Source organism: Equus asinus, chromosome 26, assembly GCF_041296235.1.
Source record: "Equus asinus isolate D_3611 breed Donkey chromosome 26, EquAss-T2T_v2, whole genome shotgun sequence".
In the NCBI taxonomy this organism is placed as follows: domain Eukaryota; kingdom Metazoa; phylum Chordata; class Mammalia; order Perissodactyla; family Equidae; genus Equus; species Equus asinus.
In genome coordinates this window covers 37,965,123-38,108,716 of record NC_091815.1, presented here as the reverse complement: position 1 = coordinate 38,108,716, position 143,594 = coordinate 37,965,123, and the positions used below count along the sequence as shown (strand labels likewise).

The window sequence follows — 143,594 nt, the reverse complement described above, 5'->3', positions numbered from 1 at the left end:
AATCCTCTCGCTGAGCAAATGCATCCCCCATAGTCTTCACTCTCCTGCCTATAAGAGGGGTAAGAGCATGTTTAGCTATTGGCGCCTGTCATCTGGTGGAAACCGCTACAGAGAACTTTTAATAAATCTGTGGCAGCGTGTTGTGCTTTGGTTTGGCGATGGCAGGATATCTCTAGAAACTTTCTGTGATCAGTGCAAAACTTCACACTTCCCTCTCCTTTCCTATGGATTCTGGGCAGCAGGATGCACTTTACTGCCCCAGTAATTTCATGTCTATAGAAAATTTCTGGGGTCAGTATGGAGAAGGGAATTATAGCTCCCATTTAGAGGAATAGAGTCTCCTTTAAGTAAAAATGTGCTAAGAGATTTCCCGGCTTAGGGAGCAGGTAGAATCAGGGACTATATCTGTTTTGAGGTCTCGGTGGGAGTCTGACATGTAACCAGATTTAGAAATGCCTTCATACTCCCCAAACCTCTGCACCTGCCCCAGATCCACCGGGGTTTCTAAAGCTGTCACCCTACTCAGCCTGCAAGGAGTGAAAATTGGGTCTGCTCTGACTGTTCAGCTCCCAGGCAGAAGAGCTATGTGTGTGGGGGGGGGGGGGGGGGGATTTTCCTGTCGCTGTTCCAGGAGGTAAGATGTCCCTTATTTAGTCCTGAACTGTGCCTCCACAGAAATCACTCAAAGGAGAAAAGTCTTTATTTTTCCATGAAGGACTGCAGTTCTTAAAGGCCACGTGGGACCCATAACCACAGCTGGTCCAGATTCACAGATATTTTCTTGTCTCCATGATGTACCAAAATGTTGTTCTCCTTCCTGCTCAACTGACTTACTTTAGGACAACTTAAACTTATTTTTATGATTCCTCCATGATTTCTAGGGCCATTTCCGTCTTTCTCTTCTTTGAATCTGTTGATCAATCCCCATTATAAATTTGCTAATTTTTTCAATTTGTCTTTATAAAACATTTTATTGTAATGAAATTTTACACAAATTAATGTGCATAAACATGAAATTCGTGTTCTTTTCTCCCCATCCTCCATCAAACAGGGTTACGCTGTTGTTGATTATTGTGTATCCTTCCAGAAATGTTTTTGACTTTTTTAGCATCAGTTTCCCTTAACTAATTTGTACTTTACCAAGATTCTCATATTTCCCAAATTTTAACACCAGTTAAATCACTTGTAATTTAGTAACTGTTAATTATTAAAGTAAACAAGTAAAATATTATTATAAACATAAAGACACTTGTTTTTATTGATAATTTTTATTGATACATGACTCACATAATATACAGTTCATTTTTAGTATATAGACAATTATTGTTTTGAGGAGTCCTAATTTGATTCTTTAGAAAACATCTAAATTTTAGGTGATTATAAAATTTCCTGTCAAATTAAATGTGACTAGAACAACCATATCTTTTATTTCATAGCACTGTGTAAATGTAGAAGTCTGCCCTCCTCCTACTTTAAATAATACCAAACTGAAAAACTATAATTAATTCACTTTATTTTTGTCTGGAAATGGTGATGCAAAATTCCAATAAGACTATTCATTACACAAAGTGAAGCTATGAACCTAAATTAAAAATTTGACAAAGAAATGTATTTATATCTCTTTTGGAATTTATTTTGTATTTGCACAATAACTTCTGAGAAAAGCATATTTTATATTTAGGCATTCTTTTGTCATGAGAAATGCTCATCTATATAATTTTCCTGCTTAGAAAACACATGCTTTTTAATTTAACTGTTTAGAATGGGCATTTAAATCTTAAGGACAGTATCCCTTTTTCTATTTTGCTATATAAAATATTTTCTAATATTCTGAGTTACATCTTTATATCTTTCCTGTCCTCCTTCCCTCTTTTGTTCTATTGGGACCCTCAGGGGGTTGGATGATGCCGCTCACACTGGTGAGGGTGGATCTCTTCGCTCAGTCTTCTGAATCAAAGCTAATCTCCTCCAGAAACCCCCTCACAGACACACCCAGAAGTAGTCTTTTACCATCTCTCTGGGTGTCCCTTAATCCAGTCAGGTTGACACATCAAAATAACCATTACAGTTAGAATGGTGCATTTTCACTTAAAATCTGGCTTGCCTAACTCTGATCCCGAGGCAGACAGGCGGGTACACAGGCTCCTTAGCAAGGAGGGGGTGGAGAGGCGGCATTCATAGAGAGTGGATTCCTGAATATTCCACTCCCTCCAGAACACAGGACGGCTGAGCAGGTCCAGCGTCTGCTCCAGTGAAAAGGCGTCCCGTGAGTCCAGGCAGTGAGGCCGCAGTGGGGACAGACACGATTTAGGGGAAATTAAAACCGAAACCTTTTCCATCTCGGGGGATGGTGGGAATAGGAGGAGGGCTCAGAGAGAGAGCAGAAAGGCAGATGTCAGGAATAGTCTTTGCTTCTTGACCCTCAGGCCAGAGAATGGAGGGGCCAGGACTCAGGGTCTTAGGAAGCAGGGACGTTCCTGTGTGGAAGGACTTCCCACAAGCACCATCCAGAGGACGAGCCACGTTTAGCACGCCTTGTGTTGCAGAGAAGCCAGTGGGGCTGGGGATGGGGTGAGGGTGGGGTGTCTACCTTGCACTTGGACTCTCCCCAAGTCCCCTGAGGTGCATCCAGGGAGCGAACACCAGGGGGCCACAGTGGGGCCCATCGTGGTGGGAGGAGAGATCCCGCTTGGACCAGATTGGGCAGGAGCAGATGCTCAGACATGTCTACTGAGTCCCTGGGACAAAGTGGACGTTGACATGGCCAGAAGGGTCCCCAGGCCCCGAGGGAGCAGAGAGAGGATGGAGCCCATGACCAATGGGGACAGACATCAGCAGGGTCTTCAGCAATCTGGTGAACACACCCCAGAGATCCCAGTCAACTCAGACCCAGGGCCAACAGGAGGACACAGAGCCGTCCATCCCCCCAACAGTCACATCAGCCACCTGCTCCCTCCACCTGGACCATCCTGGGAAGGAGCATGGAGATGGGGACCCTGAAAGAAGGAATTAAAGCTGAAAGAGCATTTACAATGACAGGGAGGGGCTGTGTATGTGTGTGTGCATGTGCATTCCATGTTATTTAGAGCAACAGCTCCCGAGTGAGATCACATCAATGATGGACAAATAGAAGTGTTTTATTTCTTCTGCAGAACTGAGTTGCATTGTGATCTTCTACACACGTGCATGCACACATGCACACATATACATGCACACGCATGCACGCCCAAATACATGCACACACAAACCCCCACACAAAAATAATACATACCTATGATGGTACTTTCACTTGTACGTGGTACCATTTTACTCGTCTAGGTTTTAATTTAAGGAATGGCATGTAACCTGTGTGACTTTTAATGATGCTTTGACAAACAAAGCAGCATCACATCAATGGAAAATCATTGATTCAAAAAAAATAGTATGTTGTTTCATAATATAAGATAAAATGATCAAAATGAATGATTTATCAGAATTGTATAAGAGGCTAAATAACATAAAATAGTATAAAATCACTATTTTAGATGTGTGTGTTTTTTTTAATAGCATCAGTTGTGCCCGAACACTTACAGAATCTCTTAGCAAAACCTGGAGTCTCATGACGAATAGATGACTGGATTGAAATCAGATTATTCAAAATTTGAATAACTCAGAAAAAGACCCCCAATTTTGAACAATAAATATTATAAAGTGTTCAAACATGGCTCATTCAATAAGAAAATATGTTGCTATTAACTCCTTCTGAGCTCACAAAGAAAGACACCAAAATGGAAGGTTCAGGAAGCAAAGTTAAAATGGGAACTGAGAGTTGATTTGGGTCACTCTCCGAATCTGCATCTACCGCTGGAAAACAGAGTGAAGAAGGCAAATGATACATAGCCACCGCCCCCCCACCCCCCCGCCAAAAGCTAGACGAATGCTGGCTATTGCTATTGTTTCTCCCAGGTTTTCAAGCATATTTATCTTTTTTTCCTTTGGCAACATAAGAAGACATTTAGAGGCCCTGCTTTAAATTATGTTTTCACTTAAAAATCCATCAAAAACTTCCTTCCTCACATTATACTTCCACTCGTAGGTCTGTGGCACGTTCCAGTGAGCACGAGTCCTCTCTGGAAGGCTTGGTTTGTCTAGTAAGGTTCCCTCCTGTCCCCCCTCACCACCACGTTTCCTTCATAGGGCAACATCGTACAAACATGTGGGGCTATTTGGGAGGCAGTAAATGGCGCTACCTGTTCCCTGTGTTTGAGTGTCTTTGCACACGGGTGAGTTTCCACAGAGAGTGTGTGTGTCGCCAGCCTTTTCTTCCTCTTTCGTTGGGAAGCAAGGGTGCTTGTCTTCACACAGAAAGAGAAGTGATTTCTGAGCAGAGTGTCTCTGACCACAAACCCCAGATTCCCTGCAGCACGTGGGGGTGCCCTGTCTTGTGGCCACATCACCCTCAAATCTAGATTCAGGGCCACTTCCTGGGTTCTGTCCCAGGGCAGAGCCTGCGGGTCTGGACCTTCCATTTCTTAGAGGCGCTGGGTCAGCTGGGCTGGGGGAGCTTGGAGGTCTTGGCAGATGTGGGGGTTCAGGCCAGGAATAATAAAGTTCAATGAGCCATGATGCCAGGAGTGATGGCAGACACCGAGAGCCTGAGTCTCTTCTCCTTGAACAAAGTAACCACAGGGGCTGGGCTTGAGTGCAAGTTCTGGGGAGAGCTGCAGGTCTGCACCCGTGCAGAGGGAGGGCCCAACCTGGTCCAGGAGGGCACCACTGCCAGTGCTAAAGACCCCTCCTCTTCCTCTATCAGACCTCACCTGCTGACCCCAGGACCGTGAGGAAGTCCCTTCCCCAGAACTCCAGCTCTGCCTGTGAGCCCACCTCGTGCCACGGCCTCAGCCAGCCACTCCCTTGGGCTATGACCCTAAGAAGGTGCAGGTCTTTCCCTCCAAATCCTGATTCCCTTGTCTGTCCCCTCCTCAAAGGCCTCCCCTGGGAGGTTGTGATGGTAAGACTCAATGTAGTCAGAGATGCGGCTACAAGACTACCCTTCCCTGGTCACAGTGCCCATGTTCTGGCCATAAATGGACACTGGGAAGCCCATCAGGGTCTAGACAAGAATCCAGCCACCATCTCAACCCATCTGGTTCTTTGCAAACTCAACAGTCCAAGAAACTCTGCTCACCAATATTTGGACAGACATAATTGTTTCTTTACTGTATTTACATCTGCAGACTTAGGGGCTTTCAGTTTAAAATTGGGATATTCGAGACCAAGAAACTCACCCTGTCCCGCCTCCTCCTCCAGACCCACAGCCTCCTTCAGTGCCCTAATGAGAGAGCCTAACCAGCGCCAGCTGGGGGGCAGGGGTGAGTGTGCAGAGAGCAGCCCACAGTCCCGGGACACAGAGGGGCACAGAGGCAAGAGCATCGGACCTGCCCAGGGTGCCACCTGCCCTCGAGAGTATGAGGAAGCCCTGACTGAGTGTTCTTCCAGTGTGCCACATACCTCCTGGATGTAATACCATGAAGTTGCCAGGAGAATTTTATGGTTCCCCCTTGCATTTGAGATACCTAAGTATCCAAATTGCATGAGGAAATGTGTGGTTTAAGAGCAGTCAGCCTGTCAGCACCCCAAGCCAAGCCAGAAAGTTTCCCCAAGTGTATATTACACTCATCTGTCTATTTATCTATGTATCTATCTATGTATCTATAAGCCTATTTATGTATCTATCTATGTATCTATTTATCTATCTAGTTATCTTTCTATGTATCTATGTGTCTATGTAGCTATCTATATATCTATATGTAACTGTCCCTGATGAGTTAATACTATGTGGGTCTCCTCTGGACATGGGTTCAGCCTGGTTATGAGATCTCTCACCAGAAATGCCTTCTGGGAACCAAGGCCTCTCTGGACCCACACAGAGGAAGCTAGACTCGTGCCTGGGAACCAACCACCTCCCTTCCTCTGAGACCACAGACACGAGCCCATAATGTGACCTCTGAGAGCCAGTCCTGCACACTTCCAGCCCTCACAGCCCCAGGACAAGGACAGAGCAGACGGTGAGAGGCTGGCCATGTCACCCAGTCTCCCCATCCTCCTGGGCCAAGGTGAGTCTGGAAAGCTGTGGGAGGACTCCAGGGAGGGAGAGGGCTGGAGACTCTGGGTGGGGGTCCAGGCCCTGCCTCAGTCCAGCCTGTAATCCAGGATCTCCTGGGCCCCTGGGGAGGAGAGTCACCCCTGCAGGTCCTGCCCACTCTGCATCATCTGGGCCTAAGGTGACCACCGAGGGACCAGGGCCTCTTACATGTCACAGACATTGGGATGGGGACAAGTCAGACAAGAGAAAGGCCAGAGGGAGTGTCTGGCTGGGAGGTCACCTAGGAACTTGTCTGGGACTGGCTATAGGGCGAGGGAGCTCTTGTACTGGGAGTTGATGTTGCTTAAGGATGGTTTGGAGATTACTGGTGGCTAAGTCTTTCTCTGCATCATATTGTCCTTAATCACCCCTGGTTTAAGGAAACAAGGCAGTGGACATTTTTCTCACTGGGGCTTTTCTTCCAGTGCTCTGCCCAGGCCAGGTAATCCTCATGCAGGAGGGTGAGTCATTTCTACAAGATTCCTAATCCCCCTGCACCCCAAGGGCAGCTCTGGATGGGAGTCTCCTTGGTTCTGGGAGGGAAGTTACACCAGATGATTATCCCTCCTCAGTCTTGTTCAGAACACATAACACATCATCATCCTTGATTGCCCCCAACTCTCCCCCATATTGACTCCATCGGAGAATCCTGTGGATTTCACCCCTGCATGTTCTCACGTCTCCCACATCTCCTGCTGGGCACCGTCTCCCAAGTCTGAGGCTCCATCATCTCTCACCTCAACACCAGCTACTGGGGCCTCCAGGGGACGCTGCCCACATCTCTTCATGCCAGCTCTGCCTGTCCATTCTCTCCCTGCAGGTGGATTTAGAAAACACAAACCTGATGATGTTACCTCCAAGCTTCAGCCCTTCAATAGTTGAATTCAGGTCATGTCAGATCCCTTATCAAGCATTTCCTCTGATCCCGTCTGTCTCTAGACACATCCCACCCTGCTCTCGCTCTCTTATCATCAGGCACATGTTTTCTTTCAGTTTCTCAAACAGCCACAGTCACCTTCCACTCAGGACCTTCTCACAGGCTGAGTTCTGCCCCTCCAACAGCCCGGCCTCCCCTTCTCTGCTCAGCTGAGGTATTTCCTACTCGTCTCCCAGATCTCAGCTCAGACATCTGTTCCCAAGAGAAGTCCCCTGACTCTCCAGTGAGGTAGGGCTTCCTTGTTATGTGCTCTCCTTATACTGGAGGGCACTTATCATGGGTCTGTCTGCCATCAAGCCTTGCTCATCACTCCAACTGCTCTGTACAATAAAGTGCATATTGGCAGTTTATTTCTCTCTCACAGAAATGTGGTCTCTGCGGAGTTTGGCCAGAGGTCATGTGGCAGCCCCATCATGTCTCCAGGGATGCAGGCTCTCTCCATCTGCTCCACAATTTTAGTTCACCAGCACTAAGGTCACCACTTGATGCAAGACAGCTGCTAGAGCTCCAGCCATTGCATATGTTTGCAGACTGGATTTCAAAGAAAGGTCACAAAGAGAAAAGGGCACCTCAGGCTTGAAATTGCCACCCTTTAAGCTGCCTTCCTGAGAATCTCACAGAAAAGTTTCCTTCCATCTCATTGGCACAGACTTGGTTACACAGCTGTACAGCACAGATCTTGGGGTTACAAAGTGTTGTCTATTGTTTCATGAGGCCCTGTGCCCAGCTAAACAGTGATGCTCTGATTTATGAGGATGTAGAGTGCAGGTGTTCCAGAGGCAACACCTTTCCCTCACAGGGAGGGAAAGTCTATTTCCTCATAATGGACCCTGAGATCCTGCTCTCATCTCTCACCCCTCCAGGGGCCCTCCCCAGACATGCCATCTCTGCTGAGCCAGGCTGTGTGATTTCCTGAGGGTGACCTGTGGCCATCGTGTGCCTGGACCTGTTGGTGCTGTCATTCCCCCTGGAGAAGGAGGGTAGCTCTGACTATAGGGGTGAGAATATCATGTCTCAACTTGGTCCACATGAGACAGAGGCCAGATTCCCCATCACCAGAGTGAGTGACGACACTGCTAGGCATTATTGCTGCTACTACCATGAAAGGCCCACCTGGTCTCAGCGCAGTGAGTTCCTGGAGCTGGTCATGACAGGTGAGGATGTCTCTGCTCTGCCTTCAGGTTTGCTCCCAGGTCCCTAGACCCTGTCCTCAGCTGTGTCCTCTGTCCACGGGCTCCCTTGCCCTCCTGCTAACCCCAAGCCCTCTGGCTCTCTCTCTACCCTCTGCACACATGTCCCTCTGCCCTCACACCTGGTTCAGGTCCCTGGAGCCCTGGCCCCATCTGGACACCACAATGGCCTGGACGCTCAGCCTCAGCACTGGGGTGGGTATCCCCTGCTGGGCTGGGTGGGGAGTGGACTTGCAGAGATTGGATGTTGGACAAACTCCTTTCAAGGAAATGTGTCTTTCCTCTCAGGATGGTGTTAAATCACCTTTTCCACTGGATCAAAATCTACGGGGGCCCCAGGCACAGTGTCCCCTGTGGTGTGGTCCACTTTCCACTGGGCAAGTCACATGGTCCAGGGGGGCCTGGGCTGGATGGTGCTTTGGGGAACCTTTGGGATGAGGCTGTCCCTGCCTCTGTGTGTGGTCAGTCTCTGTGACATCTTGGACTCAGGGTCCAGAGAAGAATTTTGCCATCCTCAGGGAGGGAAGATGGGAGGAAAGGAGAGGGGCATTCCCAATTTAAAGATGACTGCCTTCTCTCCCTTTTCTCTTTATTCTGTTGTGACTCAGACATCCCCTGGTTCAGATGCACAGTGTCCAGGGGTGGACCCCAACATCCAGGCCTAGGGGTACCCACCTGGTTTATCCTGACCCTTTGACGCCCCCATTGACCTGAGGGAAATGTAGGGTGCACAGAGGCCCTGCTAGGTGGGGTCAGACTCCAGAACTCTGACCCTATAGCCGGGTGAAGTGGGTCCCATCCATCCTGTTTATCCATGGACCAGGGACCAGCCGCTTTGTGCTGATGTAGAGAGGGGTGTCCAGCCCCTCAGGTGAGTGGAAGCAGAGACAGTGCTGTCCCTGTGCCCCCTTGTCTTCCTGTCCTCCTTCTGGGGATTGTGGAGGGCATCATCTATACTTGATAGGTGAAGAGAAAGAGGCCAGGTGGGTGGACACTGCTGGGTGGCCAGGTGAGGGTCCAGGCTGAGCGGACAGACCGAGCAGCTCAGCTTCAGCCCTTCTCCTGCCCTGTCCACAGGAGCCCTGGAGAACTCAGCCCCCAACACTCAGTCCCCTCCGCAGCTGGGGACTTACAGACCTCACCTGGGGCGTCCACTACTAGGGGCTCTGCTGGGGAGTGGGCTGTGGGCGGTCCCTCAGCCCTGCCCTGATTGCAGCTGGGCCTGGGTTTTAGCAGGGTGAGGATGACATTCTCTGATCACTGCCCCCTACATCCTCCCAGCTCAGTGCATCACGTCTGTCCTGGGACAGACAGAATGTGTGGACCCTTCGAGGAAGGGGTCTTCATGGGTGAGACCCAGAGAGAGTGACAGTGAGAGAGAGAGAAGACAGCATCGAGGGGAAGTGCGTGTGTGTATGTGTGTCTCAAGTCCATAACTATACATTGATATAGATATGTAGGTATGGTTTTAAAATATTATAGACTCTAAAGTCCACAATGATATAAATATATTTTGAATGAATCCTTAAAGGGATGCAGATCATGTATCATTCATCCTTTAAGGGGATGTTGCCTCGGCGTGGGGAAGTGGTCCTGACAGCAACTGGCCTGAGTCCCCACCCTCTCTGTCTTCCTGTCAGTGTGACAGGGGTTTAGTGGCCCCACTGTCTGGACCTCAGTTTGTCCATCTGTGTGAGTGGAGTCCTATCTCATCCTCTCCCTGTGCTATTTGCGTAGAAACTTCCAGGAGGAGGACAGCCCAGCATGAGGCCTCTCTGGACCCTCCCCCATCCTCCCCATCTCTGCCCCCACATACATAATGGTCCTGGTCCTCTCTTGGCTTTATCAGTGTCTGTGAGGCTCATGGCTCTGACCACAAAGGGAGGTACTTCCCCATGTGCCTGCCCACTGAGATCTTAGCAGGACCTCCAGATCCTGGAGTTCATACAATCACCACCCTCATGAGAGGTCGGCTCCCAGGGACCCACTGGAACTGGGGATCCCAGCACAGACCCCGCCCCAGCTCATAAGCTCCCAGAGTCTGTTTCACTCAATCATCCGGGCCCCAGGGAACCTCAGATATTATGAAGGAGGAGGGTGGCCAAGGGAAGAGTGAGCAGAATCATCCTTCCTCTTGGGGGCCATGCTGACTTCATCCCATTCCCACATCCTCTCCCGAGATGCTCAGATGCTGGTGTCTGAAGCTGTGAGTGGAGAGAATGGGAGAGCACAGGTGAACCAGGGGACAAAGGCGCTGGGGTGAGGCGGGAAGAGCAGAAGCAGCTCCACTCTCCTGTCTGGAGCTCAGGGACCCTGCAAGTCCCAGTCCCTCACCCAGAGCCAGGACAGCCAGCTCAGGGCTGGGAGCACATGAGGGCAGTATTCAAGCTAGGGGCCCCAGCCTCTGGCGCCTGCACTGAGGGGGCAGGGGTCCTGCTTTTTGCACTGGGCAGGGTGGATGCTCACTGGACAATGAAATCTCCTTGCACCTTCCTACAGCAGAAGGCCTGTCGCCTTCGGGGCATGAGAACCAGGAGTGGGGAGATGCCCCTGCATCCCTGAGCGGGGTTGATCAAAGGCAGGTCTGAATTTATAAGTTGTACCCAGCTCTCGGGTCCTCTTGTTGACTGTTTGTGGGACCTGGGGGGTGTGGACCCAGGGATCCTGGGGTGGAGGAGGGGCGGAAGGGACCAGGGGAGGCGGGGCCTGGATAATCCCAATGAAGGGAGAGTCTCGGGAGGGCTCAGGATGCCAAGTCAGCCTGAGAAGAGGGAGAGGCTGCCCCAGACATTCACAGCCTTTTCTGACTCCTAGGAACCCCCGTTGAAATCAGCCCCCTGACCACAGAAGTGGGCTCCCAGACAGGTAGGTCATCTGGGAATGTGCCCAGGGGAAGTGCTGGGTAGGGACAGGTCCTGGTGTCAAGTAGGGAAGGAGCTCCTGTCCCAGTGGTCCTGGGCTGGGCTGGGTCTTGTCCACTTGTCAGTGATCGCCCCATCCTTCTGCTTCCAGTGCCCACCTCCCAGAATTACACGGTGGTAAACTTTGTCCGCATGGGCCTGGCAGGTGTGGTCCTGCTGATCCTGGTGGTGATTCTGGCAAAAGCTTGGCACAGTCAGCGCAGGTCCCAACATGGACCACAGGGATGGAGACAAGAGGGTGACCACCAGAGAGATTAGACCCCAGGGCCCCAGGGATGGACATCCCCAAGGCTCTGAGGCTGACACTGGAGCCCAAGGAGACCCAGCGCCCACTGTGGGCTGGGAGTTCCATGGTGTGCCCCAGGCAGGCTGCCCCAGGGGACTCAGTCCCTGTGGTCAGAGGTGCATGGGGTGCAGCGTTGGTGTATCCCGGCTCCTCCTAGGTTTACCAGTCTCCCAGTCTCCAGTCTTGGAGGGTTTGCCTCTGCATCCAACACTCATGATCACAGCCTCTGCCTCACTCCTTCCTGGGTCTCCCTTCCCTCCAAGACAGGATCCCGGTTCCCTCCAGCCTCTGCCTCCCTCTTCCTTTTCCTCCTTTTCCTGCCCATTTCAGAGGCTCCATGAAGCTCATTTGCTCAGTGTTTTCTCCTTGCCCTTTGGTGATGTCAGCATCTGGGGCTTCCCTTCCACATCTGAGCAGAATTCTCCATGTTGGAATTTCCCATGCCCTCCTCCTCCTGGAGCCCCACATTCCCAGCTGCCCCCTGGGAACCAGGAAATTGTCCCATAAGGCCCTAGCTCTCACTGACATCTGTCACCTGCCTTACCCAGGGAGGCCCCACACTGCACCTGCCCTGGGCCTCCACACGTCCCATTTCTCCTCTTCCTGGAGTGGGCTCTGCCCTTCTTGATCATCGTCTCCTTGTGTCCCCACTGTCTTGGATCAAAAGTCCAGGGAAGGAATGAGAGTCAAAACCACAGTGAGATGTCACCACATACTTGTTATGGTGGCTGTGATTAAAAATTAAAAAAAAGGAAAGTAATCAGAGTTGCAAAGATGTGGAGAAATCAAGCCGTTGTGCACTGTTGGTGGAGATGCAAGATGGTGCAACCACTGTGGAAAATGGTGTGACACTTGCTCAAAAATTAAATAGAGTTACCATGTGGTCCAGCAATTCCACTTCTGGGTATGAAGGCAAAGAAACGAAAGCAGGGCCTTAAGCAGATATTCATATATTCGTGTCCACAGCGGCATTATTCACAATAGCCAACATAATCACAAGTCTCCTTAAATATGGAAGAAAGAAGCGGAATAATCAGTGTCAGAGTGATGCAACGTGAGAAGGACTTAGCTGGCCAGTGCTGGGTTTGAAGATGAGGAAGGGGCCACACGTCAAGCATGCAGGCGCCTCTAGAAGCTGGAAAAGTCATGGGAACAGATTCTCCCCTCAAGTCTCCAGGGAGGAACGCAGCCCTGCAGACCCCTTGCCTTTAGCCCCATGAGACCCATTTCAGACTTCTGACACCCAGAGCTATAAGATGATGAACCTGTGTTGGCGTAAGCCTCCCCATTTGTATTAATTTGTTACAGCAGAGGAAGGAATTTCATACACTTGGCGTCCGACACTCTTGGTCTCAGGAGGCCCCCAAGCTTCTGGAAACTGACTCAGGTGCAGACCATTCCTCACAAACTCTGACCTCACCCCCTGACATTTCATCCGAAACCTCTGACCAGGAGCATCCTGAAGCCCAGCCTGGCACACATTCGGTCCCAGAGTCTGGAGGACGGGCTTCGTCTTTGAGGCAGTGCTGAGGGGAGTGGGTTGTACCCAGTGCTTGGAGCCCGGTGTGGCCGGGATGCAGGATAAAGGACGAGTTTCCCCACTCTCACTGAACCTTCCCTGTGAGGCAGGGCTGAGCAGGATGACTCTCCCATGTACCCTTCCCTTTTCTCAGCACAGACAAGTGACAGGTGAGGGGAGGGTCACTTTGCTTTGACTCAAGGCTTCTCTCAGGACCTGTGCCCAACCCTCCCTCTCTGCTCATCTGACTCTGTGTCAGTCTCTCTCAGTGAGTGACAGGGGATCTTTCAGCACGAGGGCTGCCTGCAAGGACCCCCTGCATCCCACTCAGAGTAGGGAGCATCCTCACTGTAATTTTTGGCATCCAGCTTCCCAAACATGGCCATCGAAGGCTCTTCCAGCTTCCTGCTGTGCTTTTTGAGAAGAATCCACTGATGATTTGAGCTCTGTCTTGCTGTCTGGATTAAAATGGGTTCCCAGGCTCTTCTTGTGTTCCTCCTGCGCTGGACCAGGAATCCAACTTCTCTCCAGGAGTTCTTGGGTTCCTTTTGGCGGGGAAAAATATTAGAAAACAAGATCTGGTGGTTATGTGAACTTAAGGCTACTGGGATTTTGTTCTGTATGGACCGCTTAATATTCAGGGAGGATGCAAAGTGTGAATTCACATAGACATTTCCAACCCTAGTTAACACCACAGAGTTTATTAGCTTTTTGTGTTATTCTTGTATCACTTATATTTCAAACCCCAATTCCTAATAAATTAACATGGTGACTTTTTTCTCTTTACCCTGTGACTCTGTTGTGAATTGGATATAAGCTTATCTTTGTTTTTATTCCTTTATATTCATGTTAGGGTGTGTTTTTCCCATCTTTTGTAATTTAATTATGTGTTTTGGAATAAGTAGAATAGTTACAGGTTTCAGAAGTTAAAACTACATAAAATGGTACCTTCAGAGATGATGCACTTCATCATATTCCCTTCTCCCTGTGCCTTCACATATTGGAAGTAACTGTTTTTGTTAGTTTCTGGTTTTCAGAATAAAAAAATGTGAAAAATAAATAAACATATACATGATCTTATTTAGCTACTTTCTTAGAAACAAGTAACACATTCTATATATTGTTCTGCATCTTGCTTTCCATCTTTCCAGTTTTCTGTTGCTCCTGTAACAAATTACCACAAACAGTGTTGAAAACAACACATTCATGATCCTACAGTCTGTAACTTAGAAGTCTGACACGGGTCCCATTGGGCTAAATCCCAGGTGTCTGCAGGGCTGGGTTGTTTTCCGGAGGCTCCGGGGGTGAATCCATCCCCTTGCCTTTCCCAGTGTCTACAATTCACCCACATTCCTCAGCTCAGGGCCCTTTCTCCATCTTCAAAGCCAACAAAGGGGGCAAAGTTCTCAGGCTGCTTCTCACTGACCCCGTTTCCATCATAACTCCTCTTCTCTGCCCCTCCCCTCCTGCCTCCCCCTTTCATTTTCAAGGAGCCTGGTGATTACATTAGGGCTCACCTGGAGGATCCAAGGTCATCTCTCCATCTCAAGGTCCTTAATTCAGCCACATCTGGCAAGTCTCTTTTGCCAAGTTAGTAAATTATTCACAGACTCTGGAGGTTAGGATGTGGGATCTTTGTGGGGCTGTCATCCAGCTCACCACACCACACATTGTGGAAGTCACGGCACAGCAGCTCACATACATCCTCTGCACTGTGTTTATGCCTGTTTGGTCCCCCAGATGCTTCAAAATAGTTTCCTTGCTTTGCTTTTTACAAATGAAGTTTTGATGACGCATATTGTACAAATGTCGCTCCATTTGTCATCATATGTCTCCAAGACAGATTCCTAGAGAGAAGATTGCTGTGCCAGAGTTTTACGGACAACACAATCTAGTGGATTTTATGAAACAGGTGTCGTGCCATTTTTCAGTCCTGTCAGCCACATGGAGGAAGAGTGACTGCTTCCCTACGTCCTTCCGGGAGTATTCGTGGGCAAGTGTTGGAAATGTCGCAACCTGATAGAAAAGAAACGATTTCTCAGTGCACCTTTCACCTGAAGTTCTCTTGTTATGAATGAGCTGAGCATCTGTTTACATGAGTGAACATCATCTGCACGTACTTGATACGAATTTTCAGTTGATATATTTTTATTTGCTTCAGATTTTGCTTTTGGTAACAGTTTTATTGAGGCATAACTCATATACTATACAATTCACCCTCTTTAATGTGTACAATTCAATTGTTTTTTTCTTTTTAATATATTCGCAGAATTGTGTAGCTATCGCCACAGTCAATTGTAGGACATTTTCAATACTCTAAAGGAAACCCCATAGCCATTGGCAGTCTTTTTACTACTTTCCCCTTTACCCCAGTCTTAGGTAACTACTAATCTTTCTGTCTGTATGGATTTGCATATTCTTTTTTTTCTTTTTTTTGAGGAAGATCAGCTCTGAGCTAACATCCGCTGCCAATCCTCCTCTTTTTGCTGAGGAAGACTGGCCCTGAGCTAACATCCGTGCCCATCTTCCTCTACTTTATGCGTGGGATGCCTGCCACAGCATGGCTTGATGAGCGATGCCATGTCCACACCCAGGATCCGAACTGGCCGACCCCAGGCTGGGAAAGCGGAAGGTGCGAACTTAACTGCTGCGCCACCCCGCTGGCCCCGGATTTGCATATTCTTGACATTTCATGTAAATGGAACCACACAGCAAGTGGTCTTTTGTTACTGGCTCCTATCGCTTAGTATCAAGTTTTCAGGGTTCTTCTATGCTATAACATGTACTTCGTTCTCTTTTGTTGCCAAATATCATTCCGCAGTATGGATACACCACATTTTATTTATCTGTTCATATTTTTTTTGTCCATCATTTTAATAGGTAATAGGTTTTTGCCCATTATTTTTCTTTTCTAACTTACTATATTGGATAAATTAACCCTTTCATGTAAGTAAACTTTTTTGTAATATATGTTTACGTATAACACATTATACTCGAGTGTCTACTCTTTATTTAATTTATTTTCTATTATTACTTTTTTATTTTTTTAAATATTGACACCTGAGCTAACAACCATTGCCACTATTCTTTTTTTTTTCTGCTTTTTTTTCCCTCCCCAAATCCCACAAGTACATAGTTGAGTATTTTTAGTTGTGGGTTCTTCTAGTTGTGGCATGTGGGACGACATCTCAGCACGGCCTGATGAGCAGTGCCATGTCCACGCCCAGGATTTGAACCAGTGAAACCCTAGTCTGCCGAAGCGGAGGTACAAACTTAACCACTTGGCCATGGGGCCGGCCTCTGGTCTTATTTTTATCAGCAAGAAAATGATGGCTTGTTTGTTGGACTCAAGTTTTCTCCCCAATCAGAAGAAAGGAGCTCAATTTTGGACACGGCTCCACATCTGAGGATGAGCTATTCCATCCCCCACCATGAACAGACTTCAGACTCACAGGCAGCCACAGTGCCCTTTCTCTGCTCTGGAAGATATTCCTACTGCGCGTACGCATCGTCTCAGTGCAGACGACCCTTAGCTGGTCCCAGAACAGCATCGGCCACCCGGCTTTAGCCGTTGATCACCACTGCGCACTTCTCATCCACTTCTGGCACTTTCATTTCTCTCTCTTTCTCTGACCATGGCCACGTCCTTTGCAAGCATCTTATCCAGAACTTCTCTGTGTTTGGAGCTAAGGGGGAAGCTCTGAACATGGGCTCGATTGTCCATCTCGACTGGACGTCTGACACCACAGTCAGTTCTTTTTAAAAAATGTATTGTGCTGAGTGCACTTCACATGAGATCCGCCCTCCTAACAAAGTCTTACGTGTGCAGTACAGTCTTGTTAGCTGTAGGCACAGTGTTGTACAGCGGTTCCCTAGAACTTACTCATCTTGCGTAACTGAAACTTTATGCCCATTGCACAATAGTTCTCCACTTGCCTCTCCTCTCAGCCTCTGCCTACCACCATTCTACTCTCTGCATCTGTGACTTTGACTATTTTAGATACTTCTAAAAGTGGAATCCTGCAGTATTCGTCCTTCTGTGTTGGGCTTATTTCACTTTATCCATCCCTCTGTTGTTGGGCATTTAGGTTGTTTGGTGAATGAAGTTACAGTGAAGGAACACAGGAGTGCTAATTTCCCTCTGGGATCCTGATTCAGTCCTTTGGGATCACTATCCAGGAACAGGATGCTGGATTACATGGTAGTTCTATTTCGAATACTTGGAGGGAGCTCCATGCTGTTTGCCACAGGAGCTGAACAATTTTGCATTCCCACCAACAGTGTACAAGGGTTCCAGTTTTTCCACATCCTCGTCAACACTTCTTCTCTCTCTTTTTTTTTTTTTTTTTTTGTTAAGTAATAGCCATCCTAATAGATGTGAGTGGTATCTTATTGTGGTTTTGATTTGCATGTTCCTGATGATTAGGGACATTGAACACATGGTCAGTTTTTAAGGTGACCCCTATACAGATGGGTACTAGGTTTTTATGTTTTGTAACATACAGCTCATATTTCCCTCCTGTTACACATTTTCATATTTCCTTGTATTTCTCTATTTCGAATAGGTAACTAATGATGAAATTAGTCACCGAAAGTCTGTCTTTTGGTAATCTGACCTCTGCCAGGAGTGTGACTATATCACTCTGATTCACAGATGGCCATTCAGGACCGGGAACAGCAGACGTTTGAAGGAAGGAAAGAAATCCCCATATATGGAAGTCCTGAGAAGGGGCGTGATGTTCCCTCAGGCACACCCAGCTCGTAGGTGGACAATGAGGACAACTCAGGATTGCAAACTGGGTCCCCACCCTCTCTCTCCAGGAAGGCGGTCACGCCTGGTCGGCACAAGCTTGGGGTCCAGGTGACACCTTGGATTGGGTCTCAGTTGTCCACAGGGAAGCAGGCGCCCTCTGGAGCCACGAGCAGAAACTGTTCCCCTTCCTGCAAGCCAGCTGGTGGGAAAGCCTCGAACTGCCCACATCCTGTGGGTCTGTCTGTTCTGCCAGGTTCTGTGTCTTTGTCCATCTGCCCAGCCTTGTCCAATGGGAGGCAGCATCATGACCATCACCTCTACAGCCCTTCTCTGTCTCGGTGAGTTTTGGGGAAGAGAGGGATAAACACCCGTGTGGGAGGGGGGTGCCCTCTCACTACCAAGCTGTCATCTCTTGGAAGACCCCATGAACTTGGGAGGCTCAGGGCAGGTGGGGATGTGCTCAGGACTCAGTGGCCTCTCACCGAGATCTCTTTCAGGGCTGTGTCTGGGCCACAGGACTCAAATGCATGCAGGTGAGTCCATCCCCAGGTGTCCCAGGATCTGCCTCCACCTTGGGGACAATGTGAGCCCCTGCACCCGGGCATCTGGAGGGTTGAGAAGAGGAATTCTAAACTGATCAATGGGGCACATGTGTGAGGGACCCAAGGGCTGAGAGTTAGGGGAAACTGAGGCACAGAGAATACATGGACTGTGACCTCTGTCTCTCCTCTAGAGACTCTGCTCAAACCCATCATCTGGGCAGAACCCAGCTCTGTCGTCACTCACGGGAGGCCCGTGAGCATCTGGTGTCAGGGATCTCGGAAAGCCAGGCAGTACTACCTGTACCAAGAGGGGGTCAGGGAGCCCTCGAGAAGTGAGTTTCCACTGGGACCCGGCGACAAGGTCAAGTTCTCCATCTTGCACATGACCGACCACCTTGCTGGGAGCTACCACTGCTCGTATCGCAGCAGAAAAAGCTGGTCGGTTCCCAGCGAGACTCTGGACTTGGTGGTCACAGGTGAGCCGTGCCTTGGGAAGGACCTCCCTTCTACAGCCCAGCCTTGTTGACTATCTGGGGCTGCTGGTCCCCTTGCCCCGCTTTTTTATTATAGTAAGAACATTTAACGTGAGATTGACCCTCTTGATAAATTTTTAAGTGCACAATATAGTATGGTTAGCTACCGGCACAACGTTGTATAGCAGATCTCTAGAACGTAATCGTCTTGCAAAACTGAAACTCTGTACCCCTTGAACTTCTCATGTCGCCCTCCTCCCAGCCCCTGGCAACCACCATTTGCTTCTACGAATCTATTTTAGCTTCATCATTTAAGTGAGACCATGCCTCTCTTGGCATGATGTCCTCAAGTGCCCTCTCCCCTGTACCACCTCTGCCTCGTTCTCTCCCAGGAATGTTCAACAGACCCACCCTCTCAGCCCTGCCGAGCCCTGTGGTGACCTCAGGAGACAGTGTGACCCTCCAGTGTGGCTCACAGCAGGGATTTGACAGGTTCATTCTGTGTGACGAAAGAGGAGAACACAACCCTGGACGCCTGAACTCACAGCGCCAAGCTGACGGGTGGTCCCAGGTCCTCTCCACTGTGGGTCCTGTGAGCCCAGGTCACAGGTGGGCGTACAGGTGCTACGGTTATTTCTCGACTTCTCCCTATGTGTGGTCTTCCTCCAGCGACATCCTGGAGCTCCTGATCTCAGGTGAGAAATTCACAGCATTGCCCCTGAACACCCTGGGTCTCCAGACAGATAGAGAGGAGCCTTGTCTCAGGTGGATCATCAGGTAGGATGAAGTTGGGATGAGAGAAGTCAGGACTCTGGGAGCCAGAGACACAGAAGAGTCAGAAGTCCGGAGGCCCAGGGGAGAGGGACATGTGTCGGGGAGCCTGACCCTCTTGGAAATCATGAACACCTTTTCTCCCAGGTGTGTCTAGGAAACCGTTCCTCTCGGGTCTGCCAGGTCCTGTGGTGGGCCCTGGAGAGACATTGACCCTCCAGTGTTGCTCTGATGTCGGCTATGACAGATTCGCTCTCTTCAAGGAGTGGGGACATGACCTCCCCCAGGCCCGTGGCCAGTGGCCCCAGGCTGGGCTCCCTCAGGCCGACTTCCCCCTGGGCCACATAAGCAGCTCCCACGGGGGCTGGTACAGATGCTATGGGAGACACAACCTCTCCTCGGAGTGGTCAGCCCCCAGTGACCCCCTGGACATCCTGGTGGCAGGCGAGGAGCCTCACCCCAACCCACACTTCTGTTTTTCCTGGGTCTCAGAGTGGCATCTTGGGGTCTTCTTGGGAATGGAGGGTGCGGAGCACAATCAATGAGACACAAGGATGGCATGGGATGAGGAATCTGAAGATCTTAGGGCAAATGGGAACAGTAGGAGAATGAAAGCCCTTGAGTTGGGGGCTTGAGAGGAATCACAGTTCAGGTCAAAGGACCGGGGGACAAAGATGGAGTTTTCCCCTAACACCATGGACTTCTCTCTCCTAGACTTGTTTCCTCACGAAGAAGCTCCCACTCTGTCAGCCCACCCAGGCCCCACCGTGGCCCCAGGAGGGAACGTGACACTGCGGTGTCAGACCAGGAGGTTGTTTGACACGTTCTATCTGTCCAAGAAAGGGAAAACCTGTCCCCCACTGTACCTCAGGTCTCAGTACCAAGATGGGAAGTTTCAGGCAAGCTTTCTCATGAACCCTGTGACCCTGGACCACGGGGGGACTCATAGGTGCTACGGGTCACTCAACAGCGCTCCCTTCCTGTTGTCACATCCCAGTGACCCCTTGGAGCTCGTAGTCACAGGTGAGGAGCTGTCCATGGCCTTCTTCCTTCTCCATCTCATCCCATCTGTCATGCTGTCTGGATAATCCCACAGCCTATGACTTTCTCCTGTGCACCATGTCTTTCCCACCTCTGCCGTCCTCCAAGTCCAGGCCCCAACACCTCCTGCTGGGCTCCTATTCCCACATGTGGAGTGCACCATTGCCGAAAAATCCGAAGTGGTCTTTATTCTTCCTCTTCTTTAATGGCGATGCATTGATGTGGTACAAACCTGAAACTGTCCACAAATATTGTACAGAAAGAGTACATCACCTTTCAGTCTCTGTTACCATTTGCCCATCCCACAGCCCCCTCCGTTAAAGTCAACCACTGACCATATTCTTCTATCTTTTCCCCAAATATTCAGGAAAATCCTATAAACATATCTTCCGTCAACGCCTTATAAACACAGTTCTGAACTCTTCTATTTTAAAAAAATGGACTATTGCATTCTAAAGAATCATCTGCTATCAGCATATACAAATTCATTTTAGACTTTTTAATGGCTGTATAGTATTCCCTTGATTGAAAGTATCAGCATGTATTTATCCAATGTCCTGTAATTTGGCATATTGTTTATTTCCAGACTTTTGCTATTTCAAACCATCCTGCGATGAATATACTTGTACCAACCTAATGCGCAGGGATATGTGGAAAGAATTACTCCTTATGTCTTGGTTAAACTTTTACAATAGGATAGTCTAGGCAAAGGACACAGACATTTATTATGTGATGAATATTGGCAATCTCTCTTCACATGCCTTGCTCCTTTTCACTGTTCAGGTTTTGATTTAAGATCCTCCTCCAAATAAAATCGTAGCTGGTGATCCTATTCAAATAGGTCCTATCCTTTTATCACTTACTATAATTTTTCAAGGTGTTTTAACCAATCCTAACGGTACTATACATTTTTCCACTTATAGATCTAACTTATCTGTTATACTTTTTGCTGCTTAATAATTGGTATCCCCTACCAGATAATATATTCTTTGAAAGTAGAGGTTGGATAATTATCCTTTATCATCTTTACCAACACACATGTGTGCCTGTGCGTGCACACATGAACATGAATGTTTATGTGTATATACGTATATACACATGCATTCTCTCTCTAAATACATACATATGTTTTCCATCTATATGTCTATATATTTAGATATAAATATAACTAATAAGTAAAATATATATAATATACATAGTATAAACACATTATGTAATGTATACACATATTTTACATGAATATATATCATATATAATACATGTATATAGCATCCAATTGCGCATAAATCTATATCTACATATTGTATGTGTATCTAGATAGTCCATAAATATTTGGAAAATGAATGAATGAATGAATGAATGAATGAACGAATGAAGTAGCAAAAGAAAACCAGTTGAAGGTTCTTAATGCAGACACAGGAGTGGGAGTGAACTGGCTGAGGCTGGGCAAAGACTGGCAGCCCCAGGCCTCCACTCCTTTGTGTTCCCGACCCTCAGGAGCCCCTGGGCCCGAACCTCTCATCCATGGATCCAGGATTCTCAGCTGAGGATTAACTCAGGACTCTCCTTTCCAGGAGACTAAACTTAGCTTGGGCTATTGCTCCAGACTGAGAAGACAGCAAGAAAGAAAGAAACTTCAAGAGTTTCCAAACTTGTTCCCTCTCAGCTTGTGGCAGGGGGTGTGCACAAACACTTTTAGGGTTATCAAGACCCCAAAACTAATTCTAAATCTGAAGAAATCAGATACAATAGGGTTGTCACCTCACCTACACGTGCAGAAGGGGTCATTGTGAGAGCACAGGAAAATGCTGACTCGAGTAGGGAGATTTAATGATGCAGATCTCGGGAGAATGCTGCTGAGAGGCTTTCAGCTCCTCACCCTCTCTGCTTTCCTGATTCTCAGGGCCTCCTATTCCTGTCACCCCCTCAGTGCAGACCCAAGACCCCACGAGTGGTAAGTAACCTAACCTGTTCAGCTTGGGGAGCAGGGTGCAGACAGGGTACATAATTGGTTCAAGAAGAGTGGGCTCTAAACCTTCACTCTGGCGGCTGTGTGGAGTGTGACCTGCCCCGTCTTCCTTGACTTCTTTCTCCCATTGTCCCCAGGCCCCCAACTCCCAGATTACACAGTGGAGAATCTCATCCGCTTGGGTCTGTCTGGATTGATCCTGGTGGTGTTGGGGCTGTTGCTATTTGAGGCGTGACACCGTCAGAGAAGGTCCCCAGGCAAAAGCAAGAGGTAAACTGAGGATGGAGCTGTGCACACTCTTCGGGGTTTGTAGAACCTTAGGACAAAATGATGCAAGGTTGTGATGACAAAGAAGGTTCTGGAGAGCTGAAGGTACGAGACAGTGAACCCTGTGTGAGGACCTAAAGGCAACGAAGCAGTATTGTTGGCAACTGGCAATGATGGAGGCTGGGAATGCTCCTCTGAGAAGTCTGCTCCACCATGAGTCTTGCCCCTCACCATGCTGTCTCCTCAGTGTCTGGCTTCTCTTATTCCCCGACCTTGAAGACACAACACCACGCCTACATGAAGAGTTTGTGTCCATAACTCCACTGTGTCTCATGCTCTGTTCTGACATTGTGTATCACAGATGTCTTCTTTATAGCATCCATGTTCCCTTATATGAGTTGCTGAGTCTCTGTGCCTCCAGCTCTGAGTGCAGAGACTCAGCTAATGTGGTTGAGTAACTGATTGAATGGGCTACAATTTATGTCCAGCTGGGAAGGTGCAAGCCCAGAATGACACCCCAACACCCCGTCTGGATTCTGCAGGCTCCTCTCTCTTCACCAGATGTTTCCCTGGGGGCTGCTCCCACAGCATCCACACCTGGAATCAGCAATCTCTTGTGCGACCTCCTGCAAGTAACAGCCCATCTGTGAGCCTCTGTTGCCTTCCTGTGTCACTGGTAGTGATGGTGGCTCCTTCAGGGCTGTGGCACCGATTAAGTGAGATTGTGAATTCCAAGGTGGTAGATGCAAGTTTGTTGTTTGTTTGTTTTAATCTCAAATCAATTGTTGGAGAGGGGACAGAGCGAGTAGAATCTCACAGACTGCTGGGATGTATACAACTTGCTTCAGCCAATTTGGGGAATAGTCTAGAATTTTCTGATGAAGAGATGCACACCTATGACCAAGCAGTCTCACACCTAAGGAGGCTCCCTAGGGAAATCTGTGCTCACATGCCCAAGAATATAGGCTCTGGACATGGGAGAGGAGCATTCTTCCCATTAGCCAAAAACAGTAAACAACAAAATTCCATCAGTTGAAGAATGAATAATGTTTTTGTTTTACTTTTATACAATGGCATGTTAAACAGCAATTAAAAATGAATAAATTAGTACTACAAACAAAAATACAGATCAGTCCTGCAAACATAATGGTGAGCGAAAGAAGGAAGCCAAAAAGAATGTGTGCAATATTATCGCACTGCTAAAAACAGGCAACACAAATGATTTAGAGAGGCAAAAACTATGAAAAAGGGGTGAAGTGATTAACTTAAAATCACAACGATGTTACCTACACACATAATGAAGGAAACTCAAGACGATTCTGGAATGCTGGCCATGTTCTTTTTGACTTGCCTTTGGTTATACCTATGTTTGATCTTGATTATTATTAGTAGTTAATTTTGCTTAATGCTCTTTCTGTACATTTTAGTCTTCTCAATAAAAAATGTAATAAATTATAGAGAAGTCTCAGCATAACTTCAGGGTGTAAAGTAGGGTATTATCACAATAGAAATTATTGCTGGAAACCACATGGAAATAGCAGAATGTCTGAAACCTCAAGCCAAGTTCAGGTCTAGAGAGGCATCCAGTGTCCTGGACCCTTAACACCACATAGGATGGACTTGCATAGGGTGGACTTCTGACCTTTAACCCTCATAAGAAGGGTCAGCGTTACACGGTGATCATGTACTTCACCTCTGATGCTCTATTTTATTTTAAAACTTCTTTGTTAAAATTATCCATTTGCTCTATTTAACAAATAAAATACAAAATTTTTAAATATTTTTAATAATAAATAAAATACAATATAATTTTTAATAAATAAAATACAAAATTTTTAAATTGGTAAATAAGCCTGAGCTATAAAGAAAAAATAGGCACAATAACCAACTTCAATATGTAGCTAAAACTCAAATTATAAAAACTAGAATAATTAGTTTAGAAAGTTGTATACACAACTCTGAAGGAAATATTATTCATAAGATAGAAGAAACTACAAAAATGATGCACAGAAAAATAAAATAATTGAAAATGTGAAATAGTTTGTAATAGGGTAACAACTGAAAATATTTCAGAATATTTATTTTTGTTATCGAGGCATAATTGACTGTTAAAAATTGTATAGTGTCAAGTGCCACATAATGATGTTTTGATCAGCAGCGAGCCACATATAGGATGGTAGTCCCGTAAGATTAGTGCCATAGAACCTAGGTGTGTAGTAGGCTCTACCATCTAGGTTTGTGTAAGTGCACTCTACGATGTTCACACAACAAAATCACCTAACCATGCATTTCTCAGAACATATTTCTGTCATTAAGCAACACATGACTGTCTACTTAAGGTGTACAATTTGATGATTTGATATACATATACACTGAAAACAATAACCACAATTAAGCTAATTAACATGTCCATCACCTCTGATAGTTACCACTATTTCTTCTCTCTCTTTCTTGTTTTTGTGGTGAGAATATTAAGATCTACCCTTTTACGTGATGCTCTGTTTTTTTTTAATTAAGATTATGATAGTTAACAACCTTGTGAAATTACAGTTGTACATCATTATTAGTCATGTTGTAGGTGTACCACTTCACCCCTAGTGCTCTCCCCCTACTCCCCCTTTCCCCTGGTAACCACCGATCAGTTCTCTTTGTCTATATGTTAGCTACCACCTATGAGTGGAGTCATACAGAGTTTGTCTTTCTCTGTCTGGCTTATTTCACTCAACATAATACCGTCAAGGTCTATCCATGTTGTTGTGAATGGGACAACTTTGTCCTTTTTTATGGCTGAGTAGTATTCCATTAGTATATATATACCATATCTTCTCTATGTGATGCTCTGTTTTAAATCCAAGCTCCATTACTTACTCTGAGTGGGACTATGAAAAAGATACTTAAATCATGAGTGCCTCACATTCAACACCTGTAACACTGGGATGGTAGGAGTGCCAGCCTTATTCGCTGAAAAGTTCCAAAAAGATGAAGTATCAAAATTACTAAGAAGAGGAGTCGGCATCCTTTCTCTGTAACAGGCCACATGGTAAACATTTTAGGCTTTGTGGGCCGTATGGTCTCTGTTGCAACTATGCATCTCTGCCATCTTAGTGTAAAAGCAACCATAGCAAGTATGTAACTGAATGCGTGTCACTCCATTCTGATAATATTTTATTTATAATAGTGGGTAAGGGACTAGATTTGGCCCATTGGTCATAGTCTGCTGATCCTTGACTTAAGGAGTAGATCCTGGCATATATGATTTTTGTTCAAAATATATTAGCTGTCACCATTACCACCATCATAATCAGCATTTTCATTATCACCACCACCACCAACAACAACAACATCAAAATTATCACCAGCATCATCATCACCACCACCATCAACATTAATGTTATCACCATCTTCGTCATTACCACCATCGTCATCATCAATATTGTCACCATCGTTGTCATCATCACCAGCACCAATATTATCATCATGCCTTAACTATGACATGACATAATGAACCTTTGTTCAAATAAAAAAGATATAAATCTCCAACATTTCCCTCTCTCCAGGCTGGGAGTAAATTCAAACCCAGACATATCCTGAAGGAGAAGTAAAACTCTCTCTCTTCCCGTCTAAGTTCAGCAACTCTTTCTAAACGAGAGATAAAACAGACAATATCCTTAGGTGTTGTGAAATATTGAAAAGACCATAATAAAACATTGCTGGAATAAATACTTCAAGGCCTATTTGTAGTATTTTGTGGGGTTAAGATGAGAGACACTGCAGGGGTACTGAATGTTTTCTACTGCTTTCAAGCTTTTCTCAATCAAGCAGAACCTGCAGTGCTAGGTCAGAGGCAGCATGAAGTACCCCAGGAGCCCTGGAGAGAACTCAAAGCCTGGGGGGTTATTCAGAGAAGGCTTCCTGGAGGAAGCGATGCCTAAGCAAGGGCTTGGAAAATCAGTAGGAGTTTTCCAGTAGACGGAGAAGACAAGCTTCATAAGAAGCAGTGTATGCAAAGAATCAGATTGCTGCAATAACGAAAAGGGTAAGAGAAGTGCAAATATTTTAATGTGGTCGCAGTGAGTGAGATACAAGAGAAAATAATGAGAGCTGTGAGTTGGCAAGGAGAGACTTGGAGGTGCACTGAGAGGCTCAGACGATCCTGTATACAGGGAATGAGCCAGGTTCAAGTGGAGAACTCGCAAATTTGAAGATCAATAGCACCATTCATTGCTTCAAATTCAGATCTGAACATAAGGGATACTTTGATGTTTCCAATGTGGTGGATACTTCTCAGATAACAGCTGATGACTGACCACACTACTGAAGCTCCAGAATCCTGTCCAGTGTCAGGAGCCATGGAGAGGTGGTCAAGCAAAGAGCTGGAGAGACTGGAGGGGGTGTCTGGAGCAAAGCCAAATATAGCTGCTCCCACCTCCTTTGAAGCCATGCTGGGAAGTGGGAAATCTGCACACTAAATCCTTAAAATGTGAACAAAATCTCTGATTCCAAGGGAACTCTACACCTGATATGAGGATCTCAGAGCAGTGCTTAGGAATTCTTGAGGTTTTCCAATGGATTCTACAAGTGGATCACGTAATGAGAGAGGATGCGGAGAAGGAGAGAGAGGTCTTGATGACCCTACTCCTGCTGAGAGGAGGAGCAAGAGAAGCACATACATAATGGAGATGCATCATCTACGTGTGTATCTGGAAGGGGTGAGGGAGAGGGAGACAGAGACAGAGACAGAGATTAACCAAGTGAGAAGTGAGCTCCTCACATCCAACATCCTGTCCCCCTCCATATCATCTGCATAATAGGTCCTGAGTCTCCCTCTCCTCTTCTTTCTCCATAGGATCCATGTCTTGGGGGAATTCTGGATCCCGCCTGGCAGAGGGGAACAACAGCAATGTTGCTTCTCTGTCACGTGCTTAAGGGTGGAGGAATTTGACCCTTTGGATACATGGACCTGATATCTGGCCTGCCAAATACTGCTCCAGACATCTGGTGGTTTGGCACCCATTTCTCCTGGGTGACTGAATGCAGAGGGGTTGTGGTGGTAATAAATCTAATGAAACAGCCACAACCTTTAATATGCACAGAATAAAATCTAAATCAAAGGAGCCAATCTGTCCTCTAAAAACCTGGAGATACTTAGTGCTTTGGAAACACTGCGTGTGTGGAGTGTGAAAATGACACAGGGAGAGAATAGATCAATTGATGAAAAGTATTTTCATGGAAAACTGAACCCCCTTGCTCTTCTACACCCGAAATACAATCTAAAAACTTGGAGTGCCTTCCTTTGAAAACATGGAAAGCTCAAAAACAAACTCTTCCCCCTATTGTGTTTTAGTTAGTCCTATTGTAACATCTGCTTGATCATTTGGTTAACCCAACCAGTAACTGGGGATGCAATGAGCGCCTCATAAATAAGGAAATATGGATTTAAAGCAGAGGATTTCATTGTCCAGGGGCCAATAGCCTTCAACCGAAGGAGTTAGTTTGAAATGAAGTCTGGGTAACAGCAAATACAAGATTAAATGTACCCTCACGCTTGTAAATTGGGAGTAAGATCATCAATCTGGACTTTGGGGTTTAGCTCATTGTCCATTGGGTCCAGTGCAGTTAAGCAATGCTTGGGGATCAGGCATAAGATTTATTCTGTTCTGAGATAAATCTCTTCTCAGTCCCTCTGAATTGATAGTCTGAAGCAAGGAAATGAGGATGTTATGCACAGAGCAGAGAAAGCCAGATTTTAGCACATGCTCAGAATGACCCAACCAATGGGAAAGTTGATCTATCATAGAAAATATTCCACTTGCTGGCATTTTGGGATCCCCCATGTATCAACAGGCTCCCCAATTGATCAATCTTAACTAAACCTAATCAGAACATGAACCTTGCCCTGGAGATGCAACTTGGAGTTAGACTTGGGAACATCTTTCCCAATGTCACAGGCCATGTAATTGAAAATGAAACATGGGCTCATATAAGTTCCTGAATACCCGTGCCCCCAAGTTACAATGGAGGTTAACCATGTATTCCAATTAAGCAGTGTTTTGAGTGTCTCACAAAGGCTTGATTCTAGAATGAAACCCATTCAGGAATCAATTAGACTTAAACACTCCTGTGAAATTTTATTTCTTCTAATGTGTTAGGATCCACTCTTTGAAGACCTTTGCCCATGTTAGTCATAAGGCCTACCTCTTCCTCCCTACGACATCACTTAATTTAGATAATGCCCATTCGTTCTTGTCATTTATCTGCAATTTAAATAATTTAGCTTCCCCTCACCACCTTCAATTACAAATCCATAGAATAGGTCATGTCTTTATCTTACACTTTCCTATTGTTTTACACCTTTCCTCCGTGGGACTAACGCTAGTTCCCATTTTAGACTTATTCGTGTAATCATTTTATTTATTCAGTTTTTCTTATGACACTAGACCTTTCTGAGGGCAGAGAATATATCTGCCTTGCTCAACGTTATCTCTTTGTTTCTTGGGATGGCCATGAGTTGACAGCCTTACGTATTTCTTTATTTTTTTTTTAAGATTTTATTTTTCCTTTTTCTCCCCAAAGGCCCCTGGTACATAGTTGTGTATTATTTTTTAGTTGTGGGTCCTTCCAGTTGTGGCATATGGGATGCCACCTCAGCATGGCCTGATGAGTGACACCACGTCCGCACCCAGGATGTGAACCGGCGAAACCCTGGTCCGCCAAAGCAGAGTGCACGAACTTAACCACTTGGCCACGGGGCCGGCCCTCAGCTTACATATTTCTTAAATGAAGAGGGATAAGATTTGTGAATGGTGAATGGATGAATAAACAAGTAAAGTCCAAGAAGAAGTCCTGAATTAGTTAACGTGAGGAATCTTGTGCAGTTAGAGAATGGATCATGTTATTGGAAAAAAAAAAAAAACCTCATGGTGTTTTCCAGTCCTTGAATTAGTGTGAGTTAGTCTGAAAGCAAGACCTAAGACAAGGACACGAGTGTGGGTAGTTTATTTGGGAAGCAAGGATGAGGGAGAGGGATAGGGGGAGAGTGAAGGAAAACATTCCTGAAATAGGGATGCATGACTGAGTCTCACTGCAGGAGGTGATGTGGGCAAGACTCTACTAGGATCTCTCATAGTTTACAGAATACCTTCCGGAATTTTCCTTCCAGAGGGTGAGACGCTTGGAAATATATTCATGGGCTCCCACCCCCAGTTGCTTGGAATTTTCCCCAGGGATTGTTAGAGTCTTCACAGTTTTGGGCTGAAATTTCTTCAGATAAGGTCCTCACACCCAAATGTGGAGAGACACATGGGTATCCTTGAGGATGGATATCGTCCACATGATTCGAGACCTACAGAGCTGTCAGCCAAATACAAGATAAAATCAGCAGTCACCCAGGGGGAGGTGCTAAAAATATGTGCTTGGAAACCTAAATTCAATGGATTTAATGCGTATCTACTAACTTGACTCCTAGCCCTTCTGCAACACTCTGCTTCTTGGCCTTCTGGACTATAAGATGAAAGTTATTTACCTTCGCTTCAATCCTGCTTCCTCTTTCCCCTGCCACCCTTTGTTTCAGTTCTGAACTTAGAAGATCCTCTCACCCTTTTAAGAAGAACAGAGCTGAGCAACAGTTAGTCACTGCCTAGAACAGATCACAATTCCAGATAATTCCAGGCTACACCCATTGAATTGACGTGTGTAGAGTTGGACAATTGCAGCACTAACGCCAGAAGCTCTCTAAGGATGGAAACCACATGCTGGGCATCTGAAGGTGCGGACTGAGTGATGTGGAAAAGTAAATGGGCACTGGTTTCCTGCCTGTGCCTTTCTGCATACACTCAGGGATAGTAGAGAGCTCAGATAAGGGTGACCTGGAGTGGAAATGGCTAGCTATGACATAGAAAGAAACATGTAAGAATTTTCTGGAAGGCCAAGGGAAAGTAAGGGTCATAATCAAAGGCCCCCCCGTCCTAGAACATCATCCCTTTCCATCAGCTCTTAAAGAAACTTCTGGAAATCCTGGACTTGAGCAAGAGTTTATTCTTACTGTTTTGTACTTTTAGATTTTTATTTTATGGTATTAGCTGCTCCCCAAACTAGGCATATCATTACAATTACTGCATTTTCACACATTTTTCATTGCTCTTTATGAGCTAGAAAATGAGGCCAGTTGCCAAGAAAAAAAAAATCGGAAATATATTAGGACTTAGAATAAACTATAGCCAATTCTTTTGTTTTTACTGAGTTTTTGGCAACACAAGAACTTGTCCTCACATGGGCTGTTGTTGTTCTACTCTGGTAGGGATATTGAGTGGAAAGCAGAGTTGAAAAGGCAAGATGAGGAAGTTCTTTGAAGATCTTGAATACCAGGGAGAATTTGGGAATTGGGCAAGCATGGGATGTGGGTGAGGAGGGATGTCTCAGGCAGCGAGGGCGGAGGATCAGGAAGGGAAGCAGATAGAAAGGCCCTGGAGACTCAATGGTAAAAGTCGCTCAACAGTAAAACAAGTCAAATAAGCAGTTGTTATAAAATTACTTATACAAGCCAAGAGCTTCCATATATACAAATAAATCCCAACCTTGCCTTAAATATCAACAACAAAAAAGAAAAATTCTAAGGAATAAATGTAATAAGAAACGTACATAATGTAACACATACAAATACATTCCTTTCAAACATTCCTGAATGGCACACAAATTAGGCTTGAACAAAGGGAGAGACACCCATTGACTCTGCATCATGAAGTGTCAGTTATCCATACGTTAGTTTATAAATGTACTTCAGTCCCCAAAATATCCCAAGAAGCTTTTCTTCTTGAATTAAACAAGTTGATACTAAAGTCCATATGGAAAAACTAAAATATAAGAATAGCTAAGAAAACACCAAAAAAAATTAGAGCTATAAAGAGAGGAGGGAATTAGTTCAACCAGAAATTAAAACATGCTATAAAGCCTCTGTAATTAAAATAACTTGATGAGGACACGATAATAGAAAAATGCAATGTAATATAAAACTCAGACGTAGATTCAAGTACATATGGAAATTTAGTATGTGATAGAGATGATACATCAAAGCACTGGGGCACAGATGGATTTGGGGGAGAAAAGGACGAAATTAGAACCATACCTCACCCAGTACACAGATTAAATCCAAATGGTTCAGAGATATAAATGTAAAATGAGACGACGAATGACCAGCAGAAGTGTGTGAAGTAAACACGACTCTTAAAATGTAACTCAGTTATGTGTCAGCTATGTCTTAACAAAGCTGGGAAAAATAAAAATAAGTGTGTTAATTACAAAAATAAAATGTAATTCAAAATCCAAATGCAGTCGCAAGAAAATATGGGAAATTGGACACATAAAAATGAACATATCTTTTCATGGCACAAGAAATAAAAAAAGATCAAAACACAAATGGAAAACCAGGAGAAAATATGTCAAAGATCTGTCTATGCATGCATGTCGTATATGTGGATGTTATGTAGAGATGGATGTCAATTATTGAAGAAAAAGTAAGATAGACAAATGGCAAACAATGTGAACAAGAAATTACTAACAAAGATAAAAACGGCACTTTAACATATGAAAAGCTGTTCAGATTTAGCTACATAAAGAAATGCAAATTTAAACTAAATTGCAATGGAATGTTATCTATTAGGCACAAATCAGATGTCCTTTTACAAACCTGTGAGCAAACTGAAAAGCTCTTATGTTGTTGGTGGGAATGCGAAACTGGACAATCCATACTTAGGGGAAATTGTTATTATCTACCAAAACACCATATGAAAATCATGCTTTTGCCCCAGGAAATGCCTTCAAGGAGTTTTCCATGAAGGAACACCTCCAAATATATGAAAAGATATATCCTAGGTTTAATAATTGAAGCGTGATTTGTACTTGAGAAATATTGAGAAAGAAACCCTAAATGCCCAAGCCACTGGGTTAAATGGACTCAGGTTCACAGTCAAAATGGAGTAAGTTCCCACTGTAAAAGAAAATAGGAGATTATCTTTATAGGGAGTGAGTTTCAGGATGTAATATCAAGTGAAAAGAACAAACTAGTAAAGAGCAGAAAAAATAGTGCTGGAAGAACGTTGGGTATCAACGTGAAATCGCGGGGACAGGAGAAAGTCGAGATGTGTCTGCTAATTATGGCAGAAACAAACACGAAAAGGATTGGCCAGATTCCACAGGCACTTAAAAGCCTTGGGATATTAGAAATAATGTTATTTATATATAAATGAATACATTTGGGAGAAGAGAAGGAGTTTGCTTCAGCATAACGGTCAGTGGCTGCAAAAATTACTAAGTGGAAGTTTCATGAGGAAGGTGCTATGTACTGACTCACAGAGTATCTCCCCACAAATCAAAGGGCGAATAACTTTACAATGTAGAAACCTAGGGGGTGCCAAAATGACCAAGTTATGAAAGCAAAATCACCAATGTGGAAAACAAAGGACATTATCGCATCAGTGGTGTTCCACCTCAAAATGTGGAACCTGAATCTAAGCATGAGGTGCCATTGGGCAAATCAATATATATACTTTGTATATATCTTGGCTTCTTTCTCTCCCGAGTCTCCCCTTTCTCCAACAGATGCTCATGAACCCTAACTGTGAACAATGGCTGGAAGAAAAGGCACTCAAGGTCCTCATTCAGGCACTGGTTTTAAACTTCATTAATCCAAACAGGATTCCATTCTCTAAGATTTGGGGATGAAGACAAACCACTCCGGTGTGGAGAAGGGTAGTAACCTGGAAAGAAACCATTAATCTTCTGATCGTCCAGCTCTAAATCCAGTGCTCACTTGATGGCATCTTTGGACAATGTCTGAAATGCAGAACTGGGAATTTATGATGGGCAGAAATTGTTTTCTATGAAAGGAGAAGTCATACGTCTTGTTTGGGACCACAACAGAGACTGACACATGGGGAAATAGCTGTTCTACTTCTTGCGAAAACACCAGTGTTGAAACACAGACTCGGGGTGATGGATGCCCACAGCATCCTCTTCATTAGCATGGCCTTCAAGACTCTATCCTCTTGCCTCTCTCCACTGACAGGGCAACAAGGAAAATCACCATGATTGCAAAACTCACCACCCTGCTCTGCCTGACTCTGCGGGGAAGGAGAGTGAGTCAAGGTTTTATGATTATCATTTTGTGCTTTTAGAATGAGTCTGGAATTTCACTGTAAAATTCTCTAGAATTTGTCTCCTCAGTGTTGTGTTATTAATTTATGATTTATTAATAAATACTTTAATTTGAGCATTGATGACAAATTAATTAAAAATTATTTGCTACTAATATTCTAATTAGTCTTCTCAGTGTGCTATCAATTAATTATTTATTAATCAATATTCTTAAATTAAGCATTGATTGGTTAACCAATTATTAATCACTTATCATTAATAATGCATTTATTTGTAACTCAGTGTTCATTTATTGTCTTTTATGAGCTGGAGCACAGTGTGAGAAGTGTTGATGACTCAGCAATGGTAAAATGTGGCTTGTAATTCCATGGGGAGTTTTATTTGCTTAACTTCTTGCGTCTGTCTACAAAATCATTATAACAAATTCTGAATTACACTCCCTACCCTATCAAGGACAAATTTTTATGTAGGTGGGGAAAGACACTGAATGTGTAGTTTGCATAAAATTCGTTCAAAATGCAAAATTAGTCACTTCCTTGAAGGTCCTGGATCCCAGGAGGGAAGGTTATGCTGGGATCTGTGGATGGAGGGATGAGTGGGGGGTGGGAATCCAGGAGAGGGTAAAGGCTGGGATGGGAGTGGACATTCACCCAGAGAGGCAGATGCAAATCTGCTATCTGCTCTGAAATGGGGCGTCACAGAGTAAGAACTTCTTCCTAAGAGAATTGGGGGTGAGATGTTCTCTCCAACACAGCCTGTTTCTCCAGATGGAAGAAAAAAATCTATGAGCTGTGCACATTCACATTTTGGAAAGTAGTTGTAAGTTGAGGGTGGAGGGAGTAACCATTCCCTGTGTGTAAGCTTTCAAGTTTCTGATCATTTTGTCTCTCATCAGTTAAAAATTATGCCATCACCTTCTTTATTGGTAAAATAGCAGCCTGTTGTCTCCTGCAGATTTCTTCTACTAAAACATTCATTGTTCACCTTACCATTTTGTTAAATATTCGTTTACTTCCAGAGACCCCCAAACCACTGACGTCTGCCAGTCAGAGTGAAGGCTAACAGAGGTGGTGTGATTGATGGAGATCTCCTTTGGGTTCCTGAAACCACCCTGTAGTTATTTCTCTAGTTCTGGAATTCTCAAATGGTACAGACAGCCTCAACAACTGGCACTAGTTCTCTGATTTGTGGAGTAAGAGGTACGATGGAAGGAAAGGCCAGGTGGAAGCACAGGAAACGCCTCTTCCAACCAAAATACTGAAACCAAAGTAATCCTGCATGCCCAGGGGGATTGCAAAGATTTCTACGACCATCAAGAGCTTGAACAATACAGAGGCAATGATTCCTTCCACATCTGCACGTGACTCACCTAGTTGGCTTGTGCAGAAGACAGATGGAACTTGGAGTATGGTAGCGGATACTTGCATATCAGCTTCTGCTCCAGTTGAAGACCCATCGAGAAAACCCACACATGGCCTGGCACCTGATGTGCAGCTGTTGATCTGGTTAAAGTTTGTTTTCTCTGGGTCTATCTCTAAAGGCTGTAAGGTCTGTCTGCTTTGGGCTGTCAGGGCCAGCAACACATCTCCACTGCCCTCCTTCAGTTCCGAGTTAACTCTCCAGTCCTCTGTGATCTAGGCTGCAGGGGCCACATTCTAGGTGCTTTGTAAGACTGACGTGTTCCAGAGTGTGAGAAATAAATTTTCCCAAATTGCCTTGGTGAAAATTCTGAGTCCAGTTGCCTGAGGCATGTTGAAATATCCCATCCAAGGTGAAGACTCATTGCTCCATCTGACCCTCCTACTACTGAGAAAAAAGTTCAATCTCTAGTGGGGCTTCTTAGGAATTTGGAGACAACATACACCTCCTTGGGCATGCTCCCTCCACCCACTATGAGTGCCTGGTGAGGTTGCTGGTTTTGAGTGAGGCACAGAAAAAGAGAAATCTTTCCAATGGGTCCTGGCTGCAGAGAGCCTGTGCTGCGTGACTCTAAAGATCCAATGGTGTTTGAAGCTTTGTGGCAGATGAGGTCATTATACAGAGCCTTTGGCAGAAAACTCTAGGTGAATTGCAACACAGGCATTTAAGATTTTGGAGCCACACTATGCCATTTTTGCAGAGAACTATTCTCTTTTGATAAACAGTTTCCAGTTTGTTACCGGGCTCTAGCTGAGATGCAATGCTTGGCCATGAGTAGGCATGTTACTATGTGACATGAGCTTCCCATCATGGACTGGGAGCTGATTATCCACCAAGTTTTAAACAGGGATGTCCAGCAGCACTCCATCATCAAACAGAAGTGGTTCATATGAGATATGGGTAAAGAACTTCCTGAAGGCAGAATAATGATGCCCATTATTCTAAAGATGTCCACGTCCTAACCCTCAGAACCAGAGAATGTCTCCTCACACGACAAAAGGGACTTGGCAGGTGTGATAAAGTTAAGGACACTGAGATGGGGAGATGGAATTGGATTATCCAGATGGGCCCAATGTCATCACAAAGTCCTTCTGAGTGACAGAGGGAGGCAGAGGAGCCAGAGCCAAAGAAGGAGATGTGACTCCAGAGCAGCAGATGGAACGATGCAATTGCTGGCTTTGAAGATGGAAGGGATGACGAGGCAAGGGGTATGGGAGTTTGTAGAAGCTTGAAAAGCAAAGGCAATAGATTCACCCCCAGAGCCTCCAGAAGGAGCACAGACTGATGACAACTCGATTTTAACTCAGGGGTGTCCATTTTGGACTTCTGATATCCAGAACTGTAAGATAATAAATCTGTGTGGCTTTAACCCGTTAGCTTGGAGTGACTTGTTATGGCAGCAACAGGAAACTGGTACACTGGATATCTGTTATTTTGTTGATGTTGGTCTCTTGACTTGTTTTGTTGTTTTCCTAATCTGAGCTCTGCAAGCCCAGAGTTTGAATCTGTCTAATTCAGTGGTGTATTTCCAGGTAGACATCTTGCAAATACTCAAAATACGTGTTTATGCTTGCCTCAAGAAAGGAGTTCAGGACAAGCAGAGAACAGCTTATGGATCAAGTGAGGCCTCAGATGTGGTCAGAAATGTCTCCAGAAGCCTGTTGCCTGCCCCAGCCCCAGCCCTGGAGAGACGAGAGCCCGGCTCCTGGGGAGGGCAGTTCCCCTTCCTGTGGGGCTGCTGACGTGATGACCCCATGACAGGGAAGATCAGTCTCCCAGTGGCCACATCCTGTGCACTGACTGTCCTGCTGGGTACTGTGGTTTCCTCCATCTGCACAGCTGGGGCCCCAGGGAGGAGATGCCATGACCCTCACGGCTCTGCTCTGCCTCGGTGAGATTTGAGGAGGGGAAGGGGAGGCCCTAGGCTGGGAGGGACCCCATTCCACAAACAGGCCCGGGTCTGTCAGGAGACCCCAGGATTCAGAAGGCTCACGGGGAGGAGGGTTCTGCTCAGGCTTCAGGTGCAAATCTCTCACAGGGAACTCTCTTCCAGGGCTGAGTGTGGGCCAGTGGACCCAAGTGCAGGCAGGTGAGTCTGTCCCCAAGTGTCCCAGATCCCACCTCCTCATTGGGAACAAAGAGTACACCCCCAGGGCAGCTGGAGTCAGAGAATAGCAGTTCTGGGCTGAGGGATGAGGCATCTGGGAGGGTCCTGGGGCTGAGAACTTGGGAACTGGGGGTGGGGAATGTCTTGTGACTCAGTCTCTGATTTCCTCCCAGGGACCCTCCCCAAACCCACCATCTGGGCTGAGCCAGACTCTGTGATCCTCACGGGGAGGCCCATCACCATCTGGTGTCAGGGGACCCTGGAGGCCCAGGAGTACCGTTTGGATAAAGAGGGAAGCGCATCACCCTGGGACAGACAGAGCCCGCTGGAGACCAGGGACAAGGCCAAGTTCTCCATCTCATCCATGACATGGGAATATGCAGGGCGATATCATTGTTACTATCTCAGCCCCTCTGGCTTGTCAGAGCACAGTGACCCCCTGGAGCTGGTGATGACAGGTGAGAGGACACTCAGGGGTCTGAGTCTCAGGTTCTGCCCTCAGGAAGAGGGTCTGCTCTCAGGGGTGTGTCCCCTCCCACAGCCCAGCCCTGGGGGATATGAGGGAGGTGTGAATCCCATGTAACATGCTGCCTCCTCCTCTCCTAGGAGCCTACAACAAACCCTCCCTCTCAGCCCTGCCAAGCCCTGTGGTGACCTCAGGAGGGAACGTGACCCTCCAGTGTGACTCATGGTGGGGATCTGACAGATTCATTCTGACTAAGGAAGGAGAACACCAGCCCTCCTGGATCCTGGACTCGCAGCCAGAACTTGATGGGCAATCCCAGGCCCTGTTCACTGTGGGCCCCATGACCCCCAACCACAGGTGGATATTCAGATGCTATGGCTGTAACAGGAACTACCCCCAGGTGTGGTCAAACCCCAGTGATCCCGTGGAGCTCATGGTCCCAGGTGAGGGTCCATGACTCTGTCCTTTCTGAGTCAGCCTGCTCAGGGCTCAGGTCCCCAGAGAGCTCCGGGCTGGGATGGGAGTGAGGGCTCCCCAAGGAAGGGTCACCGAGAAGGGGATTGGCCTTTTGGAGTGTAAGAGGATAAGAGGACCCTCTCATGCCTGCCCTTTCCCAAATCCCCATCACTAGGATTTTCGAGGTGGATGGACGGAGAGCCTTGGGGACCACAGGGCAGATGAAGGATAATTGTGTGAGCAGAGGCGGGGTCTCTGGGGGAACCTCCAGCCCCTCATCTCCTCTTGTTCTTTCTCCCAGGACCCTCTGGGGACCCCACCTCCCCACCCACAGAACACAACTTAATGGCTGGTGAGTCACAGGGGCCTCTGCCCAGAGAGCTCACAGTTTCTCCAGGCCTGTCTCTCGAGATGCAGCTGACCTGACTCCTAATTCCTCTCTCAGCACAGCTTGTCTCCAGGGGGCTGGGAGTCGGGCAGAGATGGGGGGTCCACAGGGCTCCAGGGCTGTGAGGCTGGTGGATGGTGGGTGAGGTGTTCATGGCAGAGGGAGGCGTTGGGGCCCAGCCTGGGGGAGGGTGAGCTGGGCTGAGGTGGGGAGAAGCAGCCCCCTCACCTCCATCCTGATCCCCAGGAGACTCTGAGGACCAACTGCTCCACACAGAGTCAGGCGCCACGAGTGGTAAGTGAGGGTCTCTGTGAGGAGTGGTGGGTGGGCCCATGGAGGGTGGGGGCTGAGTTAAGACATCAGGAGACTCTGACTTGGACATGCCTTCCCCTGTCTGGGCCTCAGTTTCTCCAAGTGTAAAGGAGAGCATCGTAGCCCAGAGATTAGATTTCCTGTCGGTTCTGACTATGGCTCTGACTTCCTGGGAGAGGAGGCCTCACAAGGAAGCCCCCCAGGATGTGATTTTATGGGGTCTTGTCCCCTCTGCAGCAGTGATGGTGACATTGTATGGGGGAGGCAGGGGAAGGACAAGGGTCAGTGTGCTCATACCCTCTCCATTCAGCTCAGGGCACTCAGCTCTAGTGGAAAGATCAAGAAGGCAGTTAGCCCCCGGGTTCAGTTCTCAGCTGGGGTCCCGGGCAGCTCATTTCTCTTCTTTGAGTCTCAGTTCTTTGTATGAAGCTCCCTAGTCCTGTTCTACTCACAGGCCTGCTATGACATTAGGCGAAATAAGGGGCCTGGGCTTTCCAGAGGTCAGGAACAGCAGAGTCCCCATCCCACTGGAGCTTTCCAGGGAGCATCAGGGCCTTTCAGAGAGGCTGACGGATCCTGGGAGAGATGCAGAATTCACTTCATGCAGCCTACCTTCCCCAGCTCCCTGCTGTGTGGGGAGGGGAGGGTAATGAAAAAGGACCCTCAGTTCCAGATGAGACACTGGGACAGGCCCCGCCTGCACAGAAGGGGCCATGAAGCTGGTGTCTGCCTGGGGGCAGATGATGAGAGCACAGGGAACTCTCAGCCCTGTGTTCCAGCCCCAGCTCTGCCACTTCAAGCTGGGTGACCTGGGGCGTGTGATCTTCCTCTCTGTGCCTCAGTTTCCTCATCTGTGAAATGGGTGGGTGGGGATGGCAGTCTCCTGTTGCATGATTGTTGGGAGTTAGAGGAGGTGAATGCACAGACCCCAGCACGTGTGTGACACACAGTAGGTGCCCAATTAAACGGCATCATTGGCTCATTCATGACATCACTCGTGCCCAAGGTCTCACCTGGTACCTGAAGGTTCTGATCGGCGTTTTGGTGGCCTTCGTCCTGCTGCTCTCCCTCCTCCTCCTCCTCTTCCTCCTCATCCGACACCGGCATCAGGGCAAACGAAAGATGTCAGGTGAGTAGAGAACAGGGTGACCTGGGTCACAGGAGGAGGTAGGCTTAGGGCACCAGCCGGAGGGAAACCAAGTAAATGGGAAGGTCAGCCTAAAAAGACTTTTCCAGAATCGCAAATCAGAATATGCAAAAGAAAACACTTAATACAGCACAAGTGTATATAGTTAAGGTGTCCTTTCAGCTTTTCAGCCTCACGAAATATTGAAACCTACACACAAGCATGTGTACTGGTTTCCTTCTTTCCTCTGGAATCGCATGTGGTGGGCGGGTGGTCGTAACCTTCCAGGGCTGAGACTCTGTCCGTCTTGACCCAGCCCAGAGATGGGCTGATCTCCAAATTCCTGCAGGGGCTGCAGACCCACAGCCCAAGGACAGAGGCCTGCAGATCAGGTAATTTCTGCCCCAAAGACCCCAGACTCCCACCCCGCCCTCGGCCCCATCTCTGTCCCTAACACTCCTGTCTTCTCCTCCTCCTCCAGCTCCAGCCCAGCTGCAGACGCCCAGGAAGAGACCCTCTGTGAGAGGAAGGGGAGGGGCTGCCCTTGGGGTTGAGGGGGCACACAGATTTCAGTGGGCCATGGGGGGACTGGATGGGGGGGTCCGCGGATTTTGGGTGAGAAGGACTGAAATCCCCCTGAGTGACCTCGGGCTCATCTCCTCACTCCTGGATCTCAGTGGTCCATCTGGGAGCAGAGGGGGCTGCAGCCCTGAGAGACCTCAGGGAATCCTGATGAGAGATGCACCCTCTGTTCTGCCCCAGCAGATGCTGCCGTGAAGGACACACAGCCTGAGGAGGGGGTGCAGCTGCACCATCAGGTGAGATCCCTGCCCTGTCCAGGCTGCCAGGGACCATCTTATTGCCAAACTTAAACCTATGGACACTTTGCTGTCCTCATGTCACTCAGCTCTCAGCAGCGTCCCACACTGACCTCTCCTTCTGAGGTACCCTGGGTTGTCCTGCTGTGACTTCACTCCTCCTGGTTTCTGTGGCCTCATGGCCCCTCCTATGTGGTCCCCTTTCCTGGTTCCTTGTCCTCTGTCTGACCTTCTGGTTGTTGGAGGGCACCCCCGGGTCTCAAGAGGATGCATGAATAACTGAATCACCTGCAAGTCCCTAGGTTCCACTTCATTCATTTACCCAACAATGTGCACAGGGAGCTCACTGTTTACCCAGCTCCACTCAGATGCTGCAGGTACAGCAGTGAGCAAAGCTGTCTCCACACTCCTTGAGCTCAGCTATGGGTGAAAGAGACAACATGTAAATACTCGGATAGCTTCCTAGAGTGGAAAGTGCTGTTAAGGAAAATAAAGAAAGGACAGAGGTAGAGTGCACGGAGGGGGCAGAAGAAACAGCATATGCAAATTTCCTGAGGCCACAGCTTGCTTTTTCAGGAAGACAGGCTGTGTGGCTGGAGGCAAATGAGTGAGAGATAGCATGTTACCATAAGAATCAGAACCATAGAAAGCATCCAGATGTCCAAGGCTTAGGAAGTCCCTGAAGATTCCTTCAGGAAAGTGGCCTCATGGTGGTAACAGTGTGTACAACTGACTAGAGGAGGTCAGCAGTGGGATCAAAGAGACACTGTTTCTGTTCCTCTGTCTCTCACCAGCAGGGCACTCATGATGAAGACAACAAGAGAGTAAAGTATGCCCAGGTGAGCTGCTCAAGGTCAAGACTCAGGCAGAGAGTGGCCACCTCTCTTTCCCCCCGTCAGAGGAATTGCTGGATACTAAGGACAGACAAGTAGTAGTGGGTAGGGAGATGAACAGTCAGGTGGCTCCCATCCTTTCCAGGCCTCAAGACTGCCCCCATCCCAACCATGTACGTATCCCCCCAACTCTCCCCCTGCTCTAGGCTGCTATATCTGAAGCCCCCCAGGACGTGACCTACGCCCAGCTGAACCACTTGACCCTCAGACGGGAGATGACATCCCCTTCCTCCCAGTCAGAGGAGCCCCCAGCAGAGCCCAGTGTGTATGCTGCTCTGGCCATCCACTAGCCCAGGAAGGACCCGGATGCCACCCTCCATGGAGGGAGACTGCAGGGACCCCAGAAGACATAGGAGCTGCCTCCAGAGGACACTCAGCTAATGACCCCCAGCCAGCCTGGACTCCTAACATGGACCACCAGGAGCTTCTGGGACTTTTGGGGAGTCACCTGATTCTGCAATCAAAGATAACTGATATCCCCACATTTTGGAAATAAAGCAACAGACTTCTCAGTAATGCATGAGTGAAATGAGAAATCCAAAACAGAAGTGAGAGAACGTTTTAAATAGGATGATAATGTAAATATTATACAATCAAACCTATGAAATGGGAAAATTAAGAACCATGAATGAATATCTTGGAAAAGAAAAGCCTTAAAAAAATCAATGACCTAAGATATTACACCAAGAATTAAGATAAAGAAGAGCAAATTAATCTAAATGAAGGTAGAAGGAGGAAATAATAAGACCAGCTCGTAATGAGGACAAAGAAAAAATAGAGAAAAATCAATAAAGCCAAAAAATTTCATCCTAGGCAAAGTTAGTCAAACTTACTAAATGTAGTCACAATGACCGATATAGAAAGAGAGAAGGCACGTATTTCCAATATAAGGAATGAAACTGCAGACAGCACTACAAATCCTATAGACTTTAAAAATAGAGTAACCAGAAGGGGCTGGCCCCGTGGCCGAGTGGTTAAGTTCGCGCGCTCCACTGCAGGCGGCCCAGTGTTTCGTTGGTTCGAATCCTGGGTGCTCATCAAACCACGCTGAGGCAGCATCCTACATGCCACAACTAGAAGGACCCACAATGAAGAATATACAACTATGTACCGGGGGGCTTTGGGAAGACAAAGGAAAAAAATAAAATCTTTAATAAATATATATATAGAAACAGAATGTTAAAAACAATTTGATGCCAGTACATTAGAAAAGGGAGATAAAATGGACATCCTCACATGTACCATTTACTAAATGGACATGAGAATAAAGGGAAAATATGTATCACCTTATGTATACATTAAATACATTGACTGTAATTAAAAATTACCCCACAACTGAATTATGTGGAATCTAAAAAGATCAGAGAGAAATAGAGAGTAGAATGGTGGTTATCAGGGGTTGGTGTTGGGGTAATGGGGAGATGTTGATCAAAGGGCAGAAACCTCCAGTTATAAGTCCTGGGGATCTAGTGTACAGCATGGTGATCATAGCCAGCCAGACTGTATCATATTGTTGAGTGTTGCTAGGACAGTCGATCTTAAATGTTCTCGCTAGAAAAAGGAAATGGCAGTCATGTCAGGGGATAGAGAGGTTAGCTAATGCTGGGGTGGCAATCATTTTGCAATAAGTTTATCAGTTCAGAAGGTTTCATTGGTGATAACTTCAAAGAACTTATACACTTAGGAAACACACATATACACACACACCAAACTGACACAAAATTTTTCTAAGACTAGAAAAAGAAGAAATAGAGCCCAAATCAAGCTAGGAAAATATTGACACCAAACTCTGACAAGGAAATTACAAAATGGGAAGATCTCTCTCATGAACTTATTTGTAAATCACTAAACAAAATATTCACGAGGAAGCGTCAGTGATATATAAAAAAGTCATTACATTACATTGCAAAAGACCACATTGAGGTTAGGTTGTTGCTTTTGTTTGGAAGGAAAGAGTAGCTTAAAATGTAAAGAAATCAATGAATTTAATCCAACATATTAGCAGAATAAGTACAAAAATGATCATTTGACAGATACAGGCAAAGATTTTGATAAAATACACCGACAATTCATAATCAAAATAAAACATCAGAAATAAAATAAAAAGGAATTTCCTGTGAGTTATAAAGGCAGGTTTAAAAATCAACACTAGACATCATTCCCAAAGGTGAGACATTTAAATTGCGGGGAAAAAAACATAGGAAGAGAACATTAAAAACCACTTGTTGCTAGTATTTACTCATAACATTGTGAATGTTCCCTGTGACCATGATATCGACTCTGATATCAGTTTCCCCACACTAAACCCAGCATATATGGGGTTAAAACCAAAACACTCATTCCCTGTTTACTCTCTGGCTTCCTGGCTCCAGAATCCACTATCCACCATGGAGACAGACACTGTCAAGGACAAGCACCTGGACCATTTCCTCCCCACAAAGAGATACGAGCTGGTGGGAAAGCTGCTGACCAGCAAGGTCACAGGCTTCCTCCTCTCTGCAAGTGTCTCAAGGCCAAAGACAGGCTGGCGGGAAAGCTCCGATCAGCAAGGCCATATGCTCCCCCTCCCCTACCTGAAACCCCAAATAGAAACCCTTCCTTTTAGCTTTTTGGGGAGTTTGGGATTTGAGCATTAGCTGCCCTCTCTCCTTGCTCAGCGCTGTGCAAAACCAAAATTCCTACTTTCTTCCAACACACCCGGTGTCAGAGATTGGCTTGCTGTGCAACGAGTGAGCGAACTCACTTCAGGTTCGGTAACAACCACTTCCATTCATCATGGTACTGGAGGTACCAGCCAATTAAACAAAACAAAATGATAGGAGCTGAAATGGGTAAGAATAATATTATATTACTCTGAGATTACACAGTTGCGTGCATAGAAAATCCAAAATAATATAAAGATGTATTACTCAAATTATAAAGGAATTTTCCAATGTCCTGGATACATGGTCAACATATAGAAATCAACACATTTCAGACTTCCAGTTCTGGATCGAGGTGACGTAGTTGCATGTCTTCCTGTTCCTTGCCTTCTTATCAGTGAGCCAGATTTTATATTTCTGACCTCCAGAACTGTAAGGTAATAAATCTGTGTTGTTTTAAGCCACTAAATTTGTGGTCATTTGTGACAGCAGCTATTGGAAACTAATATAGCCACTTAAATTTTCTTTTGCTTAGTGTTTGTACGGTACATTTAACATCTTTCCACTTTGTTAATATGGTAAAAAATACATAGGAAATTTAACATTTTAACTATTATTACAGTGTACAGTTCAGTGGCACTAAATATATTTATCACGTTGGGCAGTCATCACCACTATCCACTTCCAGAGCATTTCCATTATCCCAAACAGAGGCTCTGTACCTATTAAACAATAACTCCCCATGTCCCCTTAACACCAGCCCCTGGTGATCTCTCTCCACTTACTGTTTCTAGAGATTTGGCTGTTCTAGGAGGCTCGTATAAGTGGAATCACACAATATGTGACATTTCCCGTCTGGCTTATTTCACTGAGCATAGTGTTTCCATAGGTCACCCACATAGCTTACTCTTTTACTTTAAACTTATTTGCATCATTATATTAGAAGTGAATGCTTTCTGGACGCATATAGAAAGGCCTTATTTGTGGTTGTTTTTTCCTAAGCCAGTCTTATAATCTCTGTCTTTTAATTGCTATGTATACACCATTTATATGTATATGTATGTAATATATATGTAATATATATGTAATATAATTAATAATAGATTGTTATTTAGGTTTACTATTTCACTTTGTTTTTTTTCTGTTTGTCCCCTCTATTGATTTTTCTCGTTCTTCTGTTTTCCTTTTCATCCCATTATTTGGCATAAAAAATATCTTTAATATTACATATTAATTTCTTTATTGGTGTTTTAACTATACCTCTTTGAATTCTGTCTATGTGGCTGTGCTAGATATTACCATATGCATACCTAATTTTACTGTCAAGTTAGAGTTAGGATTTTACTCCACGAGAAATGTAGAAACCTTGCAAATATATAGGTGTTTTTATTCTCACCCCTTTACATTGCAATTGTGATACGAATTATATCTACATACTCTTCCAGGGCGGTGTCGGAGCCCATGGGACCAGGAATGGGCAGATGGATCCTCCCCCAGAACTCCTGCTTCAGCTTAGTGAATCCCTCTTGGCAGCTGTGGGGAGCACTGAGGATGTGGGCTGATGGCGACAAGTCTGGGAGGGGTCTTGAGTGACAGCTGGCGAAGTGGAGGGAAGAAGGACTCCCTGCCACTTCAGGTCTTATTCCTTGCCAGGAGTCCCCCTCAACCCACCTCTGGGCTGACCCAGGCCCCGTGGTCACCAAGTGGAGTCTTGTGACAATCTGGTGTCAGGAATCTCTGCAGGCTGATGTCTACAATCTGTATAGAGAGAGGGTCTCTAAACCCTTCAATAGAGAGGCCCCACAGGACTCCAGCAAGAAGACCAGTTTCTCCATCGAATCTATGAGCTCACACACTGCAGGACTGTATCAGTGTGCATACAATACCAGCAGAAATGGCTGGTCAGAGCGCAGTGACCCCCTGCCCCTGGTGGTGACAGGTAAGGGGGAGGAGCCGGGTCCCCTCCCAATGTGGGCTCCTCCTCACAGGCAGAAGGGAGCAAAGTGTGGCCTCAGGGGATCTCAATCCTCACAGTCCTCACCTGGCATATGTGGGATGACTGTCCCCTTTTAACACAGCCCCCTCCTCCCTCAGGAGTGTATGGCATATCTCATTTTGCTTGTTTCTTTCAATAACCCTATCTAGACCACAAAGTGAATGAGTAAGTGGAGGTTATGTTGACTGTGGTATTCCCTTCTCCTAGAAAGATTCTCTTGTGTGTTGTAAATATCCCTTCATGTGTTTTTAAAAATAATCGACTGATAGAGAGGCGAAAGGAATGTGACATGGCAATATATAATCCTGAGCCAGAGACAGAAAGGAGCATGCTGAGGTGGAGGAAATGAAAGCTAAACGGTCTTTCACTTCTTCATGTTCCTGATTCTCAGAAGAAAATGATGCCCTCAGATGTTCATCTCTACATCCTAATCAGTCAGAAGATGAGACACCAGAGAGGCTCACCTCAAGGAATTGAGATTGGCATTATCTAGTTTTAGAGACTCACTGGAGAGCAGAGGAGAGATTACCTAAGTCTCCTCACCAACACTCTATTTTTGGCCCTGAGGGGCAGCTGATACCCTCAGACTATCACCAAACAAGTCAGACTCTAAGAAGGATGAGTAAGGAGAAATAATCAGTATGGAGTTGGGTAAAGAGGGTCAAATCCTATCAACAGAAGGAAGGTGCCCAAGATGGACACGCAGGGATCCTGGGGTGATTTCAGTCTGCCCTGATGACTATGATCTCTTTGTCCCCCCACTCTAGAATCAGGTAACCAAGATTACACAGTGGAGAATCTCATCCAGATGGGCATGTCTGCCTTGATCATGACAGTTATGAAGGTGTTGCTGTTTCAATCTTGGCACAGTGAAAGAAGGTCCCAAAGTGCAGCCAGGAGATAAACACAAGAGAGAACAAACTTACCATTTAGTGACGTAGAACCTTGGAAATAAATGTGATGATATCAAGAGGTTTTGGAAGAAAATCAGAGCTGTAAGTTAGGGGAACTGTGTGCTGAGAATATTGAGAATGCAAACATATTTCAGTGCAGGAAAATGTCTGGATTGTTCCTGTAGAAGCTTTACTACAACTAAACTTTGGTAATTTCCCTCCATACCACAATTCATTGTCCTTGACTGGACCCCTTATTTTTTTTACCCCTATGATGTGCGGCTACCTCCACGTGGCAGGTTTGGGTCCACAGGTATACTCACCTGCATGCTCAGGTCCACTTTCATGCAATGCATTTTTCTCTCTTTTTATTTAACACATCACCTGATGCTTGCATCTTTTCAGCTCATGTTTTAGTATTTTACTAATTTCATGAAGTATTAGATGTTTTTATAATATCTTCTTATTCTTGATTGCTAATTAAATTTCAGCATATTCAGGGAACATAATGCTTATGCTAGAAATACGAAAAGAATCAGAGATACTAATAAAAGCTTAACATTTTAGGTATAATATGGGCCTTAAATATGTACATTCTGGAGTGACATCAGCATCATGGTAGAGTGATTTGTTCCTTTTGTCTCTCCCCTCTTAGTTACAACAGTCAGGACATCCACTGACCAACAAGAACTCCCTGCACAGCATAAGAGAGTGCCTGAGAGAGCCATAAATCTATACCTCTGAAAGTGGGTGGACTGGACCTCCATGTAGCAGTGGAACCAGGGAAGCAGCTGCTTCCCCCTGCCCTGGCAGCAGTAACCCAAAACTCAGATTGTCCCAGCAGTGGTGATAGTACTGTGATGTGAGGTTTAAAAAAACATACCAGTGCACACCAAAGACCAGAGGCTACAGGAGCAGTAGTAATACTCATGGCATAGCCCCTCCCCCTTCCCTAAGCATGGCATGTGGCAACTGTGATCTGAGAGTTCAGGAGCCACAAAAGAAGCCATGACATAGTCCCCAATGCTGGCACCACTGACACCATCCCTACTGGCAGCAGGAGCTGCATGCAAGACCCCAGCCTCCTGGCAGCAGAAAGGACACCTGTGAACCCAGTGCCATTGGCAGCAGTGACTCCAGCATGCTTAGGTAACACAGAAGCAGGAGTGTAGGTGGTGCACATAGCAACACCTGAGCCCATGGAGAACCCATGTAGAGCCAGTAGAGGAACACAAGACCCAGGCAACCCTGGAAGCAAAAGAGGTGTTCAAAGCCTGGTGACCCCAGTGGTGACACATGTGACTGCAATGACATTGTATATAGCAAGGCACTAGCAACTTTGGAGTCAGTGGTAGCACAAGGAGGGCACTGAGGCTTACCTCAGAAAATAGACTTCAAACCAAAAAAGATATCAATAGATAAAAATGGACCTTATATAATAATAAATGTAACATTCCACCAAGAAGACAAAACACTTAGTAACATATATTCACTTAACATAAGAGCACCAAAGCATATAAAGCAACTATTAACAGACCCAAAGGGAGAAACTAACAGCAAGACAATAATAGTAAGGGACTTTAGCAAACCAATTAGGTCAATGGATAGATCATCCAGACAGAAAGTCAATAAGAAAAGATTGGCCTTAAATGAAACACTAGACCAGGTGGACTTAATAGATATACACAGAACATACCTTCCAAAAGCAACAGAACACACATTCTTCTCAAGAGCACGTGGAACATTCTCAAAGGTAGATCATATGTTGGGAAACAAAATAAACATCAATAAATTTAAGAAGATTGAAATCATATTAAGCATCTTTTCAACAATGGTATGAAACTAGAAATGAACTGTCAGAAGAAAGTTGGGAAAGTCGCAAATATGTGGAGACTAGACAATACTGAACAACTATTGGATCAATGAAAAAAATCAAAAGAGAAATTTAAAAATACCTGGAGAAAGATCAAAATGAAAACACAGCATAACAACTCTTATGGGATGCAGCAAAAGCAGTACCATGAAGGAAGTTTATAGCAATACAGGCCTACCTCAAAAAAAAAAAACTCAAATGAACAATCTAACGCTATATATAAAAGAACTAGGAAAAAAAGAACAAACAAAACCCAAATTCAGTAGAAGAAAGGAAATAATAAAAATCGGATCGGAAATAAATGAAATAGAGACTAAAAAGACAACAGAACGGATCAATGAAACTAAGAGCTGCTTCTTTGAGAAGATAAACAAAATTGACAAAAATTTTGCCAGACTCACTAAGAAAAACAGGGAGAGAAGACTCAGGTAAGTAAAGTGAGAACTGAAAGAGGAGAAATTGCAACAGAAAACACTGAAATACAAAGGATTATGAGAGAATACTCTGAAATGCTATATGCCAACATACACACTAACCTAGATGAAACGGATACATTCTTACAATCATACAACCTCCCAAAACTGAATTAAGGAGAAAGAGAATCTGAACAGACCAATCACAAGTAAAGACATTGAAACCACCCAAAAAACAGAAGTCCAGGAGAAGATGGCTTGTCTGGAGAATTCTACCAAACATTCAAAGAAGATTTAATACCTATCCTTCTCAAACACTTCCAAAAAATTGAAAAAGAGAGCATGCTTCCTAACTCATTCTACAAAGCTAACATTACCCTGATACCAAAACCAGACAAAGACAACACACAAAAAGAAAATGGCAGGCCAATATCATTGGTAAACATAGATGCAATAATCCTCAACAAAATATTATCAAATTGAATACAGAAATACATTACAAGGATCATACACCAGAATCAAGTGGGTTTATTTCAGAAACATGGGGATGGTTGAACATCTGCAAATCAATCAACGTGATACACCACATTATCAAAATGAAGAATAAAAGTCACATGACCATCTCAATAGGTACAGAGAAAGCATTTGACAAGATGCAGCATCCATTTATGATAAAACTTTCAACAAAATGGGTATGGGAGAAAGTACCTCCACAAAAGCAATGCCATAAAGACAAACCCACTGCCATTATACTCAGTGGTGAAAAACTGAAAGCTATTCCTCTGACAACAGAAACAAGTCAAGGGTGTCCACTCTCACCACTCTTATTCAAGATAGTACTGGAAGTTTTAGCAAGAGCAATTAGGCAACAAAAGAAATAAAAGGGATTTTAATTTAAAAGAAGAAGCAAAGCTGTACCTATTTGCAGGTGACATGATTCTATACAGGGAAAACCATAAAGAATTTATCAAAAGCTATTGAAAATAATTAAGGAATACAGTAAAGTTGCAGAGAACAAAATCAACATAAAAATCAGTCACATCCCTAGACACTAACGACAAACTAGCAAGAGGAGAAATGAAGAATAAAATCTCATTGAGTTTTACAACCAAAAACACAACTAGGAATAAATTTAATCAAGGAGATGAAAGACTTACACACTGAAAACTATGAGACGTTATTGAAAGAAATTGAAGGAAACTTAAAGAAATGGTGAGAGAGTCCACGTAGATGGATTGGAAGAATAAACAGTCAAAATGTCCATATTACCTAAAGCAATCTACAGATTCGATGCAATCCCAATCAGAATATCAATGACCTTCCTCACGGAAATAGAACAAACAATCCTAAAGTTTATATGGAATGAAAAAGACCGCAAATAGCCAAAGAAATGCTGAGAAAAAAGAACAAAGTTGGGGGTATCACATTCCCTGAATTCAAAATATACTACAAAGCTACAGGAATCAAAAAAGCATGGTACTGGCACATAAACAGACACAGAGATCAACGGAATCAAATCGAGAGCCCCAAAATAAACCCACACATCTATGGAAAACTAATTTTAGACAAACATGCCTAGAAAATAACAATGGAAAAAGGAAAGTCTCTTCAATAAATGGTGTTAGGAAACCTGGACAGCCACATGCAAAAGAATGAAAGTAGACTGTTATCTTACCCCATACCCAAAAATTAACTCTAAGTGGATTAAAGACTTGAATGTAAGACTTGAAATCATAAAAATCCTAGAAGAAAACATACACAGTACCCTTTGACATTCGTCTTAGCAGTATGGTTTTGAATACCACGTCTCCTCAGGGAAGGGAAACAAAAGAAAAAGTAAACAAATGGGACAACATCAAACTAAAAAGCTTCCTCACAGCAAAGGAAATCATGAACAAAAAGAAAAACAACACATCAATGTGGATAAAAATTTGCAAATCATATATCCAACAAGGCGTTCATTTCCAAAATACATAAAGAACTCATACAACTCAACAACAAAAGAACAAACAACCCGATCAAAAAAATGGGCAGAGGAGGGCCAGCCCCATGACGTAGTGGTTAAGATTGGCATGATCTGTTTCTGTGGCCTGGGTTAGGTGGACCAACACCACTCCTCGGTGATCATGCTGGGGTGGCAACCCACATACAAAATAGAGGAAGATTGGCACAGATGCTAGCTCAGGGTGAATCTTCCTCAGCAAAACAAGAAACAAAAAACAAAAAAACAGGATAAGAACAGATGTTTTTCCGTAGAAGATATACAGATGGCCAACAGGCACATGAACAGATGTTCACCATCACTAATTATTAGGGAAACACAAATCAAAACTACAATGAGATATCACCTACCCCCATCAGAATGGCTATAAAGAACAAGACAACAAATGGAGAAGATATGGAGAAAAGGGATCCCTCAAGCACTGCTGGTGGGAATGCCAACTTGTGCAGGCACTATGGAAAACAGTATGGAGATTTCTCAAAATGTTAAAAATATAAATACCATATGATCCAGCTATTCCACCTCTGCATATTTATACTAAGAACATCAAAACACTAATTCAAAAAGACATATACGCCTGTATATTCATTGCAACATTATTCACAATAGCCAAGACTTGGAGGCCACCCGAGTGTCCATCAAAGGACGAATGGATAAGGAAGGTGTGGTATACATATATAGTAATTGTATATATACAAAGTAACTATATACACACACACACACACACACACACACACACACGCACAATGGAATACTGCTCAGCCAAAAAAAAGATGAAATCATTGCATATGGGACAACATGGATGGACCTTAAGGTTGTTACGCTAAGCGAAATAAGTCAGATGGTATGATTTCACTCATATGTGGAAGATACAGCAAACAAACACATAGATAGGGACAACAGATTGGTAGGTACTACAGGGAAAGGGAATCTGGAAGGGCAAAAGGGCGAAAGGGGCGCATATGTATGGTGATGGCTAAAAACTAGCCTTCTGGTGGTTCCTGCCATGTTTAGAGCACCACCGACCCCACAATCACTCTGAGGATTGGGGTTCATGACAACCTGCTCAAACCTGGAAACTGAGGCCCAGGGATCCTGTGTTACTGCTCAAGGTCACATGGGTAGTATATGAAGGAGGGTTGTTTAAATGATAATCAGATTTGCCTCTCAAATTAGAGCACTAACCCACTTGTTGACCCCTAAAGCAAAGACACGACCCTAGCATGAGGAGGAGAGCTCTTCCTGAGGAAACAGGGGCGGTGAGGTGGCAGGAATGACTCAGAGGTTTGTTACCAGAGAGGTGGGGGTGGACGCTGTTGCAAGAAAAAAGAGAAGTCTGTAAACGTGGTTGTGATGGAAAGAAAGCCCACACTCCGGAACCAGGAGAGGGGCAATGTTTCCTTCCCTTATTTCACTGCATTTCTAGCCTGTGCTCATTGTCACAATGACCTTGACCTGAACTGTGCAGCTACATGCTGAGTGTGTGTCTCTGCTGATCTGAGCTCTGCAGGCAGCAGGAACCTGCATCTTCCTTGAAGCATCTCCAGGGCCTGGATGACCACTGTCCATGGTGAGGATCCCACAGGGATGTTCTGATGGATGGGCTGAGAATGAAGGAGACCCCATGGGGGAGGCTTTGCAGGGCAAGCACATGCCCTGGGTCACCTCACCTGGAAGGAGGTTCTCTGTGTCTATTTGCTGCTCCAAACTGTAAATGGGTACCAGGCTCCTTGAAGGGGTGCTGTTCCCCTGTCTGTGGGGCTGCTGACATGATAACCCCATGATGAAGAGGAACAGCCTCCAAATGGCCACATCCTGTGCATCTGTCTGTCCTGCCGGGCACTGTGGTCTCCTCCATCTGTACAGCTGGGGCAACAGGGAGGAGATGCCATGACTCCCACTCTCACGGTCCTGATCTGCCTCCATGAGATTTGAGGAGGGGGAGGGGAAGCCCTAGTCTGGGAGGGACCCCACCCCACCTCCAGGTCCTGTTCTTTCTGGAGACCCCAGGACTCAGGAGACTCACGAGGAGGAGGATTCTGCTCAGGATCCAGGGATCTCTCACAGGGAATTCTCTTCCAGGCCTGAGCGTGGGCCCAAGGAGCCCCATGCAGGCAGGTGAGTCTGTCTCCAGGTGTCCCAGGTCCCACCTCCTCACTGGGAACAAGAAGCCACTCCTGGGCAAACAGGATGGAGAACAGCAGTTCTGGGCTGAGGGATGGGGGACGTCTGGGAGGGTTCTGGGCCTGAGAGGTAGGGAACTGGGGTGAGGAATGTCTTGTGACCCAGACTCTGATTTCCTTCCAGGGACCCTCCCCAAACCCACCATCTGGGCTGAGCCAGGCTCTGTGATCCCCTCTGGAGAAGGCCCATCACCATCTGGTGTCAGGGGACTCTGGAAGCCCAAATGTACTATCTGGATGAAGAGGGAAGCACAGAGCCCTGGAGAAGACTGAACCCACGGGAGCCTGGGGAAAAGGCCAAGGTCTCCATCCCACACATGACACATTTATATGCAGCGCAATATCTCTGTTGCTATCTCAGCCCCGCCAGCTGGTCAGAGCACAGTGACGCCCTGGAGCTGGTGGTGACAGATGAGAGAACACTCAGGGATCCCAGCCTCAGGCTCTGTCCTCAGGAGGGGGGTCTGCTCTCAGGTGTGTGTCCCCTCTCACAGCCCAGCCCTGAAGGATATGAGGGGAGTGTGATCCCCATTTAACACACTGCTTCCTCCTCTCCTAGGATTCTATAGCAAACCCTCTTTCTCAGCCCTGCCAAGCCCTGTGGTGACAACAGGAGGGAACGTGACCCTCCAGTGTGGCTCACAACTGGGATTTGACAGGTTCGTTCTGACTAAGGAAGGAGAACACCAGCCCTCCTGGACCCTGGACTCACAGCGACCCCCTCAATGGGCAGTTCCAGGCCATGCTCCGGGTGGGCCCCGTGACCCTCAGCCACAGGTGGATGTTCACATGCTATGGCTATGACAGTAAAAAACCCAGGTGTGTTGCACTTCAGTGACCCCCTGGAGCTCTTGGTCCCAGGTGAGGAAGTCCCATCCTGGTCCCATCCATGATTTGAGGGGCCAGAAAGGGGTCTGTAGTCTCAGGGAGCCCCAGGTGAGTGCGTGGTGTGAGAGGATAATGGGGCTCCTGGGCCAGAGACACAAAGAGTGAGAGACAGTGAGACCTGGGTTCCAGAATGGAGAAGGGGTTTATGGGAGGAATGAGCCCCTGCATCCACAGGTGGTCTTTCTCTCAGGAGAGTCTGGGAAGCTCTCCCTTCTGACCTAGAAGGGACCTGTGGTGGCCTCTGGGCAGAGGCTGACCCTCCAGTGCCCCTCTGATGTCGGCTATGACAGATTTGCTCTGCCCAAGGAGGGTGGACATGACCTCCCCCAGGACCTTGGACGGGAGCCCTAGGCTGGGCTCTGTCAGGCAGACTTCCGCCTGGGCCATGTGAGACCCTACCATGGGGGCCAGTATAGGTGCTATGGTGCATACAACCTGTCCTCGAAATGGTCATCCCCCAGCGACCCCCTGGACACTCTGGTGGAAGACGAAGAGACAGCAGGTCAGTCAGGGACCCAGACCCTGCACAGGCCTTGCTGTGGTGATTCCTGGATGAGGGAGGGAGAGAGATAAAGAGAGACAGGGGAGAGAAAGGGAGAGAGAGACATTCAAAGGGAACAAGACAGACAGAGATGAGGGTCCTCAGAGAGAGGCCTGGGGACTTTCACTTAAGAACATGGTGAGAGGGCAGCCCCTCATACACCCTTCCTCTCTCTTAGACAGCTCCCTGACACACCCTCTCTCTTAGTGCAGCTGTGCCCCCTGGTGGCCTCAGGAGAGAACGTGACCCTGCTGTGTCAGTCATGGACCCCGAGGAACATTTTCCTTCTGTCCAAGGAGGGGACAGCGGATCCCCCACTGCGCCTTAGATCAAAGTACCAAGCTCAGTAGAACCGGGTCCAATTACCCATGAGTCCTGTGACCTCAGCCCACAGGGAGACCTACAAATGTTACAGCTAATACAACACTATCCTCTACCTGTTATCACACTCCACTGACACCCTGGATCTCACGGTCTCAAATGAGGGGCCCTGACTCTGTCCTTTTTGAGTCAGTCAGCTCAGGGCCCTGTCCTCAAAAAATCTGACACTGTAACAGATGAGGGGCGCACGGGGAGGGTCACAGAGGAGGGTGCAGGTCATGAGAGGGTGGAAAGAGGTGGAGGCCTCCCATCCCTGGGGCACCCCATCCCTGAAGTCTCCGCAGAGATACAGAGTAGGAATGACAGAGTGAGATGTGAGTGAACCCAGGAGGAAGGTGACCAGACTGAGCCTAGAAGACAGGCCCCATCATCACCTCCTGATGTGTCCATATCTGAATCTGAGCCTCTGGTGTCCCAGGTCCCACTGGACACTCTCCTATAGACAGAAGCATCCCCACCTGTGGGTACCACTCTGCACGGCCCTCCTGTGCTCACCTGGAGGCCTCCAGCCACTCAGTGCACACCTGAGACTAAGGAGGGACCATGCACGGCTCACTGGAGTCACTTAGGGGATTACTGCAAACACGTCTGTGTGCCGCTCAGGTCCACTCTGCATTTTCTGCTCACACTTCTCTGTTATTGCTCTTTGAGAACTATTTAAGCAATATTTTAATGTATAAACTTACAGCTTTAATTTGTATAATACAGATTTCTGCTTCAAAAATAATTCTCCTATTATTATTGGGATTAGATTAAATTCATACATTCCAAAAAGTTGGAAAACAACTTTTTGTAATATCAAGTCTTCTTATCACACAAAATTTCAATTGAGGTTTATTACTGAACTTCAGAAGCATTTTCAATTTTATTCACAAGAATTGTGTCAGTTCATAGCCTATTTTAAGAATTTCTCAGCCTGTTTACTAAATATAAGTAAAGTGTTTGATTCCTTTATATTTTCTAAATAATAGTTACACACAATAAAGCCATTGGTTCGAGCATATTAATTTTATATCCTATTCACTTACTACAGATTCTCTCCCTTTCAATTGTTTTTCAATTGATCTTGTCTGATATACTGATAAAAATTTTAATTTCCACAAGTAAAAGGAAATTTCACTTCTTTATTCCAAACTGCATACCTATTTTTCTTTCACCAAATACCATATAGCAATGATGACACAGTAAAATGTTCTTGATCTTCACCTCAGGAAAACAGCTTAATTTATATCCGACAACATTTTAAGGAAACCCATTAAAAATCTATATTTTGTATCTCTGGTGCTATGGGCCTATCCCTTTCAAATCGTTTTCCTGTTTCTTTAGGGTTTTGTTAGGAAGGCTTTCTTTTCCTGACAGTTGTACACCTGCACAGTTATCTTTTCTCTTTAACTTATAACCATCTGAGACACATTGCAACTCTTCTTGGTTTCAAACATTTGAATATTAACCCAACTGAATAACGTTTATCATTCATTCACATTTTCTCAATTTTATGTTAATATTTACTGAGAATTTTTGCATGGATCTTTATAGTTAGGATTAGTCTATGATGTGTGTCTTTTCTTTCTTTCTTTTTTCTACTATGTTGGTTTTCAAATCAAAACTGGGAAAAAATTAACATGATTTCCTTTTTTTGTGCTCGCTCAACAGTATAATTCCACTGGTTTACTCTGTTCCTTGAATTTTAAAAGCAGAACTGTGGATCTCCTTGGTTCTGGATCTTTCACAAAGAGGGAGTGGAGGTTGCCTTTTAAAATAAAAATCACATGATTAGCTGCCCCAACTTGATACTTTATCAGACTTTCTAGAGTTTGTCCAAAAAAGACAGATGATGATGGAACCTCCCTCTTTTGGGCACTCGTCCCTGACCTGTCTCCAATTTACCATCCCCCAAGTGTCAGCTCTCCCTTCTCCTCTGCCCACTCTCTACATCCCAAAGACAAGACTTTATTCCTTATTGAAGAGCAGACTGAAACCTTACCTCTCTCTGTCTCTGTTTCTGTCTCCCTCTCTCTCTCTCTATATATATATACATTATTATGTATATATGTAGTTATATATATATCTGCTATCACATGAACATATACAGTTTATATATTTATATATACAGTTTTATATTTGTATATACACATCTATGAATATATACCAATATTCATTTCTATCTACAAATGTTCATCCATGTGCCTATAGTTTTCATCAGATGTGTTTTCACACATTTGTTGTTGGTCTTTCCACTTTGATTCACACTCCAAACAAGAAATAACAGTGTTTTTATAACCCAATGATTAAACATCACATTTATAAAATACACATTTGCATGTTTGCATCTACGTGTCTATCTGTCTACCACTGTAGGTATTACTAACTATATGAAGACTGAATTTATGAAAGAATAAATGGATGAAAAAGTCCTGGTGATGATAAAATGCAGATCCCAGAGGAGTGGGAACTAAGTGAGGTGGAAGAGAGGGACCCAGGCCCAGAATCTCACTCCTTTGTTTTCCTGACATTCAGAAGCCCCCTGAGACCAACCCTCATCCATGGACCCTGGGTCCTCAGCTGTTGAATAAGAGGAAACCCTCAGCTGTATGGAATAAGCTTTTGGGGTCTTGCGTCCCAGACTAAACAGAGAATACACAAGGGCTCAACTATTTCTGTAGTGAAAGACCATTTTTCTCTCCAATCCTGAGCTCTAGGGACACATCCAAACTTTGATCCACTGTGACTCAGAAGCAGGTTCTGAATTCAGAGAAAACAAGGAGCCTGAAAGAATCCAGTGAGGAAACCAGAGAGAAACCTGCTACAGCAGAGAAAGGGTTAATGAAGGAACTATTTATAAATTAGGTCATGAGAAGTGGGGGGATATAAAACACAGAGCTCAAAGGAAAGGCTGGACTCAGGTCTCTTCAATTCCTCACCCAACTGTTCCTTTTTTTTTTTTTTTTCCTTAGGAGCTGCTGATGCCATCAACCCATCACGAAACAAGCCAGGTCCCAAGAGTGGTGACTAGGAGAAATTCTCAGTTATGGGGCTGGTGCAGAAGGTAATGTCTTGTCAAGGGGAGGCGCAGTGTCCTGAGGGGATATCCAGGGATCCTGGTGTGATTTTGACCTGCCCTGACCTCTGTGAACACTTAGACTGCAATTCTTAGAGTCACACCCCCAAGACTATACGGTGGAGAATCTCATCTGGATAGGCATGGCTATCTTGATCCTGGTGCTCCTTGGGGTCCTGCTTATTCAAGCTCCACACACCCAGAGAACGACCCAGGATGCAGCCAGGAGGTAAACACAAGAGGGAACACTGCACCATTCAGAGTGGTGGAGAATTAGAACAAGTCTGATGATCCCAGGAGGTTGAAAGTAAATCTGGACCATAAGTTTGGGGATCTCTCTGCTGAAAATGTTGAGGGATGTAAACCTGGTTTAGATTCAGGAAAATGTCTCGAGTGCTCCCTGTACAGGATGCTCCCTCCATTAAATTTGTATTTTCTCTCCCTACCATCGTTGGCTTTCGTTGACTGGCTCTCCCTTTTTCTCACCCCTATCACATGAGGGTACATCCTTCGTGGCTGGTTTGGGTCCACATGTAAAACCTCATGTTCTTAAACACTGTTCTGTAATACAATTTTCTTTACTTGCAACAAACACATTACCAGATGCACGTTGTTGAGTCTCCATATCTTCAGTCCACAGGACTTCACCTGGTTTCAGTAACTGAATAAAGGGGCAAAAATCAGATTGTATTCTGGACAAGATAAATCTGAAACTATGCCTACCATCCTCTCTGGATCCCACGATCCTTTCTCTCTTCACCATACGCCAACTATGTCATTTTTCCAGAAATGTCATCACTTGGAATCAACACATTGGTGTTTGAGGTGACAACTTAATGGTGTGCTGCCACTGAAAAAACTCTTTTAAAAAATCCAGCTATCCCACTGCTGGGTATTTATTCAAAGAACTTGAAAACACCAATGCATAAAGATACATGCACCCCTATGTTGATTGCAGCATTATTCACAATAACCAAGACTTGGAAGCAACGTAGGTGCCCATCAAGGGACGAGTGGATAAAGAAGATGTGGTATCTATACACAGTGGAATACTACTCAGCCATAAGAAATGATGAAATCCGGCCATTTGTGACAACATAGATGAACCTTGAGGGTATTATGCTAAGTGAAATAAGCCAGAGGGAGAAAGTCAAAGACCATATGATCTCACTCATAAGTAGACAATAAAAACAATGACAAACAAACACATAGCAATGGAGATTGGATTGGTGGTTACCATAGAGGAAGGGGGGAGGGGGAGGGCAAAAGGAGTGATTAGGTTCACATGTGAGGGGATGGACTATAATTAGTTTTTGGGTGGTGAAGATGATGTAATCTACACAGAATTCAAAATACATTATGATGTACATCTGAAAGCTATATAATGTTATAATCCAATGTTACGCAATAAAATAGAAAACCATCACTGATTTGTGGAATTTGCCAGTTTCTGTGGTGTAAATCCTCTCTTCAAGACCAAGAACAAAGTGCAAATGTGACTTCACTGAATGCAGAGTTGAGAAGAGATGGGCAGAATCATCCTCACAAATGTTTAAGGGCCATCTGTGACACACCTCCTTATTAGTGCTGCGTAGGTCTGTATTTCATTCTATTTTAGAGACAATGATAATTTCTACTGCTGTGTTATGCCACAGTTTCAGTGGAATTATGACACCATAATCCTAGCACATCCACGTGAGAGGCAAATTGAAAAAACCCAATGTGGGAGATAATAGGGCTTACTTATAATTCCAATACATTAGCAATGGGAGTAAAGGTTACTTCAACCAATTTGGGGAATATATGAGAATTATCTACTTAAAAGGAAAATACACAGAGCTATGACCATGAAGCATATACCCTAGAGGGAAATGTGTGTGTCAGCGTAAGTTACACTCACAAGAACATTGATAGGAGAGGCTCTTATTTAGAAAACATCTGTAAAACACAAAAAATCCATACGTTAAAAAAAGAACGATTGGTCGTATATATCTACCATGGAATATCACATGGCACTGCAAATGCACAGATTAAATCTACAAAGAGCGATGTATGTCGACCTTCAAACATGGTGATAAGCAAATGAAAGATTGTCATAGGAGGCATACAGGGCCATTTCATTATATAAAGTTCAGAAAGAGACATCGTTTGTCATTAGGTGGGCATACCTAAGGTAAATCCAATAAATAAAAGAAGGGAAAGACTCTGATGTGATCTATTCAGTGGTTAAATATATGTAATTTTGAAAAGTTTATTCAAATAGAAAACACAGGGACTGCTGGGAATCTGGGGAATGTTCTTCTTGACCTTCACCGGGTGACACAAGTCTGGTTGTCATACTGGTAAACAGTTCATTTCTATTTTGTAACCTATCTCTATTTTCTATACAATTTAGCAGGCTGGGATTGAAGTAGAGGGGGAGATCCACAGTCTGAACCAGGCATTGAACTTCCAACAAAGTGGCTGCTGATGTGTTGTAGCAAATATGTCACACCTTGACCATGTGTTGTCTCAAAACATGATCACCCCATGCCTGATTAGCCTCACAAAGTCCAGTCAAACAATGGGTCCCTGCCTGGGGGAGACACTGGGCCTCAGAGGAGGAAACACCTTGCCCAGTATTGGTTGATGTGCAACTGAAAAATTTTAATTGCCATTAGAATTTCTGATCCCATTTTGTTCAAAGAATCTGAATCATCATGGACTCCTCCAATATGAACAAGGAAGTTATTTCAGAGATGGGAACAACCCAATCACTTTAAGGATCACACAGGGATTGGTTCCAGACTGAAGAATACTCAGGTGGCCAGGTCGCTTCTTGGACTCCAATGAGAGGGAGTCAGGGAAAGGCAGCTGTGTGCAGAGGATTCCAGATATTGGGGTCAGGCTCATTTTGATTCAATTCCTAGATGGAAACTCACTGGGTGCTTGACCATGAGAAACAGACACAGTATCGCTAAGACTTGGTGTCTTTGACAAACAGTGTTGGATTACTGAATGAAAAAAGAAAACATGCAAAAGAATGAAGTTGGACCCTCCCCATACCATACACTGAAACGACCTCAAAATGGATCAGTATAACAGCAAAGATTATATAACTTGGAAGAAAACATAGGGGTAAATCTTCATGACCTTAGATTTCCAATGTTTTCTTAGAAAGAACACTAAAATCACAATAAAACAAAAAAACACCCCCACATACGTAGGAGTTCATCAAAATTAAAAATGTGTGTGGATCAAAGAACACTCTCAAGAAAGTAAACAGACAATGTACAGAATTGGAGAAAATATTTGCATACTATATATTGGACAATGGTCTTCTGTAGGATATGTAAAGATACAAACAACTCAACCACCAAAAAAAATTGTATTTAAAAAAATGTTCTAAGCACTTGAGTATACATTTCTATAGAAAAGATATTTTTCAGATAAGAAACATTTTTACAAATAGACAAGGAGAACAGGAAAATATTCTCACCATCATTAGTCATTAGGAAATGCAATATAAAATGACAGTGATGCACCTCAGCAAGATGGTGAGATAGGAGGGCCCAGCACTCATCACCCCCAGAAATCATGATTTAACCACCATCCACAGACATAAATGTCGTTATGAAAGCTGTGGAGTCCAGGTGTGAGGTCTCAGCATGCTGCTGGAGCAGGAAATGGAAGAACCACATTGAAAAGGGTAGAGAGAACAGCTTCACCTCGCCCACATCACCTTCCCACGAGCTCAGCACACAGAGAGACCCCCTCCACCTGAGATTCCTCCCGGGGGGAAAGAGAGCAATGTGAGCGTCTCTTACGCAGCCTTTCCAGGGGCTGCCTGAAAGACCCTTTCTGTTCTGCAGAGGGAATCACCATGACTGGATCCTCTGGGGGCAGCAAAGAGCCAAGAAATAGAGAGGAGTTCACAGCAGACAACTCGGGATCTCAACCAGCCCACAGACGCTGCTTTCAATCTCCCCACTAAGGGGCGCTGCAGTTGCTACGGAGCTTCCTCAGAAAACTGAAAATACAACTACCTTGTGATGCAGCAATGCCACTCTGGGGATATAGAAAAAGAAAGTGAAATCAGGATCTCGAAGAGATATCTGCAGCCCATGTTCATTGCAACAGTGCATTCACAATAGCCAAGATATGGGAACAACAGGAGTGTCCAACAGATGTATGGATTAGAAAATGTGATATAATTACATATATATATATACACAAACATAATGGGATATTATTCAGTCTTCAGAAAACAAGGAAGTTCTGCCGTTTATGACAACATGCATGAACTTGTAGGACATTATGCTAAATGAAATAAGCCAGATAGAGAAAAAAAAATATTGCATGATTTCACTTATATGTAGAAGAAAAAAAGCTGAATTCATAGTAACACACGGCAGAATGGTGGTTACCAGAGAATTGGAGCTGGGGAAAAAGAAGAGATATTGATCAAATGTTATAAACTGTCAGTTGTAAGATGAATAATTTCTGGAGACCTAATGTACAGTGCGGTGACTATAGTCAATAATAATGTATTATACACTCAAAATGTACTTAGATTTCTCAAGAGTTCCCAAAACATACAAACACACAAACACACAAATGTTAACTATGTGAGGTGATGGATATGTTAACTAGCTTGATATGGTGATCTTTTCAAAATGTGCATATGTATCACAAAATCAAGATGTACATCTTAAATACTACAATTGCATTTTGTCAATTATATCCCAGTAAAGCTGGGGGAAAAGAAACAAAGTTTCTAGTTGACTTTCTTTTTCACAGAAGTAAAAATTTTGCAGCTAGTACAAGGCCTAAAAAACATCAGTGAGAGAAACATTAGATATGCATTCTGCAAAGAGTTGCATAATGTTAATGTTTATATATTAGCTTGAGAAGGGAATATTGCATGTTATAAATTGAATAACAACTATGCTTTACAAAATGCAGCCATATCTGTTAAAATACTTACGTGATTGTAGAGTTTAGGAAAAATAAATGTGATAATTTAGACAGGGGATGTGTTCTGTGACGTAGCTCAAGTTAGACACTCAGCCCTTGACATCCTTGGGTGAGAAGCAGCTCCTTCCTGTGTGACAGGCACCTTGTGGACTGTACAATCTATGATGTGGGGACCTCGCCCACCGCATCCTGTGAATTCTTCAGCTCTGCTCAGCATCTGTCTCTTGTCCAACAGAAGCAGCACCATGTCCCCCAAACTCTTTAGCTTCCTGGGTCTTGTTGAGTCCTTGAAGGGAAGGGAGGAGAGGGTCATGGTGGAAATCTGGGCTTCTTAATGGCACATGACCAGGTTTTGTGGGTGGCGGAGCACTGAAGACTGGAATCCACTGGGGATGAATCATCTCTGATGTGGTTTCCTTCAAGTTTTATGTCTTACCCAGAGGATCTGGGCACGTGAGTGAGTCCTCTCCATTCCCTCGTTACTGTGTGGATCAAGAACAGTATGTTTTGCCCAGGGCTGTGTGGGAGCAGAGGAGTTTGGACTGATGGAGATGACACTGGGGGACCCGAGGTGACACTTCTGGAAATACAAGGAGAGCAGCATGTCCTGTGGATCCTAGGTTCTTATTTCGTCCTGGACACTCTACCTGCACACTCCCCAGACACTAACCCTGCTCTGTGTTCACCTGAAGGAGGCTGTGAATTTCTGAAACTGGGGTCCAGTGACAGATGATTGTCATCTCTATAATGAGAGGGGGACAAAATGTTGGAATCATAGAGCCCTCCTAGGACCAGCAACCCAAATGCATTCTCCAACCTGTCTTGAAATTAGGATCTGCAGGGCCTCCCATGAGACCTACCTCAGGGGAAGGGACTGGTCATCAGGTAGGGCCACCTGGACCTCAGGGTAGCCTCTGATGCAGTATCAGATTAGGGTTCATATTTCACCTCATTTTCCTCAAGTAGAACTTGATCCTTTCTCCCATGTATAACCGTTATTATTTAAAATTGCGTTTTAAAAGAGGCTTTGTTCAAGTTTTTATCAACACTTTTCACAAGCAACAAAATCAAGAGCAAAGAAGTGAATGTACACTGGAATATTATTCAGCCATAAAAAGAAGGAAATCCTTCCTTTTGCAACAGCATAGATGGACCTTGAAGGCATTATGCTACATGAGATAAGTCAGAGAAAGACAAATGCTGTATGATCTCATTTATATGTGGAATCTAAAAAAAGAAACTCCTAGAAAAAGAGATTATATTTGCGCTAACCATAGGTAAGGGTGGGGTTGGAGAACTGGATGAAGGGGGCCAAAATGTATAAACTTCCAGTTATAAGATAAATAAGTACTGGGGATGGAATGTCCAATGTGATGAGTGTAGTTAGCACTGCTGCAGGATATATCTGAAAGTAGTTAAGAGAGTAGATCCTAAGAGTTCTCATCACAAGAAAAAGCCATTTTTTTCCTTTTATTTTTTTCTGTATGAGATGATGAATGTTAACTAAGCTTACTGTGGTCATCTTTTCACTATATGTGTAAGTCATGCCATTATGCTGTGCACCATAAACTCAGAGAGTGATGTATGTCAATCACATCTCTATAAAACTGGATGGATAGGTAAATAGGTAGATTAAATTAAGCAATTAATTAGTTAATACGTGAGTGAGAAAATAAAAAATACATATAAACATTAATATAAATTATAGCACTGCCACTTCCTGAATGGGTCGACCGTCTTTAGCAGCTACTTCCTTTCTTGTTCTTGTATATATCCCTGTCCTGAAACGGGAGCTATGATGAGGACCATTCTTATCTTAATCCTGAACAGTCTCTGCAGTTTGAAGTGGAGAGCGACACACAGCATCAAAGGGAGCTCTCAACAGGCAGAAATGACTCAACTGATTCACCCCAACGTGATAGAGAGAGGGGTCCTGCTTTTTACAGAAACCAGCACGTCACTCAGGGGACTCTTTGTGAGAAGAAAAACCCACATTCCAGGAACAAGAGGAAGAGTTGTGCTTTCCTGTGGGAGCAGAAGCATATTGTACCAAACTCCCCAGGCCCCTCCATCCCCCCTAGCCCTGGGTTCACATGTCTCTGAGGGCACCATTGATGTCTCAAGTCAGCCAAGGCAGGGAGCGAAGGTCACTCTACTTCCTTGTCTCTTACACCTCTCAATCAACCACCCAGCATATACAACTCGGCCTCCAGAATCGCTCTGACCCCTGCTGTCCTCCCATCCACAGAGTCCAACCCACAGCCCACACCTGGACACATCTGGCCTGTGTGGTCACATCCACCACTTTCCTGGTTTCTGAGCTGCCGGCCCACACTCCCTTCTCCAGTTCACCCTCCACGTATCAGTCTTTCTAATCATTCTTCTATTTCAGGATCTGTCCCTTCCTTGCCCAAAATCCTTCTGTGGTCCTCACTGTCTTCAGGGGAAACTCCAAACTCTTCTCTCTGAACTCAAGGCTGTTCATAATCGGTCCAGATGTGACCCTCCACCCTCAGCTCTTGCTTCTCCTTCCCTCCCAACAAGACAGTGCAGTTATACCACAAATACACACACACTCAGATGATGGGCCATTTAACACATCTATGCTCTCCCATATCAGCTCTCCTGCAGAGCTTGGACCTGAGAAATTCCTTCCCAACTCCCAGTCCAAAAAACAACAAAGGGAAACTATGTGTCATTTCTGTCCTATGTTGTGTGTTTTTGTCTCATTGAGGAGCATGTAAGCTTCGTATGAGATGTCCACATAAATCATTAACAATACTGTTTGCTCTTCACCCCCTGTGTCCACCTTCCACCCCCTTCTCCTGGTAACCACTGAACTATTTTCCTTGTCCATGTGTTTGTTTATATTCCACATATAAGTGAGATAGGGAAGCACCTATGTGGTGACAGACAAGAAATAACATGCAATTGAAATTTCAAATGATGTAAACTATTATGAATCTCAAATAAATAAATAAGTAAACAAAAATTTTTTAAAAATTTAAAAAACAATACAGTTTGACACAACAATATTGGAGTAATTGGACTTCAACCATTATTGTTTATTTACTTTTATTTATTTGCTATATAGCAGCTAAGAAGACTCATAAAAGTTTGCTAAAATAAGTCACTGTTGACATATTCTTTTTCTCTTAAAAATAAAACCCAACGTCTTCACATGGTCGACAGCACCCGGCATCACTGGACACCACTTCCCCTCTCTCTCCCTCCTGTTCAGACATTCCCCATGTCTCTAGGGTCCTTTCATCTCTGGACTGTCTCATGGGTGTCCCATCCCATAGGCCTACCCCTTCTCAAACAGATATTCCCTCAACCATAGTCTAGTCATGATCTCTAGTTCTTCCATGTTTCTCCATATTTCTCCTTTGCCAACAAATTAATTACAATATTAGCCTTTGAATGTCCATGTTCTGTTCATTTGAGTCCTCAAAAATACAGCAAATGGGTTTACCCGGATCACAGATGTAGTTTTGGTGTCTGGCACCGATGCCTCATGCATAGTAGGAGCTCAATAAATATTTTTTTATGGACTGGCCAAAGACAGAATGTAAATTCCACTTGTAGAGGCACTGAGGAAACATGTGGTGGGTCCTATTGGGAGCCAGCCTATCAGAAGCTGGCTCAGGACAAGAACTTGGGTCCCCATCCTCCGTGAGGGGCATTCACGCCAAGGAGAAGAGTCTTGGGAATCAGATGAGTCCTCAACTCTGAGCAGAGATGTCTCCGGAGGGCCTGGAGTCCTCCTGAGCGCCTACTCTGGAGAAAAGCAAACCCAGGCCCAGAGAGGGGCCACCCTCTTCCTATTGGTCCACACCTGTGGGGACGTGAAAGGGTGGCAGCAGCCCCTGACTTGCCACATCCTGTGAGCCTCTCTGTCCCTCGGGTCCCTGGTCTCCTCCATCTGCACAGCGGAAGCACTCAAAGCAGGCGCCATGGTTTCTATCCTCTCCACTCTTGTCTGCCTCGGTCAGTTGTGGAGAACGGGAAGGGGGACGGAAGGAGGGGATGGGGAGGCTCCACATCCCCTTGTTCAGGGGAACCTCAGGGCTCAGGCAGCTCGAGTGGACTGGGGCGCTGATGGGAAAAGAATCGACCCAGACATCTGGGTGCAACTCTCACCAGGGCTCTCTTCCAGGGCTGAGTCTGGGCACAAGGAACCGGGTGCAGGCAGGTGAGTCATCTTCAGGCTGCCATGTCCCCATCTTTTACTTCAGCCCCTGAGCACTCAGCAGCAAAGCAGTGATTCTGGGATGATGGGTATAAAACCAAGAGAAGCCATGAGTTGAGCTGGGAGGATGAGGACTTTGGAATCCAGCCTCTGATTTCCTTGCAGGGACCCTCCCCAAACCCACCATCGGGGCTGAGCCGGGATCTGTGATCCACTGGGGGAGGCCTGTGACCGTCTGGTGTCAGGGGCCCCTGAGAGCCCAAGAGTACTGTCTGGAGAAAGAGGGAAGCCTATCTCCCTGGGACAGACAGAGCCCACGGGGGCCCAGGGACAAGGCCAGGTTCTCCACCCCTCATATGACAGACATCTACGCAGGAAGGTATCGCTGTTACTATCGAAGATCCACAGATTGGTCAAAGCCCAGTGATCCATTTGATCTGGTGGTGACAGGTGAGAGGACACTCAGGGGTCTCAGCCTCAGGCTCTGCCCTCAGGAAGGGGGTCTGCTCTCAGGGTTGTCTCTCCTCTCACAGCCCAGCCCTGGGGGGATATGAGGGAGGTGGCAGCCCCATTTAACACTCTGACTCCTCCTCTCCTAGGATCCTACAGCAAACCCACCCTCTCAGCCCTGCCGAGCCCTGTGGTGACCTCAGGAGGGAATGTGACCCTCCAGTGTGGCTCATGGTGGGGATTTGACGGATTCATTCTCACTAAGGAAGGAGAACACAAGTTGTCCTGGACCCAGAACTCACAACAACTCAAAGGGCAGTTCCAGGCCCTCTTCCTTGTGGGCCCCATGTCCCCCATCCACAGCTGGATATTCAGATGCTACAGCTATTACAGCAACAAACCCCAGGTGTGGTCAGAACCCAGCGAGCCTCTGGAGCTTATGGTCTCAGGTGAGGGCCCTTCACCCTGTCCTTTCTGAGTCAGTCAGCTCAGGGCCCTGCCCCCCAGAGACCTCTAGGTTGGGATGGGATCGAGGGGGCACTGAGGGAGGTTCACAGAGGGTGATCTGCCCCTCAGAGTGTGGGAAGGAAACAGAGCCCTCCCATGCATGACCCTTCCCACGTCCCCATCACTAGAATTCTCCAGGTGGGTGGAGGGAGAGCCTTGGGGACCACAGGGAAGATAAAGGAGAAAAATGTGAGCAGAGACAAGGTCTCTGGGGGAACATCCAGCCCCTCATCTCCTCTTGTCCTTTCTCCCAGGACCCTCTGGGGACCCCACCTCCCCACCCACAGAACACAACTTAATGGCTGGTGAGTCACAAGGGCCTCTGCCCAGAGAGTTCACAGTTTCTCCAGGCCTGTCTCTTGAGACTCAGCTGATCTGACTCCTAGCTCCTCTCTCAGAACAGCTTGTCTCCAGGGGGCTGGGAGTCGGGCAGAGATGGGGGGTCCACAGGGCTCCAGGGATGTGAGACTGGTGGACGGTGGTGGCGTGGTCATGGCAGAGGGAGATGTTGGAGCCCAGCCTGGGGGAGGGGCAGCCGGGCTGAAGTGTGGAGAAGCAGCTCCCCTCACCTCCATCCTGATCCCCAGGAGGCTCTGAGGACCGACTGCCCCCCATGGAGTCAAGTTTCCTAAGGGATAAGTGAGGGTATCTGTGGAGAGGCAATGGGTGGGTTCATGGGGGTCGGGAGATGAGTTATGCCCTTGGGAGACCCTGACATCCATGCACCTTCCTCTGTCTGGGCCTCAGTTTCTCCAAGTGTAAAGGAGAGAATTGTGGCCCAGAGATTAGACTTCCTTTAAGTTCTGACTATGGTACTGACCTCCTGGGAGATGATGCCTCACAAGGAAGCCCTCCCAGGCCATGAGTTTATGGGGTCTTGTCCCCTCTGCATCAGTGAGGGAGTGAAGGATAATGGTCCAGGATATTCAGACCCTTTCCCCTGAGCTCAGGGTGCTCAGCTTCAGTGGAAAGAGGTAGGAAGGAAGACTGTTCCCCAAGTGCATTTCCCAGCTCAGCTGCTCCCACCCTGGGGCCCCAGGCAGCTCATTTCTCTTCTCTGAGTCTTGGCTCATTGTCTGTAAAGCTCCCTAGCCCTGTTCTGCTCACAGGCCTGCAGTGACATTGGGTGAAATGATGGCCCTGATCATTACAGAGCTCAGGGAGGGCAGAACCCGCATCCTTGCCTGGACGTTACCTCAGGACGTCAGGGCCCTGCAGAGTGGGGGACGGACTCCAGGGAGGATGTAGAATTCACCCCATGCAGTCTCCCTCCCCAGGTCCCACAGTGTAGAGGGGGAGTGGAGGAATGAGGAAGGATGCTCAGCTCCAGATGATACACTGGGACAGGACCCATCTGCAATGAGGAGTCCTGGAGCATGAAGCTGGAGTCCCCCAGGGGGGCAGATGAGGAGATGACAGGGAACCCTCAGCCCTGGGTTCCATTCCCAGCTCTCCCGCTTCAGGCTGGGTGAGCTGGGCACATGATTTACCTCTTTGTGCCTCAGATTCCTCAACTGTGAAATGGGTGGGTGGAGGTGGCAGTCCCATGTTGCAGGACTGTTGTGAATTAGAGGAGATGAGTGCACAGACCCCAGCACATGACTGGCATATAGTAGGGGCTCAAGTAAATGGCATCAGTGGCTCATTCATGATGTCACTCATGCCCAAGGTCTCAAAAGGTACCTAACCATTCTGATCGGAGGCTCGGTGGCCTTCATCCAGCTGCTCTTCTTCCTCTGCCTCCTCCTCCGATACCAGCATCTGGGCAAATGCAAGATGTGGGGTGAGTATGAAACAGGGTGACCCAGGTCACAGGAGGAGGTGGGCTTAGGGCACTAGGCAGAGGGAAAAAATTTAGACGGGAAAGTCAACTAGAAAAAGACTTTTCCAAAATTTTAAATCAGAATGTCCAAAGGAAAACACTTAGCACACATGTACACATTTAAGATATTCTTTCATCTTTTAGATCTCGTGAAATATTGAAACATACACACAAGCATGGGTTATGGTTTCCTTCTTTTCTCCCGAATCACATGTGGAGGGCAGGTGGTCATCACCTCCCAGGGCTGAGACTCTGTCCATCTTGACCCAGCCCAGAGACAGGCTGATCTCCAACTTCCTGCAGGGGCTGCAGACCCACAGCCCAAGGACAGAGGCCTGCAGATCAGGTCATTCCCGCCCTGAAGACCCCAGGCTCCCACCCCACCCTCGGTCCCCTCTCTGCCCGTAACACTCACTTCTCCTCCCCCAGCTCCAGCCCTGCTGCTGATGCCCAGGAACAAACCCTCTGTGAGAGGAAGAGGAGGGACCGCTCTGGGGGTGGGGACACAGATTTCAGTGGGCCATGGGGGGATGGGCTGGAAGGGTCTGAGGATTCAGGGTGAGAAGGACCGAAATCCCCCTGAGTGACATTGGGCACATCTCACCCCCTGGATCTCAGTGGCCCATCTGGGAGCAGAGGGGCTGCAGCCCTCAGAGACCTCAGGGGATCCTGACAAGAGACACACCCCCTGTTCTGCCCCAGCAGATGCCACCGAGACGGACACACAGCCTGAGGAGGGGGTGGAGCTGGACCATCAGGTGAGACCCCTGCCCTGTCCAGGCCACCAGGGACCTTCCTGTTGCCAAACTTGACCCAATGGACACTTGGCTGCCCTCACATCACCCAGCTCTCAGCAGCGTCCCACACTCGCCTCTCCTCTTGGGCACCTGGGGTGTCCTTCTGTGCTTCACTCCTCCTGGTTTCTGTGACCTCCTGGTCCCTCCTATGTGGTCCCCTTTCCTGGTTCCCCATCCTCTCTATGGCCTTCTGGCTGTTGGATACAACCCCAAGCCTCAAGAGGATGCATGAATTAGTGAATCACCCTCAAGGCCGCTCGGATCCCCTTCATTCATCAACCCAACAATGTGCACAGTGAGCTCACTGTTCACCTGGCTCCGCTCAGGTGCTGCAGCTACAGCAGTGAGCAAAACTGTCTCCACACTCCTTGAGCTCACCTTGTGGGTGAGAGAGACAACATGCAAATACACAGGTAGTGTCCTAAGGTGCAAAGTGCTGTTAAGGAAAATAAAGTAAAGAAACGAGATAGTTTTCCTGGGGTGGGGGAGTCAGAGGAAACAGCAGATGCAAAGGTCCTGAGGCAGCAGCATGCTCTTTCAGGAACATGGGACCCGTGGCTGGAGCCAATGAGCATAAGATAGCATGTTAGGATAAGAATCAGAACCGTAGAAAGCATCCCAATGCCCCAGGGCTTAGGAAGTCCTTGAAGATTCTATTAGGAAGGTGACGTCACTCTGGCAAAAGTGTGGACAATTGACTGGACCAGGTCAACTGCGGGATCAAGGAGACACTGTCTCCTTGACTTCTGTCCCTCTGTCTCCCTCCAGAAGGGCCCTTATGATTAAGACCCTCAGGGAATGACCTATGCCCAAGTGAGCCACTCAAGATCAAGACTCAGGCGGGCAGTGGCCACATTTCCCTCTGCCCTGACAGAGGAATCATTGGACGTGAAGGACAGACAGGCAGAAGAGGGTAGACAAATGGACAGACAGGCGGGTTCTATCCTCTCCAGGCCCCAAGGCAGCACCCACCCCAACCACATATCTATACCCCACTCTCCCCTGCACCAGGCTCCTGCATCTGAAGACCCCCAGGATGTGATCTACGCCCGGCTGAACTACTTGACCCTCAGACAGGAGACAACTCCTGCTTCTTCGCAGTCAGAGGAACCCCCAGCAGAGCCCAGCGTGTACGCTGCTCTGGCCATCCACTAGCCCAGGGAGGACCCAGACCCCACCCTTGTGAGAGGGACACTGCAGGGACCCCGGAAGACACCAGAGCTGCCCCCGATGGACACTCAGCTAATGACCCCCAGCCAGCCTGGACTCCTAATGTGGACCACCAGGAGCTTCTGGGTCCTTTTGGGAGTCACCTGATTCTGCAGTCTGATAACTGCTATCTCCATATTTGGACATAAAGCAGCAGACTTCTCAATAATCCATAAGTGAAATGATAAATCCATAGCAGAAGTGAGAGAATGTTTTAAATAGGATGATAATGTAAATATTACAATCAGACCTAAAAAGTAGGAAAATTAAGAAATGCAAATGAGTATATTAGAAAAGGAAAGCCTAAGAAATTAATGACCTAAGCTATTATATGAAGACTTTAGAAAAAGAATAGCAAAGTATTTCAAATGAAGGTAGAAGGAGGGAAATAATAGTGACCAGAACAGCTACTAATGAGGGAAAACAAAAAATAGAGAAAAATCAATAAGGCCAAAAAATTCATTCTTGAAAACATTAATACATACAAATCCAAGCCACAATGCTTAAGGAAAAAAGAGAGAAGGCACACATACAGTATCAGGACAGCATTCCAGATCCTGCAGACTTTAAATAGAGATCAGATCACTATGAACAATTTTATACCAATATATTGGAAAATATAGATGAAATAGACAAAGTCCCCAAAAATACAATTTAACAAAATGATGGACATAAGCATAAATAGGAAATATGAATTGTTCTATATATTAAATATGTTGACTCTGTAATAAAAACTTTTGTTGAAAAGTGAAATCTGAGTTTGGAAAATTTCATTGGTCAATACTTCTGAACACTTATGCAGTTATGGAATACACACACCTGGAGACAGACACACACACATACAACATGGGCACACCTACATACACACACGGATGCACACACATACTTATACGTGCCAAACTTACAACAGCTTCTTCTGATAGTAGAGAAGGAGGTAATATTCATCCCAGCATATTTTATCAGGCCCCAAAAATGTTGATTTCAAAACCTGACAAGGAAACTAGAAAATGAGAAAATCACAGGAAACTCTCTCACAGGAACTTAGCTGTAGATTCCTACACAAAATATTCCCAAACAAGAGTCAGCAATATACAACGTTGATAATATATCATGACCATGCTGGTATGTTCTTTTCGGGAATTCATGATTGGTTTAATATTCAAAAATCAATCAATACATTTCAAACATGAAAGAAGAAATAGAAAAAATGGTATCAGCAGATTCAAAGCTTCTAATAAAACACACCGCAAATTTAAAATTAAATTTAAAAACCTCCTCAGAAATAAAAGGGAATTATTTATTTATTTATCAAAGAACCTTTAAAAATCTGCAATAGAAATGATTTTTAAAGGTACAAAGTTGAAATCTTTCTGCCTGTGATTGTGAATGAGACCAGAATGTTCACTATGACCACTTCTAGTCAGCAGGGCACTGGAAGAACCAAGCAAATAAATAAAGCAAAAAAAAAAAAAATGATGATAAACCCTGAAGGAATGAAATAAAACTGTCTTAGTCACAGATTACAAAACTGTGTGCTTGGAAAACCCCAAGTGATATAAAGATCTATTACTCTGATTTGAAAAGAATTGATCCAATGTCACTGGGTACATTATCGATATATAAAAATCACTTGCATTTCTGACTTCCAGTTTTGGACCAAGAAGAAGTAGAGGTTTGTCTCTCTAACCCCCCAAGAGACGCAGTAAAACTCCTGGACCTTGTATGCACAACAAACATGAGAATACTTCACACAGTGGAGAGAAAGCAGCAGATGGGCTAAGACTGTTAGGACTCCAGGAGTGACACAGTGGGTGTCAAAGGAGATGCGTGGGGGACCTGGACTGTGCTCTCCTCATGGCAGTAATGAGTTGGTACCCCAGCCATGTGTCAGTAAAAGCCTTCTGTTACAGAAGAGTTAAATAAGATCCTGGCTTTCACAACATGTCATCCAAAATGTCCAGGGTTCAATTTGAAAAATCACTCCTCATAACAAGAACCAGGGAAATATCATCTGGAGTGAGAAAAGACCATTGTCAAGAGATGCTCACACTGTGATAACACAGAGGTTGCAATTATCTGACAAGGACTGTAAAGCAATCATAATTCAAATGCTTTGATGAGCAATTACACACAGGGTTAAAATAAAGCTAAAAATATAGTCCAAGAGTGACACCAGCATCATGGCAGATTGAGTCATTTCCTTTGTCTCTCTCCTCTAAGTTACCACTAGTCAGACATCCAGTGACCAGCAATGGACTCCCTGCACAGCATATCAGAACGCCTGAGTGATCCATGCATCTATACATCTGAAGGTGGGTGGACTGGACCTGAAGGAGGCAACAGAACTAGGGGATCAGTGCCTCCTCTCTCCCTCAGCAGTGACAATCCAATAAAAGGATCTTCACATTGGCCTGCACCCCAGTGACAACAGACTGAAAGGGCAAACAGGGCTCTCATGCCTTGGTCCCTGCTTCCTGCAGCAGTGGTGGGTGGCACACATGTTCTGAACCTCCAGGACACTATGGATTCAGTGAGCTGGCCCCCTCCCCCACCCCCAGCAATGGCACTAGTCTTCCCAGCAGTGGGGACTAGATCCAGGGTGTGAATTTCCCTAGTAAGGGCGAGGTCCCCTCATGCGATATCTCAGAGTAGATCATCAGCATGTGACCAGCACCGAAACAAGAGGCTGTGGCCCCTGACCTTTCCAGTGGTGGCAGGTTATGCACATGTCTTGAGACTTCAGGACACAGAGTGGAGCCAGCGACCCAGCCATGTCCGCTCTCTGGAAGTGGTGCTGGTCTCTCCAGCAGTGGGGACAGCAAGCAAATGTGGATTTAATTGGCAGAAGCAGGGTACCCTGACCTGAGGTCTCAAAATGCGCACTGGTGGCACCAGTGAACAGAGACTGTGGGGCAGCAACCACCCATGTGGCTTAGCCTCTTTTCCTATCCCAGTGGTGGCGGGTGGCATCTGTGACCTGAGGACTCAGAAACCACACCAGAACCTGAGACCCAGTGGAGACACCCCTGATAGCAGCTCTACCAGCACTGGGGGCTGCATACAAGAACCAGGGTCCCTGACAACAGCAACACCTATGAGCCCAGAACCTGCGGCAGCAGTGCTGTCAGCACCGCCAGATAATCCAGGAACAGCAGCACAGGTAGTGCACAGGGCAGCAGGACTCGAGCCCATGGAGAGCCCACAGAGAGCAAGTGGAGGAACATGAGGCCCAGGCGAGCCAGCAAGCAGCAGAAATGCTCACAGCATAGTGACACCAGTGGCAACACCTCTGACTGTGGTGACATCGAAAGCAGCATAGCACCAGCAACCTCAGAGACACAAGCAGCACAAGGAGGGCACTGATAGCACCTCGAGCAGAGGCAGTGGAGGGTGGAAAGTGCAGGCTCTCAAATACAACCAGAATCAGCTCAGAACCAAACTAACCAAAGTTGTACCTAAAAATAAAAGGTGGTTACCACCACGAATGTGCCAGCAGAGGATCAATTTATCAAACACCGGGGAGAACTACAGTAACACAGCAGAACAGAAGAATGACAGCTCTCCAAAAACCAATTTGTAGTCACGGGAGAATACAATCTGACTGACAGAGAATTCAAAATAGCTGTCATAAAGAAACTCAATGAGTTACAAGAAAACTCAAAAAGATAGTTCAATGAGCTCAGGAATGAAATTAATGAAGAGAAGAAATATATCACCGAAGATATTGAAACTCTGAACAAGCCAACAAATTCTGGATATGAAGAACACAGTTAAGGAGAGAAAAAATAATGTAGAAAGCATAAAAAAATAGAGCAGACCTTATGGAGGAGAGAATCAGTGAGCTTGAAGTTAGAAACCTAGAAATTTTCCCGATGGAGGATGAGGGAGAACCAAGATTTAAAAAAAAGAAAGAAATTCTACAAGAAATATCCAACTCAAATAGGAAAAGTAACACAACGATTATAAATATCCCAGAAGAAGAGAGGGAGAAAGGAGCAGAGGATTTATTTAAAATAAAATGATTGCTAAGAAATTCCCAAACCTGGGGAAAGAACTGGAAATGCAAGTGCATGGAGCTAAAAGACCTCTTAATTACCTCAATGTAAAAAGACCTTCTCCAGAGCATATGCTATTAAGACTATCAAAAGTCAATGACAAAGACAAAATCTTAAGGCCAGCAGGAGAGAAGGAAATAAACTAGCAAGAAAACCCGCAAGGCTTTTAGCAGATTTCTCAGCATAAAACTTACAGGCTAGGAGACAGTGGAACAATATATTCAAAATACTGAAAGACAAAAACTATCAGCCAAGAAATAGTCTATCCAGTGAAATTATCCTTCAGAACTGACAGAGAAATAAAAGCTTTCCCAGGAAAATGAAAGCTGAGGGAGTTCATCACAACTAGACTCACCTTACAAGAAATGATGAAGGGGTCCTCCCACCTGAAAGAAAAAGACAAAGGTTTAGAAAGCTTAGAGCAGGGAGATAGGCAAAATCAGAAAATGACAGAAGAGGCTAGCAAATACCTAATCATAAAATAAAAGATAAAGGGAAATAAAGCATCCAAAATAACTATAACCACTTCAATTCGGTCACAAACTCACAACGCAAAAAAGAATAATTTGTGGTAACAAAAACATAGATGAGGGAGAGGAAAGGGACGGAACCTGCATAGGCTAATGCAGGTAAAGGGGTATCAAAAATGAGACTGTCTCATCTATGATCTTTTTCACATACTCATGGTAACCACTAAACAAAATCTCAGAACAGAGTCACAAATCATGAATAAAGAGAACACTGAGAAAATGATCACAGGCAACAATCAGACTGAAATGGCAGACAGAAATACAAGGGAAAACAAACAATGGGAATATAGATGAACTGGAAAACAAAAAGATGAAATGGCATTATTAAGCCCTCACATATCAATAACCACTCTAAATGTAAATGGTTTGAATTCACAAATCAAAAGACACAGCATGGCTGGGTGGATTGAAAAACAAGACCCAACAATATGCTGACTCCAGAAAACACATATCAGTTCTAAAGACAAACATAGGCTCAGACTAAATGGATGGCTGATAATATTCCAGCAAATGGCAAGCAAAAGAAAGCAGATGTAGCAATACTTATATCACACAAAGCAGATTTCAAGATAAAACAGATAATGAAAGACAAAGGTGGCCATAAATAAGAATAAAAGGTAAATTACACCAAGGAGACGTAAAACTTATAAATATATATGCACATTGCACAGGAGCACCAGAATAAATAAAGCAACTATTAGCAGACCTAAAGGGAGAAATTGACAGCAACACAATAATACTGGGGGACCCTAACGCCCTACTTACATCAATGGACAGATCATCCAGACAGAAGGTTAACAAGGAAACAGTGACCTTACATGAAATACTAGACCAGATGGACTTCATAGATACATAAAGAACTTCCCATACAAAGACAGGAGAATACACATTCTTCTCAAGAGCACGTTGAACATTCTCAAAGATAGACCATATGTTGGGAAACAAAGCAAGCCTCAATTAATTTGAGAAGATGGAACTCACATCAAGCATATTTTCTGACCAAAATGCTATGAAACTAAAATTCAACTATAAGAAAAATGCTGGGAAAGACACGAATATGGGGAGACCAAACAATATGCCACTGAACAACTGTTGGATAGATGAAGAAATCAAAGAATACCTAAAAACAACTGAGAAAGAAAACACAACATACCAAAAACCAGTGGGATATAGCAAAAGAGGTACAAAGAGGGAAATCTATAGCAATACATGCCTACTTCAGGAAAAAAGACCAATCTCAAAAAAACAAGCTTACCCTATACATAAAACAACTAGAAAAAGAAGAACAAACAAAGACACAAGTGAGTAGAAGGAAAGAAATAATAAAAATCAGAGCAGAAATAAATTAAATAGAGTTTAAAGAAGCACTAGGAAGGGTCAATGAACCCTTTCTAGGAACCCTAACAGCTGCTCCTTTGAGAAGATAAGAAAAGTGACAAACAGCCATACTCACTAAGAAAACAAGAGAGAAGTGTCAAATAAATAAAATCAGAAATGAAATGGAAGAAATTACAAGGGACACCACAGAAATACAAAGGATTGTAAGAGAGGCCTATGAAAAGCTCTGTGACAACATATTGGATAAGCTAGAAGAGATGGATAAATTCTTAGTATGGTACAACTTCCAAAAACTGAGTCAAGAAGGAGTAGAGACCCTGAATAGGCCAATCAAAGGTAAACAGATTTAAACAGTAATCAAAAACCTGCCAAAAAACAAAAGTCAAGGACCAGATGGCTTCTCTGATGAATTCTGCCAAACATTCAAAGAAGATTTAATTCCATCTTTCCTAGACTATTGTGAAAAATTGAAGAGGACAGAACACTTCCTAATTCATTTTACAAGGTCAACATTACCCTGATACCAAAACTAGAGAAAGACGACACAAAAAAGGAAAATTACACACCGACACCGCTGATGAAGATAGATGCAAAAATCCTCAACAAAACATTAGCAAATTGTATACAGCAATACCTTAGAAAGATCACACACCACTGTAGGCCTGGGCCTTGCTTGCTCAACAGAAACCCCCAGGCCCTTTGCAACTATGTGTCCTTCTGGCTCACTTCTGGGCAGGCAGCCCAGCTACTGGGATTTGTAACGATCTAGGCATGGCCAGCTCAGATCCTCCCTTATGCCACGAGGAGAACATCACGTCTTACAGGGACACAGAGCCCCTCCATGTGAGCTACTGTTCTGGGAAGGCTGGTCGTACCAAGGACAGCCCTTTGGCAAGCACGCAGCCTTTGTCCTCTGTGTACTTAAACAAGCTTCTCCTGGGGGGAGGTTGTGGGTACACACTTCCATCTACCCGGCCGCCACTGGATACACTCCCATAAGTAGGACCCAATGAACCTATATGTCTCATTCGCAGTCTCCGGGTTGTTTCTTCAGTCTCTCAGCAAGATATCCTGCTGCCCTAGCCCAGCCAGGCCTGTGGTGGAACAACCATGATCAAGTAGGATTTATTCCAAGGCTACAAGGATGTTTAAATATCCACAAATGAATCACTGTGATCCACCACCTGAAAAAAATGAAGAATAAAAATCACATGATCTTCTCATAGACTCAGAGAAACGATGTGATAAGATCCAGCATACATTTATGAAGATAACTCTAAACAGAATGGGTATAGAGGGAAAATACTACAACTTAATAAAGGCCATATATGACAAGCCCACAGCCAACAGAACACTCAATGGAGAAAAACTGAATGTCATTCCTCAGAGAAAGGGAATAAGAGAAGGATGCCCACTCTTGCCCCTCCTATTCAACATAGTATTGGAAGTTTTAGCCAGAGAATTAGGCAAGGAAAAGAATTAAAAGGGATCCAAATTAGAAAGGAAGGAGTAAAAATTTGCTGTTTGCAGATGACATGATTCTATTTATGGAAACGCTAAAGAATCCACCAGAAAACGATTATAAATAATCAACAAATTTGCAGGATACAAAATCAACCTACAAAAATCAGTTGCATTTCTATACACTAACAATGAACTAGCCGAAAGATAAGTCAAGGATACAATCCCCTTACAATCACAACGAAAAGAATAAAATATCTAGGAATAAATTTAACCAAAGAGGTTAAAGACTCATACACTGAAAGCTGTAAGATATTATTGAAAGAAATCAAAGAAGATATAAAGAAATGGAAAGATACTCCATGCTCATGGATTGGAAGAATAAACATCGTTAGAATGTCCATATTAGATACATCAATCTATAGATTCAATGCAATCCCAATCAGAATCCCAATGACCTTCTTCACGGAAAAAGAACAAAGAATTCTAAAATTTGCATGGAACAACAAAAGACTCCAAATAGCCAAAGTAATCCTGTGGAAAAAGAACAAAGTTGGTGGTATCACACTCCCTGAATTCAAATTATACCACAACCCTATAGTAACAAAAACAGCATGGTAATGGCAGAAAAACAGACACACAGATCAATGTAACAGAATTGAGAGCCCAGATATAAAACCACACATCTATGGACAGCTAATCTTCAATGAAGGAGCCAAAAACATACAATGGAGAAAGGAGAGTCTCTTCAATAAATGATGCAGGGAAAACTGGACAGCCACATGCAAAATGATGAAAGAAGACCTCTATCTCACACCATACACAAAAATTAACACAAAGTGGACTAAAGACTTGAATATAAGACCTGAAACCATAAAACTCCTACAAGTTTTGGTCTTAGCAGTATCTTTTCAAGCACCATGTCTGCCTGGGAAAGGAAAATAAAAGAATAAAAAATGAATGGGCTACATCAGATTAAAATGCTTCTGCAAGGCAAAGGAAATCACGAACAAAATGAAAAGACAGCTCACCAACTGGGAGAAAATATTTGCAAATCATGTAACTGACCAGGGGTTAATTCCAAAATATACAAAGAACTCACACAACTCAACAAGAAATAAATGAACAACCTAATCAAAAAATGGGCAGAGGATATTAACAGACATTTTTCCAAAGAAGGTACACATCTTACCAAAAGGCACAAGAAAAGATGTTCAACATAACTATTTATTAGTGGAATGCAAATTAGCACTCCAATGGGATATCACCTCACACCCTTCAGAATGGCTATAAATAACCAGAAATAACAAGTGTTGGAGAGGATGTGGAGAAAAGGGAACCCTCATATACCACTGGTGAGAATGCAAGCTTCGCAGCCACTAAGGAAAACAGTATGGAGATTTCCTTAAAAATTAAAAATAGAAATAGCATATGATCAGCTATTCCATTACTTGTTGTTTATCCAAAGAATATGAAATTAAGAATTCAAAAAGATGTATGCATCCCTATGTTCATTGCAGCATTATTCACAATAGCCAAGACATGGAAGCAACCCAAGTGCTCATCAATGGATGAACGGGTAAGGAAGATGTGGTGTATATGCACAATGGGATACTACTCACCCATAAAAGGACAAAATTATGCCATTTGCGACAATATGGATGGACCTTGAGAGTATTACACTGAGTGAAATAATTCAGACAAGTCTTCTGTAAGAGGGAGACCAAAGGGCCAGAGTCACTGGTAGGAAATGCGATGATGGAATCATGAGGTTGCAGTGATGGAATGAAGGGGTCAGGAGCCAAGTATAGCAGGAAGTCCCTGGAAGATGGAAAAGTCCAGAAAACTGATTCTTACAGCAGTCACCAAAATCAACCACCCTTGTGACGCCTCAACTCTACCGCAGTGAGACTGATACTGTACTTGTGACCTCCAGAACATTAAGATGATAATGTGTGCTGTTTCAATCCACTAAGTTTGTGATAATTTGTTACACCAGCAATGGGAAACTTAGACAGCCACTTAAGCTCTCTCTCTCTCTCTCTTTTTTCTTTTTGTGAAGAAGATTGGCCTTGAGCTGACATCTGTTGCCAATATTCCTCTTTTTGCTTGAGGAAGATTGTCGCTGAGCTAACATCTATGCCAATCTTCCTCTATTTCATGTGGGATGCTTAACAAGCGGTGCTCGGTCTGTGCCCAGATCCAAACCTGCAAATACTGGGCCGCCAAATCAGAGGATGTGAACTCAACCACTATGCCACAGGAACAGCCCCTCAGTTAAGCTTTCTTTTAATTAATGTTTGCATAATATGTTCATTCTGTTACTTTTAATCTATCTACATCATTTTATTAAAGTGAACCTCTGGAAGACTGCCTAGAGTTGGGTCATACTTGTTAATCCAATCCTACGATCTCTCCCATTTAACTGTGCTTTCACCTTTTATATTTCACGCAATTACTGAAGGCTCTTTTTAGATTTATCATTGTATTGTTTGTTTCCTGCTTGTTTTCTCTACTGTTTGTTCTTTAGTTTTCCATTTCCTGCCTTCTTTTTGCTTTTTGGAAAACTTTTTAGTATTGCATTTTAATTTATCTATTGTTTTTCTAAGCGTACCTCTTTGCATGTTGTTTCTTCAGTGGCTGTTGCAGGTATTATAATATGCACACCTAATTTCACAAAGTCCACATAGAGTTAAAATTTTATCTCTTTAAGAGAAATGAATAAACTTTATAACTGTATAGGTCCTTTCACCCTCACCCCTTCATGCTGTCGCTATTCTGTGTGTTACATCTTCATACATTAAAACCATGCCAGGCAATTTTATCAGGTTTACTTTCAATAGCCAAACACATTTTGAAGAACTTAAGAGGACAAAAATATGCTATTGCATTTACTTTGATATTTACCATATTTTGCTTTTCCTTTATTCTTGAATGTCCAAGTTTCTCTCTAGAATTATTTCCTTTCTGCCTGAAGAACTTACCTTATTTCTTTTAGAGCAGGTCTGCTGGCAACCAATTCTCTCAGTCTTTATTACTCTCAGGATAACTTTATTTTGCTTTCATTCTTGAAGAATACATCCAGAATAATTCCAAGTTGGCTCTTCTTGTCTCTCAGAACTTTAAAATCTTCTGGCTTTCATGATTTCTGGTGTGAAATCTGTAATCATTCTAATCTTTTTTCCTTGGTGTGTTTCATGTCACATTTCTCTGCATGTTTTCAACTTTTTTTTAGTTTTCCCCAGTTTATGATTATAATGTTTGTGGGCATGGTTTCAAAATCTTATCCTATGTTATGTTTGCTCAGCATTTTGGATGTGTAAATTTATGAGTTTCAGCAAATCTTTGAAATGGTTGGCTATTTATTTCTTCAAATATTTTCTCTTCATTAATTCCATTACGTTTTGCTGGGAGGTCAATGACATAAGTTGTCTCACAGATCCCTGAGTCTGTGTTCATTATTAAAAATCTTTTCTGCCTCCAACCTATGTTCTCGCCCAGTGCCTGGAGAAAGAATCCACAGTGTGCAATGAAGAGCTCTGCCCAGGGGAGGAACAAGCAATGAGAGGGCAGAAATGACTCGGAGGTTTTGAAGGAGGGTGATGAGTAAAAAGATGGTGTTGACTTATAGAAACAAGGAAGTCAGTGAGGGGAAGTGTTTAGAAGGAAGAAAATCCACAATCCCAGGTCAGGAGGGAGGGTTGTGCTTTATTCTGAGAAATGGTGATCAGCCCTCTAAGCATCTCCCCAAGCCTCCTTCTCCCCCAGGGTTGTCCTCCCTGTGAGGGCCCCATGGGCTCCTCCAGGCACCAAGGCAGAGAGAGGATCAGCCCTCAGTTCTTCAGTCCCTTGCACTTCACATTCAATCGTCACATCCACACCACTATGCCCTTGAGTCTTTCTTAACAATATCCTGGCTCGTCAAAAGACTCAGGAGGTCCTGTCTGTGTCATCACATCAGCCTCCTTCCCGGTCCTGCAATCCAGGCCCCCACTCCTTTCTCCAGATCATTCCTCCCACTGCCTCCAAAAGACTCTTCTAATTGCTCTTCCTGGTTTGAGACTGCCCTGCTAAAAATCCTTCCCATTGTCCAAAAAAGATGCAGTTTCACCATCTGATGATCAAGGCTGTCAATGATCAGGCCTGAGCTAAACTCACCAGCCCCAGCAAACACAGCTCTCCTCCTCAACCAAACTCGTCACAGTTAACCACACCCTTGCCAAACACACTCACAAACTGAGCTACTTAACAATTCTGTGCCTCTTCAGGCTGCTCCCTTAGACAGCCTGAACCTAGACAACTCCTTTCCAACCCAGCCGACCAAGAAGCCTTCCTGTCTCATTCCACTCAACTGTAAATATATTTTGCATATGGCTCTGTGGACATTTTAAGTCTTCTGAACAACTGGGGACCATGGAAGGCAGAGGCAGGACACCTATCCTCACTGCCTTTCTCTACCTTGGTGAGTTTTTTGAGAAAAGAGGAGGGATAGGGTCCCCTCCCTTCCCAGGTCCTAGTCCCTGAGACCCTAGGACTCAGGAGGCTCAGTGTGGGCAGAACTTCTGGAAGGAGGAGAGATGTCCTCAGCCCCAGATGTGGCCGCGGTGTCCAGGGACCCAGACCAGGCTGCAGTTTCCCTGTGTGTGTAGGGACATGCTCTCACAAGGACCTCTCTTCCAGGGCTATGTCAGGGCCCCAGGAACTGGGGACAAGCAGGTGAGTCCCCCCGTAGACCTCCTGCTTCATCCCAATGAGATGCCTGGGCACCTGAGGGGAGCACAGTGGGTCTGGGCTGAGGTGATCAGTCTGGGAGGGACCTTGAGTGACAGGTGGGGAGGCTGAGGGGAGAAGGGCTCCCCTGACATTTCAGGTCTGATTCCTTTCCAGAAGCCCCCCCACCCAAGCCCTCCATCTGGGCTGACCCCACCCCCAGGGTCACCAAGGGGAGCACTGTGACCATCTGGTGTCAGGGGTCTCTGCAGGCTGAGGTCTACCATCTGTATAAAGAGAGGGTCTCTAAACCCGTGGATACAGAGGACCCACAGGACTCCAGCGACCAGACCAGTTTCTCCATCGAATCTATGAGCTCCCACACTGCAGGGCTGTATCAGTGTGCATACAGCACCAGCAGGAACAGCTGGTCAGAGCGCAGTGACCCTCTGCCCCTGGTGGTGACAGGTAAGGGGAAGGAGCCGGGTCCCCTCCCACTGTGGGCTCCTCCTCACAGGCAGAAGGGAAGGAGTGTGGACTCAGGGGACCTCAGCCCTCACAATCCACACCTGGGGTATGTGGGCTGATGGTCCCCCCTTTAACACAGCTCCCTCCCTCTCCCTCAGGAGCCTATGGTGCACCCTCCCTCTCAGCCCACCCAGGCTCTGTGGTGGCATCAGGGTGGAAGGTGTTCTTCTTCTGTAGCTCAGAGAACACACCTGGCACTTTCCATCTGCTGAAGGAGGGAGGAGCTGACCTGCCCAGACACGTGGAATCAAAGACGTATCACGGGAGGGGGCAGGGTGTCTTCCTTGTGGGCCCCGTGAACACCTCCCATGGGGGGACCTACAGATGTTATTATAATCCCAGCTCCTACCCCTTTGTGTGGTCACACCCTAGTAACCCTCTGCATCTCGAGGTCACAGGTGAGGGCCCCCCTGATGCATCTGTTTCCTGGGATCCCAAAATGACTGACGTAAGCCGTGTGCCCAGTAAAGACATGTGGTGATGGGGGTTGGTGACATGGCCTCCTGGAGCCTGAACCACAGAGCAAGAAGGCCTGGGGAAGCAGCAGTGTGAACTCTCACTTCAGGCCCAGTGGGCAATGTAGGGTGTGCGTCCCCTTAAATACCACTGTCCCTTCTCTCCAGCTGTGCACAGGGAGCCCTCCCTCTCAGCCCAGCCTGCCTTTCTGGTGCACGTTGGAGACAACCTGACCCTCCAGTGTCGCTCAGAGGCTGGCTTTGACAGATTTTCTCTGACCAAGGATGAGGGGCTCACACGTCTCCAGCATCTTCATGGGCAGCACAGCCCTGACTTCCCCCTGGGCCATGTGAACCACACCAACAGGGGCCAGTACAGATGCTACAGTGGACACAACTTCTCATATGTGTGGTTGGCTCCCAGTGCCGTCTGGACATCCTGATCACATTTGAGGAGCCTCATGTCCTGATTGCTTGATTAGGGCAGTGGGCCCAGCGTCCCCCTGATGGTGATGGGGTCCAGGGAGAGGGTCCTAGAGCAGAGGCTGGGATGGCGCAGTGGTCCAGCAAAAGGGAGCGAGAAGGGGAGAGTGAGAGGTGAGGAGATAAAAGAGATCCACCCAGAGTGACGGAGAGGCACTGAGAGGGATTCACAGACAGAGTCCCTGAAGAGAGGATGGTGGTGCCTGAGCTCTGAGTCAAGGGCCTGTGGGGAGGTCACTGCTATCTACACACTACAACCTTCCCTTACCTCAGGAATGTATGAGAAACTCTCCCTCTTGGCCCAGCCAGGGCCCTCAGTGTCCTGGGGAGAGAACGTCACCCTGCAGTGTCGCTCTGAGATCTGGATGGATACCTTCCATCTGTCCAAGGAGGGGTCACCTGCTCCTCCCCAGCACCTTGTTCTACAGGACACGGCTGCCCCCTTTCAGGCCAACTTCAGCTTTGGTCCTGTGACCTCAGACCATGAGGGGACCTACAGGTGCTACGGCTCAGACAGCACCTTCCCCTACCTGTTGTCACTGCCCAGTGACCCCCTGGAGCTCCGAGTCTCAGGTGAGGAGCACCAGCCATGTTCCCACGGTCCCTATGATATATTTGGGGCTCTGTCCTCCAGAGATCTCTGGGCTGTGATGGGAGAGAGGGGGGCTCTTCCAGAGGGGATCTGCCCCTCAGAGGCCCTCCCACCCCTGCCCACCTCCTTCCCTCTCACCAGGATATAGAAGGTGCCTGGTGGGCTGAAGGAGGGTCTTGGGGGCCACAGGGCAGATGGAGGACAACAGTTTGAGTGAAGTGGGGAGTTCAGGGTCAGCTGAAGCCTCTCACCCCCAGGGCCCATCTCAACCACTGGTGAGTCACTGAAGCCCCTTTTGCTCATAGGAAGCACAGACCAGCCCAGGGAGTTCTGAGAGTCTCTCAGAGGATGTGATGACCCTCAGATGCTCAAGGACAGGCTTGTGTCCCAGGGGAGCTGCAAATCGGGCAGGGATGCCGGGGGACCACAGGCCTCCCGGAGCTCTGAGGTTGGGAGGATGATGAGTGTGGTGGTCATGGCAGAGGGAGGTGTTGGGGGCCAAGCCTGGGGGAGGGGCAGCTGAGCTGGAGCAGGAAGAACAGCAGCCACCCCTTCTCGGTCCCCATCCTCGTTTACTATATGTGGAGTGGGATCCAGTGAGAGGGTCTCAGTGCCTCCTGAGATGGTGAGTTTGGACAGGTTCCTGGTCCCAGAGCTCCTGCTCTCAGGTGAACAACCTCTGTCCCTGTCCTCTCTGAGCTCAGAAGATCTTCTCTGGGCCCTGTCCACAATGTGAGACACGATAGAATAGGTTCCGCACAGGAGGCTTTAGCCTATGTAAGGGTGGAAATAGGTGGGAACCTCCCTCCCCTGGGACACCCATCCCTGCAGTCTCAGACAGGGATGAGCAAGGGAGAAGGATGGAATGAGACTGCTGATCCTAAGAGAAAATGAAATGACACTAAACTTGCAAGACAGAAGCCCCCACCCACTGACTTCCTGGTGTCTCCATCTCAGACCAACAGCATCACTACTCACCAGGAGCCACAAGCAGGAGGAGATCCCACAGAGGCGCACAGTCTAGGAGTTGGGGTGGGAGAGACCCCCGGAAGGTGAGGCTGAGTCTGTGTGGGCTCAGCTCTCCTGGGAGCTTGAACTTCTGAGAAAGCCTTTCCCCATCTGAATAAGGGGCAGCTGCCTGGCCATGACCTCCAGAGGCCCTTTCATTTCTGATCTTCTGAGACATTTGGGAAGCAGCTCATCATAGACCTGCTTGTGGTCCAGCGCTCTCTGGGCCTGTCCTGCTTCTCCCAGTGACTCTGACCTTGTCAGGATTGAAAAGCTGAGGGAGACAGGGGGCGGGTGCGTGTGACTTTTATCCATCAGGCCTGGAGTCTCAGCTTAGCAAGAGGAAGACACAGTATTGTGGAGACTGCAAAGATTTGGAATCCCCATTGATTTAGCAGCTCGGCCCTCTTCCTCCCACAAAAAAACTGTGGGCTTTTCTACCAAAAGCCACTTCCCCTTGTCAGATCACTTGGTTCCCAGGCCATTAATCACTTTTGGAGGATGTGTGGAGTAGAAGGAGAGGGGCAGGTTTGCAGCATTTGGTGTCCGGGCCTGACTTGGGATCCAGGGATGATGCTGGGCTGATGGAGGGGACAGGCTGGGGGAGTTGGAGAGAGGACAGAGGGACATTCGTTTGGCAGCTCTTACTTCTCATTTCCGTGACACTCTCAGATAGAGCCCTTCACCCACACACAAGGGGGCCCCTGAGCCCTCTGAGACCAGGGAAGGAGGCTGCTTGGGCCAAGTTGGGATCTGCTGTGGGTGCAGGTGGAACCCACACGAGATACTCTCCTATAGAGAGAAGCATGCCCGCCCGTGGATACCACTCTGCATGGCCCACCTGTGCTCACCTGGCGGCCTCTAGCCCCTCAGAGCACATCTGAGACTAAGGAGGGATCGTGCACAGCTCACTGGGGTCACTTAGGGGGTTGCTGTACAGCACCTCTGTGTGCAGCTCATATCTACTCTGCATTCTCTGTGCACACTTCTCTATCATTGCTCTCTCTTTCTCTGAGAACTTTTATAACAATCACGGCCTATATAAATTTACAAATTTCAGTTATAAAGGTTTTCGACTTAAAAATAGACAAATCTGTTCCTATTTTCATTGGGATTAGATTAAATTTATACATGAATTACGGAGAATAGTTTCTTATTATGATGAAGGTTTCTTATAAAGATGCTTAAAAGGGAAGTTTATTAGTGGCTTCAGTCATATTTTGAAGTTTTGTTCATAAAATTGTCTACACTCATAGCTTAAGAATTGTTCAAAGACTTAATTTATAAATAAGATTTTTTATTTCTTTATAAGGTATAAATTATAGTTAAGTACAGACAATAATGATACTGCCTTGAGTATATTAATTTATATCCTATTAGCTTACTACAAATTCTCTACCTCACAAACTGTTTTCAATTAACCTTCTCCAATTTACTTGTTATAATTGTATCAACTTCAAGAAAATTGAAATTTGTCTTCTTTAATTCCAGATTGTGACCCATTTTATTTGCATCAAATACTATATGACAATGTTGACTAAGTAAAATGTTAAGGTGTACCTCAGTGTCATTTTAAGAAAACATCTTCACTTTTAGTCCAAATCATTTTATGTCAAACACGTAAAAAAAAACTATAGTACACACACACACACATACATATATATAAAACACTATTGACCTATTCAAGTTCGTGCATTTTTGTGCTACATTCAGTACTTTTTAGGAAAAAATTATTATTTTCTCATTTGAAGCTTGGAATTTTTTTCTGGACTTTTGTACATCTTCTGAATTTTTTCTCTTGAATTTTAGCCCTGGTGAGATGCATTTCAAAGACTTTAGTATCAAACATTGGGATAGTAGCCCCACTGAAGGACGTTTATTGTTCATTCATACTTTCCGACCTGCATAAGCTTATTTAGAATTTTTACAGCGAGATGTATAATTAGAATTGATTATCTATTATTTTCTGTCTTTTTGTTATTTATGTTAAAACTGGTTAAACAAGCTTTGCAGGATTACCTATTTATTTGTGCTCCCCCAATTTTACAATACCACTGACTTTCTCTGTTCCTTTAAGGCTTTGAAGACCAGAACTGTGGACTTCCTTGGTTCTGGATATTGGATATGGAGAGGGTAGAGGTTCTCTCTTATTTTTCTTTTATTTAGTGTTTATGGAGTGCCATTAATCACGACGTGAATTTAATTTCAAAGAAGCTGGGAAATTCACACATTCCTGCAACCCACTTTCTTATCCAGCATTTTAGCATGAAATATTTAAAAGATACAATTAAATGAGTAGCCTTTTTCCTGAAATATTATACTGGTTTCCAGAGTTCTTCGAGTGAGAGAGAGAATGCACTTGTGCATGAGAGAGAGAAAGAGATGATAAAAATGATGCACTCTCCCTCATCTATCCTTCATTTTGGCCTGTCTCGAATGCAACGAGCCCCCTAATCTCAGGTTTCCCTTCCCCTTGGACCCTCCCTACATCCCACAGATGTGACTTATTCCTTATTGAAGAGCAGACTGAGATCTCTGTTGGGACCCGCTCTTCTTACAGCCTCTGATGGACCTCATCTGGGTCTTCATGTGGCTCCTCTCAGGCTCCTTCTCCTATTCAGGAATCAGCTTAAATTTTGTCTCCAAGTGTGACTTTCATTGTGACTCTGTTCAGAACAGACCTACGTCCTTCTTACCTAATTTATTCGTGTAATTACCCCAACTAAACTGTATGGGTTGTATTTTCCCTCTTACTCTCATATACGTATGACCAAGGCCTCATCCATGGATCCTGGGTCCTCAGTTATTGAATAAACAGAAGTTCTGATATCTAGAAGAGTTCACTTACATGATCCATATCCCAGAATGAATAAAGAGCATACAAATATTGAAGTATTTCTCTATCAGGAGACTATTTTTCTCAACAATCTTTAGCTCTTGGGGAACGTTCAGACTTTGTTCCAAAAGTGACTCAGAAGCAAAGTCTAAATACTAAAAACAAAGGGAGACTGAAAAGAATCCAACGAAAACAGAGGGAATCTTTCCACAGCAGAGAAAAGATTCATTGAGGGACTGCATAGCAGATATGTCATGAGAAACAGAGGGAATTATAAGACCACAGAAGCCAGGGGAGAAGGCTTGAGTCCCATCAACTCCTCATCCACCCCCACATTTTTCTGATTCTTAGAAACAGCTGACACTATCAGCCCATCACAAAACAGGTCGGACTCGAAGAGTTGTTAATGGGAGAAATTCTCAATTGTGGAGCTGGGCTCAGAGCATGACATTCTTTCAAGGGGAGGCAGGCTCTCTGGGAGGACATCAAGGGATGCTGGGGTGATTTTGGTCTGCCCTAACCTCTGTGACCTCTTTGTCCACACCCCCAAGACTACACAGTGGAGAATCTCATCCGGATGGGCGTGGCTGGCTTCATCCTGGCGGTCCTCGGGATTCTGCTATTTCAGGTTTGACAAAGCCAGACAAGACCCCAAGATGTAGCCTGGAGGTAAACACAAGAGAGAACACTGCATCACTCAGTGGTAGAGTCTTGTAAATAAATTTCATGTGCCCAGGAGGTTCCGCAAGATCATATGGGGCATATGCTGTGTGAACTGTCTGCAAGTCATTGCAAGGTGGAGGAATTATTGTTCACATGAAGTGTCAATATCTGGGCTCTTCTGCCATTAGACTGTGGAACTTTCCTTCCTCATCACTGTTGAATTATTTTGACTGGCTCCTATCTTTCCCACTTTCTGTGAAATTAGCGTATGTCCCATGTGGCAGATTTGTATCCACACCTATTCATCCTTTCCTGCACTGGTACACTTTCATGTAATCATTTTTCTTTGTTTGTAATTACAATATACCTTGAGGTGTATTAAAGAGTATCCATCTCTTCATTCAAACTATGCAGTGTATTTTAATAAATCAATAAATTGTCACAAGAAAGATCCAGCCTGAAAGAGATAAATCCAAAATGAAACTGTAACCCCCTCTCTGGACTCCATGAGCCCTTCACGTTTCATCAGATGCTGCCTGTGTAGTTTCTTCAGAAATATCATCACTTGGATTCAGGACATTGCTGTTTGAAGTGACAACGCTGTTCTTACTGTCCCTGAAAAACTCATTGTTAAAAACACTGATTCAGGGGCCAACCCTGTGGCCGAGTGGTTAAGTTCCTGCGCTCAGCTTCGGCGGCCCAGGCTTTCACTGGTTCAGATACTGGGTGTGGACACGGCACCACTCGTTAGGCCATGCTGAGGTGGCTTCCCACATGCCACAACTAGAAAGACACACAGCTAAAATATACAGCTGTGTACTGGGGGGATTTGGGGAGAAAAAGTGGGGAAAGAAAGAAGATTAGCAACAGTTGTTAGCTCTGGTGCCAATCTTTAAAAAAAAAAAAAGCAACACTGATTCAAGGCACTGTCCATTTTCTCTGGTGTATATACTCCCTTCATGGCCAACTTCCAGGTGCCAATGTGGGGACCCTGACACAGGGTTTGGAAATGACCACGGAATTGACATTCACAAAACAGTCCAAGCCAACAGGACACCTTGAATTCCACCCTGATAGCTCCAACATGCTCTTTGGTTTCCTTGTATTTTATGTGTAATGATCATTCCTACTTCAGTGTTGTGGCAGTTTCAGTGAAATCACAAGGCCAAATTTCAAGCATACCCACATGAGATGCAAATAGAAAAATGGTAAAATCAGTTGTGAGAGAGAATAGTGAGCACACAGAATTCTAAGTCATTCCTTGTATGAGTGCAAAGTACATCCATCAATTCAGAGAGTAGATGATGCTTACATAGTTAAAGTAAGAGACATACAGCTATGGTCTGAAAGTATATACCTTAGAGAAAATGTGTCCATACGCACCAGGATCTACTCACAAGGACATTGACAAGGGAGTTATTCATATTAACCAAAATCATTTTAAGATTACATGCACCAAAAAAAGAGAGATTTCGGTGTTCTGTGTAGAAAATCAAAAATTATGTGCCACTGAACAAGCATCAACTAAAATTCTGAATTGTCCTATGTATTCACCTTCAAACATGACGATGAATAAATGTAATAAGACTAAAACGCTATATGTTTAGGATTGCCCCTTTACCCAAAGTTAAAAAGAAAACATCATGTATTATTTAGGAATGTGTACCTAAAATAAACACAGCAAGCAAAGGAAGGAAAAACGTTCTATGAAATCCATGAAGGTGGTTACAAATAAGGTGATGCTGGATGATTTAGTTCAAGATGGAAACCACAGAATCTTCTGGAATACTGACAATGTTCTGTTGACTTTCATTTGATGACTCATAAGTCCACTTGTAATTGCTGCTGGACAGTGCCTTTTTATTCTATAAAGAATGTTTATTTTCTGTGCTACTGAGTGAGTTGGGTTGAAGTAGGGTGGTGAGAGCCACATCCTACATAGGTGACTAATTCTTAACTAAGTGGCTGCTGATCAGTTACAACAAATATTTCACATGTTGGCATTCTGTTTTCCTCAAAACTTGATCTCTCCTGCCTTATCAGCCTCATCTGCATCCATTCAGATAGCAAGCCAGTTTCCAGTTGAGAAACCGGTCCTCTGGACAAACACTTTTGCCAATACCAGACTATACACAATTAAGAATCTAAAATGGGTTAAAGACAGTTCCTGAACCCAAAATGCCCCACGAATCTGAATTTGGATGGAGCCCACCAATATGGACCTTGCAGTGATTTCAGAAATGGGGTTTAACCGTATCAGCTAGTGTTTTAGGTTTATATCCCTGGGGTTAGTTCCAGAGTGCACTACAGTTAGGCTGTCTGATCTGTTTTTGGACCCAACTGAGGTGGAATCAAATAAAGGTCATGGGAGAGAAGCAGCTCTCCTTTCCTGCAGAAAACCTATGTCTAAGGTTCTCACGTGCCAAGTACTATGAATCCTTTCTGTCTGATTCTATCTGGTTCCCTCATCTTCACTGAACCAGACCAACTGGGCTGGGACAGTGCCTGGGTTCTCACATGCTTACCCTGTATTTCTTGGAATGGAAATCGTGTGGACTGCAGGGAAATCAGCCCAGCCCCGACTCTAGGACAACCCGGTCCCCATAGAGCTCAGCAACCGTGATGCCTTCCAAATGGAGGCGTTCATCTGTACACTTGCTTTTTCCTGGAATTCTCAACATTCCTGTTCACATCAGCTAAGACTCCTCCACATCTCTCAGCTCTATCCTTTCACTTCACCTCTCGAGGTCAACCTTGTATGATGCTCAGACTATTTATGATCCTCTGTTATCTCATCTACATCTCCAAGGATTTATTCCATGTAACTCATGTCAGAATGTGTAATTACATATCGTTTGTAATGAATTATATGGAATCTATCACATCTAAAAGACTAATAGGGATCTCAGAGAATACAATCCATATGAGTTATACACATATTTTAGTTTTCATGTTTGGTACATTGTATGAAATATAGTTGATATTTGTAGATGTACTTTGACAAAATGAGTGGGTGAAAGGATTGATAGTAAATGGGAAGACAGAGAGAAAAGTGCTTATTTCACACGTGCACACACTCACAAATCTGTGGTGAATCTGCCCCAGCTGCCCTCTCCTTTCATTTCTGTAAATTTAGACTCTCAGTTCCTTGGTCCCAGTATTCCCTATTTTCCACTCCACTCAGCTGAGACATACCAACAAGGTAACTACTAAAATGAGCCAATTAAATACAAAAAGAAAATCTTGTGATTGAGATCGGCTACATAATTTGAGTAACACAGTGCAAAATGAAAATGCAGGTCTGCATGTTCAAATGTCAAGATGGTTACAGATGAACGTTGATCTGTCTGGTTGCATAGCTCAACACCCATGAAGCTGGCCACGCATAGAGCAAAGGGCAATCCATTTATTGCACACTGTGTACTGTCCAGCATTTTCTGGAGTTGGGAAAACTGAACAGCCATGTGCAAAACAACGAAAGTAGGCCATTATCTTACATCACACATAAACTTAACTCAAAATAGATTAAAGACTTGAATGGAAGACCTGGAACCATAAAAATCCTAAAAGAAAATATAGACAGTACACTCTTTGACATCAGTCTTAGCAGCATCTTTTCAAATACCATGTTACTTAGCAAAGGAAAAAATAAACAAATGGGGCTACATCAGACTTAAAAGCTTCTTCAAGGCAGACGAAACCATGAACAAAACTAAAAGACAACTCATTAACTGGCAAAAAATATTTGCTAATCATGTATCTGACAAGGGCTTAATTTCCAAAATATATTAAAAAACTCATACAACTCAACAACAAAAAACAAACATCCCAATCAAAAAATGGGCAGAAGATATGTACAGACATTTTTCCAAAGAAAAAATACAGATGACCAACAGACACATGAAAACATATTCAACATCACTAATTATTAGGGAAATGCAAATCAAAACTACAATGAGATATCACCTTACACTTGTCAGAGCGGCTATAATTACCAAGACAAAAAATAACAAATGTTGCAGAGGACATGGAGAAAGGGGAACACTCATACACTGGTGGTGGGATTGCGAACTGGTGAAGATACTATGGAAAATAGTATGGATGCTTCTAAAAAACTTAAAAATAGAAATACCATAGGATTTATCTATCCCACTACTGTGTATTTATCCATAGAACTTGAAATCAACAATCTAAAGAGATGTATGCACCATATGTTCATTGCAGCATTACTCACAATAGCCAAGACATGGAAGCACTCAAAGTGCCCTTCTATGGATAAAGAAGATACATATATTTGTGTATATATACACACAATGGAATTCTACTCAACTCTAAAAAAGACAAAATAGTCCTATTTGCAGCAACACGGTTTGACCTTGAGGTATGATGTTAAGCAAAGTAAGCCAGACAGAGAAAAACAAACATCACATAATTTTGCTTATATGTGGAAGATAAGCACAGGAATAAAGAGAACAGATTAGTGGTTACCAGAGGGGAAGGAAGTGTGGGGGGGACAAAAGAGGTAAACGGGCACATAAGTATGGTGAAGAACAAAAACTAGCCTATTGGGATTGAGCACGATGCAGCCTATACATAAAGTGATAAATAATAATGTACACCTGAAATTAAAAATGTTATAAACCAATATGACCTCAATAAAATAATTTTAAAATATTTTTTTTCTGTGGGGTCATGATTGTAGGAACAGTTATTCTGCCCTCCTGCTGACAGCTCTCTATATGTCTGCTTTTTTTAATTCTGATATTCTCCAAGGTTTGATATGATATAATTTTGTCATTCCTTTTCCTTAATATTTCATAAACTTAAACAGGTATTTTATATTTTAGTATTTTATTAACTTCATACAGTAATGGGTGTTTTAATAATATCTTCTTTGCATTGATTACTAATTAAATTGCAGCATAATCAGAGAACATAATGCATATTCTGGAAATATGAAAAGAGTTAGAAATACTTTCTTTCTCATCTATTAAGTGCTTAATATTTTAGGTACAATATGGACCTTACCTATGTGTATTCCCTCCTTGTTACTGTATTTATCACATCACATTTTATTTTATTTACTACTTGTTTTTTCACATAAACACCACATAAGTAATGCAGAGCCTTACAGTATTTACACACATTAGATCAAGCTTTTAAGTGTGTCATTTATTCTTACAAAAAATTTCCTTTCATATACTGAATCTATCTTATAAATATTTGAATCTCTGATTATGTATTTAATTATTCTTTATGTATTCCATGAACAGTGTTTAGATGAATGTTCTTTATGAGTGATATATATTCAAAGTGAATATATCTTTTAAAAAGATGAGATAATTTTTCCGCATAAAATTATTTTGGTCTTACATTCAGTTTTTTTGGTAATTTGTAGGGATCAGCTAATTTTATTCCATAAGAATAATATTTCCTTTATTGATTTAAAATACTCTTTAATGGTTTTGTTTTAGATGAGATTTTACTTTATATATATCTCTTTTATTCTGGGGGGGCATGTTTTTGTCTCACCCTTGAGATGGCCAATTAATCTTTTAACGTTTGGTAAGAAATGAATAATTTTAAAACATTACCACCATTTTATTTGTGTGGGTTCATTATGGATTATGATGTCCTGCATTCTGTTACTTTTATAGCGAATTTCCAGATCATTTTTGGTTTGATTGAGATTTACTTGTTTTATATAATTACATCAACCAGTTTGGGAGTTGTACAATGTATTTCTATTATTAGGTTATTATTCCCATTGTAAACATTGGCATTTACATTTATAATTGTACACAATTTTTTAAAAACTCTCTCATTTAGATAAGAGAAGGACATTACACGTGAGCTGAACCCTTAGCACCTACCTTCTTTCAAAATCCCTCTCTCTCGCACAGACACACGTATAAACAAACACTCCAAATATTTTGTTCTAGCTTCCTTGAATATAAATGTCCATGTGCATGTATATACAAATATAGTTTTCCAATGTTTATTTGTTTTGCCTCTTTTGCTCACTTTTGCACCTCGCTTTCTCTATTTTGTGTGTAGTGTTCTTTTGGTTTAATTACGGGCTTTAGCTCTGCTTCAGTGAGCAAATAAACAGTAAAATATCTAAAACTGCATATCTTGAAATGCCTTATTTTCAATCTTCACTTTTTTTAAGATACTTGAAAACATTATCTCATTTCAAGTAAAGGATATGGTCTAACCGCGAGGACAGGAAAATACCTCTGATGGTTAAAGATCTACCCCAAACGCCCTCCTCAACCCTCATGAAGATGAAGCCTGACATGGTGAGTTTAACATATGAGACAGGAGTCCAAACAGGTCAGATGTGCCCTGGGTCTGCTTGTATTTGTGGATTTCTCCTCTGGTAACCCTTTCACCCCTGTCCATTAGTAATAATTTGGGTGAGTACAGAATTCTTGACTCACAAGTAATTTGTTGAATTTCCTTTTCCCATATCTTTTGTCATTTTTTGAAATGCCTTTTCTCCAACAATTTCCTTCACTTTGCCATGATATGTCAAGACTCACGTTTCATTGATATATCCATGCACGCCAGCACTTACATGTTCCTTCTATGTTTCTATGCCCACCATTTGCCTCTAGGACTGCTGCAGACATCATTCTCACTGCTTTCCCCTGAAACTCACAGCATACATGTCCTTCTCTTTCTAGTCCCCATGCATCTTAATTTTCTCATTCCAGTCTCTCTGCACTGCATCCTACAAATTTCCTCAGGATTGTATTTCAGCCTCATAATTGGGTGTCTGTTGTAACATCTCCTTGATGAAAATAATACTTTGAGGGTGTTAAATGAAAGGATTGTTTTTTAGCTCTAAGTATTTGTGAAATTCATTTCTAAAACCTATATTCTTCTATAATTCTTCTATAATACAACCTCTGTTGTTTTTTCAAGAATTCCTTTTCCTTCTTTATTTTTTCAGATATCTAAACACACATATTAAAATGAGTTTTGCGTATTCCAGTATTCTATTTCTTTGGCTATGACAACCCACATTAGTGATTCTGTACAACGTATTTCATAGCACTATTTATCACTATTGGGGTTCCTGTTTGATGTCCATTCTTGTTCAATGCTCACCTCCCACACACCTGATTTTCCATACAGAGTTCCTCCCAGGACTGTCCTGACCTTCAGGGCTGAAAGGGGTGGATTGTTGCAGCTGCCCCGCCCTGTGTCATCCACTTTCCCAAACTTCGCATCTGACTAGGGATGTGTCCAGCCGGGCTGGCTCCACCATGACCCTCATACTCACACATGAATAGATGCACATGTTGGACTATACTGTATTGAATCTCTTTCTCATACACAGGGAACATGGTTCAGTGTTGGCTACAGTCTTGGGTCAGTGGGCAGAGATAACCCAGTGCCTGTCTTCAAGCATTGGAAGGGGCAACAGAGCGTCGAACTTTCACCTTGGGCCCTGCTCCCCTCCCTGCCTGTGAGCATCTGGAGTCCCTCTCCAGTCCACACAGAGGTGGAAACCTCCAATCTAATGACCCCTTGATTGGCCCTGGCACCTTTGGCCACTCAGCTTTGGTATCTTTTTGTTGTGGTTCCTTTTCTATTTTGGAAATTTCATTTCTCTTTTTCTGCAATTGACTGTCACTACATACTTCAGAAATATTATAAACAGCATTTCTCAGTGTTAGGAGCACATGAGGATTTTAGAGTGGACAAGTCAATTATCTACTCTGAGTGTGAAGTCCGACACCTTGATCCTCTCACGTATCAAACCTCACATGTCTTTATCAGGTCTAAAAATTCACAAGATTAATCCCTCCTGCGGTTTAGGATAACTGACCCCACGACCACTTTGAGTGGGGTTCCTGACAACGTGCTGCAGATGAGGAAACTGAGGCTCACATATTGGGCGTTAACCCTCAAGTTCTTATGGGAAGTGGATGACGGGGGAGTTTTTAAATAAGAATCAGCTTTGTGCCCCAAATCAGAGCACTAGCCCACTCATTGTTCCCTAAAACTCAAGATAAGACCCCAGGATGAGGAAGAGAGCTCAAGGGAACAAGGGGTCTGAGGAGGCAGGAATGATTCAGAGGGTTGTTCCAAAAGAGAAGGGGGTGGATGCAGGAAATAAAAGAGTCCATTAAGAGGGCTGTGATAGAAAGAAAACCCACATCCCAGGGCCAGGAGAGGAGTGATGTTTCCTTCCCTGTAGATCTCCTTTGTGCTCATTGTCACAGTGACCTCAACCTGAACCGTACAGTTAGATGTTGAGCACATGTCTCTGCTGATCTGAGCTCTGCAGTGAAGCAGGATCCTGCATCTTCCCTGAGGAATCTCCAGGGCCTGGATGACCACTGTCCACACTGAGGACCCCACAGGGATGTTCTGACAGATAGGCTGAGGATGACTAAATCTACTAAGAGCAATGTATATCAATCTTCAAACATGGTGAGGAGTAAATGAAAGATTATCAAAGGGAGGCATGTGGGGCCTTCTCTTTGCATAAAGTTCAGAAAGAGACATCATTTTTCAGGAGGCAGGTATACTTAAGATGGATCCAGTTAATAAAGAAGAGAAAGAATCTCATATGATCTATTTAGTGGTTAAATATATGTAATTTTGAAAGGTTTATTCAAAATGGAAACCACAGGGGCTTCTGGAAATCTGGTGATGTTTCTCTTCACTTTCATCTGGTGACTCATAAGTGCAGTTGTCATACTAGTAATCAGTGGATTTCCATTTTGCAACCTATCTTTATTTTCCGTACAATTTAGTGAGCTGGGTCTGAAATAGGGGGTGAAATCCACAGCCTGAACCAGGCATTGATCTTCCAACAAAGTGGCTGTTGATGTGTTATAGCAAATATGTCACATCTTGGCAGTTTGGTTGCCTCAAAATGCATACACCACCTGCCTGATTAGCCTCACAAAGTCCAGTCAAACAGTGGTCCCTGCCTGGCGGAGAAACTGGGCATCAGAGGAGAAAACACCTTACCCAGTATCACTTGACATGCCAATGAAACTTTTAAATGATCACTGGAATTTCTGACACCATTTTGCTCAAACAATCTGAATTGGGATCAGGACACCAGTATGGACTTGGGGGTTCTTTCAAAGATGGGGACAATCCCATCATATCATGGTTTATGGATCACACAGGGATTGGTTCCAGATTTAACAATACTCAGGTGGCCTGGTCTCTTCTTGGACCCCAGTGAAGGGGAATCAGGGAAAGACAGCTGCGTGCAGAGGATGCCAGATGTTGGACTCAGGCTTGTCTTGATTCTGTTCCCAGATGGAAACTCACTGGATGCTTCACCTTGAAAAACAGACACAGTATCGCTAAGACTTGGTGTCTTTGACAAATGGTGTCTGATAACTGAATTCAAAAAGAAAACACAGAAAAGAATGAAGTTGGACTCTCACAACACAGCATACACCAAAATGACCTCAAAATGGATCAGTATAATAGCTAATATGGGGGCTGGCCCCGAGGCCAAATGGTTACAGTTCTGCGTGCTCCACCTTGGCGGCCTGAGTTCACTGGTTAGGATCCCAGGTGTGGACCTACTCCACTCACCACTCACACTGTGGAGGCATCCCACATGCCAAGTGGAGCAAGATGGCACAGATGATAACTCAGGCTAATCTTCCTTACAAAAAAATCATTAAAAACACACCTATTGAGATATTGAGGTTTATAGTATTATAAACCTCAAAAGAAAACATACTGGTAAATGCTCATGACCATGTGTCTCCAAGGTTTTCTTGGAAAGAACACTAAAAGCACAATAAACCAAAACAACCTCCACATACATAAGACTTCATCAAAATTAAAGATGTGTGTGAATCCAAGGACACTCTCAAGAAAGTGAAAAGAAAACATACAGAATTGGAGAAAACATTTGCATATTCTATATCTGGTAATGGCCTGGTGTAGGTTATGTAAAGAATACATACAACTCAACCACACAAACAAATCCAATTAAATAATTGTTTAAAGGACTTGGGTAGACATTTCTACAGAAAAGATATTTGGCAAGGAAGAAATATTTTCACAAATACACAATGAGCACTGGAAAAGATACTCACCATGATTAGTCATCGGGGAAATGCAAAACAAAATGGCAACGATGCACAGCAACAAGATGGTGAGATAGGAAGACCCAGCACTCATCGCCCACAAAAACCACAATTTAACCACCATCCACAGACGTAAATATCTTTGTGAAAGCTGTGGAGTCCAGGTGTAAGGTCTGAGCATGCTGGTGGAGCACACAGTCTGAGAAGAACCACATTGAAAAGGGTGCAGAGATGAGCTTCACCTCACCTGCATCACCCTTCCCACCAGCTGGCTCAGCTCAGCACAGAGAGAGGCCCCTCCACCTGCGATTCCTCCCAGGAGGGAAGAGAGCAACGTGAGCGTCACTTCTGAAGCATTTCCAGGTGCTGCCTGAAAGCCCCCTTCTGTCCTGCTGAGGGAATCAGCATGGCTGGATCCTCTGGGGGCAGCAAAGCACAAAGAAATGGAGAGGAGCTCACAGCAGACAACACGGGATCTCAGCCAGCCCACAGACACTGCCGGCAGCCACCCACAGACCCGACAGCTAGTACAGAGGTTCCTTAGAAAACTGAAAATAGAACTACGATGTGATCCAGCAATGCCATTCTGGGGGTATATCCAAAGGAAAGGAAATCAGGATGTCAAAGTGACATCTGCACCCTGTGTGTATTGCAGCATCATTCACAACAACCAAGATACGGGAACAACATGAGTGTCCATCAAAGGGCATGGGGATTAGAAAATGTGGTGCATACAATGGAACATTATTCAGCCTTAAGAAAGGATAGAAATTCCACCATTTATGACAACACAGATGAACCTGGAGGACAATACACTAAGTAAAATAAGCCAGATATAGGAAGAGAAATATTGCATGATTTCACTTATATGTAGTGGGGAAAAAAAGCTAAACTCTTGGTAACACAGAGTTGAATGGTGATTACCAGAGACTAGAGGCTGGGGAAAATGGAGAGATGTTGATCAAATGTTACAAACTGTCAGTTATAAGATGAATAATTTCTGGAGACCTAAGGTACAGTGTGGTGACTATAGGTGATAACAATGTGTTATACACTTGAAATTTGCTAAGAGATCTCAAGAGTTCTCACCACACAGACACACACACACATGGTAACTATGTGAAGTGACCGACGTGTTAATTAGCTTGACATGGTGATCTTTTCAAAATGTACATATATTCCACAACATCAAGATGTACACGTTAAATATATATGATTCCTTTTTGTCAATTATATCCCAATAAAGCCGGGGCGGGGGGGAGAAACAAAGGTTCTAGTTAACTGCTTTGTTTTTTTTTATTTACAGAAATAAAGAATTTTCAGGTAGTACAAAGCCTAAAAAATATTAGTGGGAGACACATTGGATATTCTTGTTGTAAAGAGTTGTATAATGATAATATTTATATATTAGCTGGAGAAGAGAATCTTGCATGTTATAAATTGAATAATATCTATGATGTAAAAATGCAGCAAAGATCTGTTAAAATCTTTACATGAGAGTAGAGTTTAGGAAAACTAAATGTGACTTTGGACATGTGGCATAGTCAGTGACATGGCTCAAAACAGACCCTGAGCATCCCTGACCTTTAGGGTGACAAGAAGCCGGTCCTCTTCCTGTGTGTCAGGCACCTTGTGAACTCTACAAACTTTGATGTGGGGACCCTGCCCACCACATCCTGTGAACTTGTCAGCCTTGCTAGACTCCTGTCTCCTGCCCGACAGAAGCAGCACCACGTCCCCCATATTCCTCAGCCTCCTGGGTCTTGGTGAGTCCTGGAAGGGAAGGGAGGAGAGGGTCATGGTGGAAAGCTGGGCTTCCTCACGGCACATGACCAGGTTCCATGGATGGAGCTTCACTGAAGCCTGGGATCCACTGGAGACAAATCATCATCTCTGATGTGGTTTCCTTCCAGGATTCTGTCTGAGCCAGTGGATCTAGGCACAGGTGTTTGAGTCTTCCCCATTCCCTCATTACTGTGTGGATCAAAAACAGTGTGTTTTACCCAGGGCTGGAGGGTTGCAGAGGAGTTGGGGCTGATGGAGATGACACTGGGGGACCCATGGTGACACTTCTGCAAGTACAAGGAGAGCAGCATGTCCTGTGGATCCTAGGTTCTTATTTTGTCCTGGACACTACCTGCACACTCCCAAGAGGCTAACCCAGCTCTGTGTTCCCCTGAAGGAGGCTGTGAATTTCTGAAACTGGAGTAGGAGCAGATAAGGGTCATCTCTATAATGAGAGGGGGACAGAATACGGGAGCCACAGAGCCCTCCTAGGACCAGGACCTCCAACGACTTCTCTGACCTGTTCTTGAAACTAGGATCCTCCCACTAGACCCACCTCAGGGGAGGGGACTGGTCATCAGGCAGGGCCACCTGGACCTCAGGGCACGCTCTGATGCAGGATCAGATCATGGCTCATATTTTACCTCATTTTCCTCAAGTAGAACTTGCTCCTTTCTCCCATGCATAACTGTTGTTATTTAAAATTGTATTTTAAGGGAAACTTTGTTCAAGTTTTTATCAACACTCTTTCACAAGCAACAAAATCAAGAACAAAGAAGTGAATGTACACTGGAATATTATTCAGCCATAAAAAGAAGGAAATCCTTCCATTTGCAACAACATAGATGGACATTGAAGGCATTGTCCTAAATGAGATAAGTCAGAGAAAGACAAATGCTGTATGATCTCACTTATACGTGGAATCCAAAAAAAAAAGGAAACTCCTAGAAAAAGAGATTATATTTGTGTTCACTGGGGTCAAGGGTGGGGGAGGGAGAACTGGATGAAGGGGGCCAAGAGATATAAACCTTCTGTTATAAGATAGATAAGGACTGGGGATGGAATGACCAATATGATGAGCGTAGTTAGCACTGATAATACGGTATATCTGAAAGTTGTTAGAGAGGAGATCTAGAGAGTAGAGAGCAGATGAGAGTTCTCATTACAGGAAAAAAGCCATTTTTTTCTTTTATTTTTTTCTATGTGAGATGATGGATGTTAACTAAGTTTACTGTGGTCATCTTTTCACTATATGTGTAAGTTAAGTCATTATGCTGTGCACTGTAAACTTAGACAGTGCTGTATGTCAACCACGTCTATATAAAATTGGACGGATAGGTAGATAGGTACATTAAATTAAGTAATTAATATGTGAGTGAGGAAATAAAAAATAAATATAAACATTAATATGAATTGTAGTACTGCCACTTCCTGAATGGGTTGACCATCTTTAGCAGCTACTTCTTCTCTTGCTCTTGCATATATCACTGTCCTGAAACAGGAACAATGATGAAGACCATTCTTGTCTGAATTCTGAAGTCTCCACAGGGTTAAGTGGTGAGTGACACCCAGCATTGAAGGGTGCTCTCAACAGGCAGAAATGACTCAACTGATTCACCCCAAGGTGATAGAGAGAGGGGTCCTGCTTTTTACAGAAACCAGCACGTCACTCAGGGAGCTGTTTGTGAGAAGGAAAACCCACATTCCAGGAACAAGAGGAAGAGTTGTGCTTTCCTGTGGGAGCAGAAGCATATTGTACCAAACTCCCCAGGCCCCTCCATCCCCATCACCCCGTGGTTCACCATGTCTCTGAGGGCACCATTGATGTCTCCACTCAACCAAGGCAGAGAGGGAAGGTTGCCTTCACTTCCTTGTCTCTTAGACCTCTCAGTCAATCACCCAATAAAAGCCATTCAGCCTCCAGAATCCCTCTGACCCCTGCTACCCTCCCATCCACAGAGTCCAGCCCAGAGCCCACACCTGGACACATCTGGCTTGTGTGGTCACATCCACCACTTTATTGGTTTCTGAGCTGCCGGCCCACACTACCTTCTCCAGTTCACCCTCCACGTATCAGTCTCTCTAACCATTCTTCCATTTCAGGATCTGTCCCTTCCCTGCCCCACATCCTTCCATGGTCCTCACTGTCTTCAGGGTAAACTCCAAACTCTTCTCTCTGAACTCAAGGCTGTTCATGATCAGTCCAGATGTGACCCTCCACCCTCATTTCTCACTTCTCCCTCCCTCCAAACCAGACAGTGCAGTTACACCACAAATATACACACACACTCAGATGATGGGCCATTAAACACTTCCGTGTTTTCCCATATCAGTCCTCTGCAGAGGTTGGACCAGAGAAATTCCTTCCCAATTCCAAGTCCAAAAAACAACAAAGGTAACTCCGTATCATCTCTAACCTCTGTTATGAGTTTGCGCCTCATTAAGGGGCATGCGAGCTTCATATTGAGAAGTCCATGTAAATCATTTACTTTACTGATTGACACGCTAGTGTAGGAGTAATGGAGTTCAATTATTTTTACTTCTTTTTATTTATTTGCTGTATGGCACATAATATGAGTCTCATAAATTTTTTTATCATAACAGTCTTTGCTAATGTATTCTATTTCTCTTAAAAATAAAATACAATGCCCTGGCACCGTGGACGGCACCTTGAATGATTAGTCACCACCTTCCCCTCTCCTCTTCCCTTTCAGACATTCTCCGTGTTGCTGCAGGCTTCTCTAGAATCTTCTTTCATCTCTAGAAAGTTCTCACAGGTGTCCCATCCCATAGGTCTCCCCCTCCTCAATCATAGTCTAGTCATGGTCTCCAATTATTCTCGTAATCTTCATATTTTTCCCTTTTCAATAAACTAGTGGTAATATTAGCCTTTGAATGTCCATATTCTGTTAATCTGACTTCTCAAAATACAGCAAATGATTTACCTGGATCACGGATATATTTCTGGTGTCTCACACCAATGACTTGTTCATAGTAGGAGCTCAGTAAATATTTGTTCATGGACTGGACAAAGACAGAAAGTAAATTCCAATTGTGGAGAGACTGAGGAAATAAGTGGCAGGTCCTATTCAGAGCCAGACTGTCAGAGATGGGCTCAGGATGAGAACCTGGGTCCTCACCCACCCCGAGTGGGATTCAGGCCAGGCAGAAAGAGTCTTGGGAACCAGGTGAGACCTCAACTCTGGGTTGAGATGTCTCCAGGGGGCCTGGAGTCCTCCTGAGCCCCTGCCCTGGAGAAAAGCAGAGCCAGGCCCAGGGAGGGGTCACCCCCTTCCTGTGGGTCCACAGCTGTGGGAACCCGAATGGGTGGCAGCAGCCCCTGACTTACCACATCTTGTGCATCTCTCTGTCCCTCGGGCCCCGTGGTCTCCTCCATCTGCATAGTCGGAGCACTCGGAACAGGTGCCATGGTTTCCGTCCTCTCTGCCTCGGTCAGCTGTGAAGAGTGGGAAGGGGCACAGGAGGAGCGGATGGGGAGTCTCCACACCTCCTTGTTCATGGGAACCTCAGGGCTCAGGCAGCTGGAGTGGACTGGGGCGCTGATGGGAAGAGAATCGGCTCAGACATCCGGGTGCAAATCTCTCATAGGGAGTCTCTTCCAGGGCTGAGTCTGAGCCTGTGGACATGAGTGCAGTCAGGCCACCATGTCCGCCCTCTTACCTCAGCCCCTGAGCACTCAGGAGTGGGCCCAGCAATTCTGGGATGATGGTGACAAAACCAAGAGGGACCATGGGCTGAGCTGGGAGAATAAGGGTGGCGAAGGACTTTAAGCTCCAGACTCTGGTTTCCTTCCAGGGACCCTCACCAAACCCACCACCTGGGCCGAGCCAAGCTCTCTGATACCCAGGGGGATCCCTGTGACCATCTGATGTCAGCAGACCCTACAGGCACAGGAGTACCATCTGGACAGGGAAGAAAACTCACCGGGACAGACAGAACCCACTGGAACCTGAAGACTAGGCCAAGATCTCCATCACAAACATGATAGAGCAAAACTTGGGGCAATATCGCTGTTACTATTGAAGACCCACATATTCATCAGGGCACAGTGACCCCTGGAGCTGGTGGTGACAGGTGGGAAGACACTCAGGGGTCCCGGCCTTAGCTCAGGAAGGGGGTCTGCTCTCAGGGGTATCTCCTCTATCACAGCCCAGCCCTGGGGGATATGAGGGAGGTGTGAGCCCCATTTAACACACTGCCTCCTCCTCTCCTAGGAATCTACAGTGAACCCTCCCTCTCAGCCCTGCCGAGCCCTGTGGTGACCTCAGGAGGGAACGTCACCCTCCAGTGTGGCTCATGGCTGGGATCTGACAGGTTCATTGTGACTAAGGAAGGAGAATGCAAGCCCTCCTGGATGCTGGACTCACAGTGACACTCTAGTGGGAAATACTGGGCCGTCTTCCCCGTGGACCCTGTGATCCCCTTCCACAGGTGGATGTTCACATGCTATGGCTGTAACAGGAACATACCCCAGGAATGGTCACATCCCAGTGACCCCCTTGGAGCTCCTTGTCCCAGGTGAAGAAGTCCCATCCTTGCTCCATCCATGTTTTGAGTCACCAGACAGCTTGTTGGGGTCTTTGCTCCCAGGGGAGGCCCGGGTGGGACATGGAGGTCAAGGACCTCAGGGATCGTGGGACAATGGACACAAAGCTATAAACACAGTAACTCTAGAAATTCCAGCACAAGAGATGGGAGGTCTGGGGAAGAATCAGCCCCTGCAATCCTCAGCTCTTCTGTCTTCCAGGTGTGTCTAGAAAGCCCTTCCTCCTGACCCGGCAGGTCCATGCTGTGACCTCTGGACAGAGCCTGACCCTCCTATGTCATTGTGATGTCAGCTATGACAGACTCACTCTGATCAAGGAGGGAGGGCTTGCTTTCCACAGCACATTGTTAGGCAGCCACAGACTGGACTGTCTCAGACCGACTTCCCCTTGGCCTTGTGAGACCCTCCCCTGGGGGCAGGTACAAATGCTATGGTGGACACAATTTCTCCTCTGAGTGGTCAGCCCCCAGTGATGCCCCTGGACATCCTGGTGGCAGATGAGGGGCCAATGGGTCAGTCAGGAGCCCAGACTCTGCACAGGCTCTGATGGGGGAGCCCCAGGTGGTGATGTTGGGAAGAAAGGTGTGGGGGCTCCAGGGAGGGAAAGAGATATAGAGGCAAAGGATGGGCAGGGAGAGACTCAAAGGAAGCAAGATGGACAGAGATGAGGGCCCTCAGAGAGAGGTCTGGGACTTTCAGTTCAGAACAAGGAGGATGGGCAGCCCCTTACCCACCCTTCCTCTCTCTAGGACTGCTCCCTGACACTCCCTCCCTCTCAGTGCAGATGGGCCTCACAGTGGCTTCAGGAGAGAAGGTGACCCTGCTGTGTCAGTCATGGAGCCCAAGGGAGAGTTTTCATCTGTCCAAGGAGGGGGCAGCTGATTCCCCCTAAGTGTTAGATCAAAGTATGGAACCCAGGAGAACCAGGCCCAATTCCCCATGAGTGACCTCAGCCCACGGGGGGACCTACAGGTGTTACAGCTCAGACAGCACCACCCCCTACCTGTTGTCACATCCCAGTGACCCCCTTGAGCTCGTGCTCTTAGGTGAGGGCCTCTTGACCATGTCCTTTCTGAGTCAGTTAGCTCAAGGCCCTGTCCCCCAGAGAACTCTGGGCTGGGCTGGGAGTGAGGGGGCTCCGAGGGAGGGTCACCCAGAGGGTGACCTGACCCTAAGAGTGTAGGAGAGAAAAAGAGCCCTCCCATGCTGGCTCCTTCCTTCAACCCCATCAGCAGAACCCTCCTGGAGGATGGAGGGAGAGCCTTGGGGACCACAGGGCAGATGAAGGATAATTGTGTGAGCACAGACGGGGTCTCTGGGGGAAACTCCAGCCCCTCATCCCCTCTTGTCCTTTCTCCCAGGACCCTCTGGGGACCCCACCTTCCCACCCCCAGGGCTCAACTTAACATCTGGTGAGTCACACGGGCCTCTGCCCAGAGAGCTCACAGTTTCTCCAGGCCTGTCTCTCGAGACTCAGCTGACCTGACTTCTAGTTCCTCTCTCAGCACAGCTTGTCTCCAGGGGGCTGGGAGTCAGGCAGAGATGGGGGGTCCACAGGGCTCCAGGGCCATGAGGCTGGTGGATGGTGGGTGGGGTGGTCATGACAGAGGGACACCATGGGTCCCAGCCTGGGGGAGGGGCAGCCAGACTGAAGTGGGGAGAAGCAGCCCCCTGACCTCCATCCTGATCCCCAGGGGGCTCTGAGGACCAACTGTTCCCCATGGAGTCAGGCACCCTGAGGGGTAAGTGAGGGTCTCTGCGGGAAGGTGGTGGGTGGTCCACAGAGAACAGAGGCTGAGTTATGCCATCCGGAGACTCTGATTTGTACACATCTTCCTCCATCTGGGCCTCAGTTTCTCCAAGTGTAAAGGAGAGAATCTTGGCCCGGAGCTTAGATTTCCTGTCAATTCCGACTATTACTCTGACCTCCTGGGAGAGGAAGCCTCACAGGGAAGTCCCCCAGGATGTGATTTTATGGGAGTCTGTCCCCTCTGCATCAGTGATGGTCACATTGTACAGGGGAGGGAGGGACAGGACAAGGGTCCATGGTGTTCAGATCCTGTCCCTTCAGCTCAGGGTGCTCAGAGGGAGCATTAAGTATAAGGAAGGCAGTCAGTCCCCTGGGCTCAGTTCTCAGCTCTACCATTTCAGGCTGGGTCGCCTGGGGCACATGACTTACCTGTTTGTGCCTCAGTTTCTTCACCTGTGAAATGGGTGGGTGGGAGTAACCATCCCCTTTTGCAGGATTGTTGTAAGTTAGAGGAGATGAATGCCCAGACCCCAGTACATTCCTGGCCCATAGTAGGTTAACAATTAAATGGCATCATTGGCTCATTCGTGAGGTCACTTGTGCCCAAGATCTCAAGTGGTACCTGCAGGCTCTGATCTGGGTCTTGGTGGCCTTCGTCCTGCTTCTCTCCCTCCTCCTCCTCCTCCACCTCCTCCCCCAACTCCTGCATCAGGGCAAATGCAGGACATTGGCTGAAGAGGGAACAGGGTGACCAGGGTCACAGGAGGAGGTGGGCTTAGTGCACCAGCCAGTGAGAAACCAAATAGATGGGAAGACCAGCCTAGAAAAAGGCTTTCCCAGAATTTCAAGTCAGAAAACTGAGAAAAAAACACTTAATCCAGCACATATGTACACATTTAAGGTATTCTTTCAGCTTTTCAATCTCATGAAATATTGAAATAGGCACACAGTATGGGTTATGGTTTCCTTATTTTCTCCTGAATCTCATGTGGAGGGCGAGTGGTCATAACCTCCCAGGGCTGAGACTCTGTCTGTCTTGAGCCAGCCCAGATACAGGCTGATCTCCAACTTCCTGCAGGGGCTGCAGACCCACAGCCCAAGGACAGAGACCTGCACATCTGGTCATTCCCGCCCTGAAGACCCCAGGCTCCCACCCCACACTCAGTCCCCTCTCTGCCCCTAACACTCCCGTCTCCTCCCCCAGCTCCAGCCCAGCTGCTGACACCCAGGAACAGACCCTCTGTGAGTGGAAGAGGAGGGGCCACACTAGGGGTGGGGACAGAGATTTCAGTGGGCCATGGGGGCATGGGTTGGGAGGGTCTCAGGATTTGGAGTGAGAAGGACCGACATCCGCTGAGTGACCTCGGGCCCATCTCCTCACCCCTGGACCTCAGTGGCCCATCTGGGAGCAGAGGGGCCTGCAGCCCTGAGAGACCTCAGGGAATCCTGACAAGAGACACACCCCTTGTTCTGCCCCAGCAGATGCTGCCGTGAAGGACACACAGCTTGAGGAGGGGGTGGAGCTGGACCATCAGGTGAGACCCCTGGCCTGTCCAGGCCACCAGGGACCTTCCTGTAGTCAAACTTGATCCAATGGACACTTTGCTGACCTCACATCACCCAGCTCTCAGCAGCGTCCCACACTCACCTCTCCTCTCGGGCATCTGGGTTGTCCTGCTGTGACTTCACTCCTCCTGGTTTCTGTGGCCTCATGGCCCCTCCTATGTGGTTCCCTTTCCTGGTTCCTCGTCCTCTGTCTGACATTCTGGTTGATGGAGTTCACCCCCAGGTCTCAACAGGATGCATGAATAAGTGAATCACCTGCAAGTCCACAGGATCCTTTTCATTAATTCACCCCACATTGTTCACAGGGAGCTCACTGTTTCCCCGGCTCCATTCAGGTGCTGCAGGTACAGTAGGGAGCAAAAGTGTCTCCACACTCCTTGAGCTCTTCTCATGGGTGAGAGACAACATGCGGTTATGTGGGTAGTATCTTAGTGTGCAAAGTCTGTTAAGGAAAATAATGTAAAGAAAGAGGGGACAGTGTGTGTGTGTGTGTAGGGGGAGGTGGTGAGGAAACAGCAGGTGCAAAGGCCCTGAGGCAGCAACATGCTTTTTCGGTAAGATGAGCTGTGTGGCTGGAGCCAAGTGAGCAAGACGTGGCATGTTAGGATAAGAATCAGAATTGTAGAAAGCATCCAAATGCTCCAAGGCTTAGGAAGTCCCTGAAATTTCCATCAGGAAAGGGATTTCACTCTGAAAAAATGTGGACAAGTGACTGGAGGAGGTAACCAGTGGGATCAAGGAGACACATTTTCTGTCCATTTGTCTCCCTCCAGCAGCGTCCCCATGATGATGATCCCTAGAGAGTGATTTATGCCCTGCTGAACCACTCAAGATCAAGATTTAGGTGGAGAGTGGCCCCTCTCTTTGCCCCATGTCAGAGGAATCACTGGATGTGAAGGTCAGGCAGATGAACACACAGGTGGGCTTTATCCTCACTTGGATCCCGGGCTACCCCCACCTCAGCTACATACCTATCCCCTACTCTCCCCTGGCTCCAGGCTGCTGCATCTCAAGCCCCCCAGGACGTGACATATGCCCAGCTGAACCGCCTGACCCTCAGACAGGAGACGACACCCCCTTCCTCCCAGTCAGAGGATCCCCCAGCAGAGCCCAGCGTGTACGCTGCCCTGGTCATCCACTAGCCCAGGAAGGACCTGGACCCCACCTTCCAGGGAGGGAGACTGCAGGGACCCCAGAAGGCACAGGAGCTGCCCCCAGTGGACACTCAGCTAATGACCCCCAGCCAGCCTGAAATCGTAACGTGGACTAGGAGCTTCTGGGACTCACTGGGAGTCACCTGATTCTGCAGTGAAAGATAACTGCTATCCCCACATTTCAGAAATAAAGCAACTTTTCAGTAATCCATGAGAGAAATGAGAAATCCAAAATAGAAGGAAGAGAAGGTTTCAAGTATGATGATAATGGAACTATTACATATCAAACCTATGAAATGGGCAAATTGAGAACCACGAATGGATATATTAGAAAAGAAAAGGTGAAAATAAATTATCTAAAGTATTTTATCAAGAATTTAGAAAAAGAATAGCAAATTTTTCCAAATGAAGGTAGAAGGAGGGAAATAATAATGATGACAGTAGCTACCAATGAGGACAGATAAAAAACAGAGAAAAATCAATAAAGCCAAAAAACTCGTTCTTGAAAACATTAATCACACTTACAAATTCCAGTCTCAACACTGAAGGAAGAAAGAGAGAAGGAACGCATTACATTATCGGGACAGTATCACAAATCCTACAGACTTTAAATACATAACGAACCATTATGAAAAATTTTATACCAATATATTAGAAAATGTAGATGAAATGGACAAAATTCCAAAAAGTACAATTTACCAAAATGATGGACATAAAAATAAATAGAAAATTTGAATTGTCCTATATAGTAAATATGTTGAACCTGTAATTAAAACTTGTCCCAAAAAGTGAACTCTGAGTCTCAAAAACTTCACTAGTGAATGTTTCCAAACATTTATGTATTTATGAAATACACACACACACACACACCTGGACACAGACATACATACACAGACACACAACAAAATTCATACACACACACACCCATATACCAAACTTAAACGCTTTCCTCCAAAATTGAAGAAGAGAATATTCCTCCTGACACATTTTTTCAGGCTACAAAAAAATTGATAGTAAAACCTGACAAGGAAACTACAAAATGGGAAAATCACAGAAATCTCTTACAGGAACTTACCTGTGGATTCCTAAACAAAATACTCCCAAATGAGAGTCAGCGATATGTAAAATGGATTATATATCATGATGACCGTGCTAGTATGTTCTTTTCAGAAATGCGTGGTTGGCTTCACATTCAAAAATCAATCAATGCAATTCAAAAATAAAAGAACAAATAGAAAAAAAGGATCACATCGACAGGTTCAAAGTTTATGAAAAATACATCACCATTTATAATGTAAAAAAAAACTCCTCAGAAATAAAAGGGAGTTTTCTGTCATTTATCAAAGGAACCTTAAAAATCTACAAAAAAAATAATTTTTAAAGGTAAAAATTTGAAATCTTTCTGCCTGTGACGGAGAATGAGACAAGAATGTTCACTATGACTACTTTTATCCAGCAGGGCACTGAAAGAACCAACCAATTACATAAAGAAAAATAACATCATAAGCACTGAGGGGATGGAGTGAAACTGTAATACTCACAGATTACAAAATTCTGTGGATAGAAATCCCCAAATAATACATAGATCTATTCTTCTTGATCCAGTGTCACTGGATACATCATCAATATATAAAAATCACCTGCATGTCAGACTTCCAATTTTGGACCAAGGGGAAGTAGAAGTTTGTCTCCCTAACCCCCCATAAGACACAGTAAATCTCCTGGACCTTGTATAAACAACAAATTTGAGAATTCTCCAAACAGTGGAGAGAAAGCAGCAGATGGGCTAAGACGGTTGGGAGCCCAGGAGTGACACAGTGGGTGTCAAGGGAGCCACGTGGGGGACCGGGACTGTACCTTCCTCCTGGCGATAATGAATCAGTACCCCCGCCACGCTTCAGAAAAGCCTTTTGTAACAGAAGAGTTAAATGAGATCCAGACTCTCACAACATAACACCCAAAACGTCCAGTTCATAACAAGAACCAGGAAAATCTCACCTTGAATGAGAAAAGACCACTGTCAACAGATGCTGACGCCGAGATGACAAAGAGGTTGGAATTATCTGATAAGGACTGTAAAACAGCCATAATAAAAATGCTTTGAAGAGCAATTACACACATGCTTAAAATAAATCTGAAAAAAGAAAAAAAGGAAATTCTTGGAGAGTGATGGCCGCCACCTGGGTGTGTGAGCTGTTATCTTTGAACTACCACTAAATGGATATTCTTTGACCAATGGAGGAAACCCACACAGCACAATAGGACACCTGAGAGACTCACACAGCTACAAATCTGAAGGCGGATGGACGGGCTCTCCGGGAAGAAGTGGAGATGGGCGAGGACGCCCCTGCCCTTTCCCCACAGCCCTGTGCATGTGCACAAATGCTTTCCTGCTTGGTGCGGGCGCCATGAGTACCGCAGCATCTCGAGCGTGGGAAGGCATCTCAGAGTGACTGTAGGAAGAAGCAATGGCAGCACTTAGCCCGCTAGTGATTGATTTCCCAGTGGTGGGGGAGCCCACCACGCCACTGTGGCCCCAAGCAGAGGCACAAGCCTGGTCCCTCGGAGAAGCTATGCCCATCAAGCACAGTGGCCAGGCCAGCCACAAAGGAGGCGACGGCAGATCTATGCGCCCAGGCAACTGCATTCCCGGCTGGGTGCTCAGAACAACTGTAGGAAGAGACAGAGGCAGCCTGCTCATGATTGCTTTCCCAGTGGCAGGAGAGCCCACCATGTCATTGTGGCCCCAAGGCCTGGCCCAGGCTTGGACCGTGCGAGGAAGCCCCGCCCACCAAGCACAGCCGCCGCCTGCGCCCAAACGCAATGCTGGGGAGCACAAGCGCCCATAGTACTCCCACAACTTCCCGAAGACGCGTTGAGATCAGAAACACAGCTCCTGCTTCCCCCTAGTGGTAGCATGTGGAATCTGCAACCTAATACAACCACAACGTGCCGGGGCGAAAGATTTGCTGGTTAAACACCGTCAGAACCTACAGCAACAGTTTAGAACAGAAGGACAAAAACAATTCTTCAGAAACCAACCCTGAAGACACCGAAACTTACAATCTAAATGACAGTGAATTCAAAAGCTATAGTAATCAAAACAGAATGTTTTTGGTACAAAAACAGACACAGATCAATGTAACAGAATTGAAAGCCCAGAAATAAAACCAAACATCTGCGGACAGGTAACCTTGGACAAAGGAGGTAAGAATGTACCATGTAGAGACAGAAGGATCTTCAATAAATGGTGTTGGGAAAACTGGACAGCCACATGCGAAAGAATGAAAGTAGACCATTATCTTAACACCATGCACACAAATTAACTCAAAACGGATTAAAGACATGAATGTAAGTCCTGAAATGATAAAACTCCTAGAAGAAAATATAGATACTACACTCTTTGACATTGATCTCAGCAGCATCTTTTCGAATACCATGCCTCCTCAGGCAAAAGAAATGGACTACATCAGACCAAAGAGCTTCTGCAAGGCAAAGGAAACTAGAAACAAAACTAAAAGACAATCCACCAACTGGGAGAAAATATTTGCAAATCATATATCTGACAAGAGGTTAATCTCCAAACTATATAAAGAACTCATAAAACTAAACAAAAATGAAAACACACAACCTGATCAGAAAATGGCCAGAGGATATAAACAGACACTTTACCAAAGAAGATATACAGATGGCGAATAGGCACACAGAAAGATGTTCAACATCACTGATAATTAGGGAAATGCAAATCAAAACTACAATGACATACGACCTTACACCTCTCAGAATGGCTATAATCACCAAGACAAAAAATAGCAAATCTTGGAGACGATGTGGAGAAAAGAGAACCCTCATACACTGCTGGTGGGAATGCAAACTGGTGTAGCCACTATGGAAAACAGTATGTAGATTTCTTAAAAAATTGAAAATAGTAATCTCATATGACCCAGCTATCCCACTACTGGGTATTTATCCAAAGAACTTGAAATCAACAATTCAAAGAGACTTTCTGTTCAATGCAGCATTAGTCACGTTAACCAAGACCTGAAAGCAACCCAAGTGCCTCTCAACTGATGAATGGATAAAGAATATGTGGTATACATATACACAATAGAATACTACTCAGCCATAAAAAAGACAAAATCAGGGGCCGGTCTGGTGGTGCAGTGGTTAAGTGCACATGTTCTGCTTCTCGGCAGCCAGGGGTTCTCCGGTTCAGATCCTGGGTGTGGACATGGCACCGCTTGGCAAGCCATGCTGTGGTAGGCGTCCCACATATAAAGTAGAGGAAGATGGGCATGGATGTTAGCTGAGGGCTAGTCTTCCTCAGCAAAAAGAGGAAGATTGGCAGTAGTTAGCTCAGGGCTAATCTTCCTCAAAAAAAAGAGGAAAAAAAAGACAAAATCATTCCATTTGCAGCAATATGGTTGGACCTTGAGGGTATTATGTTAAGTGAAATAGGCTAGACAGAGAAAGATAAACACTGCATGATTTCACTCATATGTGGAAGATAAACAAACACATGTACAAAGAGAACAGATTAGTGGTTACCAGAGGTGAAGGGGATTGGGGGGTGGACAAAAGGGTAAAAGTGAACACATATATGGTGAATGATAAGTAACAGTGTACACCTGAACTTTCATAATGTTATAAACCATTATGACCTCAATAAAATAATAAAGAATAAAAATAAAAACATAAAAAAATCAACCAATGTATTTAACAAAATAGAGAGGGAAATATGTTTAGCTGATCACATGCAGAAGAAAAATATTGGTTATGACCAATAGGTTTTCATTATATTTTAATGGAATTTTTTCTCATTTGAATTGTGAAGAAATTTATAAAGAACTAAAGAAACATCATGCTTATAACGGAAAAGTTGATATATTTGCCATTGCAATTAGGAATGACATAAAGAAATTTTCCATCACTACTCTATTAAGCACTGTGCTGGAGGTCCTAACAAGTGCATTAAGGCTAAAGGTGATGATGATGATGATTGATGATAATAATAATAATAATAAGGTATAAGCACTGGGAAGAATGGTATAAAATTTTATTTCAAGTGGCTGAATTGTTTACATAGAAAAAACACAGTAAACAATTACATTAAAAACAGTAACTTTATCAGCATCACTGGATGGAAGATGCAAACATACAATCGAAGTCATTTCTATGCACCAGGAAAAATAAGTAGAAAATGAAATAAACAAACCAACCAAAAAAGCACCTTGCTTTGGTTATCTTACCCAGAAAAGTCTTGAGATGGAGATTCATGGAGAAGTAGTTTATTTAAGGAATGATTCTGGAGTGTGGATGAGGGGCTTACAGAGAAGTAGGGAGATGGGAGAAAAAAGAGAAGGAAGCCAAAAGAGGGATGACATAACCAAATTGCAAGGGAGCTGATTTCGGAAAAGTCTCTCAGGTGAACCCTGAAAAAAATTCACACCTGAGGGCCGCCCCCCAGAGTGAAAGGGAGTTAGGTTATTCCTACACCTTTGCCCATCAGCCTGGAGTTGTAAACTGACCCAATGGGACATAAATTCCCAGAGACTTCTGATTCTCCATGTTTGCAGAAACAGTGGATTCTGACAGACTGAGGGTAGCCCTCCGTCAAGGAGACACAGGTGCTGGCTGTGGGGAGTGAATGAACACTAGGAGGTGGTGTTCACAAAATTGAAAAGAGTATCCATTTTTAACATGGGCAGAGCAGTTTCAGCATCTGCTACGTCATCCCTTCTTTGCACCACTTAGAACATTTCCTGCCTCTCATTAAGTTTACTGCATCCATTTTTCAGGATGGTTGCTGTTCAAAATTTCAAGGGAAAAAGACACACAAGGTGAGAGTTACTGGGAAGATACACCCCCCTCCCCCACTGCTGCAACTGGTTTCATGGCCCTTGTTACATTTATCATCTCCCCCACTGTGTTAATTATTGTTGCTGTAAAAATTCTCCACAATCTTGTTGGCTTAAAAGAATACACATTTATTCTTATAGTTCTAGAAGCAAAAGTCTGAAATCATTTTCATTAGGCTGAAGTCAAGTTTCCAGCGGGACCACACTCCCTCAGGGGGCTCAGGATAAGAATCTCTTCCCTTGTCTTTTCCAGTTTCTAGACCTGCATTGCTTGCATTCATTGGCTCATGACCACTTCCTGCATCTCCAAAGCCAGCAGAGTAGCATCTTCAAATTTCTCTGTGCTTCCATTGTCTCGTCACCCTCTCCTCTTCTGTGTACCCAAATCTCTCTCAACCCCTCTCTAAAAGGACACTTGTGATGACATTTAGAAAATCCTGAATGGTCTCCCCTTCTCAAGATCCTTAACTTTATCATTCCTGCAAATCCTCTTTGCAATAAAGTTAATATTCGCGGGTCCCAGGGATTAGAACCCGGTTATCTATGGGGCTACTATTAGCCCACCGCATCCCTCTACCACCCTTTAGAGATTTCTCTCATTGTTAGCAACACATCCACTGGTCTGATTAATATTCATGGTTGGCTAACCCATGCCTTCATTCTTAAGGGGAAATAGCCCCTATTTTGTTGTTTTTGTTTGTTTGTTTGTTTAACCATGATCCTGTTGGGCTGCGTTTGCTTAAATTGAGCATTTATGATTAATTTGGCATTTGAGTACTAAGAGACACTCTCTCTATGATTTCCAAACACCTCTTCCTTGACACATTAGGTAGCAACAATACTACCTGATGAAGATAAGGGCTACTTACCATCTTCTTCTATGGCTGCTTTCTAACCAATATGAAGAGCTGGAAATGATCAGGAGGCATCTATAGATTCGAGTTCATTGTAACCCTTATTGCTTCCCAGGGTTGAAGTGATCTTCATCCTGATAATCAGAATACCTAGACCCAGGACACCTGTAGTTGTGGGATATGAAACACATAATTCCCAAGTATGTCACTGCAGGTGATGGTGAAAAGAATCACTCTTAATTAAACCCTCGGTTTCCAGAACTATAGATGTTACCTATTGTGTACACAATATTATACAATTGCCACTATTGGACATGGAGATATCCAAGGAACCCGCCCTTGAAGGTCAGTGCTCCACCCTCTGCAGAGTGTCACCTCCATGCTGGCATCTTACCTCTACTAGTAAGAGGCCATTGCAAATTCTATCAGGCTGACATCTCTTAGGTTATTCTGTATATAATAAAACTAGTAACTTCCTTGGCAGTATAGGCATTTACCCACCTCATTTGCCATAACGTGCGTACTCCAGTGTGAGACAATGAACTCAGATATAGTAGTTTTGGCTGAGGCCATGCAAGCAAGAAAGACAAATACATACCTGGATCATGTGTCAATCTTGATAAAGACTGATCACTAGCCAACAATGGTATGGGTCTTATGCCATCAACTTTCAACAAGTGGCTAGTTTGTCTCTGTGAGAGGGCTAGCACTATATCAAGGGCTTTGAATCACTCTGATGTTTGGACATTCAACAGCAGCAGAAGTTAAGACATCCTTGATGAGAAGACATTCATGCTGTTAGGCCAGATGCATAGACTATATTTGCTATCATGGCTACTCCATAATGAGCCCATTGTACACCTGTTGGCTGATAGCCAAAGACATAATCTGGCTACATAAACAGAAAAACATAAGAGATCAGTATTTCTCTGTACATCATTTACTATCTCTAAGCCCCATATAAGCCTTGCATCCATTCACTTTCAGCCTGTGTGTGTACTTAAAGCTGAAGTGAGTCTCTTGTAGGTAACATATACTTTTTAAAATTATCTATCTGTGCCTTTTGTTTGGAGAATTAAGTCCAATTACACTTCCAGTAATTATTGATATGTAATGACTTACCAATGCCATCTTATTGATTTTTTCTCACTCTCTTGCTATTTCCATGAAAGTGGAAAACAAAAAGAAGTGGAGGTAGCTGTACTTATATCAGAAAAAAATAGACTTTAAACCAATATGGAAACAAAAGACAAGGCCATTATATAATTACAAAGAGGTAAACTCATCAAGAAGATACAGCTATCGTAAATACATATGCATGCAACATCACAGCACCTAAACATCTTTAGCAAATACTAACACATCTGAAGGAAGAAATAGACAATAGTGTAATAATAGAAGAGTGCGTCAATACTCCACTTCTAGAAATTGATAGATCATCCAGATAGAAAATCAACACAGAAACACTGGACATGAACCATACTTTAGACCAACTGGACTTAATAGACATATACAGAACACTCCTTTCAACAGCATTTGAATACACAGTCTTCTCAAGCACACACGGAAGACTCTCCAGGATAGATCATAAGATAGAACACAAAATGAGTCTTAACAAACTCAGGAAAATTGACATCATACCAAGTATCCTTTCTGACCACAATGGTATGAAACTAGAAATCAACAATGAGAGGAAAGCCAAACAATTTACAAACATGTAGAAACTAAACAACACACTCCTTAACAACCAGTGGGACAAACAAGGAATCTAAAGGAAAATAAAAGAGTATCTTGAAACAAATGAAAATGGACACACAATACACCAAAACCTATGGGGTGCAGCAAAAGTAGTTCCAAGAGGGAAATTTATAGCAATAAATGCATATATTAAGAAAATAGATATATTTCAATTACCAAACCTAACTTTACACCTGAAGGAACTGAAGAAGAAGAACAAACTAAGTCCAAGGTTGGTAGAAGGAAGAAAATAAGAAAGATCAGAATGGAAACAAATGAAGTAGTCACCAGAAAAACAATAGAAAGGTCAACAAAACTAAGAGTTGGTTTTTCAAAAAGATAAATAAAATTTTCAAGCCTTTAGGGAGATCAATTAGGAAAAAAAGAGATAATACTCAAACAAATAAAATCAGAAATGAAAGAGAGGACATTACAACTGATACTACAGAAATATATAGGATCATAATATGTTACTATAAACAATTACGTACCAACAAGTTGGATGACCTATAAGAAATGGATAAATTGCTAGAAAAATACAATCTACCAAGATTAAATAAAAAAATAAATAGAAAATCTGAACAAACCAACAAAAGGAGGGACCTTGAATCAGTTATCCAAAATCTCCCAACAGAAAATCTCAGGACCAGATGGCTTCACTGCTGAATTCTACCAAACATTTAAAGGGGGAATTAATGTCAATCCTTCTCAAATTCTTTCAAAATATTGAAGAAGAGGAAGCACATACAAACATAATTATCATAACACCAAAGCCTCATAAGGACAATACAGGAAAAGAAAATTAGGGACCACTATCCCTGGTGAATGTAGATGCAAAAATTAACAACAAAACCTTAGCAAACAAGATTCAAGAACACATTAAAAGGATTATGCACCATAATCTAGTGAGTTTGGGACACAAGTATTGTTCAATATAGGCAAATCAATAAATGTGATACACCATATTGATAAAATGAAAGATATAGATCATATGATTGTCTCAATAGATACCAAGAAAGTATTTGACAAAATACAACATTCTTTCATGATGAAAACTCTCATGAAATTGGGTATAGAATAAACATAGCTCAATAAAATAAAGGCCATGTAGTATAAGCCCATAGCTAACATCACCCTCAACAGTGAAAAGCTGAAAGTTTTTCCTCTAAGATCAGAAACAAGCAAGGATGACCAGTCCTATTCAGTACAGTACTGGAAGTCTTGGGCAGAGCGATCAAACAAGAGAAAGAACCAAATGAATTTAAATCAGAAAGGAAGTAAAATGGTCTCTGTTTGCAGATGGTATGGTCTTATATAGAGAAAATGAAAAAGACTCCAAAAAATTGCTAGAACTAATGAGTGAATTTAGTAAATTTACAGGATACAAAATCACCACACGGAAATCAGTTGAATTTCTATACACTAAACATGACAAATCTGAAAAAAGAATAAAGAAATAATCCCCTTTACAATTGCATCAAAAATAAAATAAAATTGTTAGGAATAAATTTAAACAAGGATATATAAGAATTTGATGGGAGGTGGTGTCAACATTCCAGTGTAGGCAGACTCTTAACTCACCTCCTCCCAAAGACACAACAAATTTACAACCACTCTTGGAACAATTACCCCTGAGAAAGAACAGAAAAACTGGATAAAAGGAACACCCACAACAAGGGACAGTGCTAACTGAGACGAAAGAGGTAGAAATTCATTTCTGGAGGGAAAAAAGCCACCTTCACAAACTGTGGCATTTCATGACTGGCTGGGAGCAATCTTAAGGTAAGCAGCTTTCCCTGGAGGAGTGGGGAATCTGAGAAGGGGAGCATTATCACTATAAGAAGTTTTTGGACTCAGCACAACCAAGACGAATGTTATAATATCTGGCTTTACTGGTTACTAACAACAATGGGGAGTACCCCAAAAAGCTATGAGACACAAGGGTAAAAAAGCCTGCTCTTAAAGGGCCCACAAACAAACACCCATTTCAGAAAGCAGTCTAAAATAACTAGAAAGAAAGAAGCACAGTTCTTTGGTGAAAAGGGACTCAGTTGACAGGCTCTGGGTGCATCTTGGTGAGAGGTGAGACCTCCCCAGGCTGGGACCTCCTCCTGAGATACTGAGACATTTTTGGAAGCCATTTTTGTGACCTAGTATAGGAGTACTGACAGACACTGGCAGATGCTATTGGAGTTCTTCCCCTGGCCTGTAGCCTGGGGTCTGCTCCACCCAGTAGATCCCTGACTTAATCCAATCAGTCAGGGCAGGCAGCTGGCCCTAGGGACTGGCCCCACCCAAAAGCAAGCCCTCTGACAACTTGTGGGCCCACATACATGGCGTGCCTGGAAACTCTGCAACCCAGCAAGTGGGTCTGCCTCTCTGGGGCAGGGCATATATGAGGAGCAGGTGGAGGCTTTGGGGAATTGGTGGAGTGTGTGGGGCCTCTGCAGTGGGGTGATGGGGCCTGCTTCAGTAGATTGGGGCGTGCACATGAGGCAGGACTGTTTTGATGATGTATATGGCCCTGTGGGTGGTGAAGCTTGTCAGCTGCAGCGGAAATGTACTTCTCAAACAGCCACCTAGGAGATCGGCCTCACCTTCCAATGCTTGAAAAAGTTAAGTGCTCCTGTGCCTGGGGCCAACCCCACTCAGCTTCAATCCTGAGAGAGCTGACAAGTGCCTTGCAGGCCAGAGGCCTACAGAAATTATAAGCTCCTGAGTCAAGCAACCAGCCAAGCTGGGTGCCTACTCACTTAAAAGAAAAACTGCAACAGTAATCTGCTACTAGACCTTGCAACAAACTGTGCTGGGGTTCCCTATGCCAAATAAAGCGACTGAAGGGTCCATAGCAGCCACCACACAGATGAGAATTACAACCAGCTGGCCAGGGGGACAGCATAGCCTACCCAGGCACCTGCAACAAGAGCAACTCTGCCACAACAGAACACACATAGCCCACATGGGGGAAACTCCTGGAACATTTGGAACTGATGATGATGAGGAAGCACACTGGTGGGCTTCATTAGGCATCTCTTATGTAAGCCTACCTCTCCAAGATTGGGGGATGTAGCTGACCCACCCAATACATACATATAAGCACAGAGAAAGAGGTAAAATGAGGATACAAAGGAAAATTTTCCAAGTAAGGGAAGAGCACAAAACCTCAGAAAAAGAACTAAATGAAAAAGAAATAAACAATCTACCTGAAGAGAGTTCAAACAGTCATAAGTATGCTCCCTGACATTGGGAGAAGATTGGATGAACTCAGTGAGAACTTCAACAAAGAATTGAAAAATATAAAAAAGAACCAATAAGAAATGAAGAATACAATATTGGAAATAAAAAATTCACTAGAGGGACTCAATAGCAGAGTATATGATACAAAAGAATATACCAGCAAGCTGGATGAAAGACTAGAGGAAATCACCCAAGCTGAAGAAACCAAATAAAAAAAGAATTAAAAAGAATGAGGACAGTCTAAGGGACCTCTTGGACAACATCAAGCAAACTACCACCTATATTATAGGTGTCCCAGAAGGAGAAGAAAGAGACAAAGGGGCAGAGAATCTATTTGAAGAAATAGTAGGTGAAATTTTTCCTAACAGAGGGTAGGAAACAGACATCCAAGTACAGAAGCTATGGAGATATCAAACAAGGTAAACTCAAAGATGCCCACAGCAGGATACATTATAATTAAAATGTCAAGAATTAAAGTTAAAGAGAGAATCCTAAAATCCACAAGAGAAAGGTAACAAGTTACACACCAAAAAAACCCATAAGGCTATCAGCTGACTTCTCAGCTGAAACCTTACAAGCTAGAAGGGAGTGGCATGATATATTTAAAGTGCTGAAAGGAAAAAAACCTACAGCCCAAAATACTCTACCCAGAAATGTTGTCACACAGAATGGAAGGAGAGATAAAGAGTTTCCAAGACAAGCAAAATTAAAGGAGTTTATCACCAAGAAACCAGCCTCACAAGAAATGCTAAAGGGATGTATTTAAGTGAGAAAGAGAAGACCACAAACAGGAATAAGAAAATTACTTTTAAAAAATTAATAAAATCAATGGTAAAGGCAAATATACAGTAAGGGCAGCCGATCAACCACCTATGAAGATAACGTGAAGGTCAAAAGACAAAAGTACTAAAATTATCTATTTCCATGATAAGAGAGTGACAGATACACATGTACAAAATAAGAGGTTAGACCTGATATGAAAAACATAAAAGGCGAGTGGAAGGGAACAAAAGAGTAGCAGTTTTAGTGAGAGCTCAAACTAAACAGATAATCAACTTAATATGGATTGCTATATAGGTAGGTTATTATATATGAACCTCATAGTAATCACAAACCAGAAACCTATAATTAATACACAAAAATTAAGAGAAGGGAAGCCAAAAACAATACTAAAGAAATCCATCAAACCACAAGGGAAGAGAGCAAGAAAAGAAGAAATCAATAGAGAAGAACTACTAAAACATCCTAATAAAATGTAACAAAATGGCAACAAGTGCATACTTACCAATAGCTACTTTAAATGTCAAGGGACTAAATGCTCTAATTGAAAGGCACAGGGTGGCCAATTGGATAAAAAAACAAGACCCAAATATATGCTGCATACAAAATACACGCTTTAGACCTAAAGACACTCACAATCTGAAAGTGAAGGGATGGAAAAAGATACTCTATGCGAATGGCAAAGAAAAGAAAGCTGGGATAGCAATACTTATATCAGACATAATAGACTTTAACAAGAGGCAAAGAAGGTCACTACATAATGATAAAGGGAATAATCCAACAAGAGCATATGACATTTGTAAATATCTATACACTCAACATAGGAGCAATTAAACATATGAAGTAATTATTGACAGATATAAAAGGAGAAATATACAGTAATACAGCAATAGTAGGGGACTTTAACACTCCACTTACACCAATGGATAGATCATCCAAGCAGAAGATCAATAAGGAAACATTGGCCTTAAATGACACATTAGACCAGATTCACTTAGTTGATACATACAGAACATTTCATCCAAAAACCACAGAATATGCATTCTTTTCAAATGCACAAAGGAAATTCTCCAGGATAGATGACATATTATGCCACAAAACAAGTCTACATAAATTTAAGAAGACTGAAATAATAGCAAGCATCTTTTTTGACCACAAAGATATGAAACTAGAAATCAACTACAGGAAGAAAAGCAGAAAAGCCACAAATATGTGGAGATTAAACAAAATGCTAATGAACGATTATTGATTCAATGAAGAAATCAAAGGAGAAATTAAAAAAATACCTGGAGACAAATGAAAATGAAAGTGACATGCCAAATTTTATGGTACACAGCAAAAGCAGTTCTAAGAGGGAAGTTTATAGCAATACAGGCTTCCCTTAACAAACAAGAAAAATCACAAACAAAAAACGTAACACTGCACCTAAGGGAATTAGAAAAACAACAAACACAGCCAAAAATCAGTAGAAGGAAGGAAATAATGAAAATCAGAGCAGAAACAAATGAAATAGAGACTAAAAACACAATAGAAAAAATTCAATGAAACTAAGAGCTAGTTCTTTGAAAAGATAAACAAAATTGACAAACCTTTAGCTAGACTAACCAAGAAAAAAAGATAGGCTGAAATAAATAAAATCAGAAATGAAAGAGGAGACATTACAATGGAGTCCTCAGAAATACAATAGAATATAAGAGAATACTATGAAAAGCTATATGCCAACAAATTGGAAAACCTAGAAGAAATGGATAGATTTCTAGAATCATACAATCTTCCAAAATTAAATCAAGAAGAAATACAGAAATTTAGTAGACCAATCGCCAGTAAGGAGATCAAAAGGCAATCCAAAACCTCCCCAAAAATAAAAGTCCAGAATCAGATGGCTTCCCCGGCAAATTCTGCCAAACATTCAAAGAAGAATTAATATCTATCCTTCTCAAACTCTTCAAAAAAATTAAAGAGGAGTGGAAGCTTCCTAACTCATTCTACAAAACCAACATTACCCTGATACTAAAACCAGAAAAGGACAACATAAAAAAAGAAAATTATAGGCCAATATCACTGATGAACATAGATGCAAAAATCCTCCACAAAATACTAGCAAATTGAATACAACAATACATTAAAAAGATCATATACCATAATCAAGTGGGTTTTATTCCAGGGATGCAGGGATGGTTCAACATCCACAAATCAATCAACGTGATACACCACATTAACAAAATAGAATAAAAATCACATGTTCATCTCAATAGATGCAGAGAAAGCATTTGGCAAGATACAGCATCCATTCCATTTATAGTAAAAAAAACTATGAATAAAATGGGTACAGAAGGAAAGCACGTCAACATAATAAAGGCTGTATATGAAAAACCCACAGCTAATATCATTCTCAATGGAGAAAAACTGAAAGCTATCCATCTAAGAACAGGAACCAGCAAGGATGCCCACTTTCACCACTCTTATTTAACATAGCATTGGAAGTCCTAGCAACAGCAATCAGGCAAGAAAAAGAAATAAATGGGATCCAAACTGGAGAGGAAGAAGTGAAGCTGTCACTATTTGCAGATGACATGATTTTATATATAGAAAAGGCTACAGAATCCACCAAAAATTTTTCAGAAATAATAAATGAATACAGTCAAGTTTCAGGATACAAAATCAACATAGAAAAATCAGTTGTGTTTCTATACACTAACAATGAAGTAGCAGAAAGAGAAACTAACAATACAATACCATTTACAATTGCAACAAAAAGAATAAAATATCAAGGAATAAACTTAATCAAAGAGGTGAAAGATCTGTACACTGTAAACTATAAAACATTGTTGAAAGAAATTGAAGAAGACACAAAGAATTGGGAAGATATTCCATGATCTTGGATTGGAAGAATTAGTATAGTTAAAATGTCCATACTTCCTTAATCAATCTACAGATTCAATGCAATCCCTATAAAAATTCCAACAACACTTTTCACAGAAATAGAACAAAGAATCCTAAAATTTATGTGGTACAAGAAAAGACCCAAATAGCCAAAGGAATCACGAGAAAAAAGAACAACACTGGAGGTATCATGCTTCTTGCTTTCAAAATATACTACAAAGTTATAATAACCCAAACAGCATGGTACTGGCACAAAAACAGACACACAGATCAGTGTAACAGAATCAAGGGCCCAGACATAAACCCACACATTTATGGACAGCTAATATTCAAAAACGGAGCCAAGAATATACAATGGAGAAAGGAAAGTCTCGTCAATAAATTGTGTTGGGAAAATTGGGCAGTCACATGCAAATGAATGAAAGTAGACCATTGTATTACACCATGCACAAAAATCAACTCAAAATGGATTAAAGACTTGAATGTAAGACCTGAAACTATGAAACTTCTAGAAGAAAAGATAGGCAGTATGCTCTTTGAAATTGGTCTTAGCAGCATATTTTCAAGTGCCATGTCTGACTGGGCAAGAGAAACAAAAGAAAAAATAAACAAATGGGACTACATCAAACTGAAAAGCTTCTGCACAGCAAAGGAAATCATCCAGAAAGTGGAAAGACAACCTAACAATTGGGAGAAGAGATTTGCAAACCATATATCTGATGAGGGTTTAATATCCAAAATATACAAAGAATTCATACATCTCAACAACAAAAAAACCTAAAAATCCAATTAAAAAGTGGGCAAAAGATCTTAACAGCAATTTCTGCAAAGAAGATATACTGATGGCCAACAGGTACATGAAAAGATGTTCAACATCACTAACCATCAGGGAAATTCGAATCAAAACTACAGTGAGGTAACACCTTACTCCCATCAGAATGGCTATAATTAACAAGACAGGAAACAACAGTGTTGGAGAGGATGTGGAGAGAAGGAAATTCTCATACACAGCTGGTGGGAGTGCAAAGTGGTACAGCCACTATGGAAAAGAGTATGCCAACTCTCAAAAAATTAAGAATAGAACTACCATATGATCAGCTCTTCCACTGCTGAGTATTTATCCAAAGCACATGAAAACACAAATGAATAAAGATAGATACTTCCCTATGTTCATTGCAGCATTGTTCACAATAGCTAAGACTTGGAAGCATTCTAGGTGCCCAGCAAGGGATAAGGGGATAAAGAAGATGTGGTATATATACACAATGGAATACTACTCTGCCATAAATAAGCGATGAATTCCAGCCATTTGTGAAAACATGGATGGACCTTGAAGGTATTATGCTAAGGGAAATAAGTCAGAGGGAAAAAGTCAAATACTATATGATCCCACTCATAAGTAGGAGATAAAAACAACAAACAATCACATAGAGACAGAGATTGGATTGGTGGTTACTAGACAGGAAAGGGGGAGGGAAGAAGTTTAAATGGGTGATTAGGCACATGCATGCTGTGATGGATTATAATTAGTCTTTTGGTGGTGAACATGATGTAATTTACACAGAAATTGAAATATAATGATGAACACCTGAAATTTACATAATGTTATAAAACAATGTTACCATAATAGAAAATAAATTAATTTAAAAAATTAAAAGTAGAGCTACCATATGATCCAGAAATCCCACTTCTGGGTGTATTTCCTATTCAATAAAATTATGATCTCATAGAGATATCTATACTCCTAAGTTCATTGCAGCATTATTCACAATAACCAAGATGTGAAACAACCCACATGTCCATCAACCAATGAATGGAATACTATTCATCTTTTAAAAAGAGGGAAAGTTTGCCATTTGTGAAAACAAGGATGAACCTGGAGAGCGTTATGCTAAGTGCAATAAGCAAGACAAAGACAAATAAAACATAATTTGATTTACATGTGGAGTCTAAAATAGTCAAAACCACAGAAACAAAGTAGAATGGTGGTTGCCACGGGCAGGGGAAATGGGGAGACAGAGAGATGCAAAGTTTCAGTTATGCAGATGAATGAGTTCTGGAGATCTAAAGTGCAGTCATGTGGCTACAGGTAGCAAGACTCTATTGTGTCTTTGAAATTTGCTTAAAGGGTGGATCTTAGGTGTCATCACCACACAGACACGAAATGGTAACTCTGTCAGTTGATGGATGTGGCAATTAGCTTGATTATGCTGATTATTTCACAATGTATACGTATATCAAAACATCACATTGTGAACTTTAAAAATAAATGACTTTTTATTTGTCAATTTTACCTTAATAAGCCTGAAAAAATTTGTTTCGTGTAATTACACGAAGGATTTGGGAAGTGAAATAAGTCAGACAGAGAAAGACAAACACAACACGACTTCAGTTATATGTGGAAGAAAAACAAACACATCCACAAAGAGAACAGATCAGTGGTTACCAGAGGGGAAGAGTGAAGAGGGCAAAGGGCCACATATGCATGGTGATGGATAAAACTGGACTGTTGGTGGTGAATATGATGCTGTCTATATAGAAACTGACATATAATAGTGTACTTCTGAAATTTACACAGTGTTATAAGCTGATATGTCTTCAATAAAATAATTTTTAAAAAGTTCTGCCTGGGAAGGAAGTGGCTCCGAGGAGGCGGAAATGACTCAGAGGTTTTGAAGGAGGGCGATGAAGAAACAGGTGGTGCCAATTTATAGAAACAAGGAAGTCAGTGAAGGAATGTGTTTGAGGGGAAGAAACTCCACAATCCCAGCTCAGGGGGCAGGGCCATGCTTTCTTCTGAGAAATGGTGATCAGCCTTCTAAGCATCTCCCCAAGCCTCCCTTTCCCCCAGGGTCGTCCTCCCTGTGAGGGCCCCATTGGCTCCTCCAGGCACCAAGGTAGAGAGAGGAACAGCACTCAGTTTGTCAATCTCTTGCACTTCACATCCACTCTTCAAATCCACACCACCACGCCCCCTGAGTCCTTCCTAACAACCCCTGATCTATCACAACACTCAAGACGTCTCATCTATATCATCTCATCAGCCTCCTCCCTGGTCCTCCAGTCCAGGCCTCCACTCCACTTCATTCTTCTCGCTGCCTCCAAAGGACTCTTCTAATAACTCTCTCTTGTCTGATCCTGCCCTGCTCAAAATGCTTACTGTTTCCATCTTCAAAAAACATACAGTTGCACCATCTGATGTTCAAGGCTGTCAATGATCAGGGCTGAGCTAAACTCACCAGCCCCAGCAAACACAACTCTCCTCCTCAACCAAACTCATCATAGTTAACCACACACATGCACAAACACACGCATGAACTGAGCTACTTAACAATTCTGTGCCTTCCTCCAGCTGTTCCCTCAGTCGGTCTGCACCTAGCCCACTCCTTTCCAAATTGCTAGTCCAAGTAGCTGTCTGGTATCTTTCTAGTCAACTGTAAATGTATTTTGTCTTATAAGTTTGTGTAAGAAATATACATGAAAAACATATCAATGACTTACAATACTGATCAACACACCATCCATGGGCTAGAGTAATGTTGGAGTTTTATTTTTAATATAGTTAATTATCAATAAGTTCTTTCTGCCTTATGTTTTCTACATGGTGATAGTCTTTATAAAATAGAAATCTGTTCATACTGTCTTGTTGCTTAAAATCTTCCCATTGCCTCAAAGATAAAATTAAAAATGCTTTCAAGCTTCTCAAGATCCTGTGTGGAAAGGTCCCGCGTTCTCCTGATTGGCCTCAACTCTGAAAACAACTCAGATCTTTCTGGGCAAGGATGCCCGCCCCACCACCTCTAGGATAACCCCTGCTCCTACTTTGGGTCACTGCTTCCCCAAGAAGGACCCCTCACAACCAGGACCCAGGTAGCAGGACATCTACTTGTTATTGAATCTCATTGTACCCTGTTTTCTTTTTTCTTCCAGCTTGTATTAAAACAAGACTACAGCTGAATTATTTGCCACCTAAATATTTGTAATCTCTGTCTTCATTCACCTTAGCCCCAGGAGTCATGGGGAAAGACTCTGTCAGCTTCACCAATGACTCTCCAGTGCCTGGCACCATGAATGGACAGGGTAACTGCTCAGTAAATATTGACTGACTTCCTAGCTGATGAAAGGAAGGAATAAAATTTGCATTTACAGAAGCTCAGCAAAGGAAGTGATTTGCCCCAAGTCACGAAGCCCCTATAAGAGGCAGACCCAGAATTGCAACAGAGGTTGTGCTGGCTCTTCTGCCATCTCCAAGCCTCATGTTCTGAAACAGGTGTCACTTTAAGGATTTGTGTTGGCACGAGGTGGAGGCAGAGTGTGTGGGGTATGAAGAGACTCAAATCTGATCTGAAAGATCCCCAGTACAGGGGCTGGCCCCGTGGCCGAGTGGTTAAGTTCGTGCGCTCTGCTGCAGGCGGACCAGTGTTTCGTCGGTTCGAATCCTGGGCGCGGACATGGCACTGCTCATCAGACCACGCTGAGGCAGCGTCCCACATGACACAACTAGAGGAACCCACAACGAAGAATACACAACTATGTACCGGGGGGCTTTGGGGAGAAAAAGGAAAAAATAAAATCTTTAAAAAAAAAAAAAAAAAAAAAAAAAAAAGAAAGATCCCCAGTACCTACTGTCTCCTCAGCCCCACACTTCAGGAAGAGCAGAGTGAGGCCCTGGGAGGGGCTGTTCTCCTTCTTATGAGGAACTACTGATGAGGAACTCGTGATGTGTTGCATGGAGCCCGGACCTTGTCACACCCCATGTGTCTGTCCTGCCAGGCTCTGTGGACTTTATACATCCTCTGCACGGCTGGAGACCATGGGAAGCAGTGCCGGGACACCTTCCCTCATTGCCTTTCAGTGACTTGGTGAGTTTTAAGGAAAAGAGGATTGGTGCGGTCACCTCTCCTTTGATGTCCTGGTTATTGAGACCTCAGGACTCAGTAGGCTCAGTGGAGGGGGACTTCTCGGGGGAAGGAGAGTGTGCTCAGCCCCAGATCTAACCCCAGCTCTCAGGGGCCCAGACTATGCCTGGATCTTCTATAGGTGGGAGAGTCACACTCTCACAGGGAACTCTCTTCCATGGATGCCTCAGGGACCCTTGGCACCAGGTACAGGCAGGTGAGTTGTCCCCCACACCTCCTGCTTCATCCTACTGAACCCCCCTGGGCAACTGTGGGAGCACAGAGGGTTTGGACTGATAATGAGTAGTCAGAGAGGGACCTTGAGTGACAGCTGTGGAGGCTGAGGAGAGAAGGGCTCCCCTGAAACTTCAGGTCTGATTCCTTTCCAAGAGCCCCCCCCAAAACATCCATATGGACTGTCCCAGGTCCCATGGTCACCATGGAGAGCCCTGTGACCATCTAGTGTCCGAGGTCTCTGCAGGTTGAAATTTACCATCTGTATAGAGAGATGGTCTCTAAACCTTTGGATACAGAGGCCCCACAGGACTCCAGCAAAAAAAAAAAAAAAACCTGTTTCTCTACAAATCTATGAGATCCAATTCCCTGCTATAGGCTCCTCTTCACAGGCAGAAGGGAATGACGTGTGGCCTCAGGGGACCTCAGCACTCACAGTCTACACCTGGTGTATGTTGGCTGACAGTCTCCCTCTCTTCAACACAGCTCCTTCCTTCTCCCTCAGGAATGTAGCTTGCACCCTCCCTTTCAGCCCACCCAGGCTCTGTGATGGAGTCAGGAGGGGATCTATGTGGTCAGTATGAGAGGAAATGCATGAAGGGAAAGACCCTCAGCTGAGGTGGGGGAAAAGAGCTGACTCTGCCCATGGTGCTGATTTCTGGGGTCGGTTAAGAGTGATCAAGGCAATTTTGGAAGAGGAAGGTAAAGATAGCCTCTCATTTTCAGGTCGAGGAAGCTGGGGGATTCAGTAGAACTTATAACCTGAAGTTGAGTTCTCTCAGCCATCCTTGGATGAGATATCAACAAAATTCTATCCGTATCTGAAACTTTATTCTCTCCTCTCTCAAAAGCAAAATCCTATCCTGCATTTCAAAAGGCTCAATTAGTTCTGAAGTTCTCTGCCAGTGAATTTCTGTGGAAGAAGGTCCATAAATTCTTCTCTGGGGATTTCTGTCCATGCTGAGCATGTTCTGTCCCCACCAGGAAGCACTGTCATTGCATGAGAGGAAAGGAGAAAGGCAGGATTTCTGCCCAATTCCCATGAGCAGCAGGTTGTCACCCAGATCTGGTCATTCTCTGAAACTTATTCCACAAGAACTTATGTTTAGTATTCCCCTCCTCCATCTCCATGTTTCCTGGTATTCCTTGGTATTGAAATTTTCAAATTTCCAGTGCCTATCTTACATCTATAGATATCTGTATTTTGTCCATGTGCCCTTCTAAATATTTTATTTTATCATTTACCTTTTTTGCTTGTTTCTCATCAATCTTCTTACATAGAATACAAACTGAAAGAATAATTAGCTTATGTTAATTAGGATTATTTTTCATCTGAGAAAAACAGCCTATTTTGTAGATAGCTCATCATTTATTTTCTAAAAGAATACTTTGATAGAGAGAAGAAAGGAAAATGATGTGAAATATGTAATCCTGAGCCAGAGACAAAAAGAACTGGCTGAGACGGAGGAACTGAAAGGTAGACCCAGCCCTTCACTCCTTCATATTACTAATTCTCAGGACAAAATAAAGCCCCAAATGGACATCTCTGCCTCCTAAGTAGATTGAAGATGAGACTCTGGAGATGCTCATCTCAAGGGATTGAGATTGGCTTTAGCTAGTTTTTGAGACTCACTGGAGATGAGAAAAGAGATTACCTATGCATGCCTAAGTATCCTCATTCACACTCTCTGGTTTTGGCTCTCAGGAGTAGCTGATAAGCTCAAACCCTCACAAAACAAGTCAGACTCCAGGAGGGATGAGTAAGGAGAAATTCTCAGTTATGGAGCTGGGTCCAAAGAACCAAATCCTGTCAACAGAAGGCAGGTGCCCTGGATGGACATGCAGGGATCCTGGGGTGATTTCAGTCTGCCCTGACCACTGTGATCTCTTGGTCCTCAATTTCTAGAATCAAACAACCAAGATTACACAATGGAGAATCTCATCTAGATGGGCATGTTTGCCTTGATCATGGTGGCTATCAGGGTGCTTCTGTTTCAACTCAGCCCAGTCAGAGAATGACCCAAAGTTACAGCCAGGAGATAAACACAAGAGGGAACACACCCACTATTTAGGGAGATAGAAGCTTGGAAATAAATCTGATGATACCAAGAGGTTCTGGAAGAAAATCAGAGGCATAAATAGGGAGAGCAGTCTGCTGAGAATATTGAGAATGTGAACATAGTTCAGGTGTAGGAAATATATGGGTTGTTCCTGTCGAGGCTTTTCTCTAGTTAAATTGTGGTAATTTCTCTCTGTACCACTATTGATTTTTCTTGACTGGACCCCTTCTTTTCTCACCCCTATAACACGTGGCTGCATCCACATGATAGGTTTGGGTCCACATCTATGTTCATCTTCATGCTCTGCTCCAATTTCCTGTAATATATTTTTCTCTATTTTTATTTACCACATAATTTGATGTGTGTACCTCTTCAAATCAGAATACAGAATCTGTTTTAAATAACTGAATAAATGGATGACAATTGGGTCCAGATCAGAACAGATAAATCCAAAATAACTCCCTAAAACCCTTTTTGGATCCATTAAGTCTTTCTTTCCTTGTCGGATGATACCTGTCATAGTTTCTCCTGAAATACCAAACCAACAGTTTGAATGAGCACACTGCTGAGTGAAGTGAAAGTCAGGTGGTATACTATAACTCAGCGCTCTGAAAAAAAACATTATTAAAAATGGTCTTTACATCCTATAAAGATACGTCTGAACGTTTTGTTCAAGATGGAATCCACAGGGTCTTGTGGAACACTGGCGATATTCTTGACTTTCATTTGTATACTAATCAGTCTATTTGTTATTACTGATAAATAATACATTTCTATTTATAACTTATGTGTATATTCTGTACAATTTTGTGAGGTGAGATTAAATTAAGGTGGAGAAAGCTGTAGCCTTCACTAGACACTGAACATCAACCAAAGTTTCTCTTTATCTGTTATATCAAATATTTCATATATTGGCACTGAGGTTCTCTCAAAACATGATCACCATCAACCTGTTCAGGTTCACCTAAGTCTAGTCAGACAGTGAGCCACTTCCCAGGTGAGAAACTGGGTCTCTGAAGACATTGCCCAATATCACAAGATGTAAAACTATGAACGAAAATGAGTTCATGTGAGTTTCTGAACCCACCATGTCCCATGAATCTGAATTGAGATGAAGGTTATCAGTATGGACTTGGGTGTTATTTCAGAGATGAGGTTCAGCCATCTTCAATTCTTGTTGTCAAAATCATTGTTCTTTGGGAGCCTGATGGTAAGAACTCTTATTCTGCTATCCTAGAGTAAGTCCATAATCTTTTAATGTTTGGAAATAAAAGAATATTTTGAAGTATCGCCACCATTTTATTTAAGCGTTGTTGCTTCTTTATGAATTAAGATATCCTGTATTCTCCTACTTTCCCTTTGAATTTCCAGACCACGTTTGGTTTGATTAAGATTTACTTCTTTTGTACAATTACATTAACCAGTTGGGATGTTATAAATTGCACTTTTAATTTTAGGTAGTTAACTCCATTGTTTATATTGGTATTTAGATATGGTTTTGAACTATTTTTGATGCATCCTCTGCTTTAGATAGGAAAAGAACGTTTCACCTTAGCTGAACTCTCAGTACTTACTTTCTTTCAAAAGTATTCTCTCTCTCTCTAACACACACAAACTAACACACACACACACACAATATTTTGACTCAGCTTTCTTAAATTTAAATATGTGTGTATATGTGTATGCATATATAAGCAAATTTTTCCAAAGTTTATTTGTTTTGCCTTTATTTTCCTCACTTTTTAATCTCAATTTCTCTGATTTTCTTATTGTTCTTTGGCTTAAATACGTATTTTAGTGTTACTTTTGGTGAGCATGTAAACAGTAAAATGTCTAAGACCTTGTACATCTGTAAACACCTTATTTTTGCTCTTTATTTTTATTAAGATACTTGAAAGCATTTTCTTATTTCAAATAAAAAATACAATCCAACTTTAAGGAGGGGAGAATACATCTGATGGTTAAGGATCTACTACCAACACCCTTCTCATCTCTCCTGATGATGAAGCCTGACGTGGAGGTTTCAACATGTGAGACATGAGTCCAAACATGTCAGATGCGCCCCAGGTCTCCTCAAACTAGGGGATTTCTCCTCTGCTGACCCTTTCACCTTTGCCCCTTAGTAGTAATTTGAGTGAGTATAGAATTCTTCACTCACAATTAATTCTTTGATTGTACTTTTCCATATCTTTTGGCATTTTTGTGTGTGTGTTTCAAGCTCAGCTCCCATCGATTTCCTTCACTTTGCCTTTAAAAATCGAGACTCAGATTTCGTTGATATATTCATGCACCTGACCACTTATGTGTTACTTCTACATGTCTCCAGAATACCCGCTATTTGCCTCTAGGCCTGCTGCAGACATCATTCTCGCTGCTTTCCTTCTGAAATTCACAACATACATTATTTTTCCCTTTCTATTCCCCATGAATCTTACTTTTCTCATTCCAGTATATGTTGCATCCTACAAAATTCCCTCAATATTGTATTCCAGTTTCGTAATTGGATCTTTGGCTATGTCATCTCATTGAGGAAAAGTATATTTTGAGTATATTAAATGAAAGTGTTATTTTTGCCTCTAAGATATTTGTCTAATTCATTTCTAAAATTCCATACACTTCTGCAATATAACTCCTTTTGTTTTTCCAAGAATTTAATTTCCTCTTTTATTTTTTCAGATATTTAGACATGCTCATATTAAAATGAGTTTCATTTATTCCTAGTGTTCTATTTCCTTGGATATGAAAATTCCAGTCATGACTTGGTACATTGTCTTTCACAGCACTGTTTATCATTATTAGGACTTCTCTTTGATGTCTATTTATGTTGAATGCTAACCTCCTACACACCTGATTTTCCCTAGTTTATCCCAGGGCTGTCCTGAGCTTCAGGGCTGAAAGGAGTGGATTGTTGCAACTGAACTGCCCTGTGGTAACCCCTCTCCCAAACTTAGCATCTGACTGGGCATGTGCTCAGAAGGGTTGGTTCCACTATGAACCTCATACTCACACATAGACAAACATCTATGGGGGACTATACTGAAATGAATGTGTTCCACAAACACATGGGACATGACTCAGTGCTGACCTCTGGGCTGGGTCAGTGGGCAGAGATAATCTAGTGCCCACCCACATATATGAGGGAGGGGAAATACAGCTTCCAACTTTAACCTTGAGCCCTGCTCCCTTCCCTGTCTGTGAGGACCTGGGATCCCTCTCCTTTCCATGTAGATGTGAAAACCTCCACTCTAATGACCCCTTGATGGTTCCAGGCACTGTGGCTACTCAGCTTTGATTTTTTTTTTCTTGCCATTCTCTCTCTATTTCAGGACTTTCATTTCTCTTTTTCTGCAATTGACTATGGCTGCAAACCAGAAATATTACAAACAACATTTCTCAGTGTTAGGAGCAGATGGGGGTTCTTGAGTGGGCAAATCCATCATCCACCATGACTGTGGAGTCTGACACCTTGATACTCTCATGTTTCAAACCCCACACATCTTAATCAGGACTGGAAGTTAAAATGATTTATCCCTCCTATGAACCCAGCACCACTGACCCCAAAACACCTCTGAGGAGTGGGACTCATGACAACATGTTGCAGATGGGGAAACTGAGGATCAGAGATTGGACATTAACACTCAAGGTCACATGGGTAGTATATGAAGATGAAATATTTAAATGGTAATCAGCCTTGTCCCCCAAAACCAGAGCACTAACCCACTCACTGGCCCCTAAAGGTCAAGACAGTACCCCAGGATGAGGAAGAGAGCTCTGCCCAAGGGAACAAGGAGTCTGAGGAGGTGGGAATGACTCAGAAGTCCCCCAAAACCAGAGCACTAACCCACTCACTGGCCCCTAAAGGTCAAGACAGTACCCCAGGATGAGGAAGAGAGCTCTGCCCAAGGGAACAAGGGGTCTGAGGAGGTGGGGATGACTCAGAAGTTTGTTCCCATAGAAATGGTAGTGGATGCTGTTGCAGAAAAAAGAGAAGTCTGTGAACAGGGGATGTGATAGAAAGAAAACCCACACTCTGGGGCCAGCATAAGGGTGACGTTTCCTTCCTTTATTTCACTGTATTTCTTCTTTGTGCTCATTGTCCCAATGACCTCGACCTGAACTGTACAGTTAGATGTTGAGCGTGTGTCTCTGCTGATCTGAGCTCTGCAGTGCAGCAGGAAGCTGCATCTTCCCTGAAACATATCCAGGTCATAGATGACCAGTGTTTATGGTGAGGACACCACAGGGATGTTGTGATGGGTGGGCTGAGGATGAAGACCCCATGGGGGAGGCTCTGAGAGCGAAGGACATGTCCTGAATCACTCTCACCTGGCAGGAACATCTCTGCCTCTGTTTGCTGCTCCAAACTGTAAATGAGACACAGCTTCCTGGAGAAGGCAGTTCCCTGAACTGGGGGCTGCTGACATGACAACTCTGTGACAGGGAGGACCAGCCTCAGAGGGAACACATGCTGTCCCTGTCTGTCCTGCTGGACACCGTCGTCTCCTTCTGCATTGCTGAGGACAGAAGGAGAAGACACCATGACTCCTACCCTTATGGCCCTAGTATTCCTTGGTGAGATTTGAGGAGGGTGAGGGGAAGCCTTAGTCTGGGTGGGACCCCATGCCACAGCCAGGTCCTGGTCTGTCAGGAGACCCCAGGACTCAGGAGGCTCATGGGGAGGGGAGGTTCTGCTCAGGATTCAAGGGCAAATCTCTCACAGGGAATTCTCTTCCAGGGCTGAGTATGGACCCGAGGACCCCAGTGCAGGCAGGTGAGTCTGTCCCCAGATCCCCAGATACCACCTTCTCATTGGAGGCAAGGGGTCACCCTCAGGCAGCTGGGGATGGAGAACAGCAGTTTGGGTTGAGGGATGGGGATCATCTGAGAGGTTCCTGGAGCTAAGAGCTGGGGGAACTGGGGGTTTGGAATGTCTTTTGACCCAGCCTCTGATATCATTCCAGACACTCTCCCCAAACCCACCATCTGGGCTGAGCCAGGCTCTGTGATCCCTCGGGGGAAGCCAGTGGCCATCAGGTGTCAAGGGACACTGGAGACCCAAGAGTATCGTCTGCATAAAGAGCGAAATCCAGTGCCTTGGGACCAAAAGAGCCCTCTGGAGCCCGGGGAAAAGGCCAATTTCTCCATCCCACACATGACAGAGAAATATTCAGGGACATATCACTGTTACTATCTCGGCCCCACTGGCTGGTCAGAGCACAGTGACCCCCTCGAGCTGGTGGTGACAGGTGAGAGGACACTCAACAGTCCCAGCATCAGGCTTTGCCCTCAGGATGGGGATCGACTCTCAGGGATGTGTCCCTTCTCACAGCCCAGCCCTGGGGGATATGAGGGATGTGTGAGCCCATTTAACATACTTCCTCCTCCTCTCCTAGGATTCTACACCAAACCCACCCTCTCAGCCCTGCCGAGCCCACTGGTGATCTCAGGAGGGAATGTGACCCTCCAGTGTGGCTCAAAGCTTGGATTTGCCAGGTTTGTTCTCACTAAGGAAGGAGAAAACAAGACCTCCTGGACCCTGGATTCACAGCGACAACCCAATGGGCAGTTCCAGGCCCTGTTCCCTGTGGGCCCTGTGATCCCCTTCCACAAGTGGATGTTCAGCTGCTATGGCTTTTACAGGAACTACCCTCACGTGTGGTCACATCCTAGTGACCCCTTGGAGCTCCTGGTCTCAGGTGAGGCTCCTCAACCCTGTGCAGTATCCCTACAATCTATTCAGGGCCCTATCCTCAAGAGATGTCTGGGCTGGGATGGGTGTGATGAGTCTCTGAGGCAGGGTCACCTAGAAGTGGTCTGCCCCTCATAGGCCCTCCTATCCCTGCCCACACCCTTCCCTCTTTATACCCCTTCCTGGAGTATAAAAGATGCCAGGTAGGCAGAAAGGGGCTCTTGGGGGTGGCACAGGACAGATGTAGGAGAAGAGCAAGAGTGAAGTGGACTCTAGGGTCAGGCCCAGCCACTCATTCCCTTCCTGTCCCCTCCAGGACCAGCTTCAGACCCCAGCCTGTCACTGACATGTCCCATCTTTCTCAGAAACCTCTTTTCTCAGGAGGAGCACAGACCCCCCCCCCCCGCCCCCGCCAAGGGCAGTTCTGAGAGTTCTCAGAGGATCTAATGCCAACTCAGATACTCAAGGACAGGCTTGTGTCCCAGGGACACCTTTTGTACATCTCTTGAATGTTTTCCAAGTTTAACCATGGTGAGATACATTTAAAAGACTTCTTAGTGTCAAATATTTGGATATTAACCCCGCTGAATGATGTCTACTATTAATTCACACTTCCTGACATGTATAAGCCTATTTAGAATTTTTACCTTTGGATGTATAATTGGAATTGATCTATACTTTGTTTTTTCTCTTTTTTATGTTAAAACTGGTTAAAATACATTTTCAGGGTTACCTATTTTTTTGTACTCACCCAATTTTATAATGTCACTCATTTTTCTGTTCCTTAAGACTTTGGAGACCAGAAACGTGGACTTTCTTGGTTTTGGATATTTGAAAGAGAGAGGGTAGAGATTACCTTTTGTTTTTCTTTCATTTAGTGTTTACTGAGTGCCATTAACCATTACAAGATTTTAATATCTAAGATGCTGAGAAATTCACACATTCTTGCAACTCAGTTTCTTACCCAGCACTTTAGCCTGAAAAGTTCAAATATAAAATTGAATGGCTAGTCCTCTCTCCTTGAAATTTTATATCAGTTTCCAGAGTTCTTTGAAAGAGAGAGCCAGAGAGAGAGAGATGATGATGATGATGATGATGATGATGATGATGACAGTTATGGAAACTCCCTCATGTGTCCTGCCATTTCTGGCCTCTCTTGAATGCACCAAGCCCTGAATCTCAGCTCCTCTTTCTCCCCTAGACCCTCCCTACATCCCACAGACATGACTTTATTCCTTATTGAAGAACAGACTGAGATCTTTCTGGGGACCCGCTCTTCCTGCAGCCTGTGAGGCACTTCATCTGAGTCATCACATGGTTCTTCTCAGGCTCCTTTTTCTATTTAGGAATCAGCTTAAACATCATCTCCAAGGGTGACCTTCACTGTGACACTGTGCAGAACAGACCAACCTCCTTATTAAATAATTTAATTCTTCTAATTAACCCAACCTGTGCTATATGGCTTACACTTTCTCTCTTCTCTCATATGTATATAACCAATCTCTCAACCATGGATCCTGTGTCCCCAGTTGAACAAACAGGAGCTCTTGTATCCGGAGAGTTAGCTTACTTGGTCCATATCCCAGAATGTACAGAGAACATACAAGAACTATTATTTCTGTATTGAGAGATGATCTTTCTCATAAATTCTTAGGTCTTGGGGCACATCCAAATTCTGTTCCAAAGTGAATCAGAAGCAAATTCTAAATTCAAAAAACAGAGAGACTGAAAGAATCAAATAAGAAAATAGGAAATCCTTCTACAGCAAAGAAAGTGTTCACTAAGAGACTGCATAAAAGTTATGTCATGAGAAACAGAGGGAATTATAAAAACACAGAGCCCAAAGGAAATGCTTGAGTCACTCAACTCCTCATCCATGCCCACTTTTTTATGATTCTCAGAAAAAGCTCACATGATCAGGCCATCACAAAACAAGTCAGACCCCAGGAGTAGTGAGTAGGAGGAATTCTCAGTTATGGGACTGGTGCAGGGGATCATGTCCTATCAAGGGGTGGCAGGTGCCAGGGTGGACCTCCTAGGCTCCTGGGGTGATTTTCCTCTGCTCTGACCTCTGTAACCTTTCTCTACACTATTTCTAGCCTCACACCCTCAAGATTACACAGTGGAGAATCTCATCCGGATGAGTGCAGCTGGCTTGATCCTGGTGGTCCTTGGGATTCTGCTATTTCAGGCTCAACACAGCCAGAAAAGACCCCAAGAGGCAGACAGGAAGTAAACACAAGTGAGAAAAATGCACAGTTCAGAGTAGTAGAGCCTTGAAAGTAAATCTTGTGCACCCAGGAGGTTCCTGAAGAGCATCTGTGGTGTATGATCAGTGAACTGTCTGCAGGTCATTGTGAGGTGTAGTAGTTATCGTTCATGTGCAGGGACAATGTCTGCTCCTTTCTGCCATTAAACTGAGGGACATTCCTTCACAAGCACTTTTGAGTTATCTTGGTGGGTTTGTAACTTTCTCTCTTTTTGTGAAATCAGCATGTATCCCAAAGGACAGATTTGGGTCCACACTTTCTTGCACTTTCATGCTGTGGTACAATTTCATGTAATACATATTTTTTTAAATTTCTAATTACCACATACCTGATGTGTATTAAGGTGTCTCCATCTCTTTGTTCAGAGCATGTAATTTCAATAAATCAATAAATTGACATAACAAGGATCCCACCTGAAAGAGATAAATGCAAAATGATGCTCTAACACCTCTGGACTCCACAAGCCCTCCACTCTTCAATGCTACCTGTGTAGTTTCTTCAGAAATATCATCACTTGGAATCAAGACATTACTGTCTCAAATCATAGCAAGGTTCTAACAGCTCTTGAAAACCCCATTCTTAAAAACACTCATTCAAGACTTTTTCCAGTTTCTCTGGTGTATATAGTCCCTTCATGGCCAACTTCAAGGTGCCAGTGTGAGGTCCCTGATGTAGAGTTTGGAAATGATGCACAAATTTGACTATCACAAAACAATCCAAGCCAATAGGACACCTTGAATGCCACTCTGAGAGCCCCAAAATGCACCTAAGTTTCCTTGTACTTTATGTATAATGATCATTC

At 44.3% G+C, this 143,594-nt stretch overlaps 5 protein-coding genes, 1 long non-coding RNA gene and 1 pseudogene across 40 annotated transcripts; all 7 read left to right on the top strand.

The window, feature by feature from the left end:
- The first annotated feature begins 8,070 nt into the window (after positions 1 to 8,070).
- Positions 8,071 to 22,899, top strand: LOC106840960 (leukocyte immunoglobulin-like receptor subfamily A member 6). The gene is made up of 9 exons (XM_070498766.1): positions 8,071 to 8,215; positions 11,066 to 11,116; positions 11,264 to 11,365; positions 18,464 to 18,748; positions 19,138 to 19,440; positions 19,664 to 20,048; positions 20,169 to 20,539; positions 22,461 to 22,511; positions 22,664 to 22,899. The coding sequence occupies exons 1-9, from the start codon at positions 8,071 to 8,073 to the stop codon at positions 22,759 to 22,761; spliced, it is 1,791 nt and encodes a 596-aa protein (XP_070354867.1). The 3' UTR covers positions 22,762 to 22,899.
- Positions 22,900 to 33,767: 10,868 nt separating this feature from the next.
- On the top strand, positions 33,768 to 43,264 carry LOC106840881 (leukocyte immunoglobulin-like receptor subfamily B member 4). Of its 16 annotated transcripts, XM_014856557.3 has the most exons (13): positions 33,768 to 33,922; positions 36,893 to 37,251; positions 37,414 to 37,449; positions 37,641 to 37,925; positions 38,074 to 38,376; positions 38,691 to 38,741; positions 39,024 to 39,071; positions 40,096 to 40,218; positions 40,565 to 40,607; positions 40,697 to 40,734; positions 40,981 to 41,033; positions 41,831 to 41,872; positions 42,073 to 43,056. In XM_014856557.3, exons 2-13 carry the CDS (start codon positions 37,224 to 37,226, stop codon positions 42,214 to 42,216), a joined length of 1,194 nt encoding a protein of 397 aa, XP_014712043.2. In that variant the 5' UTR covers positions 33,768 to 33,922; positions 36,893 to 37,223; the 3' UTR covers positions 42,217 to 43,056. The 16 variants fall into 16 exon arrangements, with proteins under 16 accessions (XP_014712043.2, XP_044615141.2, XP_070355351.1 ...); XM_044759206.2 differs by lacking the exon at positions 33,768 to 33,922 and having other exon boundaries at positions 41,828 to 41,872; positions 42,073 to 42,691; XM_070499250.1 differs by lacking the exon at positions 33,768 to 33,922 and having other exon boundaries at positions 41,828 to 41,971; positions 42,073 to 42,691.
- A 9,868-nt stretch (positions 43,265 to 53,132) lies between these two features.
- On the top strand, positions 53,133 to 60,221 carry LOC106840885 (uncharacterized). 5 transcript variants are annotated; one of them, XR_011498658.1, is made up of 6 exons: positions 53,133 to 53,315; positions 53,749 to 53,863; positions 54,053 to 54,402; positions 54,488 to 54,789; positions 58,693 to 58,784; positions 59,430 to 59,979. It is a non-coding gene; the product is annotated as an uncharacterized lncRNA (long non-coding RNA). The 5 variants fall into 5 exon arrangements; XR_011498660.1 differs by lacking the exon at positions 59,430 to 59,979 and adding an exon at positions 58,893 to 59,240 and having other exon boundaries at positions 53,184 to 53,315; positions 54,488 to 54,587; XR_011498659.1 differs by having other exon boundaries at positions 53,192 to 53,315; positions 54,488 to 54,705; positions 59,430 to 60,221.
- A 7,434-nt stretch (positions 60,222 to 67,655) lies between these two features.
- Positions 67,656 to 72,813, top strand: LOC106840883 (leukocyte immunoglobulin-like receptor subfamily A member 6). The gene is made up of 7 exons (XM_070499262.1): positions 67,656 to 67,742; positions 67,912 to 67,947; positions 68,110 to 68,394; positions 68,544 to 68,843; positions 69,156 to 69,206; positions 71,429 to 71,481; positions 72,532 to 72,813. Exons 1-7 carry the CDS (start codon positions 67,709 to 67,711, stop codon positions 72,673 to 72,675), a joined length of 903 nt encoding a protein of 300 aa, XP_070355363.1. The 5' UTR covers positions 67,656 to 67,708; the 3' UTR covers positions 72,676 to 72,813.
- An 11,527-nt stretch (positions 72,814 to 84,340) lies between these two features.
- Positions 84,341 to 91,831, top strand: LOC106840959 (leukocyte immunoglobulin-like receptor subfamily A member 6). Of its 3 annotated transcripts, none has more exons than XM_070499279.1 (4): positions 84,341 to 84,575; positions 84,794 to 84,829; positions 85,001 to 85,291; positions 91,277 to 91,831. In XM_070499279.1, exons 1-4 carry the CDS (start codon positions 84,527 to 84,529, stop codon positions 91,357 to 91,359), a joined length of 459 nt encoding a protein of 152 aa, XP_070355380.1. In that variant the 5' UTR covers positions 84,341 to 84,526; the 3' UTR covers positions 91,360 to 91,831. The 3 variants fall into 3 exon arrangements, with proteins under 3 accessions (XP_070355380.1, XP_070355379.1, XP_070355381.1); XM_070499278.1 differs by lacking the exon at positions 91,277 to 91,831 and adding an exon at positions 85,450 to 85,977 and having other exon boundaries at positions 84,378 to 84,575; XM_070499280.1 differs by lacking the exons at positions 84,341 to 84,575; positions 84,794 to 84,829; positions 85,001 to 85,291 and adding an exon at positions 86,424 to 86,862 and having other exon boundaries at positions 91,277 to 91,505.
- A 15,089-nt stretch (positions 91,832 to 106,920) lies between these two features.
- Positions 106,921 to 111,188, top strand: LOC139042155 (leukocyte immunoglobulin-like receptor subfamily A member 5; annotated as a pseudogene).
- Positions 111,189 to 132,277: 21,089 nt separating this feature from the next.
- Positions 132,278 to 143,196, top strand: LOC106840882 (leukocyte immunoglobulin-like receptor subfamily A member 5). Of its 14 annotated transcripts, XM_070499267.1 has the most exons (8): positions 132,290 to 132,503; positions 132,682 to 132,756; positions 138,959 to 139,061; positions 139,167 to 139,405; positions 139,569 to 139,604; positions 139,795 to 140,079; positions 140,227 to 140,529; positions 142,622 to 143,196. In XM_070499267.1, the coding sequence occupies exons 4-8, from the start codon at positions 139,372 to 139,374 to the stop codon at positions 142,756 to 142,758; spliced, it is 795 nt and encodes a 264-aa protein (XP_070355368.1). In that variant the 5' UTR covers positions 132,290 to 132,503; positions 132,682 to 132,756; positions 138,959 to 139,061; positions 139,167 to 139,371; the 3' UTR covers positions 142,759 to 143,196. The 14 variants fall into 14 exon arrangements, with proteins under 14 accessions (XP_070355370.1, XP_070355367.1, XP_044615145.1 ...); XM_070499266.1 differs by lacking the exon at positions 132,682 to 132,756 and having other exon boundaries at positions 132,283 to 132,503; XM_070499265.1 differs by lacking the exon at positions 138,959 to 139,061 and having other exon boundaries at positions 139,274 to 139,405.
- The last annotated feature ends 398 nt before the right edge of the window (positions 143,197 to 143,594 follow it).

Coding starts and splice junctions, on each gene's coding strand:
- LOC106840960 (XM_070498766.1), top strand. CDS start 8,071: ATGTCTCAACTTGGTCCACATGAGACAGAGGCCAGATTCCCCATCACC. Junction 8,216..11,065: donor CCTGGAGCTGGTCATGACAG/GTGAGGATGTCT, acceptor TCTGACTCCTAG/GAACCCCCGTTGAAATCAGC. Junction 11,117..11,263: donor AGAAGTGGGCTCCCAGACAG/GTAGGTCATCTG, acceptor TTCTGCTTCCAG/TGCCCACCTCCCAGAATTAC.
- LOC106840881 (XM_070499242.1), top strand. CDS start 37,224: ATGACCCTCACGGCTCTGCTCTGCCTCG. Junction 40,219..40,531: donor GGGCAAACGAAAGATGTCAG/GTGAGTAGAGAA, acceptor GTCTTGACCCAG/CCCAGAGATGGGCTGATCTC. Junction 40,608..40,696: donor GACAGAGGCCTGCAGATCAG/GTAATTTCTGCC, acceptor CTCCTCCTCCAG/CTCCAGCCCAGCTGCAGACG.
- LOC106840883 (XM_070499262.1), top strand. CDS start 67,709: ATGGTTTCTATCCTCTCCACTCTTGTCTGCCTCG. Junction 69,207..71,428: donor AGAACACAACTTAATGGCTG/GTGAGTCACAAG, acceptor CTGCCCCAGCAG/ATGCCACCGAGACGGACACA. Junction 71,482..72,531: donor GGGTGGAGCTGGACCATCAG/GTGAGACCCCTG, acceptor CCCCTGCACCAG/GCTCCTGCATCTGAAGACCC.
- LOC106840959 (XM_070499278.1), top strand. CDS start 84,527: ATGGAAGGCAGAGGCAGGACACCTATCCTCACTGCCTTTCTCTACCTT. Junction 84,830..85,000: donor CAGGAACTGGGGACAAGCAG/GTGAGTCCCCCC, acceptor ATTCCTTTCCAG/AAGCCCCCCCACCCAAGCCC. Junction 85,292..85,449: donor TCTGCCCCTGGTGGTGACAG/GTAAGGGGAAGG, acceptor CCTCTCCCTCAG/GAGCCTATGGTGCACCCTCC.
- LOC106840882 (XM_044759210.2), top strand. CDS start 139,372: ATGACTCCTACCCTTATGGCCCTAGTATTCCTTG. Junction 139,605..139,794: donor GAGGACCCCAGTGCAGGCAG/GTGAGTCTGTCC, acceptor ATATCATTCCAG/ACACTCTCCCCAAACCCACC. Junction 140,080..140,226: donor CCTCGAGCTGGTGGTGACAG/GTGAGAGGACAC, acceptor CTCCTCTCCTAG/GATTCTACACCAAACCCACC.